Source organism: Aristolochia californica, unplaced genomic scaffold (assembly GCF_029961685.1).
Source record: "Aristolochia californica isolate CCGP_79_NKW_82.1479 unplaced genomic scaffold, dmAriCali1.0.hap1 SCAF_13, whole genome shotgun sequence".
Taxonomy (NCBI): domain Eukaryota; kingdom Viridiplantae; phylum Streptophyta; class Magnoliopsida; order Piperales; family Aristolochiaceae; genus Aristolochia; species Aristolochia californica.
This window is the reverse complement of record NW_027181804.1, coordinates 28,047,313-28,177,904: the sequence shown is the minus strand read 5'-3', so window position 1 is coordinate 28,177,904 and position 130,592 is coordinate 28,047,313. Positions and strand designations below refer to the sequence as shown.

General features: G+C 38.5%; 13 protein-coding genes and 1 pseudogene across 31 annotated transcripts; 6 read left to right on the top strand and 8 right to left on the bottom strand.

Moving 5' to 3' along the window:
- Window positions 1-1,960: 1,960 nt before the first annotated feature.
- LOC137948007 (protein SAWADEE HOMEODOMAIN HOMOLOG 2-like) lies at window positions 1,961-10,816 on the bottom strand. Its single transcript, XM_068793902.1, has 9 exons — window positions 10,059-10,816; window positions 6,207-6,292; window positions 6,068-6,113; window positions 5,843-5,984; window positions 5,547-5,610; window positions 3,617-3,668; window positions 2,977-3,120; window positions 2,754-2,873; window positions 1,961-2,572 (listed from the first exon to the last, which is right to left on the bottom strand). Exons 1-9 carry the CDS (start codon window positions 10,110-10,112, stop codon window positions 2,201-2,203), a joined length of 1,080 nt encoding a protein of 359 aa, XP_068650003.1. The 5' UTR covers window positions 10,113-10,816; the 3' UTR covers window positions 1,961-2,200.
- A 9,960-nt stretch (window positions 10,817-20,776) lies between these two features.
- LOC137947771 (uncharacterized) lies at window positions 20,777-29,683 on the bottom strand (annotated as a pseudogene).
- Window positions 29,684-30,823: 1,140 nt separating this feature from the next.
- LOC137948926 (uncharacterized) lies at window positions 30,824-34,797 on the bottom strand. 3 transcript variants are annotated; one of them, XM_068795142.1, is made up of 4 exons: window positions 34,086-34,797; window positions 33,825-33,894; window positions 31,778-32,442; window positions 30,824-31,670 (listed from the first exon to the last, which is right to left on the bottom strand). In XM_068795142.1, exons 3-4 carry the CDS (start codon window positions 32,386-32,388, stop codon window positions 30,995-30,997), a joined length of 1,287 nt encoding a protein of 428 aa, XP_068651243.1. In that variant the 5' UTR covers window positions 32,389-32,442; window positions 33,825-33,894; window positions 34,086-34,797; the 3' UTR covers window positions 30,824-30,994. The 3 variants fall into 3 exon arrangements, with proteins under 3 accessions (XP_068651243.1, XP_068651244.1, XP_068651245.1); XM_068795143.1 differs by having other exon boundaries at window positions 33,825-33,889; XM_068795144.1 differs by having other exon boundaries at window positions 33,825-33,889; window positions 34,741-34,787.
- Window positions 34,798-36,825: 2,028 nt separating this feature from the next.
- LOC137948983 (uncharacterized) lies at window positions 36,826-42,674 on the top strand. 2 transcript variants are annotated; one of them, XM_068795230.1, is made up of 4 exons: window positions 36,826-36,881; window positions 40,182-40,510; window positions 40,667-40,846; window positions 41,123-42,674. In XM_068795230.1, exons 2-4 carry the CDS (start codon window positions 40,244-40,246, stop codon window positions 41,765-41,767), a joined length of 1,092 nt encoding a protein of 363 aa, XP_068651331.1. In that variant the 5' UTR covers window positions 36,826-36,881; window positions 40,182-40,243; the 3' UTR covers window positions 41,768-42,674. The 2 variants fall into 2 exon arrangements, with proteins under 2 accessions (XP_068651331.1, XP_068651330.1); XM_068795229.1 differs by having other exon boundaries at window positions 41,117-42,674.
- A 6,292-nt stretch (window positions 42,675-48,966) lies between these two features.
- LOC137948904 (rop guanine nucleotide exchange factor 14-like) lies at window positions 48,967-53,851 on the top strand. Of its 2 annotated transcripts, XM_068795116.1 has the most exons (9): window positions 48,967-49,054; window positions 49,547-49,621; window positions 49,997-50,076; window positions 51,292-51,705; window positions 52,031-52,185; window positions 52,265-52,339; window positions 52,424-52,681; window positions 52,774-53,121; window positions 53,226-53,851. In XM_068795116.1, the coding sequence occupies exons 3-9, from the start codon at window positions 50,007-50,009 to the stop codon at window positions 53,619-53,621; spliced, it is 1,716 nt and encodes a 571-aa protein (XP_068651217.1). In that variant the 5' UTR covers window positions 48,967-49,054; window positions 49,547-49,621; window positions 49,997-50,006; the 3' UTR covers window positions 53,622-53,851. The 2 variants fall into 2 exon arrangements, with proteins under 2 accessions (XP_068651217.1, XP_068651218.1); XM_068795117.1 differs by lacking the exons at window positions 48,967-49,054; window positions 49,547-49,621 and adding an exon at window positions 50,549-50,649 and having other exon boundaries at window positions 50,002-50,076.
- A 4,152-nt stretch (window positions 53,852-58,003) lies between these two features.
- On the top strand, window positions 58,004-70,948 carry LOC137949049 (transcriptional activator DEMETER-like). 4 transcript variants are annotated; one of them, XM_068795308.1, is made up of 19 exons: window positions 58,004-58,108; window positions 58,298-59,182; window positions 59,418-62,183; window positions 62,899-62,989; window positions 63,106-64,507; window positions 64,855-64,934; window positions 65,151-65,235; window positions 65,333-65,424; window positions 65,503-65,571; window positions 65,914-65,950; window positions 66,062-66,144; window positions 67,310-67,750; window positions 68,193-68,229; window positions 68,316-68,373; window positions 68,471-68,610; window positions 68,718-68,783; window positions 68,880-68,994; window positions 69,083-69,121; window positions 70,287-70,948. In XM_068795308.1, exons 2-19 carry the CDS (start codon window positions 58,450-58,452, stop codon window positions 70,442-70,444), a joined length of 6,492 nt encoding a protein of 2,163 aa, XP_068651409.1. In that variant the 5' UTR covers window positions 58,004-58,108; window positions 58,298-58,449; the 3' UTR covers window positions 70,445-70,948. The 4 variants fall into 4 exon arrangements, with proteins under 4 accessions (XP_068651409.1, XP_068651410.1, XP_068651408.1 ...); XM_068795309.1 differs by having other exon boundaries at window positions 58,004-59,182; window positions 59,451-62,183; XM_068795307.1 differs by having other exon boundaries at window positions 58,004-59,182.
- A 1,143-nt stretch (window positions 70,949-72,091) lies between these two features.
- On the top strand, window positions 72,092-82,595 carry LOC137949027 (dual specificity protein kinase YAK1 homolog). The gene is made up of 20 exons (XM_068795283.1): window positions 72,092-72,713; window positions 73,679-73,875; window positions 75,162-75,315; window positions 75,418-75,527; window positions 75,725-75,794; window positions 75,914-75,996; window positions 76,090-76,168; window positions 76,353-76,393; window positions 77,489-77,611; window positions 77,796-77,946; window positions 78,061-78,175; window positions 78,278-78,360; window positions 78,457-78,531; window positions 78,700-78,774; window positions 79,018-79,717; window positions 79,810-79,879; window positions 80,006-80,185; window positions 81,122-81,429; window positions 81,753-81,999; window positions 82,139-82,595. The coding sequence occupies exons 1-19, from the start codon at window positions 72,528-72,530 to the stop codon at window positions 81,827-81,829; spliced, it is 2,877 nt and encodes a 958-aa protein (XP_068651384.1). The 5' UTR covers window positions 72,092-72,527; the 3' UTR covers window positions 81,830-81,999; window positions 82,139-82,595.
- Window positions 82,596-83,140: 545 nt separating this feature from the next.
- Window positions 83,141-87,654, bottom strand: LOC137949028 (beta-amylase 8). The gene is made up of 10 exons (XM_068795284.1): window positions 87,124-87,654; window positions 86,197-86,421; window positions 85,915-86,004; window positions 85,512-85,715; window positions 84,959-85,153; window positions 84,700-84,864; window positions 84,250-84,510; window positions 83,774-83,986; window positions 83,435-83,657; window positions 83,141-83,350 (listed from the first exon to the last, which is right to left on the bottom strand). Exons 1-10 carry the CDS (start codon window positions 87,484-87,486, stop codon window positions 83,322-83,324), a joined length of 1,968 nt encoding a protein of 655 aa, XP_068651385.1. The 5' UTR covers window positions 87,487-87,654; the 3' UTR covers window positions 83,141-83,321.
- A 513-nt stretch (window positions 87,655-88,167) lies between these two features.
- Window positions 88,168-91,893, bottom strand: LOC137948082 (pentatricopeptide repeat-containing protein At3g22150, chloroplastic). Its single transcript, XM_068794020.1, has 2 exons — window positions 91,857-91,893; window positions 88,168-91,501 (listed from the first exon to the last, which is right to left on the bottom strand). Exon 2 carries the CDS (start codon window positions 91,439-91,441, stop codon window positions 88,943-88,945), a length of 2,499 nt encoding a protein of 832 aa, XP_068650121.1. The 5' UTR covers window positions 91,442-91,501; window positions 91,857-91,893; the 3' UTR covers window positions 88,168-88,942.
- On the bottom strand, window positions 91,837-96,376 carry LOC137948083 (uncharacterized). Of its 3 annotated transcripts, none has more exons than XM_068794022.1 (7): window positions 96,170-96,376; window positions 95,660-95,863; window positions 94,172-95,182; window positions 93,890-94,084; window positions 93,646-93,800; window positions 92,445-92,555; window positions 91,837-92,234 (listed from the first exon to the last, which is right to left on the bottom strand). In XM_068794022.1, the coding sequence occupies exons 2-7, from the start codon at window positions 95,792-95,794 to the stop codon at window positions 92,189-92,191; spliced, it is 1,653 nt and encodes a 550-aa protein (XP_068650123.1). In that variant the 5' UTR covers window positions 95,795-95,863; window positions 96,170-96,376; the 3' UTR covers window positions 91,837-92,188. The 3 variants fall into 3 exon arrangements, with proteins under 3 accessions (XP_068650123.1, XP_068650124.1, XP_068650122.1); XM_068794023.1 differs by lacking the exon at window positions 96,170-96,376 and adding an exon at window positions 96,044-96,096; XM_068794021.1 differs by lacking the exon at window positions 96,170-96,376 and adding an exon at window positions 95,944-96,037.
- Window positions 96,377-98,281: 1,905 nt separating this feature from the next.
- LOC137949007 (RNA polymerase sigma factor sigA-like) lies at window positions 98,282-106,040 on the top strand. 5 transcript variants are annotated; one of them, XM_068795259.1, is made up of 11 exons: window positions 98,282-98,363; window positions 99,981-100,796; window positions 100,892-101,090; window positions 101,810-101,902; window positions 102,701-102,829; window positions 103,059-103,112; window positions 103,214-103,291; window positions 103,392-103,454; window positions 103,702-103,814; window positions 104,034-104,130; window positions 105,953-106,040. In XM_068795259.1, exons 2-11 carry the CDS (start codon window positions 100,108-100,110, stop codon window positions 105,980-105,982), a joined length of 1,545 nt encoding a protein of 514 aa, XP_068651360.1. In that variant the 5' UTR covers window positions 98,282-98,363; window positions 99,981-100,107; the 3' UTR covers window positions 105,983-106,040. The 5 variants fall into 5 exon arrangements, with proteins under 5 accessions (XP_068651360.1, XP_068651358.1, XP_068651361.1 ...); XM_068795257.1 differs by lacking the exon at window positions 98,282-98,363 and adding an exon at window positions 98,665-98,998; XM_068795260.1 differs by lacking the exons at window positions 98,282-98,363; window positions 105,953-106,040 and adding exons at window positions 98,665-98,998; window positions 104,524-104,613.
- On the top strand, window positions 104,661-106,571 carry LOC137949009 (uncharacterized). Its single transcript, XM_068795265.1, has 2 exons — window positions 104,661-104,915; window positions 105,953-106,571. Exons 1-2 carry the CDS (start codon window positions 104,741-104,743, stop codon window positions 106,144-106,146), a joined length of 369 nt encoding a protein of 122 aa, XP_068651366.1. The 5' UTR covers window positions 104,661-104,740; the 3' UTR covers window positions 106,147-106,571.
- An 859-nt stretch (window positions 106,572-107,430) lies between these two features.
- Window positions 107,431-110,954, bottom strand: LOC137949008 (pectin acetylesterase 8-like). 2 transcript variants are annotated; one of them, XM_068795263.1, is made up of 13 exons: window positions 110,875-110,954; window positions 110,041-110,162; window positions 109,847-109,929; window positions 109,641-109,770; window positions 109,469-109,548; window positions 109,293-109,379; window positions 109,080-109,204; window positions 108,935-108,995; window positions 108,761-108,814; window positions 108,609-108,686; window positions 108,429-108,534; window positions 108,189-108,334; window positions 107,431-107,823 (listed from the first exon to the last, which is right to left on the bottom strand). In XM_068795263.1, the coding sequence occupies exons 2-13, from the start codon at window positions 110,159-110,161 to the stop codon at window positions 107,716-107,718; spliced, it is 1,179 nt and encodes a 392-aa protein (XP_068651364.1). In that variant the 5' UTR covers window position 110,162; window positions 110,875-110,954; the 3' UTR covers window positions 107,431-107,715. The 2 variants fall into 2 exon arrangements, with proteins under 2 accessions (XP_068651364.1, XP_068651365.1); XM_068795264.1 differs by lacking the exon at window positions 110,875-110,954 and adding an exon at window positions 110,448-110,504.
- A 4,553-nt stretch (window positions 110,955-115,507) lies between these two features.
- On the bottom strand, window positions 115,508-119,273 carry LOC137947923 (pectin acetylesterase 8-like). 5 transcript variants are annotated; one of them, XM_068793767.1, is made up of 14 exons: window positions 119,040-119,273; window positions 118,617-118,936; window positions 118,242-118,363; window positions 118,048-118,130; window positions 117,839-117,968; window positions 117,667-117,746; window positions 117,491-117,577; window positions 117,278-117,402; window positions 117,133-117,193; window positions 116,960-117,013; window positions 116,808-116,885; window positions 116,628-116,733; window positions 116,388-116,533; window positions 115,508-116,017 (listed from the first exon to the last, which is right to left on the bottom strand). In XM_068793767.1, exons 1-14 carry the CDS (start codon window positions 119,169-119,171, stop codon window positions 115,910-115,912), a joined length of 1,632 nt encoding a protein of 543 aa, XP_068649868.1. In that variant the 5' UTR covers window positions 119,172-119,273; the 3' UTR covers window positions 115,508-115,909. The 5 variants fall into 5 exon arrangements, with proteins under 5 accessions (XP_068649868.1, XP_068649869.1, XP_068649872.1 ...); XM_068793768.1 differs by having other exon boundaries at window positions 115,509-116,017; window positions 119,094-119,273; XM_068793771.1 differs by lacking the exon at window positions 118,617-118,936 and having other exon boundaries at window positions 115,513-116,017; window positions 119,094-119,172.
- Window positions 119,274-130,592: the final 11,319 nt, after the last annotated feature.

The following is a 130,592-nucleotide window of genomic DNA, read 5'->3' as shown; positions in this document are numbered from 1 at the left end:
TCTAATGTCATAGGCATAAAAATTGAAAGAGACAGATCCCGAGGGATATTAGGATTATTTCAAGAAACCTATATTAATAAAGTTTTAGAAAGATTTCATATAAATAATTGTTCATTTGGTGTTACACCTATTGTCAAATATGACAAATTAAGTTTGGAACAAGGTCTAATAAATGATTTGGAGAGGGACCAAATGAAAAATATTTTTTATACTTCTGCAATTGGGAGTTTAATATATGATCAAGTTTGCACAAGACCTGATATTGCATATGCATTTAGAATGTTAGGCAGATATCAAAGGAACCCAAGTTTGGACCATTGGAGAACTGCAAAGAAAGTCATGTAACACCTTCAAGGGACTAAAGACAACAAGCTTACATATAAATGACTTGATCATCTGGAGGTGATTGGATATTCAGACTCTGATTTTGATGATTGCTTAACTCTAAGAAAGTCAACATCAAGATATGTTTCCTTATTAGTTGGAGGTGTCATTTCTTGGAGAAATGTAAAACAATTTTTAATTGCTAATTCTACTATAAAAAAAAGTTTATAGTATGTTTTGAAGTGACATGAGTCAAACTATATGGTTGAAGAGTTATTTCGGGTTTAAAACCTGTGAACACAATTTGCAAGTCATTGATGATTTATTGCAATAATTCACACCATAGCACCCAAAAGCAAAGGGAAGAATGATGACCCTTTACATAGAGGATGCCAATTAAGTTGTGAAGTGCATGTCTCCAAGATGTGCTTAGTGCCTCTTACCACCCAACATTGTACTCCTTCCACCTTTAGTTTCTTTTTCTTTCTCATATTAATTAGACTAGAATGAAAAACCATAGTGACCATCAATGACAATATGCAAGAGATATGCAGGAGAAGAGGGGGAGGGCTCCCCTCCCCTTACCTTAATCCAACGCCGTCAAGTAGGATGTAGAGGGTTCAATGGATTATTAATGAAGTAATCTATCAGATGCAGTTGGATTGAGGACGTACGCAGTCCCAATACATTAATAATGGAGACCAAGACCAAATATCCAGGCCACTGCCCCCCACAAATTTCTCCATCACATTGTGATAGGAGAGATGTTCTTACATGCATGGAGGTCGTCTGGTCAACAGTATCTTATCTTCCAAAACAAGACCATTGAAACAGCAGAGTTCCTTCAGGACGAGTGTCATTCATGGTTTCAGAACTCGCTACTTGGCTGGGTCGCAAGAAAATAGGTAAAGAATAGCAACTCGGCTGGGTGACCCAGAATTGGAAAGATGCAGGGGATTTGAGTTGCTCACTTAAGCTGGATTTTACCAGGTCTGAGTCAGAATTGCTAAACCATGGCGCTGTTGCTTCCCTTGGCAACAGCAGAAAGCAGAATTCTTTAACACAAGGAACTAAAATTATGAAAGTTCCAAAAATCACAGGACGAGGAGATGTCAAAGCACTGATCAAATCAATCACAGATGGGATCGGAATCAACCTGACCATCCAACCAAAGAAAACTGGTGTTCCAGTTCCTAACCACAGAACAGACTGCTGAAGGCATGACAGTGGGTCGTCTACAAGAAACCAAGATTACTTACTCCAGAGTTAAAAATGGCATTGAAGGAAGGCACAGACAATTCCCCTCCAGTTTCTAACATGTTTCAGTAACTTCACAGTGTATCAGCAGTTGAAGAGTACCGACCCTGAAATCTATTTTTGACTTCACCAAAGAGTTCCTCAACAGTAATAATAACAAAATTAACAGCACATCACAGGCTATAGATAGCCAGTTTTGTCCAGAGAAGAAAAAGCGTAAAGCAGATGAGTTAACAAGATTTCTTGCTATCCCCCCCCCCCGCGGTACCATGAATTATACACAGCATGACAGATTCCCACTTTAGAGAATGAAAATGATAGCAAATTAGTTTCCTTCCCTGTTTAGGAACAGGGAAATGATAAAGACCTTTTTTTTTGGCATAAAAGAATAATGAATGACCTGAAGAAAACCACACAATGCCGACAGAAAACTGTTCTCCCTATTGTAATTTTTTTCTGGAGCCACCAAGAAGCTCCAAAAGGTTCACAAAGGACACTTAAGACAGAATTCACAGTCAACTAAATTATAAGTTGAGCTTTTCTAATGACCCTGTTTTGTCCATAGACTTGAACCACATGAACACAACAAAGACTACAAAATGCTCTGGACACCAAGTCATTAGCCACAAGTATTTGCTTCCTGCAGGGTACCGCTGCCTCCAACAGCAGGTGCAGCATCATTAGGAGGGGGACCATCAGGTGTAAGCTCACTATTCTCGACTTTAGCAAGAGAAGGAGAACTCTCAATATTTGCACCCTCACTTGATTGAGCAGCTGAAGTTGTAACCCCAGTCTCATCAGAACCACCCTCCATTTTTCGCTGCTTTCGAGGCTTCTGAGTAGCCAAATTCATATTGGAAGAACTCACAGAAGATGGGTCTTTAGCGGCGTTCTTTACATTTAATGCTGCAAACTCTCTTGAAGCATATAACTGCTGCAGACGGTGATCAGTTTCAGGTCGGCGGCAGACTTTTCTAAGGGGGACTATTTCCTGAATATAAAAGAAATTACCTTACCTTTATTAGTCATACGATTATCACTTTAGATGTTAAAAACATGCACTAACTAATATCATTAAGTACTTTAGATGTTAAAAACATGCACCAACTAACATCATTAGGTCCCAGTAAGAGGCTTCTTGCACTCATAAGCAATAACGAGAAAGTGAGTACCTCTGACTGGTCATGATCATAGCGGACTAGGAATCTGCAGCGGCATCCACGGATATCATGCCTCCGTCGTTGTGCATCAAGGACATGAGCATCAAAATAAAGAGCCTGGTCTTTACCTTCCTAAATATGGAAAAAGTTTCATAACAGTAGAAGTCTGAGAAGCTGCATATATCTGAAAGACAAGACACAATAATCCATAGGATATTCACAAATATGGCACTACCTGAAAACAAAGAATAAGGTCTCCTGGAAGTACTACAACACATTCAGTAGTTTCACATGGAAGAGAACGTTGCCTCACACATTTGCGTACATTAACCCACTCATCCTCCTCTGCACCAAAACCTGAAAACCGAACCCTAACTTCCTGGAAAGGGTAGGGAATCAGTCATAGAAACTGGAATCGCCATCTATATTAAGGAAATAGAAGAAAATCTATACAGATTGCAGAATAAGAACAAGGTGTATGTTCAAAATCCAAATCCTTGAAATTCCAGTGCCCATAAAAACAGCAACCCCAGAATTAGAATTCAAATACAACATGATTTTCTATGTCAGCTGGAATTTCACTTACATTCTTGAAAGAAAGAAAAAAAACAGATTTATATGCTTCCTTTCTCCTTCCTTCCTCCCTCCCGTAATAGAATTCCATCAGATACATTACAGCCATGCAATTCCAGGGAAACTAACCACACCCACAATATGAGATTTTGGACTCCGTTACTATTGGTTTTTGAGCGCTATACAAACAACAGATAGTAACTACATATCATGTCATACAGTTCAGTATTTCAGGTGTGAAACACTGCAGACATTTTTCAGGGTTTATAATTGCAAAGGCAAAGGTCAGAATAACATATTACCGGATCACCTGTTTCAAACATTCTATGAGATATGAAGCTTGCCACATCATACCTGAGGGAAACGAGAGAAACAAAATAAATAACATAAAAACAATTCCAGATCTGAGAAACAAAATAAAAATACTTAATAAAGATATATTGGAGGTTTAGTATCAAACTAATATGCTAAAAATCAACTACCATCAAGGAGTGATAAAAATGTTTTTCTTCAGCAAGCTGTATATAATATGCAAATTTTTGCAAATTTAGTCCTGACCAAACCAAACAACTCCTTGACGGTCATTAATGCATTTATTGAAGTAAAGCCATTTGATGAAGCTAGCCATGTATTGAAAAGGAAAAGGAATTAAGATACAACATAAGCAGATAAAGAAAAAGTAAATTCGAGGTAATCAAAATTTATCATGTAAGGAATCTTGAGTAGTTAAATGCTATAACCTATAAAGAATTTTTTTTATAACAAAGAAAAAAAGGATTCCATTAAAGCCTTCGAGGGAGGAAAGAGTACAGACAAAGGATCACAACAAAAACTAAAAGCCAAGAAAAGAGCACCCCAAATAGAAGTGCCAAGAAGCATGAAAGGAGGAGAGAGGGCCTTACAGTGACGTGCTGTCGGGAGACCCCTTCCCTAGCCAAGGTTGCAATGCTATTGGCACTTCTAGGGGTGTGCTTCCTAGAAATATTCATGTTCTTACACACGTCTACATGAAGATGTTCTAGTGTATATAAAACATGGAAGATAATGAATTTGTTCCACATGCAGGTTTTTACATGCTTGTAATTAAAAGGTTGTGGATAGAGTGCTTGGATCTCATGTAAGGTAAAACTTAATATCCTATTAGGTTATTGGAAGAACTTGACATCTGAAAGTCATGGCATTTCAGGTACCATCTTGCCCTCTTGGTTCTTTCACATTCAGCGATGGTTTGTGTGAAGTTGGGTCCAAGGCCCATCCCAAAATGACTAGCCAACTTAGGAAGTTTCTTTTCCAACTAATAAACTCAAGATCTTTGTACTCACAAATCCATATGGGACTATTCCTTAACAGTTTGACCATTTTTCACCGCACATCTGACAAGTACTAAAAAACCTTCTTTTGTAAAAGGAAGACAGGTAGGCCAACATATGCGAAATATAAATCTTATCTACCAGAAAAAAACCACATAACACCATGGCAATCAATCCTGAATGTGAGAAACAATCAATAATCCATCAGAACCAGTATTCAAATTCTAAACAAAATGAAAAAATGTGTAATCTCACATTGTACAGAGAATCAAATCTGCTGGATGTGCACTCTGTGTCACTCATTGATTCCTTCTTTTAAGGGTTTTTGAACCACTTCAAGCATTTTCTAAACAAAGGGAACCACAATTCCTGGTTCAATGGCTATGCACACCACATGAAACCAAGGACATCCACAGCAGTAGAATTTAGCAAAAGAACTTGCTCTCAGACGTGAGAGTTACAAAAGATTGATTTTTTGCTTCTGAAGCAATGATCTTATTCAGTAGCTCAAGGCTCAAGCAAGGGAAGAAACAACAAGGAAACAAGAGCATTCAAAAGAGAAGAAAGTGAATTAACAAGGGCAGGGCTCCCTTAACAGCCCTATTCCTAGCTAAAGAGTCAGCATAACAATTAGTTTAGCCAAACAACCAGTAAAGAGTTGTGTATTTTTTTAACTTGAAGTACCCAACTGGTAAAATAAAGCAAGTCGTTTTTTTCAGAAAAATAAAGCAAGTCCTCATTCCTTAAGAGAGATAGTAATCAATTACGGCATACCAAGGAACAAGAATATAAATGGAAAAACAGAAAATTTACCTATTTTTCTAGCCACATTCCAGCACAAAAGTTACAGCTAGCCAGATATAGCAATTAGGCCAGATACATTCTGAGCAACAATTAGAAACAGATAAATAGAAACACTAACCATGCCCCATCTCTAGCTGATTTGGCTTCAAATTCAAGCTGATTGCCCTCTACAGTTATTTTTCCTTCATAAACACAAGGAAATAAAAAATGACATGGATATAAAAGTGCAAAATTATTTTATGAAACATAGCAGTACAGAGTAATATACATCCCCCCCTAAAAAAAAGTATCAGTAGTCAACATAAAAAAATGAAGTGCAGGATGCAACAGATTATAAATATATTTTAATAGTCAACAAAATACAACAAAGTGCAGGATATAGCAGATGATAATATATTTTAATGATCAAATTACCTGGCTGCATAGAGACTGGCACAGGCACATTTCTCGTTGGAACTGAATCATCTTGAGGCATAGGCGTGACACTCAGCTTCCCAGGAGCCTTGACCAATTTTGCTTTTTGAGCATAACGCCTATTCTGAAACCAATTCCACACCTGTAACAACTCTACAGCAATTACTACTGGCAAGCTGCCAAGAGAGACCTGAGCATAAATAAAAACAAAATGTACCCTCAAACCTGTTTTGGCTGCACAACAAATTTTCCTGCTCGATCTGCCGATGAACTACAATCACAGATAGCTACATCAGTCGCTACAAAAGGTGGATTATTGTAGTTCTAAAATTTCCTACAGACAAATTTTAATTTATGTAAATACCTGAATTTATCTGCAAGAGAGCAGATAATCTCACGCACAGGTATTGCGTTGTTGGACTCTTGCAAGCAAGCTTCCATATCGGCTACCTTTTTTACCGTAACAAACATAACAAAAGTGAAAACCAAGTGTCACATAACATAACAGGCACCATCATGATACATAAAAATACATTGAAAAGAGAAAGCAGACAAAGCTTCAACAAGAATCAATAAAGATAAATATAGAGAAGAGCAAAAAAGAATTCAGTCAAAATTGATAATACAATGGCATCCTTCTAATTTAAGTTCTCGAGTAATTATTATCTCAAATTCAATTTTCCTTATAAAGTATAGTAGACCGATCATTGACCACCATAATGTCTGGTTAGAGTTTTTTTCCTCTCAAACGGTAACTTCTGATTCTGTAACATCCTTCTTATTCAAGAGAAGAAAATTTTATGAGATCATAAATGGGAAAAAGGCTTTCTTTCAGATAGTAAGGGAAAGTATGACAGGAAGAGAACAATGAGAAGAAAAACTAAAGCAAGATGTATGAAAATGGCAAATATGAGACAAAACAAGTGAAGATAACACTGAGAGAAGAAAAGAAATCAAAGAATTGTGACGAAAGGTGAAGTCACTTCTTCTTTTTTTTTTTTTTTTTTTTTTTTTTTGATAAAGACATATTTGAAGTCACTTCTTCTATTGATGAAGATCTGGTCAATGAATAACTTCGCTCACTCTCTTCTCCATGAACTGGGGTTTCCTCTTCATTGTTCTCGCTTTCTTTCCCCTATTCTACTTTCTCCTTTTTAACAGAAAGAAGACTAAATCGTTTAAGTGATATAGTATCCAGGAAATAAAGAAGAGCCCATAAAAGGAAATAAAAACAGATGACCTCTCTGATCTTCTTTAACCAATGAATAGGATTCAAATAAAAGGAAAATAACGAAGTTCCTCAAGGAAGAACCAACAAGCAAGTTTATAAGGTCTGAAATAAGGATCACTTGTAGACCGATAATAGTTATTCATCCTTTGGTTTTTGAAAAATGTTTCCAGACAGAATCTTGAATGCCACCCCAACTGAACTGGAAAGTAGATATTGGACATGTAAAGTTAATAGTGGAGGAGAAATCAGTGATGATTGTACAAGATATTGATATGAAGAAACATCTGGTCTGATCAAGGGTACCTATTCCTTTTGATAATGACAAAAATTAAATTTTATTATGAAGAGGCTCCCGGAGGAATGAGAGTACAAAGGATCATATGACAAACAGGGAAGAAGGAAAGGAAAAACCGAGAAAAACCTTATAAAAAAGCAAATACATCAGAACTCATGTGGAGGGAAGGTCATGCCCGACAACTATATGTACCTGGCCTACTCCTTCAAGGTTGACAAAGGTCAAGTGTCTTGAACTGCAAAGGGTGAAGGATGTCCTTTAAAGAAGAACAATCCCTACATACAACCCTAGCTTTGAGTAAGAGAAGGAAAAGAAATACCCAAGGGAACACTCTAGCTTCGTGCACTGATGAGCAGTAATTGATTCTTGTTGGATCCATCATTTAAGGAATACCCAATGACCACCATTGCTTCATGTATTGAAAATCCAAAGTTTAAGGAACACCCAAATAGCCATCGTAGCTTCATATATTTAAAAGAGACAAGCAAATTCTTCAGTCCAAGGATTCAAGTATTAGCAGTCACTGCCTCTACTGCAGTTTTATGTCCCATTTATCATATAAATGCTCCTCATATGCATTAAAATCTGCTTAAGTTCAAAACTCTTCCTGACATTTGATAAGGTTTTCGAAGTACTGTTCCCACAATGGAAACCAGAGATCCCTCTTTTTCCAAATAATCCTAATATATTTAAATATAACTAATACCATTACAGCGAGACAGTGATTCACTGAGTCCTTTTCCCCCTAGTTGGCTTAATGAACTTAGATAGATGATCCTCACAGCCAGCAAATATTGGAGGCCAAATTGAAACGGTGACAGATCAATAGTCCTGGCTTACTATGGGCCAGTCAGCATTATGGATTCTGTAGACAGAAAGTAAAGCTCTTCTAACAGGTATCAAGCTCTATGTCCAGTCTTATTCAAGCCCGTTGATAGTTGAAGATGATTCAAGACTTGTCGTCAATTGGATGAATAGAAGATATCCCCTTCAAGAAGACTTAGCACTTCTCAGAAATTCATTTGGCAGCACTCTTCTAGGGCTGCCAAGAGCGAATTAGACTCTCTTGCCAAGATTGGGGTCCTTCACCCATCCCTTGTAAATAGGAATTCTTTTCCCCTTAGGACTTTGTATTATTCTTTTTTCACTAATGCAATCATCACCACTTCAAAAATATAGCATTAAAGTTGGGTCCAAATCCATCCCACAATGGCAAGCCGAAGTTAGGAGGCATGTTCCCAGTTAACGACCACAAGATTTTACCTAACTCTAATCTATGTAAAGTTATTGCCATTAACACTTTCTCACACCGTAAAAGCCTAAACAAAGGGCTAAAGGCCTAAGACGTGGACGACTACACAGATTCAAAGTAAATGAGGCACAAAGTAGACCCACCAAAAACAGACACTTTGTTTTGTTTTTTGTCAAAACAAAAAAAAAAAATCTCTACAATCATTTTCCTGTAAAAAAAACAAAAAAAAACAAAAAGAGTTGGGTCCAGGTCCATCCCAAGATCCTAGCCAAAGTTTGAAGGTCTTTTTCCCAACTAATAACCACAAACTTTATCCTTAGTCCAACCGATGAGGGATTATTCCACTACCAAATAGGAACTACCACAGGCCAAGAAAAAGAAAACAATCAATTCGAGGTGGCATTTCCAATAAGAAGAAAATGATCGAAAGCCCCTCCTACTGGTCAAGAACCTTTGATAGAATTCACTTATCATTCCACCTGACTGTTTCAGATATCAAACAGTGTGCTAGTACTCATGAATTAGATTAGACAATAGATTAGGAGGCAAATGACTCTCTCTCAAGGCAATGGCATTGATTAGACTTCCAGCATTCATAACCCAGTTTTATTTTCCAGACAGAAGTAAATAAAATTTCTATGCAGACATGAAATTCAATTAATCTCGAAAATAGTTAATGAGCTAAAAGATCTCCTAAAGTAGATGACTTTGGAAATGCCCCCTCACAGTTTCCACATAAATTATGTCTTTCAAATACAATATCCTCGTTCTTCTACCAATCTCCAAAAATCACAAGTGTCCGCAGAATTTAATACTCTGGAAACCCTCTCCACTTCCATAAATTCATTCTCAACACCAATAAGATATCCATATTCTCATTACTTGCCATGTGATACAGTGTACACTTAATTACACAAATCTTCTCCCAGAAATTCACTAACAACCATTATTGCTGTATCTATACACAACGAAGAATATCTTAACAAAAGTTAGGACGAAAGCCCCTAAATGTTCCGAAAAGTGCATGGAATTTTTTCCAAACAGAGCGCCTCCTTATGCAACCAGAGAGTGTAGTGCTAGGCTGGTATTAGCCCAAATTTAGAATCATGATGGCACCAAGAAATCCATAAACACCCATTCAGTCATCTCACCAATACCCATCTGAGAACCAACACAAAAAACATAAAATTGAGAATGAAAGGGCCAAAAAACAGAAGAATTAGCAGGGAGAAGATATTCATACAAGAATTTATCCAACAAGCAAGTCATGCACAACACTCAAAATCTCCATATGAAACAAAACATGAGAATATCATGCATGAGGGAAAATGCAGAAGAAGAAAAAATAGAAATTACTAGAATCAAACAATAAACTCCTATCAAATTCCACCTCGACATAATGGAATTGACAATGGAAATGGCAAAGAATCGAGTTTACCTCAGAGGGTGTGAACCGGAACGCAGGGCCTCCGCTGTGTGGTGGTCGGCCCATCCGGAAACAGCAAAACAACCTCAGTAATATACAATATCTTTTTTTTCAGCTGATTGTGAGGAGAGGATATTAGAGGTAAAACTAATGTTGGTTTCGCATAGCAGTAGAAAATCTAGACAAAGATTTTCCTTTTTATCGTACAAAACAAAGACAAAAAAGAATGAAAGAAACTGTAGGATATAGTAGACGAGTTTTGGAGGATTTGGAGGGAAAGCCGAGGAAGATATCTCCCCCGGATTTAAACCTATTATGTTCAGTATTCACTATTCAGCAGTACAGAAGAATTCATCGACATGAAAAAGGAGGACAGCGAGGAAGTGGATGCACTCCAATTTGGAAATTGAATGAATACACGAACATCAGAAAGATTTGGGAGCTGGGTTTCGGCCTTATTGGCTGGATGGCACCTATTTGTTTTCAAACATCATCGTCATAACACGGCAGTTATTTCCAAATTAGTAAAGACTATAGTGACAGTGTCTGGTTGTGTGCTGCGCTGGTAGATGAGCCTGAGAATCGAGACGAGCATGCTTCCAGCCGAGTGCCACTGCCGTCTCAGGTGACCATTAGAGGAAAGAAAATCAGAAAGAAGGAAATTAAAGTGCGTCCGAGGTTAGTCGGACACGTGGGAAGAGGGAAGAGAGGACGGACGCCAAGGAGCCTGCAAAACCGTTTCCTCTGTTGTTGTTGAGGAGGATCCCCACCTGGCCGCCGAACCCTCGGTGGTTGTAAATTTAGGAAAGTTTTTTTTCTTTTCCGAAAAACTGTTTCAATTGAATGGATATTAAACTTTATACGAGGGGTTGGTGTATGCAAACTGATTTGTCGAAACAACATATTTGGTCACAATTGTAACTTCTTGTATTTTGTCACAAATAAAATGACAATCATCTCTATATGTCTAATTCTTACGACAATCATCTCTATATGTCTAATTCTTACATAAAAAAAGGGGATTGGTTGCTATCGGTGGTAAGGCAGATGTGTTAGCACAATATAATAATGTTGTCTTTAGATGTAATATTCTCACCTCTGTCAATAATAAGCATAGCTAGCATAATTCACAGCATATACTTGCCATAGTTTTATATTCGACTTCTACTGAGGAGAGATATATAGCTTTTTGCCTTTTTGTTCGCCATGAAATAAGTGAAGATCCCCAAAAAACACAATAACCTGTAGTGATCTAGAGATATTAGACAACCATCCCAATTTGAATAAGAAAAAACTCACAAGGATAAATAGTTATGAGAAGGGAAAAACAAACTTGTCATGGATTGTTTTTCAAATAACGCAACACATGCAAGGCAACTTCCATTTGTGGTTTGTGTGGTGCATGCATGAATCTGTTTAACACATGGACCGAATAGGTGATATCCAGCCGAGTAATAATCAAATAAATTAGTCGTCCAACAAGTCATCTATAATGGGATGGATCTTTAAGCAATTCACTTGAATCCTAAAACTTTATGTTTTGCTCCATGGGAAAGTTCACAGGTTTAGCACAAAAAATCCACCATCTTTTAAAATTTCTAAAGTATGTTTTCATTAGGAGATAAAAATACCTTTATTTAACTGAGAAACTTTTATGCCAAGAAAATACTTCAAATCATCCAATCTTTAATCCGAAAAGGACTATGCAAAACTTTCTTGAGAGCTAGTATGGCATTGGCATCATTATCATCAACATATATCAACAGAATTGTAAAATATGTCTTTCCAATATGTAATCTGCTTTGGATTGAACAAATCTAGCAACTCGGATAGTTGTAGAGAACTTGGCAAACCAATGTTGGAAAGCTTGCTTTAAGTCATATAATGACTTGTGAAGTTGACACACGAGATTCTCCCTTGTCGTTGAAGACTAGGAGGTGGAGACATAAATTTCTTCATAGAGATCACAATGAAGAAAACATCATTGACATCAAGTTGGTAAAGAGACCAATTCTAGGTGGCTACTAAAGCCAATAAACAACTAATAGTAATCTTTTTAGTAGTGGGAGAAAATGTGTCATGATAATCTATACCTTCCAGCTTTGTGTAACCTATCGCAACCCAAGGAGCTTTGAAACACTCAATAGTACCGTCCAAATGTTGTTTGATTTTATAAACCCAACGACAACCAATATCTTACTAGGAGGAAGAGAAGTGAGGGACCAAGTATAGTTAGCTTCTAAAATTCATATTGCATTGCTTCTTATCAATGGGAATGAAAAGTTGCTTTGGTATAAAATGAAAGCTCAATATCTTGACTAACAATATCAGTAAAAGAGCAATGTTGTGGTGAGTAACGATCATAAGAGACAAAATTGCTAAGGGGATATTGCATACCTTTTTCTAGACTTAATGATAAGGGAGACAAATGGTCGGGAGACGTCACTTGGTTGCAGACATAGTCACGTAAAGCCGTGGGAGGGTTATGAATTCATTGAGAATGACGTAAAGATGGTTCGGGAGGAGGACTAGCAGATGATGGTTGAGGAGAAACTAGAGTTAGTGGTAAGGGTTGTAGGATGGGAGAAACTGGTTCCGATGGGGAGGGTTGTTGGACTGGGGAAGCATCGGGTACATAAATAGGAATCACCGGGGCTGAATTTGAGGAAGTGAATGGAATGGACTCATAAGGAAAAATAGTTTCATAAAAACAACATCACTGTTGAAGATAAACTTGAGCCAAAGATCTCAAAAAATCCTACAGATAACAGTTGATGATAAATATGATCGATGAGATGATAATCATTTTTATTTGATTTTATCTTACATATGTATGTATAAATATGTAATCTTGTTACATAATAAATATAAAAAATATAGGAATTTTATCATGTTATCAGAGCTTACCAGCCAATCCTAAAATCGTCAGTAAATAGAGACCGGGGGTTTCTAGATTTTTTTTTTTTGTCGGCAAAGTTTTTTTTTCATTGTGTGACCTTCTATGTTTTCGACCGACAGACGCCGTCGACGAGGAAGGATTTCATTTCCCTTTTTTGCACAACACACAGACATTGAGGCATCTCGTTTGAATGTCAATTTGTCGTTGTGCCTTCAGCACCAAAGGATTTTATAATCCGATGATTTGTTGTCGCTAGGGGTGGCATCGAACCGAGCCAATTCGCAGGTAGCTCGAGCTCAGCTCAGTTCCGACTCGGTTCGGTTCGATTAATCTTGATCTTGAATCAAATTTGAGATCGAACTCAGGTTCGATTAAGTTAATGAGCCGAACTTGAGCGAACCATGGTTCGGTTCAGAAGCTCATAAGCTAGCTCGTTAACTTAAGGCTCAAGAAAAATCAGTGATGTGGGAGCCGAAATAGATTATGCGCAGCGGCAACTCCGAGCTTAGGAATCAGGGGAATGGGGATTTCGGGCTCAGGAAGATCAAAGGAAAATCAGCTGCTTTTGGCGAGAAAAATCAGACTGAAATCTGCTTGTTTAGGTAAGTTTTGGTTTTTAAATCAATTGCATTTCTTTTTCTTCAATGTTCTCTTCGATTTCTTACTCTCTGATCTTTTTTTTCTCCGAGCATCGTCGACTTAAGTGACTGAATAGAGGTAAGATCTTTATTTGTTGCATGTTGGTATTCATATTAATATGTTATGTTTTGTTTCATCGCCGACGGAAGTGACGAAACAATCGAATAAAGGTAATCTAATTGATTTTTTCATTTTTATCTGCTGAGTTCTTTGCATTTTTATATGCTTGGTTTTGCAATTTTTGCATTTAAAACTAATGTAAGAGCTTCTTCTAGGATCATGAGATTTTCCACATCGGGTTTTTGTAAACCCAACCAAGTTATTTTCGAAGTTATTGTTCAGAAACCTCGTCTAGTCAGCAGATTGTAAACTCGTCGAAGATTTTTGCATAATTGAAAGTTATTTCAACTTCTATTTTAGCAAGTATGTTATTTCAATGATTTTTTTTGTGTTTGATTATTAAATAGAAGTCAGTGATTTTATTTTAGCAGGTAATTTTCTATTGGTTAGTTAGTGGCTGAATTTGATCGACAATTTTTTTGTAATTCTTAACCCCATAAAACCGATATCTCCTGTAATCAGTTCTCTATCAATTAAATTGTCTTTTAGAAGTTAGTGTTCATGCAAAAACAGTGTGAAATGTTTGTTTTGTGGTGGAATTGACTTTGGACAATACCTTTATTACCTTGGGACGTGCACTCCCTTCTCTTGTTGAAATTCTTCACATGCGCATGCACCCCAAGGCATATCTAGTTATCAATATTTTAAAGTTTTCTCCATTGAAAAGTGCACACGCCCCGAGGCACATCCAAAAATTAAACCGTACACAAAAAGGGTTCCGCTTGAAATCCGAACTCACGCACACCACAAGAAGTCTGCGAAGCCCTAGAAATATTTTTTTCTTCCCCTTACCAGAACAGACGTGTGTGACACATATTGCAAGTATGACTTCTAAACTTATTAATCCTAATCACCCATTGTATCTTCACCATTCATATCAGCCTGGGTTAGTTCTTGTACCACAACTCCTCACTGAGGAGAATTATAGCACATGGAGTCATTCCATGACTATGGTCCTAACAGTCAAGAACAAATATGGTTTTGTTGATGGATCCATAAAACAAACTAACAAGGGAAGCGACGATGAATTGCAACAGTGGATTTATTGTGACAATCTTGTCAAAACTTGGTTATTGAGTTCGATCTCTAAAGATATTGCGACAAGTGTGTTCCATTGTGATGGGGCATAGGCAATTTGGAGTGAATTATGTGAACACTTTTCTCAAGTAAATAGCGTTCAACTATTTCATATTGAAAATGAGATCCATGATTGCGTCCAACATAATATGTTTGTTGACCCATACTTCACCAAACTCAAAGGCTTATGGAACGAGAGAGATGCTATTTGTCCTATCTCAAGATGTAGAGCAATGAAAGAGGAATTATTCTATCGAAAAACACAGAAAATAATCAAGTTTCTCATGGGGTTAGTTGAGCACTTTGTTGTAGTACGTGGTCAGATATTGAAAATGGATCCTTTGCCAAACTCGATAAAGTTTATTCCCTTGTGCTTGGACATGAACGACAGAAACATGCATCCACACAAAGGAGCATAGTTCAACTTGAAACAGCAGTTTTTGCCGTCAAGAATTTCAACAAGAGAGGTGGTACTTATATGTGCACCAAATGTAAAAAAGATGGTCACAATGCGGCAAATTATCAGGCACACTTGAAGTGCACTTATTGCTGATGGAAGGGTCACACAATTGATATTTCTCAAAATGTCAAGCATGCAAAATCAAATAAACACAGAGAGACAAAAAACATTTCTAACTTCTTCCCCTTTAGTCAGGAGTAATGTCAACAAAACTTGCAAATGCTCAGTAACAACAAGTCCTCTATGGCACGACACATCATGTGGGTAACCCCTCAACCCATGAAGAAATTTTATGTAAAACCCTATATTTCTCCTCTCAAAGTAAGAAAGCCACATGGATCCTTGATAATGGAGTCACTGATCATATTATTTGTTGCCCTGAATTGCTTACAACTTGGCGAACAGTTACAAACAAAACAGTGGCATTATCAGACGGTTCTCATGCCAATGTTACACATGTTGGTCAAGTGTTATTCTCTTCTAATTTGATTTTTTTTATAATGTTTTGTGTGTCCTCATTTTCCAACTAAACCTCATTTTCATAAGCAAACTTATCTATCATTTTCTCTGTATCATAGTGTTCCTTACTCATTTTTGTGCAATACAGGACCTAAGCTTGGGGAAGATGATTGGGACAAGCACTGAACGGAAGTGTTTCTACTACCTTAATCAACCACAACAATCATCTTTCTATTTAGTCCATTCTCTTTTTGATTTTGGCATCAACGTCTCGAGCATCTTTTGAATAAAGTGTCCATTTCATTTTCCTTTTTAAGTAAAAACTCTTGTAGTACAGACAATTGCATGATTTGCCCCTTAGCTACATAGAGTAGATTGTCATTTTCTTTGAGAAAAATTTCTAGCAAATCATCTTTTAAATTGTTGCATGTTGATATCTGGGGGAGTTACCAAATTGCATTTAATTTTGAAGCCCAATATTTTCTCACCATAGTTGATGACTTTACTAGATGTACATAAGTTTATTTAATGAGGCACAAATCTGAAACTCAAACTCACTTGACTAATTTTATTAGTATAGTAGAAACCCAATTATCTTCCAAAGTCAAATTTGTGCGTAGTGATAATGGTTCTGAATTCATCTTTGCGGCATATTACTTATCCAAATGTATTATTCACCAAACCAGTTGTGTTAACAAACCCACAAAAAAACTAAGTAGCTAAGCGCAAACATAGACACCTGCTAAACATGGCACGTGCCTTACTTTCTAAAGCCCATCTTCCTAAAAGTTTTTTGGGGGGATGTCATTTTAATTGTTTCTTGTCTCATAAATCGGACACCTACACCAGTTTTGTGAGGTAAAACACTTTATGAACAATTGTTTAATATTCTACTTCATTATTCACATTTATGAGTATTTGAGTGTTTATGCTTTGCCTCCACTCATGCCCACAAACCATCCAAATTTGATTTACGTGCAACCCGTTACATTTTCCTTGGATATCCTTATGAGGAAAACGGATATAGAATATATGATCTTGAACTTCACAAAGTGTTTGTGTCCCGAAATGTTACGTTTTTTTAGAAAGAATTCTCATTTCCACATATTTTCGTTGCCAATGAGAGTTCCCTCATTACTCCTCCTCTAGACTCTATTTTTTTATGATATTATCCTTTGCACACCTACTCACTCAGAAAGTCATGAAACTAAGATTTCAATTTTTTGTGTATATTGTTATTCACATCATTTGGCTTAAAGAGCCGTTTTACAGATTGTAATAATCTATACATGGAAGGATTGAGAGATATTACATTGATTACACGATAACAAGGATTATAGGAATTAAGAACAAAGAAAGAATATATATTCTGTGTAAGGGAAGAAATCTCAATAGGGTTCCCCTCCCCTTACCTTAATCCAACACGTCAAGGGTATACACAGAAAGCCTTGTTTATGAGGCACAAGAACTTGTTTACACTAAATTCATCCCTTTAAAATAGCAAATCTGATCTGAACCTATAATGTCCTTTTGTGTATTCTCTTTTAAGGGTTTCTTTTGGCCATACTGTTCATTTGCATTACAAGAAGTAAAGGTTTTACTGAGTTAATCTGGGATTAGCCAATCCAAAGGACTAGCATTTCTTGGTTATATGAGAAATGAACACCCTTATCGAGAGACATATCCCATTCCTTCCTACCATATGATCCAAAGACTTACGCTGGCCGAGTACTTGTTTATAGACAACAGTTCCGTTTGATCTCCTTTCCTTGTGAGACTAAAGTAAAGTGTGAAAATTGGGTCTATGACTACTAAAATGATGAGCCAGAGTTAAAAAATCTGTCTCTGAGACCGTCGGAATGGACAGTTTGAGTGTCTGTGCTGGTTTAGTGTAGCTCCATCACTCATGGATGCCTGCTGCTCTTCTCTCTTTCCCATGTGTCATCTCATAGAGCAACTCCCCGACATTTTCTTTAAGTTTGAACAGAGCTGCGAAGTCTCTGATGGCCGACGCTAATGTCAGTCGGAAAGGCCGATGCTTCTGAACCCACTTCGATATTATTTTAGGACCAGCTTTCGATGCCAGTTCTCAACGAATCGAATAGCAGAAGAGAGTAATTCTTTGTGTTTCTCATTCAAGTCTCGGTCTCCCAGATCACCACTTTCGTGAATAGATTGCGAAAGTTTGAGTTCGAAAGTGAACCACTGACAGGAGTGACTGAGTTCCAGCATCTGCAACTGTTATAGAAGGATGAGAACACGAGGGACTCCGAGATATATCATTCCCAGAAAATTTTCAGAAAGCATTAAACAAACAAAACCCGATGCTATCTATCATTCCCATCGGCGTGCATGATTTATATATACATAGCTTATCAATGGATAGTGACGGATTTGCAGAATATATAAACAAAGGAATCCTTTCTTTGCTTTAGAGTTATTCTATGGGAGCAAGAAAAAGAGAAACACCGGGCGGAAATTCAGTAAAATACTATCAGATGCTCCCACAAGTCAAAACTCTCCGAGTGAGTATGCGCCAGGTACCGGCACTTAACTGAGCAAAAGAGATGCTCAAACATCTCGCCATCAGTCTACAATGAATTCCATAACCCAGAAGCAGAAAAGATTAATAAGGACTGAATGATTATCGTCAAGATAAAACAGTACAGATAATATTTCCTAATTAAACCCATCACAGGCTGAACGCGAAAGATCAAGAGAGGAGGAGAAGGGTAGTATTAGTGGTGCACTAAGTCCTCAAAAAGAAGAAGAGAAAATTTACCAGTCTCATTCGAGTGTGCTAGAGAAGGACTAATGGCGGGTACCACTAGTTTGCGGATGCCTATCCGTATCTATATATATTTACATAAGAACGATCATCTTTATTTTCAGACCGCAACATGCTTCTGCTTGTGACTTTTAAATATTACAGAAATGGATGATCATTGATCAGATACTGCATGTCTGCACACGTGGGACGAACACATTTTTAAGGGATCCAAACCCACAAAAATCTCCTCGGATATGTATTCCCATGCCATTGGAAGTCCCAAATTGATCGACTGGTTCATTTCAACTACTGCACTCTGGGACAGAACTCAGTGCAGACGAAGAATGGTCTCGACATATCATCTCTCTTTTCTTTTTCCTTAACACTCTTCCCACACTTTCTTCTCTCATGTTTAATTTCTCAGGTGTCTAAGTTAAAGCTTGCCTGAACGGAACCAACGGACAAGCGATTAGAACAAAATCCCAATAAAGTAGGAAGACAATCGAGCTCCATTGATGGAAGAATACCCACTTTCTTCACACTATTTATCATCCATGCAAGTCATAAAGATGCCAAACACTGCATCTGTGGAAATGAAAATACATGATCTCTAGCACAGCACCGTAAAACGTAACCGTCTACGATCTCGGAAAGAACTAACCTAACTCAAGCAAAAAAACAAAGCATTAAAGAAAAGAAAAGAAAGAAAGAATCCAGGTTTCACGCCCAGGGCATGGACATGATTAGCTAAGCATAAGGACAGGAGCAGTCCTAATGGTACTCTCTCATTTCACAGAGCCTGGAGGATTGTTGTGGCCCACGCCGGTGCTCGGACCTGGAGAAGTCGGCCGGTAGGCTTCCACCTCAATCCTCTTGTAGCGGAGGCCAGTGGTTGGCTTTCTTGAAGTGCTGTGAGGGAGGGGAGGTGCATGCCATTCTGTATTTTTTCTTGCTTGGGCTTGGCACAGGCACCCCAACAGAAGGAGGAGAACAACCACCTTCGCCCTTGGGTTGTGGTGGTGGTACTGATCACTCAGAGCCGCCATGGTCAGGGAAGAAGAGAAAGAAGAACAAGGCCTGCAGCCTACACAGGAGAAGTAGTAGAGGATTACACCATGCTGTAATGAGAAGGTTGAAACCAGAGAAGGTGCTATATAAGGTGGATTTCTGTCCGCGGAGTGGGTCCTGGAGAGGGATCTCAAGCCAAGTCCAAGCTCAAACAAGGAAATTAAAATTATTTCTGCACATAGTACCCTAGGTTTTGTTTCAAACATGGTTTGAGTTTCTGTAGAAACTTTAGTGCAAGAAGAGCACAAAAGAGATAATATTATTTCCCATCTTCCAGGTGCTTTTCTCTGGGACCCAACTCAGGATCCTGAGGCTAAAGTTCCAAGGTGAGATTACCCAGAAAGATTTAAAAAAAAAGCTGTTAAGGTAATGGTTTGATAAGACAACACACAGTGAGACCCTTTTGAAAGAACTGGAAAGAGATTTAGGTTCAACATAGTCACCAGAAGACATTAAAGAAGCTAAAACTTGCTTAGTACAGGTTCTTCACAGAAGAACTGAACGAGGAGAACCGTTCATTTGTAGAATCAAATAAATATTAATGAATCAAAAGAGAAAGAAAGAAGAGATGATAAAGTACACCCATCATTCCGAAATTAGCAAGCTCCGAGGAGTCAATTTTCATGCCAAAAACCGCGAGGAAGAAGGTCCTCCATTAATGGAGGCGCATGCCTACTAATAGAACGAATCATTAACACCACAATAACACGAAAAGACGCGTTGATTAAGTGGAAGAAGTGGTGACAGTATTGATTCTGGACTCGACATCTTCCTCTTTCTGGGTAACATTTGGAACGACTGATTGAATAAAAACATAAACAACAGTCGCTAGCTCATCGATCTCACACACCAGTCCATGACCCACACCTGCCTGACCATTTCATCAGTTTTTTACTTTTATCGTAGCTCGATTTGCTCGTATTATATGAAATGAGTTAGTGAAGCAAGACGGTACTCCCATTATCTATGGTTTTTTAAGTTAAATCTACCAAGTTTCAGCATGTGGCCATGTTCTGCAACTCCCTTTTTAACTCCCAACTTGTTTCATGAATGGTACATACTGTTGCAGAAAATATAATGGGGCTAGAACATACAGCATCTTAATAGGGAATGGCTGCTGATCAAGTGTCAGAGGCAGCAGTTATTGGTCCAGAACGACTAAAGGAACTTCCTTGGATCATGGAAGAAACTTTTACTGCATCGACGGAAAAAAAAAAAAAACAAGAGACACAACATGACTATCTGCGAGCAGCTGGTGGGCGGTTGTGGCCCACGCCGGGGCTACTGCCGGGAGACGTCGGTCGGAAAGCTTCCACCTTGGACAACTTGTACCGGCGAGTCCAGGTCTCAGAAGCCTTCCTGCGCATTTTCAAGCCTCCATGGATGACAGCTTCTGGGTTCCCTGCTTCAGCCAATAAGCTGTTTGAAGCCTCCCCCATATTTATGACAGTACTGCTAACAAGAAGCAGCAGCACCAGCATTAAAGTAGCCATTCGAGCAGCCATGGATACACTATATGGCAGAGAGAGAAGATCCACAGCAGGAAGGGAGAGTGAGCACCTACACTGAAGTGTGAAAAGGAGGATTGACCACTTAAAAAGGATGATTTCTGGGTCAGAAGAGTCTCAAATCTGATGAATATTTAAGTTGTGTTTACCAAGATAAACCCTAGTTTAGTCTGTCGTGCACTATGATGGGTATTTCTTATCTGGCTTTCTTCTTCCTTAGTTTACACTTTACACAACCTAGGAAGAAGTTTAGTTAATCAGACCCAAGTAATCATCTGTTCTTTACCACCTTCAAGGCTTCAACAAGGTGAACAGGGAAGCCTGCTTTCAGGTTTGATTTCACATTGACCCTAAATTCAGAGTCATGACGAACTGAAAATGTATTCTGGACATTAAAATGAAAAAAAAAAACTGTGGGAAATGATGAGGACTACGCTTTCTTCTTCCCTCTTCAACCACAGAATGTACCCCTTGAATATTCTTCCCCTGTACCAGGCAAAGGCTAATTTTGTATTACAACTTGGCCCCTCTGTGCTGTACCTGAGAAAGTATCCATTTCCAGCTTGCTTGTCTCTTCTTAAGATGGAAATCATTTCAAAATGGAAGCTCCGGCCTTTAAAATTCTTCTTCTCCGGTGCACATCTGACAAAAAACAAGAAAGAAAGCACAACAACAGTAATTCTCACAAAAACTCTCGTCTGGGTTTTGGGGGTTCAGGAACTTATAAACTAGTATTATTTACAGAACCCAGAAACTCTGAACTGGGTTTTTCTGGGTTTAAGGATTCAGGTACCTGTAAACCCTAAAGAACAGCCTGCTGGATCTCATCATATGCTACACTAAACAAAGAAATCTGTTAACGGAAGCACAAAATAGCCTTTTTTGTATCTAATCAGAACACCAGTATGTAGTAGAATAATCTCAATTCAAAACTACAGAAAGTGAAAAAAAAAAAAAAAACTAAAGCAGGGAATATTTGTTTTTCTGCTCAGATATCATTTCACCTTTGACTTGCCCAGAATCAAATAAAAATAAAACGGCCGGTTGGTTACTCGATCGTTTTCCCCGAATCTTTGACCCAGTGCATCAGAGATCCCATGTTTGAATATCTTAATCAGCATCACTGCTGCATATCTCCATCTCCACATATTTTATCAAGCTTTCGCTTGAAGACAGCCAATATAAAACACCATGAAAGTACTTTTTCCTCTCTTCAGGGATTAGGACAATGGGAGGTGGGTCTGGGCCATGGCTACACGTATGGGTGCGGCAGACATGCACACGTGCGTTCACGCTGCTCAAGGATTAGATTATGATAAGAGCCCCTTTATTTATTGAGTAAACAAGGATTACACGTCAATAAGCAGAAAACGAGTGCTCTCACTGCACTCTCTCCTCTCAGGTGCCCACACTCCTAGTTTATCGTGCCTGATCAAGCTGTTTCAGATTTTTTCAGGTACCATGAATGTAAAAGGCTCTTTGATGCAGTATGATCCTGACTTCCATTAAAAAACCAGTAATGAAGAGAGTATAAACTACAGGAAAATAGTAAGCAAGAGATTCTTTAAGAAGAGAGGGAGCGAAGAAATAGACTCAGTTTGCAGCTGGTGTATTGCGCACAAGTCTACAGCTGCTGCTCCTTTTTTTATTAATTTACTTTCTGGATTACGTGTAACTAGAAGAAGAACTGGGATGCACTTTAAACAATGGAGCGGAGTCTCTCCTCCTTTCCCCACCCTCAATTTCTTCGTTTCTGTTTCCCTTTTTTATCTTTTCACCTACTGGGTGGCTAGAAATCAATGAAATTCACTATTGCCTATTGATTATTGGCCTCGATTTAATATTAGTTTATACATTTATCGATCATAATCATATTAGCTTTCTCTTTTGATTATTGGCCTCAATTTCTTCAGTTGAATTTAGAAATACCCTGTTATCAGCCAAGCATATACAAGATTTAGCTAAGTCGAATATGTCTGTTTCATTTGGTTAATGTAAGTTTCGATAGGAGATACAGGCAACTAAGGTGGCTTCGAACCGAGCCGGCTCGTGAGCCGCTCGAGTTCGGCTCGGTTTCGGCTCGGTTCGAAACATTATATTTCGAGCTCAAACCGAGCTCGAACTCAGAAATGGGCTCGTTTACATTAACGAGTCGAGCTCGAGCAGAGCCCGGTTCGGCTCGCGAGCCTTACTCGTTAATATAAAGAGCGATTCGGGGATCAGGAGATTTGGAAATTTTTGGGAAACCTCTCTTCGTTTCGCCTGTGAAACCCATACCTCACTCTGCCATTTTAGCATGATTTCATGCAAAAATCGCTGTCCGTAAACAGGTATTCAGGGGAAATGGGGGATTTGGTCTTCAAATCCCTCGTTCTCCCTCTCCCTCTTCGATTCCTCGATTTCTTCCTCTGCGATTTCTTGCTCTTCTTCTCTTCAATTTCTTCATCCAAAGTTTTTCCTCACCAACGAGACGAAATCAACGGTCCGATGGAAGGAGGTAAGATTTTTATTTAATCTTTCTGTTTTTTTTCGTAGCCGACCTAACCTAAAAAATCTCTAACTCTTACTTCGTTTCTCAGCAGTGCTCCTTCATTTTTGGAAAGTCTTTTTGAATATCCGAATGGCAAACACTCTGTTTCTGTAAGCAAATGTTCTTTTTCTCAGCTCTTTTTTTTTTTTTTTTGCAGATATTTGCAGCTGACAGTTCAAAGTACACTAGGGAAGAAATCCTTGAAAGAAAACTGTTGGTATAAAGTTTATTTCATGATTTTGAGTATTGATACTGTTTGATTTTTTGAAACGGTGAGTTCTTGATTTAAGGGTAGAAGGTAATGCACTGTCACAATGTACTGGGAAGATCATTTGATACAGATTGTATAAGGATGTTTCCTTTTCCTCTATAACTTAAAGAAAAAGGGCTTTGGGGGATGGATTTTCCAACAGAGATGGTCATAATTATTCTCTTTATTCTCATGTCTTATTTCAAGTCTCATCTGCACAACCTCCACTGTTTCAAGGAAATCTCCTTTACAATTCCAATTCTAATGTTAATGTTAAAGTTACTTTTATGTGATTTTGGTGGGTGAGGGGCATTCAAATTCTAGTAATTGGTATTGTAATATAGGTTCCTCCACTAGATGAGTTTTTGGTGTACTCTCTTTTTCTTGCAATTGTTTACATCTCAAATAGTTCAATGGTGCTTCAGTGACACCTGTTCTTACTAGAGGTTGACCTATTTTATTCTCTTAATTTTTTCTTTATTTTGTTTTATTTTTTGCTTGAGTGTACCATCAATTGCATTCTAGTTGGCTGAGAGCCAGGAAACTTCATACTGAGTTATGACATTCAAGAAGGAAAGGAAGGGTGGGGGAGAAAAATCCCCACCTTGTCATTTGTTATGTTTTTGTATATATCAGAATGACTTACTAAGCTCAAGTGCTATAATGTTTGGAAAATAGTTGGTTATCAATGATTTTTTTGCTCAAATTCCACTGTTCTGCATAAATGAAGTTATTATTCTAGACTTTCAAATATTTTTATGTTGTGGGATTTTTTTTATTTTTTGCCTTCTTATTTTTAGGTGTCTGACCTCTTATAAAATTTTGTACGTTTATCATACATTTCAGCAATAAACAGCAATGTTATTCAAATTGTTACTTGATATATTTTAGCAATGGAATTTTATTTCATGATTTTGAGTGTTGATAACATATTCTGTTCAATAATACTCTATTATAGTTAATAGAATCAAGAGTTTTCTTAATTGCATCCAACTTCTCTTTATTATAAAAAAAAAAATGTTAGTTTTTGTCCTTCTTTCTTAATTCTCATTGAACTTATATCTGTTGCTGTTCTAAAATGTTATATGGCTCGATGTATTAGCAAAAGTGATTTGATAGTTCCTTTTCTATCTTTTGGAAATTGAGATCTTGTGTGTGAACCTTTGATGTCTTAAATTTACTCATTGGATGATATATGATGCCTAAACGTTGTCAAATGTTTATATTTCGTTGAATTGATATATTGATGGATGTAAATTATCTCTCTTTTTTACAATCGATTTTTATCCTTCCTCTTCGATTTCTTCATCTGAAGTTCTTCCTCGTTGACGAGACGAAAGTGACGGTCCGACGGGAGGTAAGATTTTTATTTAATGTTCTGTTTTTTTTTTCGTCGCCGACCTAACGCTACAAAATTTATAACTCTCGCTTCATTTCAATAATGCTCCTTCATTCTTGGAAAGGCTTTGGGAGATATCCCTGAATGGCGAACACACTTTTGGGTTTTGTAAGTATTGATTTTTTTTTTCATTTTTATCATTAATTTCTTGGTATTGAGGTTGAATTTCATCAGAATATTAGAAGAGAATGTTGGTGTGCTTATTTCCTTCTCTTAGAAGTTTTTAAATTTATATATAAAAAAAAGATCGGTATATTGGACTGGAAACTATTGGTTGCAGGGCTATTGGCTCAAAGAGACCCCGTTGCATTGAAAGACAAGGGTCGTTCCCGATTGTCACAATGTCACGTACCTTCCTCTAAGAATAGACAAGTATCTTAAATTATGTGTAGGATTTTTGTTGTTCTGATAATTTTCTTTTCTTTATGTTTTTAATTTGTAATTTTATTTTTTTGTAGAAGTAAGAATGTCAACACCTCCTCAATTGACATAAATAATTAACACTAGTTCTAGTGTGGCTATAAATAGTGACTCAACTCCACCAGAGTCACTATCCTCTGTCATAGAAGTGGGCCCAGATGAAATTACCATAAATGAGGACGAAGGTGATTCTACTCATACTTCAAAAAGACAAAAAAAGTCTCATGTGTGGTTGGAATTCAAAGAAGTATCACTTAATGGTACAAAAAAAAGCTCAGTGTGTTCATTGTAAAATCAATTTGAGAGTTATTAGTAGTGGAGTGATCACACATATGAATCGACATTTGAAATGTTGCACTAGTAGAAAAGTGGCAATGAGAAAACAAAAAACCTTAAACTTTAAACTTGTGGGGGCGGGGTCTAATCTTGATCAGAGTTCATCTGGACTTCCTTTTATGGATTTGGAGGAAAATATGATCAAGCTAAAATGAGAGTACTCATTGCTCATTGGATTCTTATCCATAAGCATCCATTCATGATAGTAGACGAGGAGGGATTTAATTTTTTAATGAAGATGGAAAATATGAATTATAAGAAAATATCCTGTAAGACCATTAAGAAGGAGTGTATGGAGGTGTATGAGGCAGAGAAAAAGAAATTGAAAATTTTGTTAAAAGAGATTAACAAGATTAGTCTTACCACGGATCTTTGGAAGTCTCAAAATCAAAAACTAGAATACATGATTATTACTGGGCATTTTATTGATAGTAATTGGAAGCTACAAAAACGAGTCTTAAGTTTTGTGCATGTTCCTCCTCCTCCTCGTGGTGTTGATATAGCAGATGTTATTTACAAGTGTTTGAAAAACTGGGAGATCGAAAATAAAGTTTTTAGTATTTCAGTTGATAATGCTGCATATAATGATGTTTGTATCAGAGTTTTGAAACAAGAATTTTCAAGGAAAAAAATTTGGTGTGTGGTGGAAAGTTGTTTAATGTGCGTTGTTGTGCTCATATTTTAAACTTATTAGTCCAAGATGGTCTTGTTCAGATTAAGGATATCATTGATAATGTGTGTAAAAGTGTCAAATTCATAAATCTGTTTGAGGCTAGACTTCGCACTTTTTCTGAAATTGTACAACAATTAGAACTTGATGAAAAGAGGTTAGTTATTGATTGTCCAATTCGTTGGAACTCCACTTATGACATGTTGTCTTCTGCATTAAAATTCAAAGATGCATTCTCTAGATTTAAAGTTAGAGAACCAACATATGATTGTTTCCCAAGTTTTGATGAATGGGAAAAGGTTGACATGGTGTGTGAGATTTTAGATGTTTTTAATGCAGTTACTAATATTATTTCTGGGAGTGACTACCCTACTTCTAATTTGTACCTTAGTGAGGTATATAGGGTAAAAGAAGTTCTAGATTTTCATTCTACAAATGAAAATATTTTCATTAGGACAATGGTTAGTAGAATGAAAGAGAAATTTGATAAGTATTGCGGTGAATGCAATTTATTGATGGTTGTTGCTTCAGTTTTGGATCCAAGGGTCAAATTAAAGTTGATCGAAATATGTTTTCCAGTGATATATTCTAATGAGGAAGCTATAATAAATATAAATTTAGTTCGACGCATCTTATATGAGATCCACGATGAATATGTATCCTTATATAATGTGGATATTAGAAATGAAGAGATTGTTTCAAGTACTAGCTCTATGGGTGTTTCCACAAGTCGTAGGCCTTCATCAAGTTCAGGCTGGTCAAAGTTAATGAGTTATGTGAAACAAAATTATATAGTTAATTCACCAACATCAGAATTGGAAATTTATCTTGAAGAAGGTGTATATAGTTGTGAGGAAACTTCACAATATGTTTTTGATGTTTTAGAATGGTGGAAAGTGAATCATATGAAATTTCGGGTATTATCTAAGATGGCAGCAGACATCCTTGTAATTCTCATATCCACAGTAGCTTCTGAGTCTACATTTAGTGCCGGTGGTAGAGTAATAGACTCATATCGTTCTTCCTTGGCACCAAGTACAGTTCATGCTTTGATTTGTGACAGTGATTGGGTTCGGGTTCTTCACGGTGTAAAGAAAAATCAAAAGGTGAATTTCTTTGATTAATTCTTTATTATGATATTTTTTAGTATATTTTTTAGTTTTATTTATTAAAATTTTGTTTTATGATTACAGCCTGAGAAGAAGAGTGTAGAGATAATGCTACCAGCTACATGATTTTTCATGTTTCTCTCATCATAGTAATTTTAATATTTTTAACGACATTAAGTAACTAGTAGTGGAAGAGTATTTTTTTTATCTGACAGTAACTAATTTTATTTTTTTGTTTTTGTCATAGGTGGAGATTTTGCTCATGCAGGGACGTATATTATTTTCTAGCATTAAGAGAAACAACTATAGTTTTTAATTTTATAATGGATTTATAGTTTTTATTTGAGTGATTGTAAATTGATAGTGATATTTCATTTAATTTTGTTGTGTTTGATTATTATATGAAATTTATTTATAATATTATGCAGTGTATGAAGTGTTTAGACTATTTTATGGAGTATATAAACAATTTCATGGAATGTTTATGGAATGTATAGATAATTTTATGGAGTATTTATGGAGTGTTTATGGAGTGTTTATGCAGGTATTATGTATATTGATTATGCCCAATTTTAAGTAGAGTTTATGCCGAATTTTATACAAGTATTATATACATAGATTATACTCAATTTTAAGAAGAGGTTATGCCTCAATCTTATACATGTATTATACATATATAGGTTATGCCTAATTTTATGTAGAGGTTATGCCCAGTGGCTCGAGTGCGGCTCGAAGCTCGGTTCGAAATATTTAAATTAAGCTCGACTCGAACATAGGTAGGTTTAGACTCGGCTCGGCTCTATGCCACCCCTACAGGCAACCATGCAACCAGATCTAGGAGAATTGTAGCAGAGAAAAGGAGCAACTCCATTGTAGAGGATATCGTGCTCTTCTCAAACAAACCAACTAGGAAAACCATCACTATCACAAGGCCCAGCTTAGTCTTCAGTTTATTCACAGACTGAATCTCTAACCACTTCGGCCGTTCCTGGAAAGAAGAGATTCAGAGTCGTCAGAGGCACAAAATTTTGTGCCTCTTGCAGAAACCCATTTAGCTGCTCCAGTGAATGAAACCTATTCACAAGAGATAAATGAATTTTGACTTTCTGTCATGGGTTGGTACAAACCTGGAGAGTGAACAAATCAAAGAGATTTGATCCGCCTGGCTGTGACTCTTTCGCCAGTGATTTCCTAGATTTCGTGCAATGTCGAGATTCCTGATGAAGAGCTTGAAGAGAGACCCATTCCAAAGACGAGCATGACAGTTCCTATCAGGTAAACATCTGGTGGTGACAGAATCAAGTTCGGTGTTTGAGTAGCTTCTATTGGTGAAACTGTGGCATTTCGGCGATTTCAGTTGGACCCAGAAGAAGATTAGAATGAAATATTTGATCCCCAAAAATGACTAACCTATACCTTCAGCCAGTGCTAAAATCACCTTTTCACTCTTCCCAGTCCTCACAAAGTATTCCGCAAAAGAATCTACCACGTATGTGCAGCCCTGCAGCCATAATCTCCGTGTCAAAGACCAGTCCTCGTTTCCTGAATGCCCATTAAAAACTTGAATGAGTTTGCTCGAAGTGTATTTAAGACGCAGGGTACGTGTCTGGATGATCATGCACTGACATATTTAAAAATTGGATGTGATAAATTTTGATTTACGGACCATATGACAAGAAGAAGATTGAATTTTTTGTTGTTATTTTCTTTTGGATTTAGTTAAAGAATCCCCTGAATTTTTTTGTAACATGATTTCATAAAAATGAAGCTTTAACAGAGAAAGAACCTACTACGGAACCCCAGACTCCAAGAAATGTCAAGAATGGGCACCGGTAGATGGCCTGCAAATGGGAATCTACCCAGCAGAGGTAAAGAAAGGGAGAGACGGAGAGAGAGAGAGACATTTTTTTCCTAGTCCTTAACAATCACACAGAGTAGACTACGCGGACAAATTAGCATTTAACATCTCTGCAACTTTACCTTTTCAATGAATTCTTCGTAGATTAGTAAGTCATGGGTAGAATCTCTCTAAGGAAGACGTGATTGAATGCCTGAACTGGGTAATTCTCTGAAGCTGCCATAGACGCCGGAAGTCCCATCTCTGACCTGTGCTGCTCTCCCATTACTCTCTTCCTCGGTCTTCTACTTTCCCGGTGATCAATCGACCCAGTCGATTTCCCAACGAATTGATGAGGGGCTTTCATGGTACTGGTGGGAGCAGGTGAGAGTTTCCGCTCTGAGATGAGAATCGTGTGGAAATTTAAGGATGTATCGGTTTCCTGGCAGGGCAGAAGAATGGTCGTTCTATTGATGGTCTAATCAATCGATCGGTCAATCATTTGACGAGGGCGTTGTGCATGTACGTGCATCCCCATTTCACGGTAGCAATCAGCCTGTCATAGCTCTCGAGGAGCAACAGAGAGAAACGCAGAAAAGAACGAAATGAAGAATTCAGAACTGGATGACTCCTCTCTTTCCTTCTGTTGGTGTCTGGTTTTTAACTTTCGTTAATCTGCTCGAACGGAAGTTACGCAACTGTCTCCTCTTCAGTTTCTCCTTGAGTGAGCAGTGGCCTCCATGGCAGTCAGTCAGCATCAAATGCTTCAAGGTCTAAATTTAGCTCAAGGGGTAATCGAGACCTTTCTGACTGCTGTGTCATTGTCTGCTTGCTTGCCTGCACAGGGCAGGCTGACCCCCGCAAGATCTGGTTGAGGAAGATTTGCCTTGTTCATAATGAGCAGTGCTTCCTATATTTTGTCGGGAGGATTCTTATAAAAGATGAGGGAACTATCTATCACTTCCTAAAGTCATGTTACTGTGGCAGATCCCATTCCATCACAGTGAGCATCAAATCATACAAGAAGTGAGCAGCTTCAGCCCAGCTCCCAACACTCTTTCTCAGTGCCAGGAGGCCTTCCTATAAAACAAATTTACAAGAGCTTACCCAACAAATTTACAAGAGCTTACCCATTGGAGCAATCCAGTAGAGAGGGATCGAGTAATCTCCCCATGCCAGTAACTAATGGGTCTTTCTACATAGTGAGGGATTATATACACCATTAGTGTAGTGCCATCTTCAGCTATGATTATGTGACATAAGACGGTGCATGCACCCACAGAGATGGTTAACATAATACAAGAAACAAACTAAGTTAGCTCAAAACAGGTTCAACTTACGATGAGAAAAAGCATCTTTACAAACTTATTCACCCGTTTCTTCGGTCGGATCTACTGCTACAAAGAATTGCGAGTGGACGTCCTACCCTTCAGGCCTTTCCTCCTGAAGGGCCTGCATGCCTCCATGCTCAGGTCGACAGCAGCGGCAAGGGCCATGAATATGGCTGCATCCTCTACACACGTTACATGTCGCATTGCCAGTTGCACTACCGGTTTGCTGCTCTTCCCCTCTCCTTGAACCTTACATTTCATGACAAAACCCCAAACCATGGGGCCAACTGCTGTGAAATCCCCACTGCTGCGTGGACTTGGCACCGGAGTTCCAGATGGAGTCTGCCTGTCCATGTCTATAAGAAATTCACCACCCTTGTCTGTGCTGATCAAAATCTCTGATACAAGGATCCCTCCCTCTTGACCTTCGGAAAGGAGGTGTAAGCGACAGCAAACAGAGTCTCTACTCCCACGTTCTCGCCACGCCTCAAGACGTCCCCAAGGGTGCCAACTATCAGGCCCACAAGCATCTGGGCGAAGAATCAGCCATGCACCTGGGTTGGAGCGGGCAACACGGTCACATCCAGTGGATGGCACAAAGGGGGTTGTCATGAAGGCTGCAGCAACTGCCGAGCCAGACAGGTCATGGATCATTACCCTCCAACCCTTTCTATCGCTCTCTGGATCATCACCCCCTGTAGAGTTCAACCAGTATTTCCTTGTTGGGTCCAACTGAGATGTCCTGTTTTTTTAGCAAAAATACCAGAAATTTGTGTCAGAAGTCAATTAATAACGCAGAATAGCTGGAGAACTTATCGAAGAAAGAGGTCACATCATGCTTCTTCTTACCGCTTATCACGGCTGAACTTGCAGCTGAAAATAGGTTGCTTGATGGGGCCTTGGAGCTGTACTATCTGAGGGCTTAGTGCAGTCTCATCTTCAAACTGAAAAACGTATCTTGGGTCAGGATCCAATTTCACTCTAAGGTGTAGCTCTGCTTCTGGTTTTCCCCCCTCCTGCTGCCTCTTGCCAATACTAGTCCATCCATTGTGCAGCAACAAAGATTTTCCCTCACCCCACTCAGGCCCAACCTGCAACTTGAACGTCCCAATCAGCAGCTTCCTGCTGCTGACTCCACAGTGTGATCCCTGCCTCCCCATGAAAACTGTGATTTCAAGAAATGCATGAATAGCTTGAAAACAACCAGGTGCAAGCATTGCCTTCAGATCAGATTCCTCAAGATAAAAGCTAGTGGCAATGCATTGAGGATCTGGCAGTGCTTCAGGTGAGGAGATTAAAGGAACAGATGCCGTCTGAACGGGGAATCCTCGCAGCCGAATCTCACAGGAACATGAAGAAGATGAAGAATGGATTTTTGCTCGTTCAGCCTTAGAAGATGTCACTGGAATTCTCAGCCCAAGTGAACTGATTGAAACCCGTAAAAAAATTTGAGGATCCATTGCTGTCACAAGTTCTCCATGTCTTACAGTTGAGAACTAACTTGCTGCAATGCCCTGGAGCATTGATAAGCCACACGTCAAGGCAGAAGAAACTAAAGAAGTAACAGCCCTTTCACTAGCAGAAGGCAACTGAGACAAACAAAGCATTTTGATTTCAAATGTAGAAGGGTCTGAGACATTGCAAATTCAGATTTACACACTACAGAAAATTAGCATTGCCTTGTGACAAAGAACAGTAACACCCCCCAGAAAACAATTGTGTTATCCAGAGAACTCACAAAGTGTTCTCTTTGAAATAATCTTTTTTTAGTTGTGCGTACAGAAAAGCCAAGACTCATTCAGGGTATGGTACAAGTTTACTTTAAAAAAACTATGGAAAAGTCACAGGTAGACGAAGGACAACAATTGTGTAAAATTTCCAAGGCATTACAAGCATTTTTCATTGTCATGCATTTGTTCTACATCTCTTGTTAAACGAAGAGCAAGAAACATAAAGTTTATATGAGTTATGAGATGACAGAGTCCATCCTTAAAAGGGAAAAGCAGTACTTGGCAGTGCAGTTTGGTATTACTTTACCCAGGAAAAGGTAAACCAGATTGTCCACTAACAACTTGTGTGATGAAAGAATATGTATGCTTTTCCTAACAGGCAAGGAAGATACCAAACCTTGCCTGCTCCTTAATTTGCAAGGAACATCTTCTTCCCCATTGTGAAGGCATTGAGATCTCCAAATCCACACCACATGAGAAGACCAGAAATTCCTCTGAATGTTCTCTCTTGCAGGGCATCAACCAGTACTTTCCGATAGCGAGGCCAAAGCTTATCGGTCCTTAGCGGCGGTGTACTGGTCAGTTGTGTGGGTTTTTTTTTTTTTTTTTTGAAAAAGAGTTGTGTGGTTGACAACTATAGTAAGTGCAATCTTTGCTGTTGCAGTGATAATAACAGGCCTTTGTAATTTTTGTTGGCTACATGATTATCTGGCCAAAGCCACCTTCTATCAGTGTCACATATTCCCATGTAGATAGCCTAAAGTATGATCAATATGGTAATCTACCACACACAAATATAGCAGATTGAGACACAAGAGCCATAGGACTGTTCAAAGTCTTTCAAGAGCCCCGGAAGTCAAAATAGAAGACAGAGATATCATTCCATTTTGTGCCAGACAGTGCAAGACACAACAGAGAAACACCGTTAGGTAGATACCGTAAAAATTTCCCAGAGAAGTATCACGGCTGAGGGCTCACAGAAATACTTTCAGTAAACATTCGGAAAAGAGACGAGAATGTGCATAAGAGGAGCACACTTAAAGCAGAGGATGAATACGGTCAGTAAAATGAACTCTTTTTTTGCAATAACCAGTAAAATGAGCTTCAGAACTTGGATTTAATTTAGAAAAGAACAGAACGTAAAAGGTAAAAGCAGCAGAAGTGACCTTTAGAATACGTCTCCTTTGTTCTCACGAAAGCTTCCAGCGCGCAAAAGAGCAAAAACTAAAGCCTGAGCTGCAGTGGAGTCATACAGACTTAGGATCTCGGTAAAAACAAGTGATCGGAGAGACACGTTAAAGTTTAAAACAAACACATCAAATGGAAAACTAAAATGAAAAAAGAAAAATAAAAGAGCTTCCTCTCATAACAGAAAAAAGGAAGGGAAAGAAAGGAAATCGCAATTTTCTTTTCCAGCGAAAGAACACCTTGATCAGCAAAGCCCTGCGGAAAACCAGCAAAAAGAACACTTTCCGCCCGTCGAATGACAAATCCTTGCCAAATTTCAGCACAGATGGAGGAAAAGAGCAACCTCAAATACAAAACTCAGCGAAGAAGACTCCCCATTTTCCGGAAACAAAAACCCACCAAGCAAGCAACCAGCTCGTTGTCGACTGCTGCAGCGTGAATTCGACCAACCCGGGTGGACCGATAAGCACAAGATAAAGCTTACAAAACCCCCTTTCTCTCTCACTCTCCGTCGATCATCCCAGACAGAAAGCGATAGAGACTGAAAGGTCGAATAAGATGAAAAGGAGCACCGAATCGGAGACGATGACCAAAAACGAAATCAAGAAGAAAAAAAGAGATTTTTTTTTCTTTTCTCCCCAAGAAACAGAAAGAGTCCTAACCAAAAACAGAGACAAGGGTATCAACTATAAACTATATAGAAATCGGATACAGCTGTATTCGAGCTTCATAGGATCACTATCAAACAGAGCAGTCAGCACAACCGATTTCCTCCCTATTTTCTTCCCCAGATATGTCAAAGACGACGATCATGTCGAGACTCATAAAAATTACAGAAACAACAAAACAAGAACAAACTTGAAAGTTGAAACTCCACCCAAAATCAGAACACACCGGAGGTAATAATCAACAGGAGCATCGACCCGTCTCCTGCTTTCACCTTTCGGTGAAACTGACTCGAGGTGGGACTCTAAACGATATCCCGAAATCTCCGCCGTTTGGCGGCTCAAAAACACTTCACCTGCCGAGAAAGCAAATTCCTTTTACCAGCCTTTTGTCGGTTTCTGCTCTTGCCCACTATTACTGTGCCGGAAAAGTTAGTGGCTTGGAGTCAGACCTCCGAACGTCAGATGGCGGGGAACACTTTATCCGTTTCATTATTGAATCATCTTAATTCATAGCTAATCACTGATTAATCATAAGGATAATGGAATCATGAATTCTCTTCTTTTGACCGTTTACCAGGGATTTATTGCACCAAAAATCCAAAATTTATTGTAATTGGATGAAGGGTTTTTCACCTCTATCTATTCATAGAGTCAAAAATCTTATACAAGGTTGCATGTATCTTCTATATACATGCCAACAGAGGGGGAGTGTAACCTTAATCTTATGAACATGATTCATACTCTAATGATATATATGAATGAGACTCACTCACGTGTTAAGATGTTCAACTCATCAGATGAGATATCATAGATCTTTTACCGAATTTTTACTGAATTTTGCCGCTTGTAACAAGGACCGAGTGAGTGACTGTTTAAACAAGATTATGATGTTTAACTATACTAATAATTATAAAATAATAACATGATTAATTTGAGAGAGGGAAGGAGAAAAATATTTGATTTTGTAGTGGGTAGGCCAGATTGACAAGGTAGGAGGCTTTGAGTGGAGATATTCTTTTTCTTATGAAAATGCCAAAACCTACTCTTGACATCAGCTCCAAAGTAAACTATTCAAAAAAGAAAAATTTCTATCAACCTAAAAGTGTTCTTCTTCAACCAATATCCACCTTCTCTACTTGTGGAAATCCTTGCAAATTTGCATTTATCTTAACCTTTTTTTTCTTTTGGTCCACAGTCAATGTCTAGTGGGTTCCACTCATGGGTGCCATTTTATGGTTTGCTCCTTTCAATAGCTTCAAACTGGTCTAAGGTTTCACATTATTAGCCCACTCTAGGGTTTTCATTATTTTTTTTAAAGTAACATTTAAATTTCATTTTTTGCCCTATCAAACCTGTCTTGAAATATATTTCCACAAAAATATGTCACAAGTTTGAAATTTTAATTTCATCTATACCTCATTATGGGTTTTTTGGGAGATGGGGTCCAAAGTTTACAAGACAAGGGTGACAAATAATAAATTTTAAATTACATAAAACCTATAACAATTTATTTATATATATATATATATTATTTAAATTGACTTTTAACAATGAAAATAATAAAAAATTACTTTTTTTTTTGTAAATTTTATATATAATTTTTATAACTCATTGGTTGGGTTCAAGATGAGGATGAGAAAATACATCCACACTCGATAACTATTCATAATTTTTCCTTATCTTATCTTGATAAAAATCAAGTAAAATCCGGTCAGGTTTATTTCGATACGTGCCTTCAAACAATTATATTTCAATTTAATGCATGGGAAACCCTTAGAAATTGCTACAAAGCAAACATATATTTGTTGGAGGTTACATATAATTTTTTACTCCAAAGTTCAATTAATTTATATAAATGGCTACACATATATATATATAAATGGTTTTAAAGGGTTGATATAATTTATTTTCCTTTAAAATTATTTCAATAATGTATTTATATATGATTTTTATTTAATTTTTTATCAAATTTAACAATATATTACGAATAAAATTATCATATATAATAATAAAATAAATATTTTTTATAAGTAATTGATGAAGACAATAAATAGCTAATAATGGAGTATATACTTGGTATTTTGTTTATAATCGAAGGTATGGAAGACGGATACGTACAAGTGGCCAAAAAGAGAGCGAATTGTAAAGTGGCGGGATGCCTCGTCTCCGTCCCATTGCCTTCAATTTCACTACCAACGTGTCGCCATGGCCATTTCCCTCCCCTACGACGTGTCGCGACCTTTACTGCTTCTGCGCACGCGTTCCCTCGGCCCTAATCCTCTCACATTTTGTCTTGTTTATCTGCTTTTCCCTTTATTCACTCTTCATCTCAGCTTATCAGTCTCACAGGAATGCGGATCGTCACTGGTCATAATTCTCTCCCTTGCCTTTATATGCATTCTAAGCTCTTGTCGTCTCTGCTTGTTTAGTTTTCAATCTGGGTTTTGAAATTTGAGAACTATACGGTTAATCTTTTTTATTTTTATTTTCACGTATTATCTCTCTATACTACAGTTTTGCTTTCGTTGAACATTCATCGAGTTTGGGTGGCCGGGGGAGTTTCTCTCCACTTCATGAGTCCGTTTTATTATAAGGATATGTTTGGGGTTTCTTCTGTTGATGGTTGTATGTCAATACCAACTGATCTCTTTTGAACTATCTTGGTCTGTTGGGCTCGAAAAGCAAGTGTAGCTGACCGCGTGATTAACGACGGAGCTACTGTGCTTGTTCCCTGCAAGTGATATTCATCCGCGGACGCTATCATTCCAACCCTAACTAGGGGAAGAGCAACTGAACACTGTATTCCGCGTGAATTATTTTAGTAGAAAAAAAGAAAAGAAAAGATTAGCGTAAGTTTGGGGCTGTGTTTAGAATATGCCTTTCATTTCCACATGACAGCCGCAACTTAGACATTTATGGCCAACATGTGCTCTCGAGCCCCATGATCCTTTTAAAGTCTTGGGTCAAAACATCGATTTAATGAAGCATATGGATATTGTCTTACGAACGGAGGATAAAGGTTCTTGCAGCCACATGGAGTTCCATGAATGGGGTGAAATCCATGATGATGGTATGCAGGCAAAAACGGAGACCAATCACGTGGAGGTCCTTGTCACATTGCAGTGGTATTCTGACCGCACTATTTTACTGTATCTCTACACAGAGAATTATGACTTGGTGCTGGGTAAGATTTATTCCACCAACAGTTTAGTTCAGGACAAACTCTACAATAGAAATGATGCCTGTTAAAGAGTCCAAGACTTTCTGCTTGGATGTCTCAAACATCTTGAAATTGGAGGCACATTATAAGTTGTATTTCAAATTTTAAGAGTCCCTCTCATCCTGTTCTCTCCTGTTCCTGTTTCTTTTTCTGTTTTTAGAGTAAAGGTACAGATTAGAAGATTATGTGGATTATATTACTAGAGGAAGGAGTGTCGAGAAGCTTTGCTCTTAGAGAGAAAAAAATATTAAATTATGCTGTATTTATATCACACTCTTCATAGCCATTTTCACATTGCTGTGATTATAATGTCGGTGGTCATCTCTCATCCACCTGGCCATGTAGAGAATATTGGGACCTAACTCAGGGTTCTGCGGGAATTTTCCATGAGAAATAGTAATGAATTCTGTAGGTTGCCTTTCTGCATAGTACCCATAAGTGGCCCCTTTGAGCTGATATTATGTATTTTTGAAGAAGGATGATGGGGCCTTTTGACAACTTGAAGATAAATGACCATGTTGTACTTGTAACTATAAGGTTGCGGTTCAAGATAGTATTCCTGTTCTTGTGAATTTCTGGAATTGACAGAATAGCATGTTTTCTTGCTTTTAAGCAGTACTGCTGCAGAAACTGAAGCCCATCAGAGCTCTTGCATTTGCTTGTGTTTTTTCAACTATGCTTGAGCTTGCGATCCTGGCTGCACGAGCTTTGGTTACTCAAGCTGACACCAGAGCATCTAGGTTTTGCATATAGCTTACTATCCATTTAAGTACTGTGGGAATATGACGAATTTTAATCATACGAGTACATTATAGTGCACGCTTGTAGATTATGTATAAACATATGAAAATGTAGCTCAGTAGCAATTAGGGAATAGGACTTTCTAATTTCTATGTGCCTATGGGAGCTCTTATATCCAGCAGAACTGAAGTCTGCCGGTGCAAACTTCAGTGGACGTCAAGGCAACTCAAGTTGCAAGTAATGTTAAAGGCTGAGCTCAATTAGAGCAAAGTCAGCTTAGCTCAGCTTGTTTGCTGCTTAACCAGAAAATAGGGAAAACCCTGTCCTCCACTTAGGAGGGAATCCTTTATGGGAAATTTTTGATTGTTATGTGGAATTTTTTTTTGTTTTCCTGAATCCAGCTTTCATTTCTGCTATTTTATTTTGTAATCAATGATTTGCATTGACATTTATTCTCAGGAGCATTCAGTGCCTTACATTGCCAGAGCCCAGCAATCATAACCTTAATTATCTCTTGAGAAATGATATCTTTCTTTTCTGGCCCAAACGAACTGCTAGTTATAATTTGATGTATCAAGTTATTGTTCTCATATCCTTTAGCTCAACAGTTAGTAGGCTGAGTAAAACTGTACAGTGTACTTTTACACTGGTGCATATTCAAGTTTAGGCTGGTAATGTCTGTAGTCATTAGTTCATTGAAGGAACCCCTTAGTGAGGATTACTCTAGAGACAATCTGGACGTTTGGCTACCTCTTGCTCTCATATACTGGGAAGTGCCAATCACATGGATTCTCTTGCATGATGCCATCTTTCCAAACAACATTTTGTCTCCTCTTGTCATGGTCTTGTGCTTCTGCATTTGTACAGATATTGTATCTCTGTTTTTTATTATTCTTTTCTTTCCTCCCTTTGAGGCAGTATAATCTTTGTCATTTAATGAATGAATTCTTAGCATTTTGCACCCCAGTGTGGCAACCTACCCTTTCAAAAAAGAAATAGAAATAAAGGAAAAGGAAAATACAATTTCAGTCTAGTGGCTTTGTTGAAGGAAATATTGAGCTCACCCCGAAGTGTTTCGATGAAAGTAAATGTGAAGTATTTCCTGTTCTTCAAATATAGATTTTCCCAATGTCTTTGCATTAATGATTCAGCTTGCTGACATATTGCTAATCTTTGAACTTTTGACTGAGTAGCGGTGTAAATACATGAGGGACAGTCAAATAATGACAAATGGCCGGCATCATGAAGAATAGGAGCTAAAATTTTGCCCATGACCATAAGATATCATGTACAACATAAGCATGATGTGGATATATTACTTGCTTTTATTATGTTTCATACATGCAAAATAAGAAGAGTTGCACTCCTATCTTTATTTCTGGAGATAGGTAGGGACCAACTGTAAGTTTATGGACTTACTCCAACCATTATTACTAGTTATTTAATATTTTTATGACAATGAACCTAAATTTAATATACGAAATTCAATATCCTATCCCAGTATTATTTCAAAACAAATATTATATGCCTGTATTGTGTGCTGGTAGTCGATGCTAGTTGCATTGGAAACAGATAGGATTTGTTAATTTCATGTACAACCATGTGATCCATGACCATTGGTCGTTGGTCGGAAGATGAGGAACTTAGCTAGTTGGAAGGGTGCTCTTTGTTTTGGCGAGATCTCACTGGTGTTTTGTGTAAAGCAGGATAATCAATGTTTGCTGGTGCTTAAGTGCTTAAGCTTCAGCAGCAGGGAGATAGCATCTGAATGTCTCAGCTAGCAGTGGTGTTGATGGGTTTGCTTTCTGTTTTTGTGAGCAACACACTTGTCTTGGTTACAAAGCCACTATCTTTGTGCAAAACTGCATGCCTGATTGGAGCAAGAACCGTTGGTGCTGTCACTTTGTTGTGGTTGCACTTAGTCAAGGCTGTTGTCAATTTCCATGTAGACGTGGGGTGGAAGATAACAATTTGGACCATTGCTCTTCTCTCTCTGCCAGTGCGAGTGTTGATGGCATTACAAAGGGAGAAGCTGGTAGTTTTCTCTCTTTTCTGTAATAGATGTCTTATTATAGTGGTAGCGGGCACTGTTGCGTACCAGCAAGTAATTGTCTAATGTGCACTTTATTTCCTGTCCTTTTATTTCTGTTTAGAATCTAATTGTTTCAGGAATGACAAAATTGGGCTACAGCTTGAAGATCATCTACGAGAGGTACAAATCCAATGGGATAAGCTTGTGTGGGAGAAACAAAATGTTGAAGAGCACTTACAAGCAGCTTTAAAAGACAATCAGGTGATGGAGGCAATGTTAACAGAGGTTGAAGACGAGCATGACAAAACTTTAACCAAAGTCGAGGAACTAGAAAGTGAGGTAGACCTTAATCTTCTACTATCCTTGAATTTGGTGTGACAAGGATTCTGTTTATATATGGTTTACATATGTCATTGCATCTTTGACTTCATAAAGACATGCTTTTATGCTATATTTATATGTCAGTGTGAGTTTTGTCCCACTTGTGGAACCATGTAAAGTTTTGTAACTCTTTCCTTAGCTTCGAGTGTGCTCTTTTTTACTCTTATCCAAAGTCTTGCTCTGGGGAAAAACTGATGGTAATATCTTAAGCTGTGCGTGTCAATGCAGTTGCAGTGTCTTGGAGAAGAAAATCTTCAACGGAAAGATATAAGGGGAAAAGACTCGTGGGATTCCAAGGAGATCAGAGATGTGGAATCGCGATTTCCTCTTGTTGAAGATAATGGGGTCTCATCCTGGAACTCTGGTTTGAATGTAAGTGGTGGGATGACCCTCCAGGACCTTCTTATCCATGGAAATGAATGGAAGCAGGAAGACGTAATGAAACATAGGAAGTCGGTATTACTAAAACCTGGATCAAAGGCTGCTCGAACATGTCCTTTCTCCCCACCCTTCATATCCACTAACTTGGCAGTGGAAGAGGCACTGGATCAAAGAAGATATGCTGCTGTTTGGCAAAGCCTTTTTAGCACTTTGTTATCGATTCTGGTGGGAATGGTTGTATGGGAGGCCAAGGATCCTTGCATGCCCTTGGTAGTAGCACTGTTCACTGTAGTCGGTCTATCACTAATAAGTGTGGTTCAGTTCTTTTCCACCATAAAAGTAAAACCTGCTTCTGATGCAGTTGCCTTATTGAGCTTCAATTGTTTCATTCTTGGCACAATCACTTGCCCAAGTCTCCCAGCAGTTGCCCGGACGTTAATCCCACCCACGTTGAGGCTGGCAGCAATGATGATCAGCTGGTTTGGTTTCTCTGCTTAGCAGAACCCCTTTTGAGTCTTGAAGTTCAGTTTGTAGATAAAAGTTTGCCGGGTCTTGATATGGCTTGTTTTGAAGGATCTTATACATCCAAATGTTAGTGTCATTAGTTTTCAGCGTACAGAGATACATTGGTTAAGTCCTGTGTTATAGTTACTATTCTTCATGAATGAGAATGGCGGATATGTAGCCTTTTATCTGAGAAAATGCTGCCTTGCCTGGATGTGGATGGAGTTCGCCCTGTAGAGAGGAGTAAAGGGTCCTGACGCGAAGCCCCAGTTCGAGGCGCCATAGCAGCTGTGTCACAGAGTAAGAGTTTCAGAAAGGCTTCTTTTCGTGTTCAAAGAAAAGTGAAAAAGAAGGAAAGGAGCTGCTTCATTTGGATTCTTCTCCAGGCCAGGAAGCAGACGTTTCGAGAACCAAAACGAATCTAGGAACCACAGTTTCGTCCTAGCAGAAGAGCCAGAAGTCAAAAAAGCAAACACGTATGCTTCAGAGGAAACTATGCTTCAATAATTGAGGAAGGGGAAGAGTACTTTTGGTGGGTGCAGTCGAGCAGGCTAAGCATGGTTCCTGGCTTTTTGCTTCCCGTCCCATAATTGAGCAGACTGGTCCCAAAAAGTCCAGAACTAGTGAAGCAGAAGCTGTCGTCTTGTAGCCCTGCTCCTATGCTATTTACAGCTCATCAGCCTCTGGAATTCCTGCCCACTGCCATACCCCATTGTAGCCTTTTTACGTGTTCATACTTCATATCTAGGTCAGGGTTGGGCATCTCGAATTTTCCACTAGGTTCTCTCAATTCTGAGTCAGAATTAGCAAGCTCAGCCTAGTCCAGGGCAGAGCCAGGTTTCTCATAGATTAGGTTAAAAGAGCACTTAAAACTTGGCAGAAACATATTGGGTTACAAGAGTTTATTCAAATGAGAGCTTGATTTGTAGCCTTTGTTCATCGTCATGGCCAGTGTATTTTATAATTATCGTTTTAACTGATAATCTTCTACCTCATGTGAAACGACCATTTTTCATCACCCACACCTTGAAGAAAAAAGGGTTTTTCCCACTCAAGCATCAACTTTTCACCTTTTTTAACTTTAGAACTTTAGACCTTTGGGTCAATTTCAACATAAAAAATACTAGTTTTTCCTTTAGTCTATTTAGGCTTTGGCAGTTCTAATTTTTTATTGATAGGGAACTCTTGGCTTTTTGACATTCATGCACAAATAAAGGGGGAGAATAATAGTAGTGAAGAACAAGCCAAAGGGGCTTCCTCTGGCAATTGGATTTTATTAGTTCCAATTTCAATGATTGTAGTAAAGTAATGCTATTGAAGTGATGCCATTTCATCCTTTTAATCAAACATATTTAAAGATGAGTTGCTCTTTTATTATTATTGTACTCTTTTTTAAGAAATAATTTGAACATATTGACCTAAAAAAAAACTATAATTGTATCTTAGTGGTTTTCAAGAGGGCATGAGTTGGATTAGGGTTGGGTTTACCTAAAACTTGAACCTGATCCCTAACCCTTAAAAATAACCTGAATCGTCAAACCCGACCCTTACCCAATCACCATTCGTCTTTGCTCTGTTCCTCTAAACTCGACTCATTTTCACCCCATCCCCTTAAACCCGACTCTTTTTAACCTCATTTTATGGGCGGGTTCGAGTCGGATTTAGGAAAACCCATCCCTGAAGGGTGTTTTTTTCGCCTCGTCCTCGACCTGTGTAGTGAAAGCAAAAACCCGAACTAGGGTTTTTCAAGTTTAATTGGATCGAGTTTCTCGCAAAACCCATCCCAATGCCCACCCCTAAGTGGGAGGTTCAAGTATAACCTTATTGTAAACAATCAACAAATTTAGTATCATTTTGTTTTTCTTCTAGATTTAAGAAGCAAAAACACATTTAGAAGTCAACTTATTCATGACAAATCCAATATTGTTACTTATTCATTTTTTCTATAATGAGCCTTTGGTAAATTGAACCAATTGATAGCCATTTGGTATATTTAATTGGTCATAAAATTGATCACCGATCAATAGTAGTGTCTTGACCTAACAAAACATGACATTGTCTCATGTGGGGAAACTTATACATACTACATAAAATATTATAAAAACCTTATATTATATCAGATTTAATTGGTGTCCAATAGAACCCACCAGGAGGGAATGAGAGCTTAATGCTTGAGAGTTTGGCTAAAATCAAGTTTAGGTCTTTGTTAATGAGACACGTGTCGGTCTCTCATGCAATCTTTGTGAATATAAATAACGAGAAGGCGAGCTACGGAGGGGGCTAGATAGGGTTTTTGCTGGACAAGAAAAAAAAGCGCCTGAACAAACCCACCTTGTCTCTCTCCCTGTTTATGCTCAGCTGCAGCTGCTGCGGCAGAGATTTGCCTCCTACCTTACTTTTAAACCAGGCCATTTCTCTTTTCCTCCTTGATGAATCGGTAGATCTGAAGATGATAGATGAGCGTCGGTCGAGATTTTTTTTACTACAGTCTCTAATTCGCTTGGTGCAGGTCGGGACCGCTCACTCTACGAGGAGATTCGGATCCCGCCTTGCATCAACTGAATCGGAGACTTTAGTGAGGTTGCCGATTGGACGTGTTTCTGTCGAGGTGGAGCCGGAAGGTTGGATCTTGTATGGTTACTGAATTTACCAATGGATGCTGTTGCTTTTCCCTGTTTTATTTGCAGGCGGGGTTTGGTGACATTGAGATTTTATTTCTGGATTGGGAAATGCTCGCGAAGGGTCAGATCTAGAAGGAATTTGGAATCTTATTGATCTATTAGACTTAGTCTGTTTCTCTCTTACTTCCTCGTTTGATATTTTCTCGTTGGCTGTGCCCTACTTCTCGCTTCTTAATTCTTACGTTGCAGTGGATCTGTGTTTCTGCTTTTACTTGACTTGTGGTGTCTTATTTTTTATTCCTCGTTCTGTTTCAATTAACTTCTAAATTTAGTTGCATCTCAATCTAGACCATTATTATTCTGGCACGCGTATTCGAAATTCGGAGCCAGTCATTTCTTTTCATTGTAGTTTTGGTCTGAACAGACTCCTGAACAGGGGGCTATTGCTCAATTTTTTTTTAAAGTTACTACTATTTGATGTGGACAGTATTTTGATGGGATTACAATTCAAAATACTATAAATATTTTCTAAAAAAAAGGGAAAAGGAGTTTGCGAAGATAAAGCTTTATCTTCATTGGCTGTGAAACTCGAAACGGTCGATTCATTTAGAGGAGAAAGATTCTGAACTGTTAAGAGTGATAAAGTTCGTCTCACTATTATCAGTAGAACTGTTCGTCAAGTAATTGTATATATTAGCACTCTACGGTCTTAGTGGGGTATTTCCCTTTAAGCAGTTGTGGAGAATGCTGCAGGTAAGGGTGGCTTGGAGGAAACGAATTTAGCATTATTTAATACAAGAGGATTATGACAGCTGCTTGGTTTGGAAGATACGTGTCTCTCGAAATGGTCAACAATAAAAAGAGAAACTTCTGAAGAAATGTAAGAAGAGAAGGGGGGAGGTTATGCAGGGTATCATGTGGCAGATTAGGGTAAAAGAAAAAAACCTGTGTGTAAGGGGAATACTGGGAATGAGAGAAAATGATAGGGAATGAGAATTGGGAGTGCTGTAGTTGCCATGGTAGAAATATTCTTCAAGTTAATAGAATGACGGAGACGGGGAGTAAAGAAGGAAAGTCAATAGTGGCCAGGCCTTGAATTTGATGTATGAGTCTTTGTATACTAGATGATTTTTTTTTGTATATGAACAATGTAAGGTTCAGATTTTTTTCTTTTTTTAATAGGAAGAAAAAAATTATATTTAAGTTTAGTTCCATGAATAAGTTGAAAGGCTGCCTAAATCTTGTTTAAGTTTGATCTGAGTGTTGAATCAAGTTTGACCCATAAAGCTTGGCTCTTGAGTGTTGGTTCTCTTTCCTTTTTGAATCAAAACTTCTCTATGTAATTGAACCATTCTGGAATATTTGGGGAGAGAGCTTTGAAAAAGTGATCAGTACTTTCAACTAAAATTTAGTTGCAAGAAATGTAGTTTCATAGTTAATTTTTTTTTTCTGAAGAGCCTATTTTTTGAAAGAATGAAAAATTCTTTGAAGATATAATAGGAAATAGGTTGGACTATTGGACTCCTTGTTGGAAGATCACCCTGAGGTTTGGTCATGTTGTATCGATTATATTCACTTGTTTGAGTTATTATGATATCTCATGTAAAGGTTTGTCAATAAAAAAAGTGTGAAATTGTTGATTAGGGAGGAGAATTAAAAAGTGTGAAAATTGTGGATAAAGGAAATAGAACTCTAGAATAATTATAAGAGTGTATCAAGTAATAATGTCATCTTTTCATGCTGTAGAAGTAGTGAAATTGTATCTTTCAAGTATCAGTTTTTTTTCTGAATACTGACAGTGAACAGGTTTAGGAGTTGCAAATCTTAGAGAGAGTAAGGGTTGCCTTGGTCGAACTGTGCGGTACAGGCTATGTATTATGGTATCACCAGTAGGAACTACTATCTTCCCTGAGAAGTTGTTACTTGGTAAGGTTAATGCAGGAGAAAATGAATCATTAAGTGGAAAAAAATAAATGAGAATGTGAGTGTATCCGAGGTTAGATTATTTTTTATTGTTAGTGGCAGCAAAATAGAAATTTTATCTTTTAGACAAATTTTGGTTACAAAGAGGCTGGTGTCAGTTTTAAGTGACAAGCTTTGAGGTTCAATATCTTTTTAAGGGGGTTTACTTCCCCTACCTTATCTCTCCCTCCATTTGAGATGAGGAGCATATGAAGGAGTATTAGGCTTTGACGCTCCAGAAATGTCTGAAACAAATGCTCATGACTTAATTCTTGCTGCTTTATGCTGTCTGCCACTTTCTTCAGTATGCTTTTTTTGCTGTTGATTTCCAAAGCCCTGAATCAATGGGGTGCAAGCACTTCTCAACAGGCCGCAGCCATGGCTTCTGTGCGAACTGCTGGGGTCAACTCAGAAACTGCTAGGCTTTGTGGGGAGACGGGACAAAACCCACTCATGTAATTTTAAGTGAAATGAATGTAAAAATTGCAGGGGCTGAGTAATGGATATTACTCTCAAAATAGTTGATTTAATGTTTTTTCGTCTCCTTGTGAAGTACAGGAAGAAGACGGGACTTTCTGGTTTGTTTCTTAATCATGTTTATCTACTAATCTTGTTTTGTGCTTTCAGTTGTACAGCATAAGTCAGGTTCGACCTCGACCTTAAAAAAGTTTCACGACTCCCATTTAATCAGAGGATCCTGGTTATCTGTGGCTTGCATTATCCCAGTTTCCTGTCTTGTTTGAATTGTGAGAGAAACATTTGAGACTCAGCTAGGAGTTTTACTTTTCCTTCCTTCACGACAATGATGCACTGTTCTTTAATGTACATGTCTCATATTTAGGCATTCTGATTAGATATAATTATGAGAGGAATGTGATAAATAAAGAAGAAATCAAGAGAAGCAGCAGAGGAGCCACAGATTTTTTATGTGGTTCAGGGTGACGAGTTGTATAATATACTATTATTATATCGGGTTCTACGTATTCAAGAAAACCTTAATCTGGTTTTTTTGTCTGAAAATGCATTAATGGAGAAGAGCTGTTGTTAGCAGATTTTTTTTTTTCTTTTTCTTTCACAAGTGAAGTTATCTTCGCCAGAGTCTAAAATTCATCAGTTAGAACTTTCTTTACTGGAAATTAATTTTTGTCTCTCTTCATGAGTCTCTTTGTTGGGTGTCTAGGTTGTTTTACAAGTATGAAGGTGAGTCTATCTCATCAAAATTGTGTACCACTGGACCATCTAATCTGGAACCCTGTGTGAATTTAACATAGGCCAAACACCAAAATCATTATGTGCCTATTAAAAAAGCAAGATTGAGTATGTTATGTTGACACATGTCTTTAGGTTGAAAATTTTCCTCTTTATTATTAGATATTATTAAATAAAAAATAATTGAATAACTATTTTTTGGAATAATATTAAGAATGTGGAAAAAGGGAGAAATTCGAATGTTTGATCGGATGGGGGGGAACAAAAACGAGTAAGAAGAACAACTCAGGGGGAAACCCACCTTTTCTTCTCTTCGTGTTTGAGTAGAGGGGCAAAGGACGCCATAACTTCTCTTCTACAAAAACGAGGAGACAGAAATGATGAGTTCTGGTGGGGATTATCGACTCTCGAGGGTATTCACCGATCCTGCCAGGGCCGCGCCCGGCACCGGCCGCCGACTGCCGACGCGCCTCTTCATCATTCCTTCTTTCCTCTTTACCCACGTTTCACTTCAATCAAGATATATTTCAATTTCTGAACTCTCGAGCTTTCAAATCGTCGTCGATCCCAATGCAACTCACGAAGCTCCACCTTCTCACTCTCTCCAAATAACAACCCTTTATTGCCTCAGGACGTTCGACACGGTTGAGGATTCTGAAACACAGAGCCATCGATCTCCACTCCCAAAAAAAATATATTTATATATATTTATATAAGATTATTTAATTTTATACAATAAGCTTAGAAAAATTCAATTGAAAAATCTTTTACGTCTTATCCGGTATATCAACACAATATATAAGAAAATTTGGAGAATTCTATTTATTTATTTTAATAATTTAAAATTTAATTTTGTCATTTATTATATATACCAATTAAATATTAGATATTTTCATAAAAATATTTTGTCATTTAAAGTTTTTAGAGTATCCAATGATAAATTAAGTTCATATTAATTTTTTTTACAAAATTTAAAAAAATTAAAATAATAATTCTTCGATCTTTAAACAACATATGGACTTGTTTTTTTTTTTTTATATATATATAGGAGTTATTTTCTCTAAAGATTAAAGAGTCATATATTTTCATCAAATTTATGCATAAATTTATCTATAGATTATAAAAATTCTTGTAGAAATATAAAAAATTAAAAAAAATTGAAATCTTAAGTATATATTCTTATAAAACATGTAAAATAAAATATTAATTAATTAATAATTATTTTGTGGCTTGATTTCCGCCTTTTTTATTTGAAAAGTATATATTTTCTTAGGTTCGTTTGAAATTCGAGCAGGCGCGTCTTGTCCCGACCGGACCCAACGCCTCCGCTTTCCGCACCGCCTATCTATCTTATATATATATTACCGTCTCGTCTTCCTCCCTCCCCAGACCGCCCTTCCTGCGACAAGTTTCTTCCTTTCCTGTCGCCGTTGATCGAAAAGAAATACCCATTTTTTCGTTTTTCCTTTGAAAATGACGAAAAATTCAGGTACGGTGTTATCTCTCTCGCGCTGGGTCCTTGAGTTTTTTTTTTTTTTTTTTTTTTTTTCCCGTATAATCTGCGTTGATGAATTTCTCCTCTTTTCCTCTTTCTAATGGAGCAACAGATCACCGCTGGGTCTTTTTTAGTGCGATTATGTAATGGTTTTGGATTCGTATGAGTTTTATCTTATCTCTGTTTCAGGCTTTCAGCTCCAACTTTTTTTTTTTTTTCGTTTTGCTTTTTGTATTCTTATGTCTTTTCAATGCTTCGCGTAAATCAAGTCCGGTATCTGCTTGTATTTGAACTACCGATTTTACGAGCAGATCTGCGGTTTCTTACTGGTTTGGATTTGTGATTCTTTTCTCCGCATTTTCAATTTCAAATGGCTGTGTTCGTAAATTCTTTAAATTGCTCATCCTAGAAGCGTTAGAGTAACGCTAGTTTGCAGGACACTTGGCCTGGAGGCTGCAGGATAAAACCATTTGCCTTCCTTTGCAGGACGCCTTTTGGCAGATTAGTGGTCGAGACTGACTGCGGAGCGTCTGAAAAACAGAATCTTAGTTAAAAAGGAAGGTAAAGAGACTACTTTCTTTTCCTCCTTTTCTTTTTCTTTTTCTTTAGTTTTTTGGGTAAGGTGTAAAGTACCTTTCATGAATCCTTGAGAAAAGGGAAATAATTTCCTAGATTATTTTCAGAGTTGGGGTCTTCTACTCGGTTCAGAGCTTTGGTTTCTGATCAGAAAGTTTTCATTTTTAAATGCCCGAAAGGTCTTTCAAGTTTCAATCATGCCATAATCAAAAGAAGTTTACACGACTCATGATCGTCTTTAATCTCTATTTCTATAGCAATTATCAAATAGAATTCTATTCGATTGTCATCTTTGCCGTTGTTGTGATCAAACAATGAGGAAAATCGATGTACTGAACGAAGTTGACAAATCGTGTTTAGGAAAATCAAGATGCTGACAATGCGGCTTTCTTGTTGCCGACGGCAGAAGGAGATCACCTTCGATATCGACGATCAAGAGAGTATGCGATTCCTACTCAGCTTTCTTATCATGCTATTGTAGCGAATTGATTTTATCCTGCATTGGTGTCTGGGCTCAGAAACCCAAGAATAGAAGAAGATAGGACTGCCATGACCAATCTGTGAACCCACTAGGGAGAAGAATATTCAATCGATGGGGTAATGGGGACCATAGCTTATCTACTTTTAACTGTAGATACCCATAAGAAGAACTGGACATATGGGTATGGTTCCAGAAACGAGTTGTTGATCAGATGCTCCTTTCCATCAGCCCGTACTGTCGTCCCCATTTTTTTAGATTTCGGCACTCTGTGAACAAGAGTTCCAAATTGTCGAGCTCCGATCTCCATTCTTTTCTTTTTGTTTTTTTCCATTTGATAGGAGATGCCATACATATCCGATGAACGTGGAGCCCTCTGGTCACGATATCTTGTCGGTCATGATTGGACTGATTTCTCGCGTCTGTGCTTCCAGTTCTGCAGAACAGACGATCCTCATTAACGAAAAGGGTCTTCAGAGCTGGATGATTGATACAACTACACAGCGATTGAACTTAGAGAAGACAGCCTTAGCTCGTGAGTAGCTTCCCTGTTTGATACTTTTCCCCTGTCACCGGAACAACGTTCTGTTAAACCTGTTTTCTATTGACAAGGTCAAATCATAGCAGAGATTTTTCAATAAATTAAGAAAAGAGATGGCAGAGAAACACGTTCTTGTCTCCCCAATCAGCGCAGTGGATAAGATTAATTAATCAACTATCAACGAAAGCCCTGTTGTTAGAGCATCACCTTGTAAGAAGCAAATAGTGAAAAATAAAATAAAAAAATGAAAAGAGGCTTATGGATTCTTCCCCGCAGTGAGTAAGGACAATCAAAGTCGCTATCCAGATGACCTTTACTGAAACTCATGTGATTCTTCCCCTTACTTTTTTAATTCTCTGTTACGTTTCTTCCTCCGTGAGCTCAGATTGCCATGTGCACGATGCTGAAAGTTCTCCATAAATTATTTGTGTAGACTAACGTGTTCATATTAAAGAGGGTAACATGCAGAGCCGACTGTGTATTTTCATACTGTATCTTTTACCCGTTTGATTGGACAAATTCAAGATCTTCTTTTTAAAGTAGTTGGAAGAAGAAGAAACAGAGTTGAGGGTGATTTGATCGTGAATCTGCTGCTACCACTGTGACTTGATCATAATTTTACATTGCATGTTTCAGGGATAGTGACATACAATGGGCTGGAGAGTATAGAGAGCTGCATTCTCAGCCGTAGCTATTGCGACAATGAGAGCAGCGATAGGAGCGGAGGGAATGGATTCCCTTCCGATTCCATGGACGAAGATGCTTCGAGCTGCTCCTCCAGTAAAGACCCATTTGGATCTTTCTCCTCTCACTGGGTGATGAACCACAAACAAGAAGATGACTGGCAAGTTAGCAAAAACAGTCCGCAGAGGTTTCATGCCTACTGCAAAGACAAACAGACTTGCAACCCGCTGCTGTATCTGGATGAATACGATGTGGAGTCTATGAAAGAGAGGTTCGTGAAACTGTTGCTGGGTGAAGATCTATCGGGGGGGCGCAGGGGTCTCTCTACTGCCTTGTCTTTGTCTAATGCCATCACGAACCTTGCCGGTAAGAGAACAAGCGTTATTGTTCTTTTCTTTTTAAATAGCATTATGTGATTTTCAGAGGCAGGAATAGTTTGTCTTCTTCTCTCCCATCCCTGACATGATTTTTGCACAGACCAGGGTAGCTGGAACAGAAGTGAACTCTGTAATGTTTTGTTAGATCGCTCCAATTTTCTTGCCTTTATCCGTATCCGTTTACAATCCTTTGAAGATTTTGAGCCCTTTGACACTGGACTGACGATTACTATGTTTGAATTTTGATTGAAAGAAAAAGAAAAGAGAACTCTGATTCATTCAGTCTCGTAACAAATTGTTGCTGGGTTCTGCAGCGTCAGTGTTCGGTGAACTTTGGAAGCTGGAGCCGCTACCGAAGGAGAGGAAGCGTAAATGGCGGAGAGAGATGGACTGGTTGCTTTCCCCTACTAACTACATGGTGGAGCTGGTCCCTGCCAAGCAAGATGGAGCTAATGGCCGCACCTTAGAGGTTGGTCTCGACGTGAGATAATAACTGCTTTACCCTAATCCATCTATCATTTGTTTGACTGTTTCATGGTTGGATGCAGATCATGACTCCGAAGACTCGTTCCGATATACATATGAACCTTCCTGCACTGCAAAAGCTCGACGCCATGCTCATCGTAAGCGTTCCCTTGGGACTAAAAGTTTGACGAACAGAGGCAGAGGGACGTAGCAAGTTGGGCTAATTTGAAATCTTAATGCAGGAAACCCTGGATTCGATGGTGGACACGGAATTCTGGTACGCGGAAGGAGGTAGCAGAGCGGAAGGGCGGAGGCAGAACATCAAATGGTGGCTTCCCTCTCCCCGGCTACCTAGCTGTGGGCTTTCCTCCACGGAGAGGAAGAAGCTCGGGTATCGAGGAAAGTACGTCTATCAGGTCCTGAAAGCCTCCATCTCCATCAATCAGCACGTCTTACTGGAAATGCCTGTTCCTTCTCTCGTCTCCGACGCCCTCCCAAAGGTAACCTTTTCACTAAAACCCATCATATCCTCTGCTCGGCGCTTCCCTTCTTCTTCCCTAATTCTCATTACGATGCTTTCTGTGTTCTGCAGTCTGGTAGGGCAAACCTGGGCGAGCACCTCTACAAGGCGTTGTGCATGGAAATAGTTCCGGTAGAGGAAATCTTTCGTTCCATGGATTTCAAGACCGAGCACGCCACCCTGGAGATCGCAAACCGGTTGGAAGCTGCCATGTTTGCCTGGAAACAGAGGATTTCTCTTCAAAACTCCAGGAAATCCCCTGGTCGACATTCGTGGTCCTTCTCCAAGGATCCCGAGCTGGACACTGACAAGATGGAAACACTGGTGGAGAGAGCCGAGACGCTGCTACAGTTACTGAAATCAAAGTTCCCAAACCTGCCCCAGACGTTTCTCGACGTCATCAAAGTACAGTATAATAAGGTATACAGTTGGTGTCTTCTCCATCTCCTCTACTCTCGGTAAGCTCGACAACATTACATTTCCAGGCATGGGTGATTCATTCTTCCAATTCCTTGTGTTCGTAGGACGTCGGACATTCCATCTTGGAAGCCTACTCGAGAGTCTTGGGAAGCTTGGCATTCAGCATACTTTCCAGAATCAGCGACATCCTGCAAGAAGACGACTTGAACAAGCCTGATTCTCCCCTCTCTCGTTTCAAGTTCGACTCCTATTCACAGATGTATCTCCCCGGAATAACGGAAGCTCCGGTGAATCATCGGATCAGACACTCCCTGATCGAAGAGATGAACAAGGCAGAGGGGCGGGCTTACAACTCCAGGTTAAGCAGAACATCCGACGAGGAATTCTCGGACCAGGAGACGAGGACAAGCACGTCATCAGCAGCAACCCCGTCCAGGAGCAGGGTCTGGTGCTATGGCAGAGAAGCCTGCCGCAGTCTCTCCCCTTGGTCTTCCCCATGATTCATGCCTCCAGGCTGCTGTGGTGCGATGAGGGATCTCTTGCTTTGCGTAGCGTCTTCAATTTTGTATTTATGAACAGCATCAGAGCATATGTAATGGTTTTTGTTGTTTTAGATCATCTAATGATTTGCATCCCTCCATCGGATGAATGGAAAGGGTGGTGCTGTGCATCCCTCCTCTTGAACCTCTTTGTATTTTTATCAAGAAATAAATTTGCTGCATTTCCAACATCTAGATCATCGAATTCTCTCTCATTATTCTTTTTTTTATTTATTCAAATTAGCCCAATTGAATTATATGCTACTCGACAGTTGAGACTCAAAAATCAAGGTCTTTGCAAAAGAACCGACAAATGTATCTCAAGACACTCGATTTATGTGTCAAGTTATCTGGAAGTCTCAAGAACTCTAATCATGTACGAGTACAACACCAAACTTCAAATTTGAGGTACAAATGAATTTTTTAGAAATGTTTTTTTTTTCTAATGCATATCAATGTTTTAAACTTTCTAGAAACCCTTAGTATGATTTTTATAATGCTTAGAGCCTAATTTAGAAAACTAGTTAGGGCATGATTGATCATTATCAAGTAATGATCGATCATCCAAAGTGCAATTTGGCAAAAAACATAAAGAATGATGGATCAATCAAATGGATTAATCGATTAGACAAGACTAGGCCAGAATGAGCTATAAAGCATGATTGGCAGAAAATATAAATAATAATGGATCAATCAAATGGATTGATTAATTAAACAAGACTATGCCAGAATGAGTTATAAAGCACGATCAATCATTCCCGCTGGACTAATCGATCATACATGTATAGGCATTGAAAAATAATAAGGCATGATCGATCATAACCATATATTTATAGATTAGACAAAATTATACCAACGAGGGACATAAAACGTGATCGATCATACCCACATTATTAATCGATCATACTTAGTTTTGTACAACCAAAGCTTTACTGCATGATAAATTGATTAACTTTAAGTATTCCATAAGGCTTTATTTGTATCGATTGATCAATTGTCAATTAGCCTAAGACATGACAAAAATATAGTTGTTTTATATGCTTGATCAATTATATTTTTTCATTAATCGATTATTGAGTTGTCAACTTTTTGCAAACAGCCATATAACGACTAGTTTGACTTAGGAAACCTATAAATACCCTATCAAATGTGCCTTAGAGCATTTGTTGGGCAATTTTTTGCAAACCTATTGCATTCAAATAAGCTTTACTTGAAATTCCATCCAAACCCACTTTTGAGAGAAAAGAAACTAAAAAATGCAAACTTTATCATCTTTTAAAGAAATTTATCCTCGCATCATCTGACATCAAACTCCAAAATCATTGTCACGTGTAATTCAAAGTTAGAGCTTTGGATATCTCAAATGAGAAGGTTGTCTCTCCATCAAATTCAAGGGTGTAAGTTTTTTTTTCTTTTGTATTTGTGTTCTTTCACCTCATAGATTGATCTAGGAGCTTCATTTAGATAGAAGAGCATGCTAGAACTAGAATATAACCAATTAATCTCAGGGGATATTTTTATAAATCATGTATTTTAGCATACATGTAGCTTAAAAGATAGTCAAAATATCTTTAATGTAAATTCCAATTAATAGAGATAATTAGTGAAATTTCCAAGCAAGGGTTTTTTGGCAACGACTGCCAATAAGGGAACATCAACAAGAAAATATTTTGCGTTAAACTTGTGGTGTGTGCATGTTTTTGTTTTTTGCTTGCTTTAATTTTTAATTTGGTATACTAAATTTTAATTTGAAATAACCTAATTCACCCCCTCTGGAGAAGCCACCTAGGCCAACATCATATTCGGGATGGTTAATCATAAGGTCAATTTTTATTACATTGATATTGAGTTTTATTGACTTAGTTCAATCCAATTTGATTGGTCACTCCAATTAAACTTTCAGTTCAAGTTTAATAACATTGTAAGTATCAAAATTAAAAAATAAAATATGGGGTAAATTTGTAAATACTTGTGGGACCCCCACTTCTTAATTTACCTGAGCTACTCACCTTGTTCTTGTTTGAATTAGTTGGTTCAATTGATTTATTTAAATTTAAAATTTTAAAATAACAAGAATAATTGACCTAATGGGAGTTTTAGGTCCCTCTCAAACTAGTTCAAATAGTTAGGTTGGACTAATTTATTTATTTATCTTGTGGCACTCAAAGGTGGTCCCTATACCTCTCAACTTTATTGAAACCCTCATCTTTTTATCTTCCAATATTGTCTTGGCTTTGTTCAATAAGAGCAAATATGTACTACAACAAAATTATTGTCTCCCCTAACAATGGTTTCCATGTGCAGGTGTGGGCATTGATTGGGTTAAGTAGGAAACCCGGCCCGAACTGACCCAAAAATGATGCATGTGCAAGTTTGAGGCAGGACAAGTTTCACTAAACCCGACTCGAATCCAACCTGACCCAACCTAATTAACTTATATTTTATTTTTTAAATAAGATTTAAATTATATCTATTTAAAAATAAAAAGAGATAAGTTCTTTAGTTTTTTCAATATTTCTTTTGGAGAGATTGAGTTGATACCATGGTTGTCAGGCCGGGTTTTAAGTTTGGGTTTTCAAAAACCTGACCCATACCGACCCAATAGCTTTCTTGGTGCCCCTATGGTTTGCAAATTAATTAACATCCCATGCTATCAACATTTATTCACTATTTTTTATTTGAAACCCAAAATAAAGTGTAAATTTTTGTGTAAAAAATGATCTAATTCAAGATATCAAGTAGGTGAGATCCTCTAGACTATGTCACTTGTTATATTGTCACATACATAAATCTTTATATAATTTTGTGTACTATCCTTGACCCAAAAGTGGTTTGCTTGATTTAAAAGTTTTGTGGTTACATTAATGGCTATCGATAAATTACTATTTATATTGAGACAACAATGATTTTTCTTAGTGAAATCGAATATTGTATTAGCAACCTACTTGTAATGGTACGAACCACTTAATTGATATTAGATTGACGATTAGCTTGTATTAGTATAGACCTATATCGAAAGTGATCTTTTTCATTTTCTAATGTTTATAAAATTAATTTTAGAGTTTTTTTTTTTTTTTTTGCTAAACAAATTGTAACATTTTTTTAAGGGTTTTCTTATAAATTCTTTATTACTAGGTTAAGTTAAGTGGAAGTTTGCCATTGGGTATTGAACTATTGATTCAATTGTTAGTGGAACTTGAAATGGTAATTTAAAATTGATTATGAGTGTTTTATAATAAACCGAATATAATAATTGGTGTGCTCTCACTCAAAGATGTCATCCCTCATTCTTAGCTAAAAATTCACAAGGATAACCTAAACAAATACTTATTTCACAAAGATAACCTAAACAAATACTTATTTTACTTGAAAACATACCCTATAAGTGATAAGTAGTTTCACATCCCATATCGACATCCTCAAATCTAAGTAATTCTCGTGCACCAGAAGAAAGTATGACCTTTCCACCCGCCTCACCCCCCTCACCGATGAAGACACCGGAAACTCAACTCTATATATGTTTCAGGGTATATGAGGCCTATATCATATTTCAAATATGTATAAGCACCCTAAATCTCCTATGTATGAGTTGGTGACACGGAAGTATATCTGGTTGAGTCAACTCAACCGAGTTGCAATTGAACTCGTTGGGTCAATCCAAGTATGGTGGTAAAATTGTAATTTCAAAAGGTCTTTTCCCTCGTGAAAGATGCATTCAGCCGTGTGACAACCGAAACCTGGGAAAAGGATTCCGTTCGTTCCGTACTTATCTGGGCCCAACGTAACTAACTCTTTTCTAGACGACACGTGGCGTGATCGCTCACTCCTAGGTCGAGTTTACCGAGCGGAGGCACGTGTAACTCGAGAGTTTAATCGTTTTACTTCCACGTGTCTCTGAATCATTTGTCGATGGAGGAATCTTCCGACGGTCAAAAATAAAAAAAGAAAAACGTGTGGATTTTGAATCATTAGCGTGACGGTGACACCGATGGTACGGGAATTACCGAAATACCCACTCGAGTGACTCTAATTACGTTAAAGCAGCTGTGAGGACTAATTAAAATAATTAGTGAAGTGATTTAGAGTTAATCAACGTGGCAAAATGATGTTTAATGCTTTAATTGAATTATAAAGTAGGCCTTTTTCTGTATTTCTTTCTTCCGACGACGAAGACGAAGAACAATGACTTTGGTTCTGTGAATTGCAATAATGGGTTCTCGGAGTCGAGATCCCGGTTTTTTGTTCCGGCATTATGCCTGTCGAGTGCGTTGCGGATTCAGCTATTTATTATTTTCTCTTGGGTGGTTTTAATTTTGGGGGGGGGGTGGGGGGGTCGGGTCGAATAAGAGCGACAATGTTTCAGCTCCCGATATCTTCGGGGCAGGCGCAAATTCTGGTTATTTTGGAGTTGCTTTTTCTGCTTGCGTCTGGGTTTCTCCGAATTTAAGGTGGCTTATGATGATTTATCAAGATGGACTGAATGGCTGGTTTTTTTCCTTTTTATTTCTCGTTTGCTGAAAATATGTTTTTTTTTGGGAGAACCTGTAACAGCTGGGTTTTTGGTGGATATAATTCTTGTATGGTATGTTTTCTGTCGCCATTGCTGTGAGAGTTTAGTTGTGTATTGTGTTTTCCAGGTGGAAATTTACAAAATGGGAGTGGAATCAGAGAGAGCACTTCAATACTTTCTGCTAAAGAGATTCCAGCTGGGGAGAGAGCTTTTCTGGGTTTCTTGGAGAAGAACGAATCGTGATTGAATTTGTCAGATCTTTGGGGCAGTCGGCGGGGGATGGAGCTCCGAGGAGGTGGCATTCTCCCATCGGAAGGGAAGAACAATCAGGCGCCGGGTGTATGGATTCCAGTCACACCATCCAAGCCCGAGCAACCAAGTCGAAGAATTTATCGACTTCAATCTGATTCTACTTCGGGGGGAGGTCTCTGCAGCAGTTCTACTACCGATAACTCCGTAGCTTACTTCGGTGCCAGAGGTGTTACAAATCAGGTTCAAAATCTTAACAATTGGGGGGTCTGCAATTTGACCGTGAATACTTCATTTCCAGGCCTGAACGTCAGTCCTTGTGTTAACAATGGGGGAGCGGGCAATCTGTCTACCAATCACGAACTTTCTGGTCTTAGTGTCAGCTCACATCTTAATCATTCGGGAGCAGGAAATTGGCCTCCCAGAACCCAACTGTCTACTCTCAGTGTTATCTCTCCACACGATAACTACAGAAGAAGCAATCTGCCTTCCCAAACCCATCAACTTGATCTCAATATCAATACTCAGGCGCAAGTCACAAAGAATCCTACGGCAGAATGCAGCAAAATCCCTTGGAACCAGCTCGTGCAGATGGCAGTGGAAGGAAGGAGAAATGGATCAGTGAGTTCCTTCCCCATTTTAGGTGATCAGGTTGTTGGGACACAATCCAACATGGCAAACCCATTGTTGATAAACCACAGCTCCTCACATGCATCGCATATATGGAGTAATAACGGCAACTACACACAGCAGTTACCAATTGGTTAGCCTTTCTATCTCTGCACTTCATAGTCTCTGTTAAACACCGATTTCTTCAAATGTGATTTCAACAAATTTAGAGGTTCAGTTTCTTCCTGACACTGAGGTGCTTTGTGCCGTATGGTCCGTCTTTTGTCCAATTCATTCACATAAAAAAAGTACTTGGCGGGTTTTTTTTTTTTTTTTTTTTTTTTTCATGTGGTTTCTCAGAACTCAAATAGATGAGTTAAACTTCGCAGGATTTCATATTCCATTTCATGCAACATCTACAGCATCCAGTCAACAGACTTTTCGTTCTCACCAGACCTCACCAAAGCCTAATCTCGGTGCCTTGGAAAATGGAACCAATTCATTTCAGCTCATGCCTGGGGCACCAGATTCAGCCTCCTGGAGATCAAGAAACTGCCAATCTGTTGAATGCACCAATTTGTTTCTAGCTGGAAAATTGAATCCAACAAATTCTTCAGATAAAAGGAATGAGGACTGTCTTGCAAATAAGACTGGACAAACAAATCAATCATACCTGCTTATCGATCTTAGTAGTGAGAAGGATCGGTTGCACGCAGTGGAGCTACCATCATCTGCCACTGAATCCACTGTCCTGAAGGAAACTCTTGCAAGTCAGCCTAATGATTGCTTTAGAGATTTCTCACAGCCAGTAGAGCAATCTCCAAGCAGTCTCCAATCCACCACCACATTGAACGAAGCCAGGAATATTCAACAAGATCAGGGGTTTGACCTTAATCAGACACCACCACAAAAAGCTAAGAGAAAGAAACACAGGCCCAAGGTGGTCACAGAAGGGAAGCGCAAAAGGAATCTTACATCATTAACCCCTACAAAAGTCAAGACTCCCAAGCAAGCCAAAACACCCAGACCCATTACACCAAAGCAAGCCACTAGGGAGAAAAGGAAATATGTGCGCAAGACAAAAGGAATCCTTGTTGAAGATGTAAGAATGTTTGAAAAAGAGCATCTCATGACTAATTTAGATGTCAGACCGGATACAGCAGAACAAGCTACCCCTCCTGCAGATGGAAGAATAGGTGTTGAATCCTTGCCCTTGAGAGGGTGGCCAAAATCTTCTTGCAGGCGGGTTTTAAATTTTGATTTGGAAGCTGAAGGAGATACCATAAGATCTTCTAGTAGGAGAACCCCAAGCTTTGATTTAGAAGATCAGACAGGAAAAAACAGAGGTGGTGCTGGACCTATTAATGTAGGAGTGCAGTCCCAATCTCAAAATTCAAATTCTCAACCTCTTGGCCTGCAGTGTACTATTAATTTAAATTTCCCTACTGAAACTCAAAACTCACAATCTCAGCCACCATGCTCACATTCTCAGCGAGAAGATGATGAGAAAGATTCTGGCAGTCTTTATTCTGAACCATCCAGATCAAATCTTCTGTTTGGCAAATGGCAAGAAGTGACAGAAGTGATAGAAGTAATAGGGGAGAACCCTAGCAGATACGTTACAGGGAATTCCTTCGCTCAAGTGGATGGCTATACATCACAGCCACAAACTCACAAGCCGTTGGCACCACTACCAAGAACAAAGGTACCCAAGGAGAATATGAAGGCCCTTGCAAGGAACAAAAACCAGAAAAATGTGCCTCCATTTGTGCACATGGATCAAACAGACTACACTCTTCTTCACACTCCTGATTCTTCTCGTAACAACCTTGTGGACTCACTTCTTCCAGGACTCAGAAGTGGCCTTCAGTCAGTAGCTAGAACTGAAATAAATTTAAATTTACCTGTAGGTTCAGCTGATGTGGATATTATCAGTAATGGTTCTAAGAGGGGATATATTGAAACCATCACTAGTCCTGATCCACACTGTGTGAATTCGAACAGTGCTACTTACCATGAGCTAATTCGAGAAGATAATGCTCAATTTCCTGATAGTTGTAAGAAACAGAGGGCTGAAGTGATGCATAGTGAAGCATTGTCAATTACTCCTTCTAAAGTGAAAGTCGTAAATCATTGTGGCAGCTTCAGATTAGAAGTCAGTAACGAAAGAAGGCGACAGCAAACTCAATCCAACTTCTTGGAGGAGAACTATGTTCCAGATAGCAATGACAGTAACTTTTTATGTGAGGGATACTTGCAGTCAATGCCTTTGGATTTTAAATTTTCAGCACACAATGCTTCGAGGAGAGAACTTTCCTCCATGTTGACACATGAAGAAATTCAACTACTTGATAGACTACCTGATATGAGTGGAATTGAGGGTTCAAATCCAGTAGAAAAGAACATGAAGGAAAACAATAAGGCACTTGATTTGATTTGCAATTTGTGCTCGATGGCAGCCGTCACCGAGGATAGGCAGTTTCCACCACCCTGTGAACATGAGGTAAATATTGGAGACCAGGCAAATTTAAACTGTGCAAATTTAAAAACGAAGAAATCTGAGTCAGAAATAGGGAAGCACAAAAAAAAACGCCCTGCAAATGTTGTGGAGTTGGTGTCCTCTTCTAGTACCAATAATTTAGCTCCCAAAGGACATAAAGCTAGATCTGATTATACCCAAACTTTCCCAGAGGATAGAGGCAATCTATGGAACAAATGTGATACAGCTATGAAACACTCAAACAGGTGCAATACGGTTCCCATCCATTTTGTTAATAATCTACAAAACACAAGTTCCACGTTGTCTCCAGTTGTTGCATCTCCTAAGGGACCCATTGGGGAGGTTGTTCAAAGACTGAAATGTTTCAACATTGATGGTGGTGGGGAGAAATTCATGCCAGAACCACACACTGCACTGGTCCCTTATACTCTTGGTGGGCATATTGTCCCTTATGATGGTGATCCTGCTAAGAAACGCCGAAAGCCTCGCCCTAAGGTGTATTTGGATGCAGAGACAAACAGGGTATGGAAGCTCCTCATGTGGAAGGAAGGGAGTGAAAATACAGGCCCAGAGAAAGCAAAGCAGTGGGAAGAAGAGAGGCAAGTCTTTGTGGGAAGAGCAAATTCATTTATTGCTCGCATGCATCTTGTGCAAGGTAACTGCAATAACATTAGTAAAAATGAGTATTCTTTTGCCAAAATGTGCTTTAAATTGGGTGTCAGTTCTGGCATTCTCCTTTTTCTTGAATGATGGATGCTTTTATTTAAAGGAAAAAAAATGAAACACACAAAGATTACATAGAAGAGCCATGATCCTGCAGAACAAGATCTTGGAGATGACATCTTAGCAAGTTTATCAGCTATGGTCCAGTAAGATGTGAAAGTTATTTTAGCTCCAAGAAGCCGCAAAACTAAGCATAGTACTTCTTCCACTTCTTCTTTTATAAAATATATTGGTCATAAAGAAAATTGGAATATGTGGTTTAACTTCCTATAAGAATTTTTAGTTAGGAAATTATATTCTTATTTTTGGAGAACTAGAAAAAAAAAAAACCAAGAACTATAAGTGATTGCTCAAACTCACTTCTTGATTAACTGAAGGAAGAAGGCAAAAACTGGATACATTTAGTTTATTATCCAGTCAAAGCTTTTAAGGAAGAGTTCATGTTATTATTTTTTCTCAAGCTAAGAAATCAAGAAGGGAACTAGCAAACAGTCAGTGAACCAGTTTCTTCTTCTTCTTCTGTGTGGCACAGCCTAAAGAGTATTCCAGGACTTTAAAGCATCTTCCCATGAAGTGATTTTATTCTTAAACATTTATTGTATTCGACATGTTAGACAGTTTCTTAAATAAAACTAAAATAATTTCAGGTGACAGACGCTTCTCGCCATGGAAGGGATCTGTTGTGGACTCAGTTATCGGTGTGTTTCTTACTCAAAATGTTTCTGACCATCTATCAAGGTATAAAATTCTAACTTTTCTTCTATCCTGAAGAAAAACCCCTCAAGTTCTGAGAAATAGGAAAAACGGAACTACTACTTTTTTATTATGGTTTTTTTTATTTTGTTTCTTTGCAGCTCTGCCTTCATGGCTCTTGCTGCTAAATTTCCTTTTCACTCACAAGCAAGCAGCCACCATAGTTCAGAAGGGATACGCAAACCTCCGGAGGAATCAAAACTCTCTCTTTTAGGTGTTGACAAATGGCAGGGGGAAGTTCTAAACCATGCGGCTTGCAACCAAAGTTTTACAACAGTAAATGAAGCTGGAACTGCAGAAGAAAAGGAAGTGGCAAGTAGCATTGGGCCATTTGGAAGCAACATTTGGCATGGTACAGCTGACGGTGCAAATGGTAAGCAGGTATTGGTACGTGACAATGGGCCGCCATTGCATGCAGAATTATCCCAAGACAGAACAGATATACCAAGACTACTGGAAGACATTGTTTCATCTCAGAACTCTGTTTCACCTCAAAATTCCACTAATTCAGGCCCTCAAATAATAGATCAAATTGGTTCAATCTTTGATTATAACTCAGAAGTGGTGAATTCTATGACACTGTTTCAGGACAAAGTGTTCAATGGCTCTAGTACGTTCATGGAGCTCTTACAACTGGAAGGACCTCAAATAATCCAGGAACTATACTGTTATGAAGATGGGTTTGAGTCATCAAATGCCACTACTGGTATGGAATCTGAGAAGAGAAGATTAGAGTTTAATGGTGGTCTGGACAGTCCATGTCCATCCATTTACCAAATGAATGTTCCTCAGACACAAAGAAAAAGAGAGTTCACTTTGCCAACAAACTCCGTTGTGGCATCAGAAGAAGTGGACCATGTGGAGATTTCTACATATGAAAGCACATCTTCTTTGACTTCTGCAATCTCTGAGACCAGTCGTGCTCAGGGTAAGGAGAAAGCATCATGGCTTGCAATGGAGAACATGGCTGACTCTATGGTTCCACCGTTATCATGTTCTCAAAATGCCTCTGTTGGTGATTCTCCTTTTGTAAAGGAACCAGTTCACTCCATGCTTGTGTCAGATCATAGGAGCCTTTCAGACACGTTACAATCAAAGAGGAACAGCGGAGTACTGCAAGTGCAATCAAACTCGTCTTGTTGTAATAATTTAGGAGAGAAATCTGATGTTAGAGACCAATCTGACTTAGGGGATAACAATAAACCTGATAAGTTGAAGCAGGCTGAATCAAATACAAAGGATGCTAGGTGTGGTTATGAGCAAGGTTTCAAAGAAGCAACTGGAGAAACCATAAGGAAGGAAAAGAAGAGGGTTGAGACAAGGAAGGCTTTTGATTGGGATAGTTTAAGAAGGCAGGTCTGCTCCAATGGTGCAAAAAAGCAAAGAAGACCTGAGACACTGGACTCCCTGGATTACGAAGCACTTAGAAGTGCTGATGTACATGAGATCTCTAACGCCATCAAAGAGCGGGGAATGAACAACATGCTTGCAGAAAGAATTAAGGTATCTTTTGACGTTTGTTGTCATTTTCCCTTCAACTATTATAACTTTTTGAGATCTTCATAATTGGCAAAGCTATATTTCATGGAACCAATGAGGAACTTTTTGACCGATCAAGTAATGTAGCAGGACCTAGCACATACACCTTTTGATAAGAATGGTACCATGGTCTTAAAATGAAAATAATTTTTCAGTCCCAAGTTAATATGTCTGTTAACCATATTATTACTAAAAAGATCTTCTGTTGAAAAGGATATATGGAACATTTTCAGAGGAGTTTCAAGTTCATTTAGCATGAAATTTCTGTAAAAGAGTTAGTAACTTAAAATACCAATACCATACATTTTCAGGATTTTCTCAACAGGCTTCTTCGTGAACATGGAAGCGTAGATCTTGAATGGTTAAGAGATGTCCCACCAGATAAAGCGAAGTAAGTTCATGTGTGCATTTGCATTCAACAACAAATTAAAAGATAGCCAATGTATCATATTAGTCAGCAAAAACAATTGTTTCCTCAAGTCAACTGATTTTTTCATGTTCTGTAGTTTCTGTATTATGTCTCTATAGCAATAACTCTTGCACAAACTATTTCAGCATTGCTGAAGATCAACTGTGGGATACTAAATTTATTTTGCACCTTTTCCAGAGATTACTTGTTAAGTATAAGGGGATTGGGGCTGAAAAGTGTTGAATGTGTGCGCCTTTTGACACTTCATCATGTTGCTTTCCCAGTAAGATTTATGTTGCAGAAATATTTATTAAAAATTATTTTTTAAAAGGTCTGTAAATAAGTAATCTGGCTTTTTATTTATTTCTATATCCAATAAGGTTGACACAAATGTTGGTCGCATATGCGTGAGACTGGGATGGGTTCCCCTTCAACCACTACCAGAATCTCTCCAGTTGCACCTTTTGGAAATGTAAGTATTTTATCATAACAGATTGACTAGTCAAGGTTATTTTCACTACCATTCTAATCTACTATGTCGTTTTGCAAGGTACCCTGTATTAGAGTCCATCCAAAAGTACCTCTGGCCACGGCTGTGTAAACTTGATCAAAGGACATTGTAAGCACAGAGAACCTGCATGGAAGTTCTTCATATTTGTTGAATGTTTGCATATATTACACATCTACAACTTTTTTTGCCCTTCTTCAAAGCCTTGTCCCAACTATATTGAGTTTGACTACATGAGTCCTCCATTCTTTCCTACTGAATTGGAAAGGAATCAGCTCTTATGGCTGCTCCTGGTTACCTGATGGAACCCTCCTTGTTGGGATTGGCAATTAAATATCACTGATATAATTATACATTTGATTTTTAGAATGCTAGAGGGAAACTTAGGTAATCCTCTGGAAACCAAATCAGTTAAAATCTTTGATCGTCTTCTGATATCGTGAATAACTACAGGTATGAGCTGCATTATCAAATGATCACATTTGGAAAGGTACTTTCTTTTACTTAAATCTGTATATGAAGAGTTACTGTTGTATTTTCTGGAAGTAGTCATCAATTATGTAAACCCTAATGTGGCTTAAAAATGCAAATCCATGATCAGGTCTTCTGTACGAAAAGCAAACCTAATTGCAATGCATGTCCAATGAGAGCAGAATGCAAGCATTTTGCAAGTGCATTTGCCAGGTTTGTCTATCCAAATTCTTATGGAATGTAATATCTGAAAAATAGGTGATTTGGGGAGAAAATAGAAGAGAAAATGGATTTCTGGAAGAGGGGCAACTTTTATGCCTTGGAATCCGACCCATAAAGGCCCTTCCTGCTTCTTTATAATCAGGGTTTAAGTTAAAATTTACTAAAGGACCTCAATACTCAAAATTACATATCTCCTAAAATACATGTCTAAATTGAATGAAAAATTAACTAGAGATAAAATAAGACATTCTATATCTAATGGCTATACTATAATAGAAAAATGTAATATTGAAAATATAAGAAATGACCAAAATACCCTGAACTTGTATTTTAACAATATCCACTATATGCACCATAGGAGGTTGGTCCACATACATGTTGCTTCAAAGACTGCTTATGACATTCATATATAAGTGCAAGCTAGTATAATCTAAAGCATCCATCCTTTTCTCAAAAAAATAATAAAAAAAGCTAGTATAATCTATTGAGTAGTCCAATGGCTAAAGGAGACTAATGTTGTTTTTTCTAGAGCTAATATATCTAATTTAATGCAACAAATTTTCAATGTGAGAAAGAGTGGAAATTTTTGCATGGACATACTAGAAAGTGTTATCGTATATAAGGGACAAAATTGTAAATATCTATTTTTCTAAGGGTATTAATGTAATTTCTGTTTTAAATCTCTATACCTATGTATCGAACAGAAAATCGAAGAGTTCCTTCGATTCTTCATTTTAGGAAAATAAACATGGATTTTGGAAACATTGTCATGGTATCAGAGTTAGGCACGCCACTGCCCGCGTTCGTATCCCGTGAGAAACGGCTCCAGAATGGGCGAGGTGGGTGTCAGAGCGGTTCCGTCCACTCTTGTTAGAGTTTGTGGTCTGAGTTAGGTACTTGGCTTTCCGCACCTTAAACGGTTCAATTCTTCGTTTTCGGAAAATAAACATGGATTTCGAAAACATTGTCAGAAAGTACATTTTTTCCACCTTTTGGTTGCAACATAATGCTTAATTGCCTCTGGAAGCATGTCCCTGCATTATCTTACTTTTCCGCTTACATCTAATCTTTCGGTCCAGTGAATAATCTGATTTTGTGAGTTCCTATTTGTGAATATTACGAATGAAAATTTTCTGACTCCAAAATTTTTTTGCAGTGCGAGGCTTGCTCTGCCAGGTCCAGAGGAAAAAGGCTTGGTGACATCAGCTGTTCCTCTATGCACTGATCGAGGACACAAAGTTGTTATCAATCCAATACCGCTGCCTCAACTCAAGATGGCCCCGTACCCACAGGTAGATGCTAGAGTTACCAGATGTGAACCAATCATTGAAGAGCCAGCTTCACCAGAAGCACAAGGTTTAGATGGTTCAGAGATTGCTATTGAGGATGCTTTCTGGGAGGATGAGTCAGACGAAATTCCCGTTATTAAGCTTAATTTTGAGGAATTTTCACAGAATGTACAGAATTATATGCATGAAAACATGTCCCTCCAAGAAGGGGATATGTCAAAAGCTCTAGTAGCTTTAACTCCAGAAGCTGCATCTATACCAGTGCCAAAGCTAAAGAATGTGAGCCGGCTGCGTACAGAACACCAAGTGTGAGTTTTACTAGCTTTCAATGTCAAGTTAATATTCTTTTTTTTTTTCATTGAAGCCAAGCTTGGTTGTTTACTGATGTTGAAAGATGTGGAATGCTCAAAGTTTTTTTAAAATTCAGATAAAACCGAAGGAAAAACTCTTTAAATCTGATTTCTATTACCGAAGTTATAGAGTATGTAGTTAGTCACAAGATAAGATATTTACATGTCCATTATACATCGAGGTCAATTTTATTCTTGGTTTCCAACTTTAATATTTGAGAGTATGGTTCATTCTATATTATATATATGTATATGTATGTATATAAATTGATAGACAAATTCATTGTATAACAAGGTCATTTGATTCCTGGCCGCATTGTCAATTCAACAATCAATTGGATTTGTATAGTTAGTTGCAGGATTGATAAACTCCTCACAAGGTTTCTGTTCCTTGCTGCAGCTATGAACTTCCAGATTCACATGAATTACTAAAGGGGGTGAGATGCGGCCATTTCATAGAATCCTATCTTCACAACTAAAACTTTTTGCCTTTTGATTTTTTTTTTTAATCTGAATTTGACAGTTGGACCTAAGAGAGCCAGATGATCCATGTCCATACCTTCTTGCCATTTGGACACCAGGTGAGCAAATAATGAGTCATCTTGATGAGTTAAGTTTGCATACCTACTCATCTCATTATCAGAGCTGCTCACTTCTATGAAAAATATTGAATATTAGGTGAAACTGCTGAATCTGTACTACCTCCTGAGATGTTCTGCAACTTTCGGGAGTCTGGTGATTTATGTGACAAGAAGACATGCTTTGCATGCAACAGCATAAGGGAAGCACATACCCAGATAGTGAGGGGCACATTACTGGTGAGTATGAGTCAAAATTTGCCTATTTTATGATGCCAATTACAAAAACAGTAAATATAAGACACTTTTAAAGATTCATCTGATGTTAAAAATATTTACATGTACAGATGCCCTGCCGAACTGCAATGAGAGGAAGCTTTCCACTTAATGGTACCTATTTCCAAGTTAATGAGGTAAGTCAATTGGTAACCAATTGATATTAAGTAAACAATGTCAATTTATTGGGCTAATGCTGCTGATCTGAGGACTACTGGTTGACTTTATAACAGGTATTTGCTGATCATGATTCTAGCCTTCAACCCATTGATGTACCAAGAGCATTGCTGTGGAATCTACCGAGAAGAACTGTCTATTTCGGATCATCAGTGACTACAATATTTAGAGGTGAGATTATGATCAGGATATGACTTAAGGCCCAGAAAGAAGTTTGTTAATTTTTTCCTGAGTGTTATGGCTGTTTTTCTTCATTCAGGTTTAACAACAGAGGAGATCCAACTGTGCTTTTGGAGAGGTATGGAATTGAAATTTTTGAATGCTTTTAGAGAAATTCATAAATTCTACAACAGATGCTTGAGATTAAAAATATGCATACCCTGCTCTGATGTACATATACAGATATGTCTATACATCGATGTAATTATGTAAATTGCCCCCTATGATTAGGTCTTGCATTTAGATTGATGGACAAAGGATATGACTAGGAATTATTTCTTAGATGAGAACTTGTCTATCCAATTGCAACCTGTGTCCTTCTAATGGGTCAGGATTCAGCAAAAGCAAACGTCACTTTCCTTTTTAGCTCAAGTCTTAAGGCAATTTTTTCCCCTAGGCTATAACTTGGCATTTTGAGAAGGCAAACTTTAGAGCAAGCATTCTCCTTGTAAGCTCAATCAAGAGTACGGATGGCAATAGGAGGATTTAAACAAGGAAGCTTCCTGACCCATAAAGAGGGAACCAGGATGCCATCCCACCCCACAGGGCAGGGATGGGGTAGGCTGGCAAACACCACCACTGTTCAGGGGAGGGACAGGCCACAGGTGCCTTGTCATCTGCAACAGAAGATATACATGGTGGGAAAGAGAAGCCCTCTGTCCATTTATATCTCCTCTTTGCGATAGAGAGGAGAAGAAATGGAGGGAGGGCCTTCTCCTCCCTCCTCTCCTATTTGGAACAAAAAAAAAAACAAAGGAGGGAACCTTTCCCCTCTAGCCACCTTTATCTCTGCAGAGACAAACAAGGAGAGGGCGTCTCCTCTTCTTTCTTTTTTTTTTTCGTTTTCTCTGTATGCCACAACAGAGAGTTGAGGGAGCTCTCTGGTAAAAAAGAAAAAGAAAAAATCATCCCCACCTGATCTGCAATGGGGATGGGGAAATGGGTTAAGCAGTGGGGTCGGGATTGGGTTTCTTGAAACCAGACCCCCATCCGACCTGTGCCATCCTAACTATGATTGTCCTAAAAATACAAAGGAAAATAACTGAGGTTTTGTGGAAGAATTATGATACTCTTTTTTGGTGCACCTAAATAAAAGATGACTATTTTTGGTTTAGAGCAATTGTGTAGAAAAACTTTTTTCTGTGTCCTGTTTTTGTGTATATATCAAATTTGTGTATAGAGTAAATTTGTGTATATAGCAAATTTGTGTCCTATCTCATATTTGACTGAATTTTGTTATGCAGGGTTTGTTTGTGTGAGGGGGTTTGACCGGGAAAAAAGAGTACCTCGACCTCTAATGGCCAGGTTGCATTTACTAGCAAGTAAGCTGGTGAAAGAACCTAAAGGGCCCAAGTCAGTTACAGGCAGAGCAGGTGAACCATTGGAGACAGATAAAAAATAATTGATTGCTGACCAACACAGCTACTGTACGTTTATGGCACGCTTCTAACATCATTTGAGGGGGAGTCCCTCCTGCTCTGGACAGATACAACCTTCCTAATTCAAAAGATTTAAAATCGTGAGAACCCATGTCAAAAAGGGTCTGTAAATTGTACATGATTCAACAGCATCATTAACTTCTTTGCAGGATCAAATTTGAGCAATTCTTCTAAAGGACAAATCAAGATGTCTACTCTAGGTACTTTAGGCATTGAAGCTGTTAAATTTAGTTTTCTATCCGAGTATAAGTTTTGGCACCTGGGAAAGTTCTCACTTGTTAGTTAGAGAGATTCGTCGAATTTAGGGAATAATGATACTTCATTTGGCTGTTTTTCAATCTGTCTGCTGTAAGGAATAATGTCTGTAGTCCTTCAACACTAAGAGCAAGGTAGTTCTTCCAGTTTGCAGCAGCTTATTTTCTGTAAATGTCTGCATTGCTCTCATTCATACACAGATAATTTATAAATTTCTTTTTATCTGATTTTATTTCATGTGCCAAATACTGTGATAGATTTTTTATTTTCTTTCTTCTACTTGTCCGAAAGATTGCAGTGATTAGTGACATTTACTCATTTTTTTCTTTTAATCATACATGTCATTGGAATTATATCCAAACTATTCCATTTTATGGGTTGAGATTTGCAGAAACAGAAACTGGTGTTGGTCCTGTAAATAAATAGCAGTCACCCACCTCATGTCAACTATCCAACTAAAGTCTCTTACTTTTTTCTATCATTTCTTTTAACATCTATGTCCATGTTACCCTTAATTTCATGTTTAAATAATTCCCTTCTTCTTATTTTGCTTCAAATGAATCAAGTCCCATATTATTAAATTCAAAACCAAATACAGGTTTCAGTAAAGAAGATAATCATGATAGGTGGTTCTTCACCCTAGTGAGTGAAAGCTTCTGTCAGCCTGCGAGTAACCTTGATTTCCACAAACAACCAACAATTATAATCAAAATTCAAGTTTGTTTGATACAACTCATCTAGCAAAAAGCTAGGCTTCCATACTTTTAAGTATCAATTGACATTAGGGTTGTCTTCTTATACACTTGTTCTTGGCATGAAGACTTCAAATTGCTTCATTCACAAACTTTAGCACATGAGAGTTATTTTTACAAATATGCACTGCATTTCAAAATGTTCCATGATGCACTAATAAATTACCCATAGTCAAGACAATAGAATTGAAGTAATTGTTGAAACTGGAAAGAAGACAATCAGATTGGTGGCTTCTCACAGAGGTCACATTCATGACCATATAAAGCTTCTGATAAATTAAAGTGAGACTTTATTTGTGTAACCATGGCCACACAATTAAGCTAACTATTAACTTTTAGAGGATAAAAAGGGTAGGACCTGATGGTTGCATTTTAGGGTACCGATGGAATTTCATTTCCATGCGTTTTTTGGTAAAAGAAGGGAAAAGTAATTCCACGAATGCGAAACGAAAAGGAAGACGAGCTCAGAGGGAGTGGAAGAGTGATCTGATCATGGTTAAGGTGGAGTTTAACTGTAGTCACTAACCATGGTTAAGACGGTCGTATAAATCCGGCTTCCATTCGACAACGGCTGTCTTGAAATCAATTCAGAGGAGGAAGAGACGGAGGCGGAGGAGCAATTAAGTCCTTCGCGCCCCAAATTTCGTCGCTCTGTGTTCCTCGTTCTCCTCTACTTATCTCCAAAACCCTAATATATGCGTCCTCTATTTATATATATATTCTACTATCGTATTCTGCACTTTCCCTTTCGTTCTTCTTTGTGCTTGGATCGCTCTCTTGTTTAATCGTTGGTTTTCCTATTGATGTTCTCAATTATGCCGATTTTCTAGCTGGGCATTTATTCTGCATCATTGTGGACGATTGGGGTGGTCAAATGTGCGCGGGTTTTGTACGGTCGAATATGGATTGGAATCGTCTGGAGCGACATTGATGATCGGGATGTAGGTGAAAGGGGGATTCGATTTGTGGGTCTCTTTTGCAGAATTTTCATTAGTTTGAATATGAAGCCGACGGTGATGGGGTCTTGATCGGTGGGCATATGGACGAGACAAGTACTAGCAACGCAGATGGATTGCATCCTGCGCAGGATGCCAGGAACTGCCGTTCGAGGTCCACATGGACTCCGCGTCGGGGAGCTTTTTTGCCTTATGTGTTTCAACCGTCAGCTTCCCCTGCTGGACTGGCTCAGAGATCTAGTTCCTTGAGGGTCGTTGTGAAAAGACCAGTACGTATTTTACTTTGGGTAATGGAAATGGATAATCAACTGATGAACTGTGGTTTTTTTAAGAAATTGTGAATTTGGATGGGGTATTATTTCGTTCAGGAAAGTAAACGTGACATACGGTTGACTTTTTATCTATCTGTATCTGCGTATTAAAGCTGGAAAATTGGGATTTAGAAATCTGGCTTTCTTCAGGTGAAACCAGACTTGAATGTATAATAGCTTATAAGCATTAGAGAGGCCACTGAACGTTATTTTTAATACAATCTCAATGGAAGAAAAAATAACATTTGTCTTCGAATGTAGAGCAAGAGGACAAGAAATTGTATTGACAATTTTAATATCAGTGACTTTTAAGGGACTGCTGCGGTGGCAGTGGGAATTATGTTCAATACTACAATCCAAGAAGCTGGAACAATAGCACTATCTACATTCACCTGCCTCTCTGTTACTAATAAAATGTGTAATTAGGGGATGGAATCACTTATTGGAGAAATGGTCATCGAGAATCCCTGATGTTAATTGATTATGCTTTTGATGAATGTCATTCTAGTCTTCTGCAATCTTGTTAGAACTTCATCATACCCATTAAGTTCAATGCAATCCATTATTGTGGTTCTTTGGGGGTCTTTTCTCTGGTCAAAATATCTGTACTCTTGGTCTTATGATAATGTAAAATTACTTGTTTATGTAATTCCAAGATGAACAATGATAGTGTAAATGTATATTCCATAACTAAAGTGTTTCTCAAATTTAACATAGGATGCACCATTGATGGAGCCACATTTGAGGTTTCTTAATTGTCAGGTCCTGGGTTCAAGTCTCAAAAGTTTTGAGGTGTTCTGGGTGGGTGTATATCCAATAGTTGTAAAAGAAATAGAAAACTATAGTTAAAAAAAAGGAAAACTTAATGCACCATCTAAGATATGTACTTGCGTGTGTGTTTACCATTCTTTTCATATTTGCAGTTTGTTGTGAGATTGACCAAGGATATTATAGAGACGTATCAGAATTGCAATTCAGCATTCAAATATTCTGAAGCGTTGAATCCAAAAAGGTTCCTTACAAACCCATCCATTGGTGTGCAAAATGATGGCTATGATAATGTGAACTCAGACCTCATATTGTCTGTGAACTTTGTTTTGGTCAACCGCTCCCAGCAAAGGTTTGGCTCAGTTACTTGGTTACTGGCTTTTGCTTATGAATGATGAAATCTCTTTTGCAAGTGTTTCTGCATTTGAATTCAAGAATGTGGAGCATATTAAACTAGTCATGTGTACTTTGTTTTGTCTTTTTTTTTTTTGAGAAGCCAAGTATATCTTATACTATGCCATCTTGCTTGAAATAAATCTATGTAGGGAAAGGCTGCATTTCACTGCAAAGCTTTTCATTTTCTGAATCGTTATCTACTGTTCGCTTGGTTCTCTGGTCCTAAAAAAACCTCTGTCCCATGGAAGGTTCACCCAGAAAAAATTACCTTGTAGTTGTTCTAGAAGTAAAGGAGATTGTAAATTTTTTCATGAAAAATACATAAATTTCATTAAACAAAAAAATCACAATGGAGAAGTCTCCAGAAGGGTAAGAGCCCTTTTAGAAGGTATCAATGTGGAGAGAAGTTACAATGGGCTGCAGTTGGAGATTATAAGCACTCTTTTTGAAAATAGATACTGGATTATTTTTTGGACACGTATTTGGTTGTTGTAGAGTAGTCTATCTTTGAAAATCATCTGTTATATTGCTAAACTTTTTCATATTTATGTTGTAGAAAATAAACAAATTTTCTGTAGTTGATTTTGGAAATCATGTAAAACAATAGTTATTTCTAAGGCAATATTTTTGAGCCTTTAATGGATGTTTCACTTATGTTTTCATTTCAACATGCCATTCATAGTTACGTATTCTCACTAAATTTTTTGGATATTTAAAATTTTGAATGTACATGCAGTTTTCTTTTATTTTTTTCTTGTATAAAAATGATTTGGTTAAGCCATTGAAACAAAAACACAGCCTGCAGGCTTAAAGAACTATTATCCGACAGGGTATACCCAGACCAAAGCGAAAAAAATGCAGGTTGTAAAATCGTGAAACATTCAAAAATTTTATGGTAGACATCTTGCCGTCTCTTATTGATCGTTACTGGAACTTTTTTGCACGTCAATGATATGAAAAAGAGTTGAGTCACTCATTTATAGGGGCATATACCCAGATCATAAGCTTATATTTGAGAATTTAGTTACCTTGTTGGAAAAGAAATTATTATTTTTGGACTAGGTCACTCACTTGGACATTGACAATCTGTACATGTTCTAAACTATCTGTTATTTAATTTTGAATTATTCATCTAATATCCAAGTCTAATCCAGTTCATAGTTGTTCTCTATGGCATTTGAATGTGCGGTTTATCCCATTACAAGAGGCAGTTAATTTGGGTTGTTTTTATTCCGTACTAAGGTACATTGTCAAAGATATTCTTGGGCAAGGGACTTTTGGACAAGTTGTCAAGTGCCAGGTTTCAGAAACTGATAGTCATGTGGCTGTTAAAGTCATTAAAAACCAAGATGCGTACACTCAACAGGCACTTGTTGAAGTCCACATTCTGGGTTTGGTGAGCAGAAGTGCTTTGAACTTTTCTCGATCTATTCATTTTGACTTTCTTGCTTGTACATCTTCCAGCTTTTGTTGTTAACTTACTCTCAATTGTGTGCAGCTGAATTCAAAGTTTGATTCTGATGATAAGAATCATATAGTTCGAATGCTTGACTACTTTGTATATCAGCACCATTTATGCATCACATTTGAAATGCTTGGCTCAAATTTGTAAGTTGATCTTATTGTTCCTTAATCAGTTTTAAATCTTTGATTAATTGAGTAGCTGATTTTACTGAATCTACTTTTTTTTTTCTTTTCATTTTTTTTTTTTTTTTTTTTTTGTGAGAAGAGAATCTACTTAGTATTGGAATCCATTTGTTGCAAGCTAACTAGTGCTGATGCATTGCGAATAACTTTTATATCAGATATGAACTTATCAGGATGAATTCATTTAAAGGGTTACCTCTCAGCATCATCCAATTGTTCTCCAAACAGGTGTTGCCTTCAGTCCCTCAAACTTGGTTGTCATGTCTAGTGGCTCTCTCTTGGAGTCCATTGGACATTGTTTTTTTGCTAAGTATTTTATTGAACATTCAGTTCTTTGTGGTCCATAGATCTTGCATGCACTTGTTGTTATGAAAGAAGCTGGAATCATACATTGTGATCTGAAGCCGGAAAATATTCTTATATCTACTAGGTGAGTGGCTTGTTACAGACACTTGGATAATGGATTCTGCAGGATTTTCTCTTGTTCGTTTCAACTTTAAATGTAGTGTATTGGACTCCACAGTTTAAATCCAGCAGAAATCAAAATTATTGATTTTGGGTCAGCATGTTTTGAACATCGGACAGTTTATTCATACATCCAGGTGTGCTTCTCTTGTTTTTTTTTTTTTTTTCTTCGACAGTAAATTATGCAATGCTACTAGATCCTAACCCATGCTAAACATGATGATGCTGTTACTGAATTTTATGGGATGAAATGCCTGTTGAGGTTTTCCTTATCGCTGGTGGATACTTGATGCTTGACTGGCTACTTTCTTTCTGCTACAGAGCCGATACTACAGATCTCCAGAAGTTCTTCTCGGCTACCCGTATCCTTATTAGCAATATGGAATTCATAAAGTTCCTTGGTTCCTAGTTGTTAGTCTCCATTTGTCATTACTTGGAGTGAATGATGCTAATTAGGATAGGGGTTTGTTATAGAAATAAAAAATTTGAATTGGTGTTCTTTTAAATTGGGACAATTGACTACCACATTTACAGAGACAACTAGAGGATAGTGGATGGGTTGAGAGATGATAGTGTTTTGGCGAGGAATTAGAGTTTTTAATCTGGGCTGAGATTTTTTTTGCCTGAAAAGAAATGCAGTGGTAAGGCGTTGATTGATTCATGTATGGCTATGTTGTTGGCTTGATGTCACTTAGCTTAATGATTGTTGAAAAGAAATTCACTGGAGGATCTTAATTCAAATGATGGAAGACTGATAACGGGGTTCTAATGGACTTTATTGATGCGTTTAAAAAAAAGGACTTTATTTGATGCAAGATTAATTTGCAAGGTTTAGAGAATACATTAATTAAGATTATGCAAAACAGCTGCTTGTGTCTGAGCTTATAATCTGAATAAAAACAAGTTCTTACTGGCCAGGAGCACTACTTACTTGGTTTTGGAAGCCTGGGTAAAAATAGAAATCTCATCTGGAAATTTGAAGGCATGCTAAGCATTCATCTAAGCAGGAGAACCTTTCTCGTTGTCTATGAATTTTTTTGTTTATAAGTTATTTTGATAACAATGAGAAAGATCATTTTCAATATATATATAAAAATTTATGAAGAGATTCTCACTATTTCATGAGGTATGAAACTACATTAACATACTATCTAGAGAAACTAGGGACGGTAGATCATATCAGGTTATTGGTTATACACACTTACACAAAAATCCATATTATCTTGAGAAAATAGACTACCTTGGAATAAACTTTCACTTCATTTTCCCTGGAGATCTACTCTATGTACCAGCTCCCTACTGATAGAATGATTGCGTCTAAGGCATATGTGTAGGCTAGAACTCTTTGGAAATAATATAATTGAAACAATAAGGCTATGAACTGCCAAAAAGCAAACCATTTTTAAACAGCACCATGGACATTTAGTTTGATGGCAGTGATACTTGACCAATTTCAGATATACTACTGCTATTGATATGTGGTCTTTAGGCTGTATTGTTGCTGAGTTGTTCTTGGGGTTGCCTCTATTTCCGGGAGCTTCTGAATTTGATCTTCTGAAGAGAATGATAGCAACACTTGGGTATGTAGCTCTTTATATAAGAATATGTATTGACCTTCTGGAATTTTTTTTTTTTGTCCTAATAGAATACCATCTTTAAGGAATTTGAATTTGTGGTACTTGAAGTATGCTATATTGTACTGGTGTTTATTTCTTTTTTTTTTTGTGGCTGAGCCTTATTTTTTTGAAAATTTTAATCATATAGGCAACAACCCCCTGACCATACACTAAATGTGGCAAGGAACACAAATAAGTTCTTTAAACGTGTTGGGCATATTGATGATATTGGGGATGCTGGTGCCAGCATTGGTTGCAAAAGCCCTTACCAGATACTGAGCGAAGAGGAATATGAAGCTGTAAGATATCTCAGTGTTTGCTAAACTCTTGAGATGATTATGATTTTTTAACGTTTTGACACTTGGCATTTTTAATCTTTTCTTAATAAACCTTATGGATTTTGGATTAATCAGAGAGAAAGGAAAAAGCCTGTTATAGGTAAACAATATTTCAGTTTTGTGACACTTGAGGATATTGTCAAGAATTATCCTCATCGCAAAAACTTGCCTGAAGAAGAAATTGCCAAAGGTTAGTTCCTTTTCGTATTATAGATGACTAGGATCTTCATATTTCTGTTCCTTCTTTTCATGCCAAAAATTAATTTTGATGGCTAAACCCTTAATGTTACAGAAAATACTACCCGCTTTGCTCTGATTGATTTCTTGAGGGGTCTTGTTGAGTTTGATCCAGTTAAACGCTGGTCACCATTGCAGGTTCCTAGTTAACTTTGGTGATCATGTTTTTGCTTCTAACCTTTACTGCTGTGTTGGTGTAGTTTGTTTCATTATGAATCCTTTGGTGCACTGCAGGCTGTACGACATCCATTTGTCACTGGGGAGCCCTTCACCTACCCCTACAAACCTCTTCCTGAAACACCACGTATTGTGAGTACTTCTTGCTTTAAATTCTTCTTTTTTCCTTTTTTCCTTTTTTCCTGGCGTGTTATCTTTTGTTCTTGCTACATCTATACCTGTTTGTGTTTATTCTTTACTTTAAGGAGGCTTACTTGTCTGGAACAAACACTTTACACTTCCTAACTATACATATTTTAGCCTGTTGGCCAGAATGTTATGTTGGATTACAAACCAGGGGGAGGGCGCGTGGTTGATTCTGGTCTCTCTCCTCAGGTCAGCAATCCATTTTGGTATATTTGTCTTATTGTTCTTATCATCTTGTTATTATTGTTGTTAATAATCTTTGTTATTATTGTTTGTTGGTGGCTGTGGCAGTGGAGATGGTGGGTTATTACGAGTTATTTTTTCGTCACATGTACTTATCATGTTAAAATAACATGAGATCCTCTATAGTTTATTCATATTCGTTGTGATTGTTAGAGTGCTAATTTGCTAAAAAATGTGTCATCTTTGTAGGTTGCTAAAATGAACAAAGGTTATCTTCCAAATAGTCCGCAATATCACATGACCTCATTTTCGGTTGCAAGTAGTTATGGAAGTTTGGGAAGCTATGGCAGCTATAATGATGGTATTGGTGTTGGAGGGAGCTATGGAAGTTATGGGGATAGTAACGCTTACACATATCATCCATCTGTCCTGGGCCCTTCAGGAATGAGCATCCATGCTCATGGAGGAGCATCTATCCTAGGAGCTAGTCCAGATGCCTCAAGATGGAGAGCGTCTCAAATGCATCATGGCAATGGCTTTGGTGCGAGTCCCTCAGCTGCAGGGGCTGCTTTTGGACCAATGTCCCTTGGTGCCAGTCCCCCACAATTTACTCCTCCCAACTCACAAATCCAGGTCACAAGTGGTTCTCCTGGAAAGTATAGTGGTCCAGCATCTCCTGCAAGAGGTGGGAACATTCATGGGTCTCCCTTGGGCAAAGCAGCAGCAGTTGGACAGTTCAACAGAAGAAGAAGTTTGGGCTATCCTACTGGAGTTTCGTCTTTCCTACCCCAAGAGAGTAATGCAACATCTCAACATTGGCAGGGGCATCAGACTGATGCCACGAGTTTAGCTAGTCACCATGAGGGGAGCTCTCGTGGACTTGCTGGGTCTCCTCGTGGCATGCAACTACAGCAAGCTTCCAATTTTCATCATTGGAGGGCACAAAAGGGTGCGAAAAGCATTCTATTTCAACCCTTTAGCATCAGAATAATAATCCTTAACTATCTGTTAACTCTTAAGTTGCTTCTTCCTCCCTTGCAGAATCTTCTGAAAAGTCAGAATGCACTTCTTCATCTCCTCCTGATCCTGGAGACTGGGATCCCAATTATAGGTAAGCAAAAGAAAATGTCTTGTCAACATTTTATATTTTATATTTTATTTTTCATTCTATTCACAAAAAAGATTTTTTTCACTTCTATCTATTGTAATTTGTGTAATTTTACATGTCTCTTGCCAGTGATGAGCTGCTTTTACAAGATGATGCATCTGACATGAGCTACATTACCTCTGGAATTGCCACTGGGATGCGCCTTAGCCACCCTTTGGGTCCTGCAATTCTAACTGGTGCTGTTGGAAAATTTAATCAGGGGAGCAGTCAATCACAGACAAGCTCTTCTTGCAGCACAGCCAACATGAGGTGTGATATCTTTCTTTTTGAAGGGCTGGTCTGAAGAATTGGACTGGTCTTTTAAGTGCCTTAAATAATTAATGCCTTTCCACATTGTTGTCTTATTCATCATTTAAAAAAAAAAAACATTTTTGTCTTATTATGATCACTAGTTTGGCATATATTTTGGAATTATATGCTTGTGTTATGGGCTCTTTTCAACACAACTGTCAAATTTCATGTGACTTGTGCTTTAGAAAGGCAACTCAGTTAAGTATCGAGGCAAAGTACATTACTCCTTAAGTCCTTACAACTATTGCCCTAATTACTATTTTTTTTATAGCCTGGACCCCTCTGCCTCAGGGATTCTTAAAGCTTTATTTTGATGGTAGTTCATGGGCCAACATGTGTCCAGGTAGTAGGGGTGGTGTGCTTAGAGACTTTTTTGTTGTCATTTATTCTGCTCCATTTGGTTGTGGGGATACCACCAAGGTGGAGTTGGAAAGCTGGGACGCTTCACCATCCCTTTTAATTGGAATTCTTTGGTGGTCATCAACTGGGTTGGTGGGAACCCCCCAACTGGACTTCTTTAAATATATTTTGATGAAATTTTGAACTTATGTGAAAACATTGCTAATATTTTGACCAGGGAGTGGGTTTCCCAGCAGTAGGAGTCTCATTCCCCTCTGACATTCCTTTCATTTCTCTTTGTTTTTAGCCATTGTTTTGTATTTCTTTTACTGTACTCTTGCCTCCCTCAGGGGTGTCCTCTTAATGGAGTCCTATTTCTTATTGTTATAAAGGAAGAGGGTTCTGTAATTTGTACACTGTTCACAATATTGCTTTTATCTCCTTCTCTGCACATCAAGCTATCACTGAAAAGTCTTTTTATTGATGTTCATTGAGAACTATTGGGTGTATTTGGAGGATTAATTTCATATGTGGGATTGCTTTCTCTAATGGCAGAACAAGTGCAATGGTTCTAGCATATTCTCATGGACATGGCAATCCAACTTCAGTGAGTGAGATGCATGCTACGGGGTATGGACCTCGTTCTGTTCCAAAGCAGCCTTCACTGCACCATATGATGCCTCACTTTATGCCCCAAAGTTCTCCGAGCCGTTTCAGTCAACAGCAACAACAATCTACTCATAGATTCAACCATAACCATGGGCAACCGACATTTGCTCGCGGTCAGGCAACTCCATCAAGCTGTAACACTGCTGGTCCACGGTCCCCAGGTCAGGGAACCTTTGCAAGTGGTGCATCATGGGGTACTATACTGATTACTCCTAATATTTGTTATCATTTTACACTTCTCTTGGGCCTTCAATTAATCTTAGTGGATTGGCCTTTGTTTCAACCCACAACGGGGATTTCTAGAAATGGTGTCTTGGGTTCAAGTCCTACCAAAAACTTCGGCTGTAGTGTGTATGTGTGTAATCAACATTTAAAAAAAAAAAAATCCGAGTGGGTACGGATAGCTTTTCTCAAACTTCCATTTGGATTAATTGCTTCTAGGCCTTATAGTCAGCATCTCATGTAGCTTGTCTTACTTAATGTTTCAGCACAATGTACTGAAACCTTTGTGGTGTAGGTCGTAGGCCTGAGCATCCCATTAGCTCCAATCCACCGCTGTCCCATGCAAGGAAGGACTATGGAAGGATTTCATAAAATGGAAGGAAGCTGGCTAATTGGCTGGTTGGCGTTGTACCTTTTCACATATATTCATTGTTGGCATGAGATTTTGTACTCAAAATTCCAATTGTGATGGGTGGTAGTTTGGTCTCAGCAAATCTTTTGTCTGGTTCTTGATAGCCAATATGCTCTTCATAAATATAATGGTATATTTTTAAGGCAACATTGTTATTTTTTGCATTAAATGGGATTGTTCATCACCTTTCAGGGGTTGAACGATCCCATTCTTCTTAACTTTATGCTGCTAACTAGGCATCTGAAACATTTTTTGAGGTCGTTCTGCAGTGAAATGTGCAGTGATGAACATTCACGAGCTTGGTTGGCTATCTACTACAGGTAAAGCTCACTTTTTTTCCCATGCCAGTGGTTGTTTTATAAATGGTAGTAAGGTCACTTTGACAGGCCAGGAAGTTGCATATGACACACTGCAGACTTAATGTGCTTCCCAACCGAATACTGATAGAAGATAAGATTGAAGTTGGAAAGTTCCATGAGTTGTTGGTAATATTTGGCAGGCCACGGGGTGGCGGATGAACAACTTGCAGCCAATGATGTTAGTCCTGTAAATATAAGTGCTTCTCTATTGAGCTTATAGGCTGCATTTTACTTATTTATATTGTGGTTACCCATCAGTTAGCTATATTTAAATTTTTTTCTTGAGCAATGATAACGTTCCCATGTAATATCTCTAATCGTGTACAGTGAAATGGCATTGGAATTGGAAGTTGATCTCATTTGGATTTTTTAAGCTTCTCATACACTGCATCATTAAAAAATATTTTTCTGTTCTTTTACTTTTGTGAATGTAAAGAACATATTTGGAGGAAACTGTTTTTTGGGCTCTGCCAATATCTCAGAGAGAGTAAAAATACTGACGCTTTTGATCTCTAATCGTCAATTGCGTCATTGATCAGCTCTGGAACTAAGCAGACCGAAGTTAATAGATCTTTTGCTCTTTTGATTCATCTTGTAAAAGTTTCTCTTGGATTAAGGGGCACATACTTGCTAGTGCTACTAGCTGTTTCAGTTTAATACTCGTTTTAGAAAGCTTTGGTGTTATCAGATAAGCCGTTGCGCCATTTTTGTTCTTTTGCAGGATAGCAAATCCAGAGAAGTGGATTTTTGTTCTTTTGTTCTATTCTCTGCTTCTGTCCGAGTCACAATTCCATAAGGTTTGAATTGGTAGAACCGGGCGTAACCTCCTTCAGAATTGATGACAAGATCAAGCCTTCGAGCAACATTGCTCTCTTCTTTTGGGTTATGAGAATTTTAACTCACAATGCAAGCTGATATCAATGGTGATCTAAACTATATAGAACTTAACCCAACATCAGAGCAATTCTGCACACAAAGTGAAGGGCTTCATCTTTTACGCAGAGGGCTGGCCTGGATTTAACCAAACACCCTTTCTTGCTCTCTTAAGAACATATTGAGGAAATCAACAGCTTTATATATATCCTGATCCTATTCACCCCTGGATTTCAGCAGTGACTTCTCCTGCAAATCAATACTTAAGAATGAGATTCAGTTTATTACAGGTAACAACCGATTCATAAGGTTCAGGAGTTGAATGTGCATTACCATGCATGCATTTGATGAAATACTCGAAGTCTGGAAGGCAAAATTCTCTCTGGACCAAACCAGGGGCTGAGAGCTGGTATGCAAAGAAAGATAGATGACGACGGTCGGGATGGTTTCTAGGTTTTGCCGTCTCAATGATCCTGGAATAACCATCTCTCTCATAGCATGGAAGAACGTTTTGACCCGCTACATTCAATCCATGATCCCATGCAGAATTTAGAACCTGGAAAGTCATTCCAGTTCAGATCAAATTCAATATAGGAAAAATAGTTATCATATCCTGTAACCAGCAGAATAATGCAAAAGAGATTAGTATAAGAAAGCAGGAAGAATACATGCCTGCCAACATAATGCTTCAGAATCAGCTAAAGCTTCATCATTTTCAGCAGCTGAGAATGGAAGTCCCACACATACAAACTTCAGAGTCACCGAATGTTTCTTTAGGACATCGAAAATTGGGGAATAGCCATTCTGATTTGTAGGATTATAAAATCCAGCTGTGAGCTCCGCTGCATGGCCAGAAGTCTTGTACCACCAGTAGACTGCTGGGATCTGCACAGAAATGTCCACAGCAATCATATACCACATATAGGCACCAAAATATACCACTTGAAGGTCTGAACTAAGTTTGTCATTGGATTTTTACAAACAACATAATAATATCATTTCAAAGGAAACATAAATGCTAAACACCAATGGCAGTTTGGTTGTTCCCCACAATGGCTAACATCACAACATCTGAAGTGTTTCCTATTAAAATAAATAAAACCTGGAGGACTTACATTATATGCTGTAATCAGGAATATGAATCGTACCTTTACAATTATTTGTGTTTCTTCAAATGCAAGTGTTGCAAGAGATAACACATTATCTGCATGTTCTATTAAAGTCTTTGAATACCACTGAAGGAAAAATCGTCCATAGTAGCTATCATAATCACCACGTTCACAGAAAAATCCAGTTTCATTGGGCCTAGAATTATATTGGCCGGCGTTATCAGGCCCTCTCGCCCAGAATGAGTGCCCACGCGCTTTTGCTGCTGCCCGCAGGCTCTGTTGCAGATACTTGTCATAGCACTGATGGAAAGAGAACCATTCAAAGCCAATGGTAGTTAGTGGATGACTTTCATTATCATTTCCTATCATTTCAAGTGAGAATGCAGTCAACAATAAACAGCTAAAGACCTCTTCTGACCAAGAACCAGATAACCAACAGTTCAACTAAGTAAAAATAAAACAATTGCAACAAGAAGAGTAACCTGATACCTGAAACTCACCGATACCAGGGTAGCTCCATCCCATCCTTTCTGGAAATGAAGGATATTTGAGCTCTCCTGAAGTACCCAGTCCTACTTCAACAGCAGAAATGAGGCCTTCTGTGAATAAGTCATCAAATTCCATACGAAAACTTCTCATGAAGTCAAAGTACACCTGTACATAATCTCAAAGCTTCATTATACTGAAGTCAAATAGTCCAGTTTCTGATGTATATAGAGAAAAACTTAGTGAAATTCATTTTTGATACCTCTATGCCAGTTCTTCCTTTAAGGACTCGCTCTTTGTCAATTCCCCAAGAAAGACATTCGGTATTGCTTCTCCCTTCACGATCTGTAAAAAATATGTCTGCGCTATCTTTTCCAATCTCCAGAACCCACTTAGGGAGTGGAATTTGCATATCACCAGCTCGATTTCCCCAATATTCATGAAAAGCCATCACAACCTTCAGATTTTGAAAAAGAAAATGAAAGAGACAATTAATTGTTTGTGAACTTCTATAATCACCCATCAGAAGCAGATCCTACATGTAACTCATTCAATGGAGAACCCAATCAAAATCTGAAATCGAAAGCTGTTTTCTTTTAAGTTCTCTTGTCACAAGAGTTGTGCTTAATTCTGGAAGGCTCATTGTAAAGTTAAAAGTGCATAATTTTAGGTGCTGTCATCTTAAAAAGTAGATGAAACAGTTTCAATCCTTTTCAGTGGACTAAAAGTAGGCATACAAAAGTTGCCAACAATTTTGATAAGAAAGCTATTGGTCCTTACAAATACACGAAGGGAACAATTTCCTCAATATTTACCTGGAGTTTAAGATTTGACTCCCGGATGATATTGAAGAGATCCCTATAGCCCGTCCATACATACTTCTGTGGGCTCCATTGTTCCACGATGCCCCACCAGCACTCTACAATCACACCATCTACATTCAAAGACTTTAGATGCCTTAGCTCCTGCCTCATGCATACTTCATCTACCAATTGGGAGAAGTTGTTGATAATGCCAGTCTACAGAAGGAGAATGAAGAGTTAGCAGAGTTAAAGAAGGTCTAAACACCATTTGCAAAATCAATCTAGGCAAGACTCTTAATGTCAGTAAAGTTGAAAGAGCTTCTATGATAGCTAAACAGCTGAGAAACATTTACTTTTACTGGTTAGATCCACTAAGTTAAGAAATGAAGCAGCAGAGACATCAAAAGGCACTTACAGGCAACATTACATAAACAGGAACACAAGGGGTTCCTGGAGTCCCTGTAAAATCATTTTCATTCTCTCCAGCCTGCATGTCATTCATAAGCTGCAGCAGCCAAAACCACAAAAGCTTCTATTAACTATCACATATCACTTTGCAACCCACAATAGAAAATGCAATTATAATCTAATGTGAAGAATGAACATATGCATGACATTGTCTTGAAACTAAGTCGTATAAAAATAGGCACCGAGTTACAAAAATAGTAATATAAATTTATTCTGCCATAGGCATTACATGATCAGCTTCTAAACAATCAGGAGAGTTAATGGGGCTGGAATTTGCAAACTTCTCATTCTTTGTATCTCTTTCTGGGACAACAACAGAATCAAGAGATGCTGGTGATAGGCTCTCGTCAACTCTAAGAACCAATGGCAGACAATCCAAAGAAGATTTCATTGCAGAGTTCTTTAAAGAAGTTGCAGAGAGAGGGCTTTCAACAGGCCTGACAGGAAATGATGCCTGCAAAATGTCAATAACAGAATTCATGTAAGTATTCAAGAGATGCTTCTTGTTTCACCTACTTCAGAGACGAGATCAATCAATATAAAAATCTTATATCAAGCAGCATCTACTCTTAAATTTTCTATGATAAGGCCCTAAATTTCAGCTACTCTGCAATAGCACCGAGGACAATTAGAAAATTTTGGGTCATGGCCATCACAAAATGCTCCAATATATGAAATCCTGTTATGTGCTTGTTAGGGAGAAAACTCTGCTTACATACTGTATCCTTCTATTCCCCCCAAACAATTCGTAAACCAGGTTGCATAATATTCATTAGCAAATGAGATCGCCACTTTCGCTCAAATTATTCCCTGGAATCGTGTAACTAGCAATTACCTCAAAACCTTTTCCTGTCTACCCGTTTGACACTGAAAAAACTGAGTGCATTAGAATCAGAACGAACACGAGAAAACGAGAAGTAGACAAAGTTAGCCAAAATTATACTACTTTCAAGTAGATGAGATAGCAGGCTAAGTCGAAGAACCAAAAGCCCCCAAAGATATAAGCAATAAGTTTCTTTTTTTTCAGTCGAAATCTACATAAATGAAGTGAGTTACTTCCGATATCAGCTAAAAATTCCATCTTTAATTCCACAAAGGGAACAACGGACAGCAAGAGAAAACAAAAGAGAAAAGCAGAGGCTGGCAAAACATTTACCAGTTGGGGAGGAGGTGAAGGTCTGTAAGTAGTGCCATCGGCCTCGACAGTCCAACCAGCCTCGCGAGCAAGCGCGGCAAGAACATCATTCATGTCGGCGCGAGCAGGGAGAGTGAAATTACCATACTGCCGCAGGCCGGCGAGCATACGGCTGGTGATGGCCCGTCGGTGGCGCTCCCGCAACTTGGTCCGCTCTTTCTCCCTCTCCCTCTCTTTCCTACCCTTGCCCTCGGCAGCTCCGGCAGCCGCGGTGGCCGCGAAGCCACGAGGGCGGCGCTGCGGCTGCGGCTGCGGCTGAAACTGATCCGAGCTGTGGTCGCTGTGATCGAGATCCTGCTTCAACACGCTACTGCTATTATTCATCTCTAATCTGACGCCTCGCTCGTAATCACTTGAGGACTAGTACTTTTCCCGTATCTGCCACCACCGGACAGCCATGATCGTTACTGCTGCCTCTCGGTTTTTGCTTCCTGGAAACGGGAAGGAAGACGACTCACAAGCTGAAGTGGTCTCCTCTCCGCGCACCGTAGGCCGTAGCTCTATTTCGGATTTCGGTGGCTTTCCGAAACTTGTTCATTAAGAAGGTAAGTGGCGATAAACTCGGAAAAATAAAAAAGTGACCATATCGGTATCGGGTACAGGAATGGAAGTCGGAACTCTAAAATCCGATACAACGTACCGGTACATTTTATGTATCACCGATACAAATAGTTTTAAAAAGTCAGTTATATGTTTAGCTTCTGCGTTTCAATAAATATACAAAGTAGAAGCATCTCCCTGCCTACTTCTCGCCGTAACAAAAAACGGTGGGCGTATCGGAGTGTTACGTTACATAAAATGTTTGATACATTTTGAATTATGAAGGCGATGTTACAGCATAGCGTTCGTATCAGTTTCTGATATCGGCTTCCAGCCCCAGACCCTGGGCAACGGGCCCTGAGATTGAAAATTATTGCAAAATTGGGTAACCCGTCCCAAAATTACTAACAGCTTAAAAAACTTATTTCTTAACTAATAAACTCAAAATCTTTGTACTCATTAATCCATTAAAATTATTCGTTAACACTCCCCGTAAGCCTTCTTCTGTGGCTTTAAAAATAGATCACTTAGGTGTAATCCCACATATGATGCCATGTGAAATTGGGTCCAAAGCTCATCCCAAAATAACTAATTAACTTAAATCTTTGTACTCACTAATACATATAAGATTATTTCTTAACACAATCAAACCCGGTTAATGGAAAAAATTTCCCCACTGAAACACCCGGTGATGTCTACTCCTTCGGCCAGATTTCTGTCATTACAAACTGTACACTCTTTTCACAAAGTTCTCCCGGTACCACAGGGGTAATGGAAGCTGTCACTGCTCTCTTCTCCGTATCCAGTACTATCTCTGGTTCACTCCCGGTCAAATTGCTCAGATTGATCCACAGCAGCACATCAAGCTTGCTGGAAGTTCCTTTCTTTGATCAGCTGCCAACTATACGTGATCCATGAATGTTAGTAGGGAAGAACCAGTCTCCTTCAATTAAGTTGGCTCTATTGCATCCTTATCCAGGAATTAGGTGGGATAACCTGTGAGTTTCACTCGGTCACTTCTTTTCCTTGTAGAGGACCAGTTTCTATGGACAAAAAGCTGCCTTGTCGATCAATCCATCGTCGTGTTATAAACTAGTCATTTCTGTTAATCCAATAGATCACATCTGCATGAACTGGTGACTAGTTCCTGATCTGATTGCAGCATCAGTCGAACATCTCCAACACTAAAACATGCAAAAGATTGAATTCTTGGATGAAGAAGGCACACCTAGCCTTCACATTATAACACACCATTTTTGTGGAAACCAACACTGGGCCTATAGTCATCTAAGCTCATAACCGTAGCCAAACGTTCCAATGTTGCATATATACTCTCACTCATAGGATGATTCTGATCCCTAGATACAAAGGTGTGCATAAGTCCCCCAACTTCGATCCAACTACACCCTATCTCCTTGGACAACCCCTTCTCCCTCATCTCTTGTCTCACCCTATCCACACTCTCCCTCCTTCCCTCTTCTGCATGCATGTTTGATAGAAGAACACGATACCCGGTAACTCCTTTCCCATCTTCTGTCTTGAACAGTTGCTCGGCGACTAACTTCCCCATTTCATATTCTCCATGTATTCTACATGCACCAAGCAAGGAACCCCAAATCCAAACCATGTTACCCTCAACTTGCATTTCTTTAGCAAACTCATAAGCCTCCACCACCCTACCGGCCCTCCCTAGCATGTCCACAACACATGAACAGTGTTCAAATGCAGGCTGTATCATATGTTCTTTCTCCATTGATTTGAATATTCTAAGGCCCTCTTCAACCAATCCAGAATAACTACATGCGGTTAAGACTGCAACAAATGTGATGGCATCTGGTTTTATGTCAGCATTTGGCATTGCATAAAACACAGAGAGAGCTTTCTCACCCAGTCCATGATGTCCATACCCTAATATCATGGTTGTGAAAGACACTGAATTTCTCTGAGACATTCTATGAAACAGAGTCTCTGCATCACTAATATCACCACACTTTGAATACATGTCCACAAGAGCAGTGCTTACAAAAACACTGTCATCAAGCAAGTGATGGATGGCATAACCATGGAGCTGTTTGCCGAAACTAATCCCACCAGTGGCACTGCAAGTGGGCAGAATCGAAGCAACTGTCACTGAATTAGGTAACTGATTTTGCACAATCATCTGCTTAAAGACCATGAGAGCCTCATTTATCTTCCCATTTTGAGCATAACTTGCTATCATGGCATTCCAGGTAACTTGATCTCTGTCATCAGCATCGTTCATTAAAAACAAATTTTCAGCTGTTTCAATCAAACCAGATTTTGCATACATGTCTATCAAATAACTGTCCATTCCTTCAAACTTTATTCCATGCCGAAAAAGATAAGCATGGGTCTGCTTCCCAATGCTCAAATTTCTAAGGTTTGAAGCAGCAGAAAGCAATGTAGTAGCTGTTATTGAGTCGATGCGAAAGCCTTGTTTTTGCATTTCATATACAAGCATCAAACCTTCAATATCAAACCCATTTTGCACAGATGCTGAAGCCATGGTATTCCATGAGACAATATCTTTTTCTACCATCTTCTCAAACACCAAAAATGCAGTCTCCACAGAATTGCATCTTGAGTACATAACTATAAGTCCATTAAATAGAATTATCGGTAACTCCTTGAAAATTTTAATCACATAAGCATGAACTTGATGGCCAAATTTTAACATCTGAATCTGTGAAATAGCCATTAGTCCCGCCAGGCAAGTAACTTCATCAGGAACAAGCAGCTCCGAGTTAGCAACTTCAAGAAAAAGCTCAATGGCTTCACCAGGTCGATCATTCTGCACATACCCATCAATCATAGTGTTCCACACTTCTATATTCCTCTGGTTGCACAAGTCGAAAACCTTTCTTGCAGACTCTACATTCAAGATCTCACAATACATGAAAATTGCAGAACTCACAGCAAACGGGTCATCTGAAAAGGTGCTACCAAACTTGAGGAGCAATCCATAAAGCACTTTTGCTAGTTTTCCGTCCCGAATCTCGGCAACCGCCGGAACCACATTAACAAAGCTCACAACACTCGGTTGTATTCCCATCTCCATCATAATCTTAAACTGTGCCAACGCCTCACGGGGTCTACCCCTCTTAACATACCAGGCGATTACAGTATTCCAAGTAATTACATTTCTCTTACGCATTCTATCAAACAGCAAACGAACAACATCAAGTCTGACATTGTCCGCACTAACACAGCTCGAATACATGCTTAAAATGGAGTTCCCCAGAATCCGACTCGGGTTCAACTGAGAGCGGAGAATTTGACAATGTATCGACTTCCCCAACTTCAACTGTCGAGTCTGCGCACAGGCCTTGAGGGTGGATGAGAAGGTATAAAAATCGGGCCTTGAGGGAGACTTAGAGAAGTTCATTCGTGCATAGAGACGGAGCGCTTCGTGAGGCATGGCATTGCAGATAAGGCCTATGATGATGGTGTTCCATAGCAGGGTAGGAGGGGTCGGAATCGCGTCGAAGATACGAACAGCAATTTCCGGGCGACCCTCTTTGCAGATCTGGCTGAGACGGGTACGAATCGTGACCTTGGGTTTTGGCTGGGTAGCCTCCGTTGCCAGTGTTGGCTGGTGAGGCTGGCGTTTCTCGCTGTGTGAAGACCAACGGTAATGTGGCAGGGAAGGTGAATTAGAAGGATCGGGTCCGCGGAAGAGGAGAGAGCTGGCAGGAGGAGGAGGGAGAATGGAAGCCATGTCGGCCTCCGACGAGCACTTTCCCTCTGCGCATCCATTTCTGCTAGCTGGGTATTTTATCTACAGGAGAAAACAAAGGGCGAGAACTGAGTTAGTCCACTCTGCACGTGCACGACAAGGCACGCAGTAAATGAAAAAAGAAGACTATTACCTTGCTACGACTGCAAAGCGCCCACTGGGGCTCGAGGATTTATTTTGGTGAGAAAACTAGAATTTTTTTAAAAAAATTTTAAAGAATACTTATTCAGATTGATTGTGTTAAAAAACAGCTAGAAGGTTTTGTAAATTTTTTTAAAAGAACAATCATTCAGATTGATGGATACATAATATAATTGAATGAGTATCAATAAGGCCCGATCCTTTGCTGGTTTAGAGGTTGGGAATGATCTATTCAATACATACAAGGATCGCATACCAATCAATGCATTTTCACTCTTTGTGTTGTAATATTGGATTCCGCCACGGCCAGCGAAATTTTTGGGGCCTCAGAAAAGTTTTGGGAGATAATAAGCTGAATACCCAAGAATAAGGCATTTGAAACAAGTGTGAAGCGACGCCAAGTACCCTCCATTAGCACACAATACTTGCCCATTCACAAATCAACGATCCCACCCCCTCTCAGACTTCTATTCTCAGTGCATGCAAACAACACCTTCAAACAAGGTCTCTGGAGAGGAGCTTTTTCCGACCAGGCAACTGTAATGGTTATTCCAGCCACTGCTTCTCAATTACTGTAGCTTTTTCCTGTCATGGCCCTGATCTGCAAACATCTCCACGGCAAAGTGGGCAGATCCTTAACAGAAAAGTAAATAAGCATCAGCATTTGCAGCCAATAATGATCAGTTTAGTTCTACTTAGTTTCCTGCATTACCATGCATCAACTTACGCATTAGACTCAACCATGAATTACCAGACTTTCTAATTATATTGTTTCCGAAAAGTTTATGTTATCTTTTTATCCACCAATGCCACATGTGATCAAATGCACCATGCCAACTTATACCTGTGTATCTCTTTCAGCCACTTATCGATGCATGTTTGATGAAAATCATGATGACAAGGTAATATCCTCATGCAATCTCCTTCTTCATACTCCACAAGACATATGTAACACCTACACCACCAAAACACACCCGAAGACGGTTATTTGAGTACAAGATCCATTGTTTTAATTGCAAGATGTACCAAGTTCATAATTATAGAGGAAAAGAAAAAAGAGCAGAGAAATTTATTAATACTTGACCTAACAAGCAAATAGATAGACATGGATGGATTTGAGAGATGGTTATCAAAGAAAGAATTCCAAGTAAATAATCATAACTTCCGGACAGAACAAGAATTTCAGGAAATTGAGCAGGCAAAATATGTCAAGAATAACCAACAAACTAAAATTTTCTTCATACTGGCAAAAAAACATTTTGAACCCAACAAAAACCAAATGGATGGCATGCTCACAAAAGAAAGCACTTCCAAGTAGTGAATATGTGCCCAACAGTTCAAGCATCTTGATGGAATGGGTCAACACAACCAAAATAGTTTATATGTGACAATCCTTACAACAAGAAAATTTATGGTGTGAAAATATCAACTAAGGAATAAGATTGTTCAAGAGGTTTTTCCTATTAATAATGCATTGAATTGATGCTTAAAACACAATAAACATTGTCCAAGAATTTTGGCCACACCCACAGGTTGAGTTGGGCACAATGACCACATTCCAGGGGATGCAACTGTGAGGTCTTGGGTCCAGGTCTCTCAGGGCATGGGGAAATGAGTGTGAGTGGAATCAATACTGAGAAAGTAAAATATAAGAATATAAAAAACGCTTAGGCTGCAGTAGTGTGATCAAGCATAGTGTAGATTCCAACAACAGCTCACACAATAATAGTCTTCGGGAATCTATACTGGACGATATCTCAATCTACAGAGTTCATATGGTTTTTTCCCTAGCAAATCCCAAAGGATGGATTGAATAAGATGCATTGAACAGTTTTTAATCATTTCTTCCTTCTTTTGAAAGATAATTTCACTTAGTTTGTTCAGGAGTATGCCACTTATTGTCTACAAATACAAATCTTCACTCATAGGTAATATCAGAGTTGACTGACAGATACATGTAGTTGTGAAAATGTAGAATAATCAACACTGGTGCATACTAAGATTGGAGAATCAACTACAACCATAGAAAACATGGAAGCACTCACTGTGCAGCCTCTTCAATCTGATGCTTTAGTGGCTTTCTATATATCTTGATAGGCATGCATTCTACAACATCGATTGGTGCAGGTACAGATCCAATAGAAGATACAGAAGGTTGAGATGACAAAACCACAGATTGCTGATGAATTTCATCCAGAACCTAATTAAAATAAGTATAAAAGTTTAAACTAATACCCAATAGAAAATTAAAACAAGAAATGGGGCTCATCAGAGAAACCGCCATGTCACCTCAAACAATGCCTCTGCTAACATAACAATTCTTGAAATACTAGCTCTAGTACTCGTATCCTCCTGAGTATTGGGGGCATGACCACTTGCATGGCATGTACAGCGACCACTTCTGTGTTGCCCTGATAAAATGCATGACCTTTCGTGTCCAGATAAGTTTTCAAAGCGGCTACCCAATCGCTGAAGGGCCCGTACCTTCCATGAAAGATTCAAATACATGTTATTGTTCTTAAGATAACAAATAACTGCAAGAGGAAGAATGCTAAAGATATTGCAACAGACCTGAGATCTTATTCTCCTTCTCCGTTCAAGAAAAGCTGTCCTGTGCTCCACTAGAGCTCGATGTCTAGCTTCTCTCATGTTTGGAGTGTCCACCTCATTATCTTGGCTGCTATTTGTAGACCTAGACATTGTAGAGACATGATAAGTGGAAGAAGATGGCAGCATGTCAATATTCCCATCAGATGATTCCATTCTTCTGGCAGAATCCCAGAATAGCCTTCCAGTACCTTGTCTCGTATCGCTTGGATCCCTATCTTCTTGAAGATGACCAAATATTGATGTTCTACAAAGAACCCTATCACGAAGCCTCCCAACACTCATAGCTCGGCTAAAACGTATACTCCCCTCAGCAGGCTCTTGAGCACCATGCCTTCTATGAGATTGTCTACTTTCATTACTCTCTGTCTCTACATGGTTCCTTTGTAAAAATCTATTTACAGATGGACTAATTGCTGTATTGGAGTTATCATCTCTTACAGCTTCTTGAGAGGAAATACTATCCTGGGCTGGCACATGAGCTCGAACAGTAGGTGGACCTATTTGTAATACTGCAGGAGGACCTTGGAGCCGTGGTGAAGGAAATAAATCATTCACTGAACTACTGGAGCCTATATCCACATCAAAATCCTCTTGAGAGTTTGATACAGGATGGTTTGTAGAGAACAGAGAATAAGACCCCAGTGATCCCATGCTGGCCGCTCTGGTAAGCTTGAAACTGAAATTGTTAGGTAAGAAGCTGAATCGTGAACAGGTGTGGCTCCGCCGACTTGATGTCCGGGCCAATGCAGTCTGAGTAGAACTGCTTTCAGTGCCACATTCAAAGTTCCTGATGCTTTGTCCGCCACATTTGTCAGGCTCTGTGTTTGAAGGGTTGGAAGGAACTTCATTGGTGTGAGGAGTCCTATTCTTTCCATAAGAATTACTCTTCCCACCACCAGATTTTATCCTTGATTGGTCCATAAACGTCTGGGATTTTGATCTACCAGTTTCTTTGTTTTCTGGACCCAAAACCTGAGGCGAGACTTTCATTGTTTTAGTCTTCAAGAAAGTATTAGCTGTGTTGCACAGGAATCTTGATGAATAAAATGCTGGATACGATGTAAAGCACTTGTAATATTTGCAACAAAAAACAGAATTTCCAAGATCAAAATAAGCATGCAATAAAAGTTCTCCTTGAATCAGACATAATCAATGTACATCCGTTTGTGAGCAAACCAAGAAAAGAAATCTTATCGAAGGTGAATAAACATAAAAGGAAAGAGCATCGTGAATTCTTGGCAAACCTTATCAGAATGCAAATTTACGATTCATCAGCGTCTATTGTTAGTGTTCATTCATTTGCTTTTGTGACATCGAAGATCAAGAAATGCAGGTACGGTTTAAGATTCAAAACAACATCCAACCAATGGAGGCGAGAGAACCATCCAAATCAAAACAATATCCAAGATTGAAACCTTTCAAAGCTTTGAGGAAAACAAAAAAACTCACACTATCATCGTCAGAGGTAGAAGCAGATGATCCACCAAGGCATGATGAATGGAAGACTCTGGCACCTCTATGCCTCGTTCCTCTAACTCCATGGGGAGAAGACGGGCCGGCTTCTTTGCTACCACTAGAGCCCATATCTCTCCCTCCGACGACTCAAAATCCGTCGAAACTCAGGCACGATCACGTAGAGTAAACCATTTATCCCTGCAACGAGTAGCAGTCACTCACCATAGCTCAAAAAACTGAAAACGAAGAAACATACATGATAAATCCATCTACAAAACCTAGATCCAGATTTTCTGCTTTTTAGGACTGTACAACGGAACACCAGGCTGGAAACTACTAACAAGGAGACAATGAGAGTCGAAAAGATGTTCGCCCTACCGTCTGGACTCGATCCAGATAGGCAGTAACCTTTCTACGAACTAAAGAGTTGCAATAATACTTAACGCGTATCACTACCTTCAAAACATTTAAAAATGCAGAGAAAAGTACGAACATGAGATTTACCTCCAAGGAGATGAATCCAAATCGTGAGAAGATAAAAGGTAGACGGTCATTTTCTATCTTTTCGCTTTGAATTCGTTCGGTGATTGCCTGCATTTATGTTGCAGAGATCCGGTTGCGGACAAGAGAACTGCAAAAGACCTTGGATTGGAGCGCACATGTACATTCATTCAAGTTTCATTTCTAAATACCAGAGCAGTCGATAGTCGCTCCAGCTGCCTCTTGGGAAATCAATAAAATGATTAAATTATATCTTCACAACTTCCAGTGTTTAAAGACGATTTTACCCCTAAATTTACATAAATAAAATGATCCTTTGCAAAAATTTGGAAAAGGGAAAATATAACTGATTGAAACTAATTTTAAAATAAATCCTATTTTTATTTGATTTAATTATAATCAAACCTTAAATTCATAATCAATGACAAATTTATATTGATAATAGTTATTAATAGAGTGTTTGTATGGATAGAAAATTATTAGATAAAATATAAATACAAATTATTTATGGATAAAAAATAAATTCAATTTTTTTTAAATGAAAATCTTAATTCTTTATGCTATAAAACGTATTTTCCTATATTTAACTAATTATAATAAATTTAAATTATTTTGAACTAAACACTTCCTTTTGTTTTAAATACTTCTCTGCATTTTAATAAAAAAATAAAAATATTGGGGTTTTAAAATTAATTTTGTATGATAAATTTCATTAGAAAATATTACAGGGGCGATTCCGTCAAAAAATTATGGGAAGATACGTTAGAATAGTCAAAGCGGCATGGTTTCTTGGGAAAGTGAGCCAAACGCCTCGTAGTGGTCGTGGGCGTACATTGTCATCGTCTTTTAAAAAAAAAGGAAAAATTAAAACATGAAAAACCTAAAGCACTCGTGGTGCGTAATGCGCCCCCCGGCTTTTGCTGTAATGTTGTGGGAAAGACGAGCAGGGTGGCCCTGCTCCTCCCATAAAGCTAAGCACCACTTTTCCCGTGTGATAGCCTTTTCATGATCTTGCCCCCACCTCCCACACCTTCACCCCTTTGAGATTTGTTGGCTTAGGGTTTAGGGTTAATCATAATTCATTTCTAATATGTATTAGGGACCCCAAAATATAACATGTATTGAGTGTATCAGTCGATACCGATATATTTATCTTATATCGGCTTATATCAATTAAAACAGGTAGATCGAGTAGATCAAAATCCGATAGATATCATCCTCAAGCTTCGTTTGGCTCACCTAGATTCATTTTATTCTGAAGAAAAAAATGTTAAAATGGTAAAAAATCCAAAAAATATATATATATATAACATGTATTGGGTGTATTAGTCGATATCGATATATTTATCTTCTATCGGCTCATATCAATTAAAATAGGTAGATAGAGTAGATCATGTTATCCAAAATTCGATACATATCCTCCTCAACCTTTGTTTAACTCAACTAGATCTATTTTTTTCTAAAAAATATGTTAAAATGGTAAAAAAACCAATATATATATATAACATGTATCAGGTGTATTAGTCAATACCGATATATTTATCTTATATCAGCTCATATCAATTAAAACAGGTAGATAGAGTAGATCATGTTATCCAAAATTCGATACATATCCCCCTCAACCTTTGTTTAGCTCAATTAGATTCATTTATTTCTAAAAAAAATTATAAGGGTAAAAAATCCGACAAAAAAAACCGAAAACACAACGGAAAAATATTTTTTATAGAAGAATTATTCAATGAAAATTGACTCATTTTTTGTTTTTTAATGATGCACAAACAACCCTTATTTGAAATTAATTATTTTATCAGGATTGTTTTATGTAAAATGAGTCAATTTTATGGGTTAAAATTTGTTACTTCCCAATTATTATTTATTCCAATAAAAATATTAAAGGGGGTAAAAAAATTAATATGTTTACTCCAATACGAAGCAATAGAAAAATAAATTAAATACACACAAATATAATAAAAATGATCAAAGAGATTTTTTTATAAAAATATTCTCAATACAGATTGCTGTTGCTGCAATGTCAAGTCAGGAGCGTTGGTTTCCTCTTCAGGAGGCATTTGGCTGCGAAACGATGAGACGGAAGTCCACCTAACGAGGAAGAAGCTTTAGTGTAGCAGTTGAGCGATCGGAAGCCGATTCTTTGGTTAATGAGGTCAGCTGAAGACGATCCACCCGCCATTTTCAAGTTTGGTGCTTCTTCTCAACGCCCTCTCCTGCCGCATCTTCCCTTCACTGACACAGAGACCCAATTCCCTTGTTCTTAATCGTTCAGTATGATGTTTTCAAACGGTGATCATATCCAGGTCGGAGTTAAAGTTCCATGGTTTTTTAAAATCTAAATTTCGGGGTCAAAATTAACGACCCGACCCGATCCGACCCGACGCGTGCCCACTCTATCTATTCGTTTTTGTTTGTTAAAGAGTGACGAGATTGTTGTGCAGAGGGAGGCTCCAGATATTTGCCGCTGGTCACTGATGGCCCTCTGACGTCGACTCTCTCTCTCTCTCTCTCTCTCTCTTTGACACTCCATCGGTTCGTCTGGATGCCACGAGATCGGAAAATCTGGAGTCTCATGCATGGCGCTTCGTCCACCACTCGATGCCTCTCAAATATCTCTCTCAGCCAATGGCCTCCCTCCATCCGATATCCATCTTACAGTTTACGATTTTTTTTTTTAATTTTCAGTTTCCATTCCTCAAAATTATTAATAAAAAATGCACAAAAAACGCCCGTCTCACAAAAAGCGCGAGAGTCTTCATTTCATCTGTTGATCTGTTTTCTTCTCACTTGTCTCCTGGTGAAGCAGTTACACTCTCCCAGGTACGCCTGCCACACTACACCGTCTCTTGGAATCATCGCCATAAGCTTCGGTTTTTCTTTTTTATGCTTTGGTTTTGCTTGGATTTCGAAAATTCTTATGCGGACAATAAGGGGTAAGATGTGTGTTGCTTTGGTTGTTATACGGATCTCGTTGTATCTCTTGTGCTCTTGTTCTTCTTCTGTGATGTGATCTTGTATTTTTTGCAGTGTTGCATTTAGTGTTTTGAAATGTTCGCCACTTCGTTTCGTTTTACGGCTGATTTATTTCTAGAAGGTGTAAAGATACGGATGTTGATTTCACTCTGTTTGAGCGATTTGTAGTTGAATGTGCGTTTCTTTGCTTGCACGGTGGATTTAAGTAAATGAGCTCCATGTTGTGGCAGATAACAGAGTAATTTTTCACTTGTTGTTTTTTGGTTGAATTTTGGTGTGGCGGGAAAAGAGATTGACGAATAAAGTTTTATCATATTTCCTCAAAATTCTGTAGTTCGTGTTCGTCGTTCACCATCTCGTGGCGGTATCATTATGTCTTCTTTTCCCTGGTGGATTTACCGCTTCTAAGAAACTAGAGATGATAGTTGTGGCTATTCATTATTCGTGTTCCCCTAAAGATTCATTAGAATCTAGAGATGATAGTTGTCTGTCCTATTTAATAATATATGGAGAGCAAACATGTCGGATCAAATTTATGCCTTGTAATGCAAGAACTCTAAAAGCACCTTCTAGGCGTTGTTTTCATCTATGTGGTGCAGGAAGAAGTTAGAGAATTAAGATGGCTATCTATCCATGTCTTCAAGATTATCGAACTAGTTAGTCCTCCCATATACTCCTGTGTCTTTATTCTCACCAATAGGCTTTCAGAGACCATCATTCTTTTACAACTATATTAGTCATGGATGATTTTGTGATGGGTATATTCGCCTAGTTGAGATTCAATTTTCAAAAATTTAATCTAATTAACCTTTGTTTGCCAAATAACCAGACAATCAACTCAAGTGCTGAGTGGTGCTGCAAGGGAACAAAAGATTTATTTCTTCACTCTGAAGCTTTCCTTCAAAGTTATTGGATAGCTAGATGGACTGTCAGATGTCCCTGTGAAGCTTCTTATAATGGCAACAGCCGCAGTTATTGGACTAAGTACAGGAAAGAGGCTTTTGAGTTCTTCATTTTACCCGGCTGACCTTACTGAGAAGCTATTTTCTTGCCATGAGTATGGTTTACCACAAATTCCTTCAGCTCCTACAAAGAGTGTTATACTTGCAAAACGGACAAGCAATTTTGGCCCCACTTTTCCAGTTAATAGACAGTCACACTCCCAATATATAAAAGCACTTAAGGAACATGTAGATACCTCTTTTGCTCCTTCAACTGCAGGGTCTTGGTCCCAAAGTTCTGATCTCCTTGAGGCACACGATAGTGATCTTGAATTCTCCCTTCAAGTTCTTATACTATTACAAAAATCTATGCTGGAGAAGCAGTGGGCCCTTTCTTTTCAACAAGCGGGAAAAATGGACATATCAGGTGCAACCCACAAAAAACTAGGAATAACTCGTTCTGGGACTTCAGCTAGACAGAGAAGAACACAAGTCAGGAGGAAATGTCTTAATCACAATGCGTCTGTGGCAGTGCCCAGTAAAGAGAAGCAACTGAGATCTATTGTCAGTCCAGAACTACTTCAGAATCGGTTGAAAGGTTATGTTAAAGGTGTTGTAAGTGATGACTTACTTTCCCATACGGAAGTTGTATGCCTATCTAAAAACATTAAAGCTGGGCTGCACTTGGAGGAGCACAAATCAAGGTAGGAAACTGTAGCCAGGGCTTTTATGTTGTTCTGCAAGTTCATTTGTGCTAATCTTTTTGAAATTTCTATATTGACACAATCATGGCTGGCAGATTGAAGGAAAAACTAGGATGTGAGCCCTCTGATGAGCAGATTGCTTCTTCATTGAGGATATCTCGCACTGAATTACACTCAACAGTAATTGCATGTTCTTTGGCAAGGGAAAGATTAGCAATGAGTAATGTGCGTCTTGTCATGTCAATTGCACAAAAATACGACAACATGGGGGCTGAAATGGCTGACCTCATTCAGGTAATTCCCATCTTAACAAACTGATTTTTATCTGTTTCTCCTCATTTCATTTATTTTTCTATCCATATGGAACATACAAGAATATTTTACTTGATGATGGTACAACTAGTCACTGAAGATCCCATATATGAATAAGATAAGTGTGGACATGATGAGCTTACAACTAGTCACTGAAGATCCCATATATGAATAAGATAAGTGTGGACATTTTTTGAGCCTACAACTACTCACTGAAGATCCCATATATGAATAAGATAATTGTGGACAATTATCCACAATTATCTTATTCATATATGCAGTGACTAGTTGTAGGCTCAAAAAATGTCCACACTTATCTTATTCATATATGGGATCTTCAGTGATTAGTTGTACCATCATCAAGTAAAATATTCTTGTATGTTCCATATGGATAGAAAAATAAATGAAATGAGGAGAAACATGATGAGCATATTGAGATAAAAGGACATAAATGGGAAACCCAAAGCTAGGAATGATGCAAGTTGAGCGCCTGTAAGATGTAGGAAAGCCTAACAAGCATTGTTTAGGTTCTAGGAATACTTGAAATTTGATCTTTTGCTGAAGATAACACAGCATAATGGGTGGCTACATAAGATGTTTGTGGCGGTATTGGAATTGCAGGGAAAAGACATTTTATGTGTTAGGAATGCCTGTTGTTTTTCTTTTGGTCCATCTAGTTACCTTCTTATAATTGCTTTCAGGGTGGGTTGATTGGATTACTGCGTGGGATAGAGAAATTTGACTCTTCGAAGGGATTTAAAATTTCAACTTATGTATATTGGTGGATCCGCCAGGTAAAACTAAAGTCTTTTCTGTGATCTTTATTACTTTCTTCTTCTATTGAAGAGCTCCTTCATGAGTTGCAACAGTCACTGGAAACAATTTTATGGACTATTTCGTTTAGCCATGTAAATGGGATAAGGTTCAGACAGGACTATACAGGAATTAAGGATCCAACTAGGCAGCCAATTGTTCCTAGATTCCTGATCAGGCAATTAGGCATGGATCACCAATCTGGATCTGATTGCTGAAAAGTTCTTTTATTTGCTCTTAATTTGACACCCTTACCTGTTGCTCTAGTTTTATATTCTATCAGGTCTGGGTTCCATACGTTACTGAACCCCAAGTTAGCTTTATGTCTGGTCCAATAAGTGTCACTTTCGCATGGCCACCATACTGCTGGGACTGTTTGAGACCCTAACAATGTAGCGTTTGTCTGTCACATTCACCTCCAATTTGTTGGCTCTTGCTAGTGTGTCTGTTTTTGGCACGAAAGGAAAGCTATGTTCTGAATAATTTGGCTCAGAAGATTAGTGGAACATGAGGTTCATGGTCATGTTAGCTTTTGTATAAATTCACTGGCCTGAATCTCTTTCATCTTGAACAAGACATCTGCATTATGGTCTTGTAATAGCAACTCTGTACTGTTTGATCATTTGTTCATCCTTGATTTAGGGAAAACTTTTTTAGAAAATATGTTTTTTTTTGTTTTGTCTGTCTTGTTCTTTGTTAACTACTTTGTAAAAGTTCAGCAATTGCAAGCTTGAAATTTATAGAAATTTTACCTATTTATGTTACCTATTTTCTGACAGGGTGTTTCAAAAGCATTGATTGAGAACTCCAGAACACTAAGATTACCTACTCATATGCATGAAAGGTTAAGCTTAATTCGGAATGCAAAGATGAGACTGGAGGAGAAAGGGATAACACCATCTGTTGATGTGAGTCACATTTTGTTTTCCATTATAATTTTTGCTTCACATGATGATTTTCTTGCTTCTACTTCAACATCTGATTTCTTCACTTTTGTTGGCATCCTCACATCTAATAATTATGCCACAGATGATTTCTTCACAGGTTTAATTCAAGTTGCTGTTAACTTAAATGCATCTCTCTTACTCTCTGCTGGATCATGCTGCTCTGACATGGATTTTTTCTTCTGATTTTCAGAGAATCGCAGATGCTCTGAACATGTCGCAGAAAAAAGTCAGGAATGCCATGGAGGTACTGATTTAGATAAGAGTATCTAAGCTCATGTGTTTTTTTATTTGTTCGGGAGTCTCTTAGTATTTCCATCTGTCCTTACTATCAATGCAAAACTGCAGGCTGTCAGTAAGGTCTTCTCGCTTGATAGAGATGCCTTCCCCTCGCTAAATGGTCTTCCAGGAGAAACTCTTCATAGTGTATGTCTATCAGCGTATTTTTTCTGTCAAGATGATGAAATGCATATTTTTGAAAAATTCATTATGATAAAGCAAGCTAATATATAACTTTAATTTTCAGTATATTGCAGACACTAACCTTGAAAATAGTCCGTGGCATGGAGTAGATAAATGGTTTCTCAAGGTAAAAAACATCGATTCTGACTATTATACTTGTGTCACTTATCCATTAGCTTCCGTCTGGCTCTAAGAGATTTTCTTTGAAATGTCAAGTTACATCTTGACAAAACTAAGTAAAATATGATATAATACTCTTTTTCCTATCTCCTCTCTGCTTTTCCTGGCCTCTTTTGTCAGTTTTAAGCATTGATACAGTAGCACTTTACGCATTATTTTGTCCTTCTGTTAACTAGTAAAAGTGCTATTTCCAGGATGATGTAAACAAACTTCTTAATACAACACTCAGTGAACGTGAAAGAGTTATAGTACGCCTTTATTATGGCCTGGACAATGACTGCCTTACGTGGGAGGACATCAGCAAACAGTGAGTAGATCAAAGCAAGTTCTTTCTATACTTTTCCGTAGCTTAAATTTTGTTGACAACACCAGGAGAAAGAAAAATAAATAAAAGTCTTGTCAGAAATCCCATTATTTGCTTTCAACAAAATTGCTCTGAAAATTTCACTCAACAATCTGAGAACTTCGTCTGTCTTGTTCTGCTAATTTGGTTGTTTAGATAACCCTATGTGTTGTTTACATTCAGGATTGGTTTATCAAGGGAAAGGGTTAGGCAGGTTGGACTCGTTGCTCTGGAGAAACTAAAGCATGCTGCAAGAAAAAGACGGTTGGAATCCATGCTGGTGAAGCACTAAACCATCTACTGTATTTATTACTGTTGTATATAGAAGAAAAAGAAAAAGAGCTTCAGTTTATAGCTTCTTCAATTTAATTTTGAAATGGAAATAAACGTAGATAAAGGTGTATGTTCAGAGTAGCAGGTTTAAAACCCAACCTTCCTCTGTTGGGATGAGAAACGCAATTTTATTGTATGTAAGATGAAATTTTGTCTATTATAATAAGAGAAAATATTACGATTTTATCTCAGTTGTTGCTTTTCATGTAATGGTTAAAACAATTAGAAGCTGGATTTCCTGTAATTCAATTGAGACTTCAAATAAATAATAAAGACAAATTTAAAAATCAGGTCTCTCAAATTGCCCTTACAATTTAAATAATCAATTTTTGCATCTTAGGGTATGTGAGAGAACAAACCAGGTGAAGCGCGGCAAAGTGCGCTCATGTCTATTAGAAGAAAGCGTGCCCCATATTCCTGATTCGTGCTCGCGAGGATTCCTGGCAGTCACGCGGTATCGTAGCTCGCGTGGGCTGTTTTAAAACTTTAAATTAGAAGCTCTCTCATCGTCACAATTCAAAATTTGAAAAGGAGAAAGCTTTCGGAGGAAGAAAAGAATGGCGTCCGGGACGGTCAAGGGTTTTTACCGGCAGAGGAAGACCACCAAAACTAAATCGTCTGCTTCGAAGGCCTTCCCCAAAAGCAATAAACGGGGGAGAGTCGCTGTTGCTTTGGGTGCCGAAACTGCGCAACCGCCCGCTCTCATCTCTCACGGGGGCCTTGACCTGAAAGGTCCCTCTTGCCTTTTTCTCTCTATTTAATCCCTTTCTACCTTTGTTCTTTTCCCTAAATGTTTTATATTATATGGGCTAAATTATATTGTTATGTGATTAAGTAGAATTCCTGCAACTTCTCTCGGTCGTTTGACTTTTAGATTTCTCCACGAGTGTTCTAATTGGGTGTTCGGACAGAATATCTGATTCCTTTTTTTTATTTTTTCTTATATTTACTAGGGGTGGCTTATATAGACACCATAACTCAAATCTTTAGTTTTTTTGGATATACCTGTGATGAAATTTGAGATTACGTGAGATCAGCAACTTGCATATAAGGGTTTGTAGTTGTTAGTGACTTACTGTGAGTTGAGGACGAATGGCAGCTAACAAGAAATTTAATCAAGACCTTAGAGATGAAATGACTTAACTCATAAAGAAGCATTGGGCGGTTAGCAAATGCTTTATTATATATTGGAAGAATGAAAGAATTTCTTTAAGCAAGCCAGTTGTGTGGATGCACTGAATTAAACTGCACTATAGTGTAGATTACTTGCTGAAGCTGATGAGTGAGCTATATCTCGCTAGTTTTCAAAGTAGCAAGTTTGAAAATGCTATATTAGGTATTTCTTCCTTGTGTTGGAAAAAGCTATAGATAGCTATTGAGGACAATGCTTTGGCTCTCTTGCCAGGCCTGCTTTTCAATTTCAAAAAGATGCTGAGTTTCAAGGGAACTTTGACGTATTCTCAAGTCTGATGTATGCAGAACAACATCAAAATAAGCTGGAATGACCTTCTTAAGGAACCATTTAGTCTTGTACATGTTTGTCATAGAGTCATGGAAATCTTGTTCAGAGTTTTGCACTGTAACACACTAAGAAATGAAGCCTAACGCTTTGTACAGTAGAAGATTTATTTCATAAATGATAAACCTACTGAATATCATGTTTTTCAGCTGAAAATCCTACAATCTCCATGCACTTTAGTTTGTATTAGACTTCACCTGCATTCTGCTTACTTGAAATGTGCCCTCTTCTGTTTTCTCTCGTTTGCCAGATGATTATGATGAAGCTGAGGAAGTTCTGAGACAATTTGACTTGAACATAGCTTATGGGCCATGCCTTGGACTTACTAGGTTGGCACGATGGGATCGTGCCGATAAGCTTGGCTTAAATCCACCCAAAGATGTGGAGGAACTCCTGAGACGTAGTAATGTAGCTTTGGAGTGCCTGTGGGATGGCCGTATCTAGAACTTTTGACTTTGAACTTTTGAAGTATATGATGTTAATCTGTATCTGAGGAACAGTGCAGTTTCTTGCTGTACTTAAGAGCTCACTGTTTGTATCTGTTATGCTGGAGTTGTTTTCTCCTTCTTTTGATTTGCTGATACTCTGATATTATATATCTGGCCTTTCTCATCCCAGTTAACTACTCATGTTTAGGTTCTTTTTGTTAGCCTGTGTTAAATCTTTTTGTGTTTCATTATTGCTTATCTGTAACCCAAAAGAATCTGTTGCGTACTGTTATTTCTCTGCTTGTTTTTCCAAGGGAAGCTGCACAAATGATATTGTAAATATGCAGAAACCACTGTTCTAATCTTGTCACTATTGGTAGTGGCTTGCTTTGTGGTCAATTTGATTTTACAATTGGGAGTAGTGCCTCATTTGGATGATTATCCCAGCATTTTAATGGACATGTAGATTACAGTGCTATACTACAGGTCCACTTTCCATTCAGATCTAATCAATAGAGTTTAAAGAGCCTCTGATTTGCAGTCATCGCAGTTTTAAGGTGTGCAGGTCTTTGGCATTCCATGGAACAGTTGTGTGTCAACATTGATCCAGGCCTTGGGAATCAATTCATCTTTTTTAGATTGTCACGGAACATTATTAGTAAAAATGTGTATGAATCACTGATGACCGAGCTGTCCAAAATCCAAAGTAAGTCACTTCTGGATTCAATCAGGTTAGTCCTAAATTGGACTCTTTTAAGTTCTTATTTAGACAAAAACCGAATATACCTTAAAATTGGATGACCCAGCTGGTTAGTGCAGTGTGATTACAAAATTGGACTGGTTAAATCAGGTTCGGTTTGATAATCAGTGTAAAAGACTCGAAATTTTTTTTGTTTGACGAAGAACTCAAAACATCATGCCAATTTACCGATCTATTGGATTATCTTGAAGGGTGATGAGATAAAAAATGTGTAATAAATCTAATAGTAACATCACACCTTGCAATCTAACCTGGCCTGTTCGGTTACAAGAAATCTTCTGGAATGGCCTGCACTCTAAAAATCACTTGCCTGCAGTTCTTGCAACTGTTCTGTAAGAAAGATTTATACTGTTTTAATCTCTGGAAGTATCATTCTTCTACTGTACACGATTTCTGTAGTTGCTTGTCAAGTGAAATGTTAAGGAAGAGAGGAATGCAGAATGTTGATTACAATGAAAGCTATGAAATGGACCTTAGAGTGAAGCATTTGCTCTCTTGAGGTTCATAACCATCACCAACAACCAATGTAGCATTGAGCTAATGAATGGATTTTATTATATAAACTAATGGGTGAATACATAAAAAGTGCAGTAAGCAACAGAGCATTGCTGCTCTTTAACTTTTTTGTTGCTCTGACATTGTTGCTCCAACTTATTCTGACATAGTTGATGTTAAATTGTGACTCTGCCATCCATTTTCTCATTTATTTTGTGCTTATTTCATCATGGAATTCTCAGCTTCTGGAGGACTTTGCTTATTGCTGGAGCAATGGTGCATGTAAATGAATATTTTGGAAGAGCAATCTGCCAAGGCCATAAAGTACTATCACTCATAAACGTGGTTGATGCAAGTTGAATCACAAGGGAAAGGACAATCAATCTGCTGGAAAGGATTTCTGTCAAAATACCAGTCTCCAACTGCCTTCCAAATTGACTGCAAAAACAGATATCTTAGAGAAATTTTGAGTAAAATGACACACACTACTCATTAGTTTTAGAACATCACAACGAAATGTTAAAAGTGAAAGACAACAGAATTCTGCATATTGAACTATAAAGAGAAAAAACTTTATCATTCAAAAGCATGTCTTGAATGAATGATGAAATTCATCTTTAGGAAAAAAGTTTTTTCTTGAAGCCTAACCTTGCATAAGCAACCATAAATATTCTCTAGTGGGATGTCAGAATCATAAATTTAGATTTATTGAACTTATTGCAAGTTTAGGAGAACCATCCATGAACAGTGTGAGAGTCATAATTTAGAGCTATGAAGTAAGTTACTAGATTTATTGAACTTACAGTTTTTGCAAGTTTAGGAGAATCATCCATCAACCAAAACAACTGCTGTTCAGATTGGCAATGAGCATAGCATGAATTTATGAAGAACCCTCTTTCTGGAGACCGACCCACAGCACTAAATGCTTGTAGAAAAGCCGATCGAAACCCTGTTACAGAGCAAACTCAATTCATCAGGGACATTGTAGACAGAAACAAACACATCCATGCAGAAACACTAAAGGCACCTTTTAAGCCACTCACCATGCATGGTTTGAATTTGACTGGCATCACAGTTCTTAACATCCTTTTTGCATTCTCTCCAATGACCATGAGGATCAGCTATGCCTGGTGCCACAACATTCTTTACCTGAAACAGCATGGAAGGGTTAGAAACTCATTTCAGCAGTTTTCAGATCACTCCCAAATAGAACAACCATTTACCTGCCATGAATCATATGCTGCATTTAAAATGAAAAGAGGTGTGCGGATTTGCGGAACCACATTTTGTGGGAAGAAGCACTGACACCAGTTTAGATCACATTAGTATCTTACTGCAGATCAATAATGGTGATGATTATGATTTTGATACTGACCAAACTTGGGTTCATCCTTGATGTGCAAGACACAGGCAAGTTCTTAGCTGAACCCTGCACGTACATGAAAAGGATTAACATGTGAGGCCTGCTTCATCAACTACAAGAAATTGAATAGTGGATTGGTTAAGAGTAACCAGACAGATCAAGACAGGGAAAAGGAGAGAACCATACATGAAAAGTCACAACTTCATTATAGAATTGTTGAATGTGGGGTGCTCCAGTTATGTCCTTCCTGTGTAGCATAGATCAGTATTGATTTGGTAATAAGAAGCAAGAATTGGCTCTATTTGTACAGTGGTAATGAGCATGAGCTTACGCATTAACAAAATAACCGGCATCCGACAAGCATTTTACTTTGGCACCGATTGGCAGAAGAGCGCGGAAGCTATCACAGTGAAGTATGGAAGTCAGTCCACCAGCTGAACAACCTGAGAGAAGAGCCTGCATCCATTTTACAAGAAATTGGGATGATATTCTGGTTTGCCACATACTTACTATATAAATAAAAATGTGCAGATGAGAACCATACATTTTTTGCATTTTTCATCCCTTTAGCCAACAAATCCTCCATGATAGCAACAAAGACTCTTGCCCCTCTATAGTGAAGATTGGTGGTCTGGTTGAGCCAACATAAGACATTAGATCTTACTGAGTAGCCATTATTTTGCATTTTCTAGAGTTCTTCTACAGTTAGGGAAAACTCACAGGGTCTACTTTCTCAATGTCTCCGGTAAATGATGCTCCATCACAGTAGCGGACCTTGACTCTGTTCCAGTTGTAGAAATCTTGGGTTTGCAGCAAGCAGAAGAGCATTCTTTTAGAAAATTTCTCCCAGATGACAGCAAAATGAAAATGAAAATCACAGGGTCTGATCTACCTGGATTAAACTTTGCCTTGTTGCTTAATATTGCAGAAAAAGCAAGTTGCTTCACCATTTGTTTTGAGGAACCTAAACGTTCCTTACTGCGCTCAAGACAAGTTGTAACATTATTGCACCAACCTCCCCCCTGAACAGAGCAAACTTGCTCAGAAATATCTCTGTCCAGGCAAAGATAAAACGTAGAAGAGAGAGAAAAGACTCACCTCGATCTGAATCAGCCAGTTGTTTATTCCCGTTCCAAAACCACGATCAAAATGATAAGCAGGGGGACTCCCATCCAAACAAACTGGATGAATCGATTTGAGTTCGATTAGACAAAAAGAAACCAAATGGACGGAATACTGGAAAGAAGGATACTTAGAAACCGAAATGAAACAAAATTATCAATAAATTGTACCTGCTCCCTTTGCTATAGCAGATTGAACGTAGGTTATATCAACAAAGAACGCATTTCCTTTCAGTAGCAGCAGAGTAAAGGCTACAAGGCATAACCATACTCGTATTCTGCTATATATCATTCTGCAAATTCAGACAAATCATCAAGAAAAGAGTATGATCTCAAAACTGTATAATGAACATCTTCAAATAAGTTTTGGAATGAATCTCAGCTTCTCTCTCTCTCGATTAGGTTTTGTTTTCTTTCATCATTCATGAACGATGCTGTAATCCTTGAAAACAGATCAAATACAGAAAAAAAAAAACCATTTTTTGAGAAGAAACTCTAATAAAATTTCCAGAGCAACAACGGAACTGGGAACAGTTGAGATAAATCAACAAGCAACTAGCAGAAAAAGGATCATTTACATGGCAGGAACCAGGCTTCCATTCGCCTCCACGAAATTTCTGATAAGTAGAAACAGAACTCAACTATATAATACTTTACAGAAATTCCCATCTCAACACTGTAAAACACCACTAAACTCATCTGACCCGACTCCCTCTTTACAGTCCCGTTGAAGGCTTCATGCATCCACCAGTAACAGAACACACAAGACGAAAAACCGTAAAAGAGAAATCCAATGAGAACTTTGAATATCATACACCTACCCGACTCGAAAACAGAATTCCTTATTTAAATCCAAAATGTCAGAAACCTCGGAAGAACAAAACTCAGTATAATCTTCTATATCAGACGGAACGAAACAAAACAAAACAAGACAAAACGATCATATATGAGAAATGGTACAAAGGACGAAAGCAGGACGGACTCTCTCTAAATTCTGCAGCCCACCTGAAATAAAAGAAGGGAAGGAAAAGAAGAACAAGGGTGTCTTCCCCAACCACCTCTCCGGTTGGATTCTCCCGCCGGAATCTAAGGACAAAACCAACCGTGCTAGCTTTCTCCCACCAAAACACCCGTCTGACCCAGTACATATATACAGAAAAAAACGGATCGCAGTAAAAGTTTACCGAATGGAAGTAAAGCTTCCCCCAAAATAACAAAGATCCTAAAACGTTTAACGGAGCTTCTCAGAGCCATAAAAGCAAGTAAAAAAGCAGAATAGACAGCGCCGAGCAGCTGCACCACCAGCGCAGCAGCAGCCCTTTCTCTCTCCTTTTTTTAAACAGAGAACGAAATCCGAAATCCTAATCGCCATTTTTACCTGAATTACAGCAAAAATCTCGATTGGCGATTATCAGAAGAATCTAATCTCAATTTTTTTTGGGTTTTTTGTGTAAGACTCAAAATCTTAAAACAAATGAACTGCGTAACCTCTGTTGCATGGAAGAAGGCGCTCGTGATTGGTTACACAATCCAACCCCGCAACAAGACACGTGTCCTTTATGCAATTCTTGCTCTTGTGGGTCCGGAGGACGAAATCACTGTACACGTCGCCCGTGCAAAATCCTTTACCGGATTTGCCCTAGACATTCGGACCTCGCGTCGTGTCGGCAATGATGGCATTTTTGGGAAGTCGTAATCGCTAAAATCATTATTTAATCTCGAAAACGATGTCGCCGGCGGGACTGAAAACTCGCTCGCCGATTGGCAGTTGGCAAGTTCCGGTGTTGGGCCCATTAGACTTTAGAGCTTTTGACACGAAATGATGAAAGAAAAAAGTGCAACAAAGCCGAGCTGGCACGCGAACTCCGCCGCGTAAAGCAGCGGCGCCGTGAGTAAAGATACGCGCACTTTGATTGCCTGGCAACTCGAAGCGGGCCCCATATATATGGTAACATTAATCATGGATTATGTTACGCAATTATGTGTTTTGTCACGCTTGATTTAGTTTCGAGGTATTATAATCTTCGTGTGAAACCGATCGAAAGAAAAGCTTCAATCATGGAGGAGACACCCTTCATGTGCTTCCGTCGGTTGTTCCTTCTTCACTCACCGCCGCCTGACCCAGTTCTTGACTTCCATTTCCGCGTCCTTCTCGAATGTCAGCTCTAAGCAAAGTGGAGTGGTGGAGATTGGAGGGGTCTGTGAGATCTGCAAATGAAAAATCCCAATCGTCTTCTTGGCAAAGAATGTGAACGCTCAACCGATAGAAAGAAAAGCTCCAATCATGGAGGAGACACCCTTCATGTGCTTCCGTCGGTTGTTCCTTCTTCACTCACCACCGCCTGACCCAGTTCTTGACTTCCACTTCCGCGTCCTTCTCGAATGTCAGCTGCAAGCAAAGTGGAGTGGTGGGGATTGGAGGGGTCTCTGAGATCTGCAAATGAAAATTCCCAATCGTCTTCTTCGCGCATGGGTCGAGTTACTGTCAGTGATGGGAGGCTCGCATGGTCCACTATTAATGGAGCTTTGAAAGAGAGAAGATTCCGTTACCAGTGATCAGTACGTAAAAACGTATTAAGAAGTCGATAGATATCTCGTCTTCCAATCCAGTCGTCGGAGGCGTTTGAGCAATCATATCCAGAGACTGTAATCCATCCCATCTACCTGACAAGAACGTTTAAGTTGCCAGAAAGGCCCAGGACTCATTTATTTCTCTTTAAATCTCATTCATGGGGGCACCGCATGCAAACACGAGCTGCGACGTAGTCCTGTTTAAGGGAATAAAGCTTGATTGCGTGATTGTGTGACATCATTTTCAATATAAATAAGGATTGAAATGAAAGACTTCGAGTCATCCATGGATGTCACAAAGCCTTCAAATAAATAGCTGTGTTTTTTTTTAAGTGAATTTTACCAAAATACCAATTTGAAATAACTTATTTACGAAAACAACGAATATCTCAACCTATTTGCAAAACTACCGAACTTTGACCGGTCTACTGTATATGCGGACAGTTAAAGGCGAAAGCTTTGACTGCTTATGCGTCGCCCTATCATCAGAGCAATAATGTAGATGAACACAGAGGCTGCCACATCATTATTATTGACACGTCATCTGCCATGTCATTACATTATAAAATTTTGAATAAATTTAAAAAAAATTAAAATATTCGTCTAAGAGTCCGGAGTAGTTTAATGGCATCCAGTCAATCCACACGAGTAAATCCCTTCTGGGAACCTTACGAACTCGCTTCCTATGGCGCCTACGCTATTTACATGGAGCTCATGATGTAAAATGTTTCATAATTTGCAGGGCGGCGGCGGGAGGAGTAACACAGACACAACGGAGAGGGCAGTGGGCGCCGTGGATTATAGAGTATCGGCGGGTAAAGAGGAAGTGAAACAGACTGCCGTGGAGGTAGTGCACGAGTCTCAGCCATCAAAAACTGGTGTTGCTGCCGATGGGATAATGGCTAAGGCGACTGTGATGGCCGTGCACGCTGCTGAGTTCGGCAAAAATGCCGTTACCAGCGCAGCTCAGTCGATAAAGGATGCCATTTCGGGGCATTCTTCTCAGGGCAGTCACAAGTAAATTAATTGATCAATTGAATTCGCTTCTACTTATGTACTCAAAGCTACTGAGCTTCTTTCTCTCAAAATAAATTTTCAAATAAATTGTATCAATTTACAAATAAATTATATTTTTAAACTCTAAAATAACTTTTTGTATATTTTTTTAATTTATAAATATTTTAAACCGATAATATGTGGGTAAGACTTAAGAGTAAGATTTTTTTTCTTTATAAATATTTTGAATCTAATTATTTTACTTTTTTTATTTTTTATTTTTAAATATAAAGTAATAAAAAGTGTAACGATAATTTTTTTAAATTAATAAATATTTTAATTGATATTAAATAAGTAAGAGTTATTTTTTTAATTGTTTATTAAAATTTTAATAATTTTTTATTTTAGATATAAGGTAATAAAAAGTGTATTTGATTTTTTATTTTTTTTAAATTTATTCAAAATTTTATCATGTTATGACGTAGCAAATGACGTGTCAATAATAATGACATGGCAACCTCTGTGTTTATCTACAGTATCGCTCTGATGATAGGGCGACGCGAAAGCAGTCAAAGCTTACATGTCGCCTTTGACTGTCCACATATACAGTAGACTGGTCAAAGTTCGGTAGTTTTGCAAATAAGTTGAGATCTTCGTTGTTTTCATAAATAAGTTGTTTCAAACTGGTATTTTGGTAAAATTCCTTTTTTTAAAAAAAAAATCAGTTCTTGAACACCCACAATCTTATAAAAATGGAGGATTGAAATGGATATAAATTATTTTTTTTTTTTCTAGGGGGAGCTTCCATTAATGTGGCCAATCGGAAAAACCTGTGAATAATGATACATATGTTGAGAAAATCGGCCCTGATACATTTGATGAATGTGAGCCTAACCAACCCGTCTAATGGCATTTCTATAATCGAATGTTTATAGTGTAAATAATACCATCTCTCTAGATGAACTTTGTGAGGTCTTATAATTGTCGTTCTTCTTGCAGATGTAGGAGAGTAATCCAAACTACATTATATCGACTCTTGCATATATTTGATTGTTTGTCGTGTTACTTTAATCAAGTAGGGAACATGAAAAGGACACATTTACGCTCATATGTGGTCGCTAATGAATATGCTTTAATATACCCTAACTCTATACTAGATATATCTTGTGGGATCTTCCTTTCCTCCTGCGAATTTCAATTCTTAGGAATTAGACGCCTTAATTCCAAATTAATGAAAGCAATAATAATAATCGCAAAAAAAGGAAAAAACAAACACGAGAACAAAACAAGATTTATACAGGTTCCCCTAAAGGTGAGACCACGTTTTGTCTTCTACCGCTGCAGTAATCCACTATGAAGATAAAATAGTTTACAAAGAGAAATCGCACACACTTACATGTGTCTTTCTCTAACCTCTCGTTGGTTGTAACTCAAAATCCTTTTTCCGTGATAATAAAACTCTAATAATTGCGCCCCAAATATAAAGAGGAAACTAGGGCAACCGCGATACAAGAGTAAAATTCCCAAACTGTTTTCCAACCCCCACGGTGACCTTACCGTGAAAGATTAATCCGCGTACCGACTCATTGTAGGGCGTTGATTAAACTCCACAACTTAACATCAATCAGTAACACTTGAGATTCTCTCAATAACTTACCTTTTTATAGGGCTCGCACTCTAATAATGTCCATTTAGTGTTTAAGGAGGTCTCATAAATCAATTGGTTCTATGTATTTTGAAAATTCTCTTTATATTTAATATTAAAAATAAAAAAAATCACCGTCACATTTATCAGAAACCATGGATTCCAACGAAAGACAACTGATGAACGCAAGAACGGCAACGCAGCGGAACTTGACGATGTTGCAGATGAAGACCAAGAAGAAAGGAAGGCCAATGGCATCGGTTGTGAGTCTGCGCGTGAGCCTCGGCTTCGTCTTCCTCCCGACGCCCTTCTTGAAAATTTCTGTTAAAACTCTTCATGACTAATGTAAAATCCTAACCCAGTGCCTTCAATAAAAAGCCTCAAAGAAGTTAAAATACTCTGTTAAAATAAATACTTTGGTGGATTTAAAATAGGATCTGGACGAATAACCCACAAGCTCACTGGTCTTCAATTTTAATTACAGAGTAAACTCTCTTGAGGTTCATAACCATCACCAACAACCAATGTAGCATTGAGCTAATGAATGGATTTTATTATATAAACTAATGGGTGAATACATACAAAGTGCAGTAAGCAACAGAGCTTTGCTGCTCTTTAAATTTTTTTTGTTGCTCTGACAGTGTTGCTCAACCTTATTCTGACATAGTCGATGTTAAATTGTGATTCTGCCATCCATTTTCTCATTTATTTTGTGCTTATTTCATCATGAAATTCTCAGCTTCTGGGAGGACTTTGCTTATTGCTGGAGCAATGGTGCATGTAAATGAATATTTTGGAAGAGCAATCTGCCAAGGCCATAAAGTACTATCACTCAAAAACGTCGTTGATGCAAGTTGAATCACAAGGGAAAGGACAATCAATCTGCTGGAAAGGATTTCTGTCAAAATACCAGTCTCCAACTGCCTTCGAAATTGACTGCAAAAACAGATATCTTAGAGAAATTTTGAGTAAAATGACACACACTACTCATTAGTTTCAGAACATCAGAACGAAATGTTAAAAGTGAAAGACAAGTGAATTCTGCATATTGAACTATAAAGAGAAAAAACTTTATCATTCAAAAGCATGTCTTGAGTGAATGATGAAATTCATCTTTAGGAAAAAGGATTTTCTTGAAGCCTAACCATGCATAAGCAACCATAAATATTCTCCAGTGGGATGTGAGAATCATAAATTTAGATTTATTGAACTTACTGTTTTTGCAATTTTGGGAGAACCATCCATGAACAGTGTGACAGTCATAATTTAGAGCTATGAAGTAAGTTACTAGATTTATTGAACTTACAGTATTTGCAAGTTTAGGAGAATCATCCATCAGCCAAAACAACTGCTGTTCAGATTGGCAATGAGCATAGCATGAATTTATGAAGAACCCTCTTTCTGGAGACCGACCCACAGCACTAAATGCTTGTAGAAAAGCCGATCGAAACCCTGTCACAGAGCAAACCCAATTCATCAGGGACATTGTAGACAGAAACAAACACATCCATTCAGAAACACTAAAGGCACCTTTTAAGCCACTCACCATGCATGGTTTGAATTTGGCTGGCATCACAGTTCTTAACATCCTTTTTGCATTCTCTCCAATGACCATGAGGATCAGCTACGCCTGGTGCCACAACATTCATTACCTGAAACAGCATGGAAGGGTTAGAAACTCATTTCAGCAGTTTTCAGATCACTCCCAAATAGAACAACCATTTACCTGCCATGAATCATATGCTGCATTTAAAATGAAAAGAGGTGTGCGGATTTGCGGAACCACATTTTGTGGGAAGAAGCACTGACACCAGTTTAGATCACATTAGTATCTTACTGCAGATCAATAATGGTGATGATTATGATTTTGATACTGACCAAACTTGGGTTCATCCTTGATGTGCAAGACACAGGCAAGTTCTTAGCTGAACCCTGCACGTACATGAAAAGGATTAACATGTGAGGCCTGCTTCATCAACTACAAGAAATTGAATAGTGGATTGGTTAAGAGTAACCAGACAGATCAAGACAGGGAAAAGGAGAGACCATACATGAAAAGTCACAACTTCATTATAGAATTGTTGAATGTGGGGTGCTCCAGTTATGTCCTTCCTGTGTAGCATAGATCAGTATTGATTTGGTAATAAGAAGCAAGAATTGGCTCTATTCGTACAGTGGTAATGAGCATGAGCTTACGCATTAACAAAATAACCGGCATCCGACAAGCATTTTACTTTGGCACCGATTGGCAGAAGAGCGCGGAAGCTATCACAGTGAAGTATGGAAGTCAGTCCACCAGCTGAACAACCTGAGAGAAGAGCCTGCATCCATTTTACAAGAAATTGGGATGATATTCTGGTTTGCCACATACTTACTATATAAATAAAAATGTGCAGATGAGAACCATACATTTTTTGCATTTTTCATCCCTTTAGCCAACAAATCCTCCATGATAGCAACAAAGACTCTTGCCCCTCTATAGTGAAGATTGGTGGTCTGGTTGAGCCAACATAAGACATTAGATCTTACTGAGTAGCCATTATTTTGCATTTTCTAGAGTTCTTCTACAGTTAGGGAAAACTCACAGGGTCTACTTTCTCAATGTCTCCGGTAAATGATGCTCCATCACAGTAGCAGACCTTGACTCTGTTCCAGTTGTAGAAATCTTGGGTTTGCAGCAAGCAGAAGAGCATTATTTTAGAAAATTTCTCCCAGATGTCAGCAAAATCAAAATGAAAATCACAGGGTCTGACCAACCTGGATTAAACTTTGCCTTTTTGCTTAGTATTGCAGAAAAAGCAATTTGCTTCTCCATCTGTTTTGAGGAACCTAAAAGTCCCTTACTGCGCTCAAGACAAGTTGTAACATTATTGCACCAAGCTCCCCCCTGAACAGAGCAAACTTGCTCAGAAATAAACTCTGTCCAGGCAAAGATAAAACGTAGAAGAGAGAGAGAAAAGCATCACCTGGATCTGAATCAGCCAGTTGTTTATTCCCGTTCCAAAACCACGATCGAAATGATAAGCAGGGGGACTCCCATCCAAACAAACTGGATGAATCGATTTGAGTTCGATTAGACAAAAAGAAACCAAATGGACGGAATACTGGAAAGAAGGATACTCAGAAACCGAAATGAAACAAAATTATCAATAAATTGTACCTGCTCCCTTTGCTACAGCAGATTGAACGTAGGTTATATCCACAAAGAACGCATTTCCTTTCAGTAGCAGCAGAGTAAAGGCTACAAGGCATATCCATACTCGTATTCTGCTATATATCATTCTGCAAATTCAGACAAAGCATCAAGAAAGAGTATGATCTCAAAACTGTATAATGAACTTCTTCAAATAAGTTTTGGAATGAATCTCAGCTTCTCTCTCTCGATTTTCTTTTATCATTCATGAACGATGCCGTAATCCTTGAAAACAGATGAAATACAGAAAAAAAAAAAAAAAACCAGTTTTTAAGAGCAACAACGGAACTGGGAACAGTCGAGATAAGTCAACAAGCAACTAGCAGAAAAAGGATCATTTACATGGCAGGAACCAGGCTTCCATTCGCCTCCACAAAATTTCTGATAAGTAGAAACAGAACACAACCATATAATACATTACAGAAATTTCTCAACTCATCACTGTATAACACCACTAAACTCATCTGACCCGACTCCCTCTTTACAGTCCCGTTGAAGGCTTCATGCATCCACCAGTAACAGAACACACAAGACGAAAAACCGTAAAAGATAAATCCAATGAGAACTTTGAATATCAAACACCTACCCGACTCGAAAACAGAATTCCTTATTTGAATCCAAAATGTCAGAAACATCGGAAGAACAAAGCTCGGTATAATCTTCTATATCAGACAGAACGAAACAAAACAAGACAAAACGATCATATGTGAGAAATGGTACAAAGGACGTAAGCGGAACGGATTCTCTCTAAATTCTGCAACCCACATGAATATAAAAGAAGGGAAGGAAAAGAAGAACAAGTGTGTCCTCCCCAACCACCTCTCCGGTTGGATTCTCCCGGACAAAACCAACCGTGCTAGCTTTCTCCCACCAAAACACCCGTCTGACCCAGTACATATATTACAGAAAAAAAGGGATCGCAGTACAGAAAAGAATGTAAAACAGCAGATGAGACAGCGCCGAGCAGCTGCACCACCGGCGCAGCAGCAGCCATTTCAATTATTTTTTGGTTCCGGTTGCATGGATGAAGGCGCTCGTGAATGATTGATTACACAATCCACCCCGCCACAAGACACGTGTCCTTTTCACAATTCTTACTCTTGTGGGTCCGGAGGACGAAAACCCTTGAACGGAACTTTTGCTAGCGAAGTCGATTGGAAGACGTCGGTTAGATCAAGTTTCATTTTTTAATCGAAGGACAAGGGTTGCCCTTTTTTTTAATTGACATATTGGTTTAAAAATAATTTAGTTATTTTTATACAAAATTAAAGAAAGTGAAACAAATCAATACTTAGAATTCCAATTGTTTGATTCAATAAAATACTGTAATCAGATTCAAATGGACGACAGCTCTCTTCGTGTGAAACCGATCGAAAGAAAAGCTTCAATCATGGAGGAGACACCCACATCACCGAAGGCGGAAGCCGGAGCCGGAGCGGGAGCGAAGGGGAGGAAAATTCTTCCTCCCCTCATCATCGTTGACAGTTGCTCGTCGGCCGCCTTCGCCGCTGCTCGGTTCTATTTCTTCCTCCCCTCGTCTACCTTAGCCGCCGCCTCCGTCGCAGCCGTCAACCCCGACAACAGCTCCTTGCCGACGCCGCTAGACACCCCTGTCCTTGCGTCGTCTCGACAGAAAACCAGAGACTTAAGTTGGGGGAGAAATAATTTTTTCCCCTGCACTTGAAGATATCATGCAAATTTGCACATGCAACCTTCGCTCGTGCGATTTCGCACATGAGAGATCATAAGCACATGAAAAAAAATGTTTCTTGAACTCCGGTTGTTTCCTCCTCCTAACTCTTATAGAGACTCAAATTGTTTGAGGTGCTCTCTTAATGCTAACTCCACGCAAGTTTTTCAGAAGAACATATTGGTAACATTTTAGAATTGTTGTTGTATGAATCCTTGCTCCGAAGAAAAAATAAAAAAAGGGCATATGATTAAGTCATCCAAAACCATTTTTCTTAAATTTTTTCTCTATCTCCATGATTTGGTTTTCTAGTCCTTGAATCAGAATGATTTGATCGAGTACAAATAGACAAAACTAGCATTGTTTTTTAAATGAATGTTTTTGTGTTTGATTATTGAATAAAGTTTATATATAATTATACACTTTTTATGAATAATTTTTTGCATTGTGTATAGATAATTTTATGCAGGGTTAATATATAGAGGTTATGTCCAATTTTGAGTAAAGGTTATACCCAATTTTATGTAAAATTTATGCATAATTTTAACAATTTATTTGACTTGTATTTTATGCAAAGTTTTAAACATAGATTGGAGCTCGAACTCGGCAAAAATTATTGGGTTTGAGCTCAATTACTAGGCTCGGCTCGAACTCGAATTCAAAACATTTAAATGAAGCTCGGCTGCTCTCAATGCCAACCGACACGCATGGAGCTTTGAAAGAGAGAAGATTCCGTTTCTTCCTACCAATGATTAGTACGTAAAAACGCATTAAGAAGTCTAATACCATCTCTCTAGATGAACTTTGTGAGGTCTAATTATTGTCATTCTTCTTGCATATGTATCCAAACTACATTATGTCGACTCTTGCATATATTTGATTGTTTGTCGTATTATTTTAATCATGTAGGGAACATGAAAAGAACACATTTGTGGTTGCTAATGAATATGCTTTAATATTGGTATATTCGAACTAGAAGAGCCAAACACAAAAATATTCCTAGTTGTAGGGGGGGGTCTACCTAATTAATGTGGTGGGCACCCTTTTCTTAATTTAATTGATAAGGGTAATCTAATTTGGTTGACAAAACAAATTAGACAAAAGAGCCATTTGTTTTAGAGGGATGATTGCAATGAAACCTTTCAATCAACTATAATCACCCTTAACTATTTATATTGATTAAAAACCGATTGCTTCTCTCTTAAGGGAAACATTTCTAAATTGTTTTTAAGCTTTAGAAATTCGTATTAAAACTATACTAAAGTGTCTCATTTTACATAACCCTAGACTAGATATATCTTGTGGGATCTTCCTCTCCTCCTACGAATTTCAATTCTTTGGAATTAGACGCCCTAATTCTAAATTAACGAGAGCAATAATAATAATCGTGGAAAAAGGAAAAAACAAACACGAGAACGAAACAAGATTTATACAGACCATGTTTTGTCTTCCACCGTTGCAGTAATCCACTATGAAATGAAATAGTTTACAAAGAGAAATTGCACACACTTACAGGTGTCTTTCTCTAACTGCTCAGGGGTTGCAACTCAAAGTCCTTTTCCGTGATAATAAAACCCTAATAGCGACACCCCAAATATAAAGAGGAAACTAGGACAACCGTGATACAAGAGTAAAATTCTCAAACTACTCTTCCAACCCCCACGGTGACCTTACCGCAAAGATTGATCCGCGTAATAACTAATCGTTGGGCGTTGATTAGACTCCACAACTTAACACATTGGAAATTCTCTCAATAACCTACCTTTTATAGTGCTCGAACTCTACTATTGTCTATTTAGTGTTTAATGAGGTCTCATTAATCAATTGGTTCTATGTATTTGGAAAATTCTCAATGCAAATTCGTTAACCAATTTAATTAAACCATTCTAAAAATATGATTACAAATTAATATCGAATTCCATATACATATTAGAAACCTCAAAATCTGATACATATTAGATATATTCAGCTAACTTGCTTGCCAATTTTATACAGTGCAGAGCTCATGGTGAAGGAGGAGGTAAGAGTACAAATGAAAAAGGTTAATGGTGCTCGCTCCAAATGTTAAGAAAAAGAAGCTTTACTTTAATGGCGATTCCGAAATGGTGGTGGGATTGTATACGAGACAAGGAGACAAGACTTGACATTAAAGGAAGAGAGTGAAGTCGTCCTGTTTCTGGAGAGGATGGGCGAGCACAGTAGCAGCTTGTTATTGCAGATTGTCTTGCCTTTCATCTCCGAAGAGCTGCTGATCAGGGCATACCCTTTTTGGTAACAGTGATGGTGACCACTCTGCTCTGCAATTAGCCGACGCAGCCGACCTGGGTTCCTCTTCCCTTCCCTGGTGGTAACAGGTAACTAACAGATAACCTAAAGCTAATCTGAAGCCTGGAAACAGCCATTCATGAACCATTAAAGTTCTTTCATGGCTCTTACATTAGGTTTCTTACTTTTCAGGATTGACCCATTATCCCATGTAGGGAAGGTGGGCAGTTGTAAAAAGAAGGATTTAAGGAATTCGGATCTGGTCTACAAGAGGGTTTCTCAATGTTAGAGTGAAAACCATCACAAAAGTAAGGGTTTAGGGTTTAGGATTTAGGGTCTGCCCTTGATAGGAGTGTTTTGAAATTAATATTGAAACCAAGGGGTATCTAAGGAAAATAATATCATATTGTGAGGGTTTGTAGGTAATTAAAATTTAGATTAAATAAACCCAAAGCCCAAAGCCTTAAATTCACAAACCACGCTCTCCCACTTCTGCCTTCCCATGCATCTTCCCTTCTGCCGTCTCCCTACCCAAGCTCTCTCCTATGGCCATCGGAATCCACCCAGCCGCTGCCGTCTCCGCTACTTTTGCCATTACCCCACACTCATCTCGCTGCCGGAATGCTCACGGACATCGCCATCATCGTCCTACCGTTGAACACTCCCGCGAGTCTTCAACGGGCACAAGCCGCCATGAGTACGTGACCATGGCCGGTCGCCAGACCTGGAAGGACACAAATCTGGCATCACCAGCGAAGACAAGGGTTGGTAAGTCTAAGCTTCGACGCTTCACATCCAGAGCCCTGATTAAATCAGTTTGCACGTACTTGAAGAGGAAGGTGAATGCATGGTTTGGTGGAGCTCATTTGAATGCCTCTGGATCTGGGAACGCTCATGCTCAATCAATTGAACCATATTTCTCCCTCCCCATGGTGACCACCCAGTGACTATTTTCTGCTTCAATCTATCAGATTGTCATTGTCCCTGTTAGTTGATCTCGTTAGCCTGTACTGAACGTAGATCTGAGGGAAGTGAAGTTCATCATGTTGCAGAATATGTACATGTTTGTAAAAGATCACTCGTTAATCAGCAATCCCAATTTGCAACAGAAGCAGCGTCTCTGTATTTTCTTCTACTTCTCTGCTTCCTTTTGCCTTCAACTAGAACCTCTGTAGTAGTAGTATTTTTAATTTTTTTGCATTGTTTGTTCTCCCCTACCTTGGCGGAAAGAAAATAGCTCTGATTCCTTTTCAGAGAGGTGGGTCGGAAAATCTTACGTGATCAAGATATAGAAAGAAAGAGAAGGAAAAGGGTTGTTTTCTGGGGTTCAATGAATGCAGAAAGCAACTATTAGGATTGGCATTTGCAGTTACCCTGTTGTGGACTTCAAGAGGCATAAAAGAGACGAGTTATTCGATCAAGACATTGCTTCCCTTTGAAATCATTGTTTGAGAACTCTTTATCATTATCAGGCGGTGGACGAGAGTATGAGTTCAGCTGGCGCCGTTGCCGTTGCCGGTGCCGGCATCCCAAGCTCGTACGATCTCCATTGTTACGAAACTCGAATTGTCATTGGTCGCAGCATTCACATGGCGGCGAAATGGACTCTTCAACTAAAGACAGTAGGCATAGGCCCCCTTTTCTTCCTTGCAAAAGCAAAACCGGCACATCCATTAACACCAGAAAAAAAAAAAACGCAAAATCCTCCGCTTTTCACGGAAAATAATGTAAACAGAAGAGAATCAGTCTCAACCATATCAACAAACAGTTGCTATGCAATTTCAATATGGGTTCTGATTAATAGGTGGAATAGAAATTCGCTTCTGGTTATCAGCGTTTGATCCCATCTAGGAGGATAAGGTCTGATTCTAATCAGCCTTCCACATCCCACAAATCCATGGACAGTAAAGAGCGAACACCAAAAAAAACAAAAAAAAACCGTTTAAGAGCGAAAGTTTTCGGAGGTAATGGCTATTGGATTATTCATCAGGCTCTTCCAGAAACAAATGGAAACATCTTAATCTCTTACAGAGAAAATCTAGAAGAGAGAGGAACAAAATAAACTAATAAGAACCTTACGTGATCTTTTCAAGAAAAGATGGGCAGCAGGTGCTTTCACTTTCAGGAGTTTCTGGAGTCTGGAAGGACATGCAATTGGGTGAAAAAGGACAATAATCGAAGAGAGCATTGATTCCGCGAAGAAGACAAAAAAATACTGTAGTCTAGGGATTGATAATGTTTTATTCCCTTTTTCGATCTTTATTGCTGTGGTAAGAACTTGTAACTGAAGTAAATTTCAGGCGTCGGTTAAATTGAAAAACTGTAATCTTGCAATCTGCTTCCTCTTCCTCAAAGAACTGCCTGATATTATATAACCAGAATCAAACTCATCGTCTTTTTTCTTTGAACAAGAATATAGCAAGAGTGACATCGATATTGCTTTCAGTCCCAGAGGTAAATTCTTTTGTTGTGTTGTTTGCAGAGGATTCTTAACCTGAAATTTTGGATTTTTGTTCCATTTGTCTGCGATATTTTCATTCTAACAAACCAAAACGAAGATGATAATGTAAACTTTCTATAAAATCTTGCTTATTTCAATTATTTCATACGATTACATCAAATTTATATACTAAGATTTCAGTTATTTAATCCTGATCTTCGGATATTCGAAGTTGTGTTAGGGATGACTTCTTCCTCAGTTTTTACGGATTTGGAAAAAGTCCTCCTGATCTCACGCCAATAGTCCCCTTCGAGTTGGTGCGTATAAATCTCTTATGCCCAACTCTAAACCTTAATCATTCTTTCTCCTATTAAATTTTCTCATAATTGTTTTGACCTAATTACTTTTAAAAACACAATCCAAACAAATCAAAATACATATTAAATTATTTATTTTATTATTTAATTTTTTTATATTAGAGTTCCTTTTTAATAACTTAAAATTACTATCTATTATCCATACTTATATTTAAAAAATAATTAAAATTAATCTATAAATTTCTGATATATATAAATAAATATAATATATATAGATAGATAAGATAACAAATTAATCAAAATATTATTAAAAAAAATCTATTTGATTTTTTTATTAGTTTTATAGTATTTGTGTTTACATTAGAAATAAAATAATTATATAAATAAATAAATAAAAGTTTATTTTTATTTTTAATATTTTAGAGGCAAAAAATTATAAAAAAAATATGATTAAAAAACGAAATTTTTTTACTAATAAAAATATTTAAAATTATTTTCTTTTGATGGAGACGAATAAAAGGGTAAAAATGTCAGAAAGTTATTGCGAGTCAATGGTTTCTCTAACACGTCACTGAAAGTGGCGCCTATCTCTTCCTTGGTGGACCATCTCGTGGCCATACCTTTTTCCAGCACCGAAAATGCCCTTGACCCGACGAAACTGCCGACCGAGTGGGCCCTCTTTTCATTAAATCCAGACCAGAAATTGTAGACAAATCGTGCAACGCGATCGTCGGCAGAAAATGACAAAACTACCCATGTCAACATAAGTGGGCCCCTGTTCACGTGCCAAGCCATATCAGAGTTAAGCATCGCCCGACGAGTCGTCTTCTTCTCTTCTGTTCTCCACGCCACTCCGCCTCTATAAATTGCAAGCAGCTTTGCACTGCATTGCACCCTTCCAGCTTGAATACGCATGGCCACCCGTGGCTTACGCTCCGCCGGTATCCGACCAATCTCTGCCTCGGAGTGCACGGAATCCGTGGCTTCCGCGGCCTTCACCAGCCCAAACGTTGTAACCAAAGAGTACTGGGTTGGTGGGAGTAGTGATCCTTCCAGGAGGAAGAAGAAGGCATGGTCAGTTTGGCTTGGAAGAAGGTCCATGGCTTTTCTGCTGCGACGTTTAGGTCGGTTCAGGACCGGGAGGAGCAAGTCGCCAGCGCTTTACATTGAAAACTGTGTTAGTTCTGCTAGATCGCAAGTTCGTGGGTCAATCGGCATCGAGTCTTACTTCTCCATGCCCGTCATGCCGGTGATGGCCACCAGTGCATTTGTGTAATCAGAGTCTGAAACTTGTTTCCGCTGATGAAAAGTGAAAAACTGTCCTCTGATTGGCTGCCTGGTGTAAGAAATGAATGTCTTGTAAACCCATTAATTGATTGAATTTGAATTTAAATCTGCGGAATTCATATTTGGTCAATTAAGTTATCAGAAAGATGATTGAGAAATATTACTACCCAGAATGGTGATGGTAAACGGTATCATCTAACAGAGAAAGGGCTTCCGAAGGGTTTTCAGAGATTCAAGCTTCATGTTTGTGCTGACTATAATGGGTATGAAAAAAACAACTTGAGTTCTTTTGTTTTTTCCTGCCGATCGACTTCGATCGACAAGAGAAGGCTCTATCTATCCCCCGTTGTTAAGAACTGTGAATGCTTGAAAGCTCCACAACCCCTGCTTCAAGATAGAGGACGAACAAGTCACTGCAGCCTCTGGCCTCTGCCATGCAAAAGACTATTACCACTGATTGCTTAATTCATTTACCTCGAACAAATTTTTTGATAAAAGAAGTTTTCCTTCCTTTCGTGGAAATGAAACTCAGAATAATCGAAACCATTTAAGGGTTCCATCACGAAACTGCAAGTTGGTGAGTATGTTCTTGTAGCTTCTGGAACGGAGAATGGAACATGAGGTCGTGGAGAGTAAGGGTGGCATCGAGCCAAGCAGACCGAACCTGCCTATGTTCGAGTCGAGCATAGGCTCGAGCATAAAATTATTATCGAGCTCGAGCCTAATAATTTTAATCGAGTTCGCCATTTTCTGCCATCATTCGCAGCCGCCTTCTAGAATCAGCGTCGTCGTGTGCCGTCGATCATTGTTCGCCGTTTACCGGTTTCTTCTCCGTCGACTTCTTCTCGACCTTCGGTGCTATTAGACCGGTTTCACTCGCTTCCGTATTTAGCAAAGACTCTCACCGCGGTTCTATGAACATCGTTTGCTCCATCGAGCAGATAGAGAAAAAAAAATGGCTTCTGAATCTTCTCATCTTTTTCCTTTTAACACTCTAATCCACATGATTACTATCAAGCTTTCTTCCTCTAATTATCTTCTCTGGAAAAACCAATTTCTTGCTCTCCTTGAGAATCAAGAATTATTAGCCTATGTCGATGGTACTCTTGTTCCGCCACCTCGTTTTGAACCATCAACCTCTACCACACTCAACCCCAAATTTCTGCCATGGAAATCAGCCGATCAACGACTTTTCAGTTTACTACTCTCCTCTCTCACCGAAGAAGCCATGACTGTTGTTGTTGGCCTCTCCACTGCCCGCGATGTCTGGGTCGCGTTGGAGAATACCTTCAACCATCATTCGAAAGCCTGTGAACTGCGACTCAAGGATGATTTGCAACTGATGAAACGCGGCACCAAACCAGTTGCTGAATACTCTTCTACCTTTAAAGCTCTTTGTAACCAGCTTCATGCCATTGGTAGACTTATCGAGGACATTGACAAAGTACACTGGTTCCTTCGTGGCCTCAACACCGATTTTTCCAGTTTCTTTACCGCTCAGATGGCTCTCACCACTCTCCCCTGTTTTGCAGATTTAGTTTCTAAAGCAGAAAGTTTTGAATTGTTCCAACGGTCCCTCAAGCCTTCTGCCACCACTGCGGCATTCACTGCCACTAATCGTGGTTGTACCAATACCCATGGGACTTCCACTGATTCCCATGGTAACCACCGAGGTCTTTCTCACTCCCACAACCGCAACTCTTCCAACCGTGGACACCCCCACTTTGGTCAGGGTCATCATCCACCCTGCTGCCAAATTTGTCGCATGGAGGGGCCATTATGCTGACCGCCGCAATCAGCGGTATACTCGAGCTGATTCCTCAGCTAATCTTGTTGAAGCCTTCAACACATTATGTTCTCTCTCTGGATCTGAGGCTGTTGACTGGTTTTTGGACACTGGGGCTTCGACTACCGATCCATCTACTTTGGATCAGTCCAAAAATTATACGGGTAAGGACTCTGTGATTGTAGGAAACGGTGCATCTCTACCCATTACCCACACTGGTACTTTTTCTCCTGTTTCAAATATTCACTTATTAGATATCTTGGTTGTCCCTCATCTTATTAAAAATCTTCTTTCAATTAGTAAATTAACGTCTAATTTCCCTCTCTCTGTTACAATTTATTAATACCTTTTTCACTATCCAGAATCATCAAACGAGAAGGGTGTGGCAACCGGTAAAAGAGATGGAGGGCTATATGTGCTAGAGCGCGACAACTCTGCTTTTCTTTCTGTCCTTAGAAATAAATCTCTATGTGCTTCATATGATTTATGGCATGCTCATCTTGGTCATGTGAATCACTCTGTTATTTTATTTTTTAATAAAAAATAGCATCTTTCTCTTACGTCTTCATTGCCTTCTCCCTCACTATGTAATACCTGCCAACTTGCTAAAACTCATCATTTGCCCTATTCTCGAAATGAACACAGGTCGACTCATGTCTTAGATCTTATTCATTGCGATCTTTGAGATCCTTCCCCTGTCAAATCAAATTCGGGCTTTATCTACTATGTAATTTTTATTGATGATTATTCTCGATTCACTTGGCTTTATCCTTTGAAATTTAAATCTGATTTCATTGATATTTTTCTTCAATTTCAAAAATTTTGTGGAAACCCAACATTCCCCTCGTATCAAGATTTTTCAAAGTGATGGTGGTGCCAAATTTACTAGCAATTGCTTCAAAGCCCATCTATGTTCTTCTGGAATTCATCATCAACTCACTTGCCCATATACACTTGCTCAAAATGGTCGTGCTCAAAGAAAACATCGTCATGTGACTGAGACTGGCTTAACACTTCTCTTCTACTCTCACCTTCCTCCTCATTTCTGGGTTGACGCTTTCAGCACTGCAACTTATATCATCAACCGGTTGCCCACTCCGCTTCTTGGAAATAAGTCATCTTTTGAACTTTTATACGACTACTCTCTGACTGATGAGAATTTTCATCCTTTCGGTTGTCGTGTTTATCCTTGCTTGCGTGATTATATGCCTCATAAACTTTCTCCCCGCAACATTCCTTGCATTTTCTTGGGTTATAGTCCCTTTCACAAAGGGTTTCATTGTCTTGATCCTCTCACCACTAAGCTATATATCAACCGCCATGATCAATTTGATGAAACTCACTTTCCTACAATCCCTAGCTCCTACACCCAACCTCTTTCTTCTCTTCACATTTCCAATTTCTTGGAACCACGTCTTCACCATATTGAGCCACGCACCCCTTCACCTCCACCCCATTCCCCGCACATTCCTCGATCCAGCTCCTCCCCGTGTAATATTTGTTCTGACCCTTTGGATGAGTCTGTGGAGGTTGATAATCCTCTTGCAGTTGCTTCTTTGCCACCCTCAGCCTCTAGTTCACCTTCTATTGAGACTGTTCCTCCTCCTTCTTCCTTGGGCTCTCATCCTATGATCACCCGAGCTAAAGTTGGTATTTTCAAGCCTCATCATCAAGCACATCTTGGTGTCTTGGGCTCCTCTAGACTTATTCCGGCTCTTCTTATTTCCACTAAGCCCAAAGGATTCAAATTTGCAGCTAAGAATCCTATTTGGCTTAGTGCCATGGATGAAGAAGTTCAAGCTTTACAACAAAATGACACTTGGATTTTGGTTCCTCGCCCTGCCAACACCAACATCGTGGGTTCTAAATTTGTATTTCGCACTAAATATTTTCCGGATGGTTATGTCGAGTGTTTCAAATCTCACCTTGTTGCCAAAGGTTTTACTTTGGTACCTGGTCTCGACTACACTGACACTTTCAGTCTGGTTGTCAAAGCTACCATTGTCCATGTTGTGCTTTCTCTTGCTATTACCAATAAATGGCCTCTTCGGCAACTTGATATCAAGAATGTTTTCCTCACTGGCCACCTTACTGAACATGTTTATATGGAGCAGCCTCCTGGGTATATTGATCATCGCTTTCCCACTCATGTTTGTCTATTAAAGAAAGCTCTCTATGGCCTAAAGCAAGCTCCTCGTGCTTGGTTTCAGCGTTTAAGCTCCTTTCTTCTCACACTTGGGTTTTCTTGCAGCCGTGCTGACACATCTCTCTTTGTCTTTCATTAGCAGTCGAGCGTTATATATTTGATTATTTATGTTGATGACATTATTTTTACTGGCAACAATCCATCTCTACTTGACAAATTTACTCGTAAACTTCATTCTGAGTTTGCTACCAAGGATTTGGGCTCCCTCAGTTACTTTTTTGGTCTAGAAGCTTCGCCCACTCCTGATGGTCTATTTATCAGTCAGTTAAAATATGTACGGGATATTCTCACTCGTGCTCAGTTGCTCAATAACAAACCTGTTCACAC

Excerpts from the sequence above, each read along its gene's own strand:
- LOC137949027 (XM_068795283.1), top strand. The coding sequence starts at position 72,528 with ATGGACGAGACAAGTACTAGCAACGCAGATGGATTGCATCCTGCGCAG. Across the intron at positions 76,394-77,488 it reads GAAGTTCTTCTCGGCTACCC|ATATACTACTGCTATTGATA; the intron begins GTATCCTTATTA and ends GACCAATTTCAG. Across the intron at positions 79,880-80,005 it reads GACTGGGATCCCAATTATAG|TGATGAGCTGCTTTTACAAG; the intron begins GTAAGCAAAAGA and ends GTCTCTTGCCAG.
- LOC137948904 (XM_068795116.1), top strand. The coding sequence starts at position 50,007 with ATGCTGACAATGCGGCTTTCTTGTTGCCGACGGCAGAAGGAGATCACC. Across the intron at positions 52,682-52,773 it reads TCTCCGACGCCCTCCCAAAG|TCTGGTAGGGCAAACCTGGG; the intron begins GTAACCTTTTCA and ends TGTGTTCTGCAG. Across the intron at positions 53,122-53,225 it reads TCAAAGTACAGTATAATAAG|GACGTCGGACATTCCATCTT; the intron begins GTATACAGTTGG and ends TTGTGTTCGTAG.
- LOC137947923 (XM_068793767.1), bottom strand. The coding sequence starts at position 119,171 with ATGTACTGGGTCAGACGGGTGTTTTGGTGGGAGAAAGCTAGCACGGTT. Across the intron at positions 117,014-117,132 it reads ATGAAGTTGTGACTTTTCAT|GGTTCAGCTAAGAACTTGCC; the intron begins GTATGGTCTCTC and ends ATGTACGTGCAG. Across the intron at positions 116,886-116,959 it reads CAAGGATGAACCCAAGTTTG|TGCTTCTTCCCACAAAATGT; the intron begins GTCAGTATCAAA and ends AACTGGTGTCAG.
- LOC137949028 (XM_068795284.1), bottom strand. The coding sequence starts at position 87,486 with ATGAATAATAGCAGTAGCGTGTTGAAGCAGGATCTCGATCACAGCGAC. Across the intron at positions 83,987-84,249 it reads AAACACAAATAATTGTAAAG|ATCCCAGCAGTCTACTGGTG; the intron begins GTACGATTCATA and ends ATTTCTGTGCAG. Across the intron at positions 83,351-83,434 it reads TTTCATCAAATGCATGCATG|GAGAAGTCACTGCTGAAATC; the intron begins GTAATGCACATT and ends ATTGATTTGCAG.
- LOC137949008 (XM_068795263.1), bottom strand. The coding sequence starts at position 110,161 with ATGATATATAGCAGAATACGAGTATGGTTATGCCTTGTAGCCTTTACT. Across the intron at positions 109,930-110,040 it reads TGCTATAGCAAAGGGAGCAG|TTTGTTTGGATGGGAGTCCC; the intron begins GTACAATTTATT and ends CGATTCATCCAG. Across the intron at positions 108,687-108,760 it reads CAAGGATGAACCCAAGTTTG|TGCTTCTTCCCACAAAATGT; the intron begins GTCAGTATCAAA and ends AACTGGTGTCAG.
- LOC137949009 (XM_068795265.1), top strand. The coding sequence starts at position 104,741 with ATGGCGTCCGGGACGGTCAAGGGTTTTTACCGGCAGAGGAAGACCACC. Across the intron at positions 104,916-105,952 it reads CGGGGGCCTTGACCTGAAAG|ATGATTATGATGAAGCTGAG; the intron begins GTCCCTCTTGCC and ends CTCGTTTGCCAG.
- LOC137949049 (XM_068795308.1), top strand. The coding sequence starts at position 58,450 with ATGGAGCTCCGAGGAGGTGGCATTCTCCCATCGGAAGGGAAGAACAAT. Across the intron at positions 62,990-63,105 it reads GTTTCTGACCATCTATCAAG|CTCTGCCTTCATGGCTCTTG; the intron begins GTATAAAATTCT and ends GTTTCTTTGCAG. Across the intron at positions 64,508-64,854 it reads TGCTTGCAGAAAGAATTAAG|GATTTTCTCAACAGGCTTCT; the intron begins GTATCTTTTGAC and ends ATACATTTTCAG.
- LOC137948983 (XM_068795229.1), top strand. The coding sequence starts at position 40,244 with ATGTCTCAGCTAGCAGTGGTGTTGATGGGTTTGCTTTCTGTTTTTGTG. Across the intron at positions 40,511-40,666 it reads CATTACAAAGGGAGAAGCTG|CTTGAAGATCATCTACGAGA; the intron begins GTAGTTTTCTCT and ends ATTGGGCTACAG. Across the intron at positions 40,847-41,116 it reads TCGAGGAACTAGAAAGTGAG|TTGCAGTGTCTTGGAGAAGA; the intron begins GTAGACCTTAAT and ends GTGTCAATGCAG.
- LOC137949007 (XM_068795259.1), top strand. The coding sequence starts at position 100,108 with ATGGCAACAGCCGCAGTTATTGGACTAAGTACAGGAAAGAGGCTTTTG. Across the intron at positions 102,830-103,058 it reads GGATAACACCATCTGTTGAT|AGAATCGCAGATGCTCTGAA; the intron begins GTGAGTCACATT and ends TCTGATTTTCAG. Across the intron at positions 103,113-103,213 it reads AAGTCAGGAATGCCATGGAG|GCTGTCAGTAAGGTCTTCTC; the intron begins GTACTGATTTAG and ends GCAAAACTGCAG.
- LOC137948007 (XM_068793902.1), bottom strand. The coding sequence starts at position 10,112 with ATGGGCCGACCACCACACAGCGGAGGCCCTGCGTTCCGGTTCACACCC. Across the intron at positions 6,293-10,058 it reads TCCGGTTCACACCCTCTGAG|GTAGCCGATATGGAAGCTTG; the intron begins GTAAACTCGATT and ends ACGGTAAAAAAG. Across the intron at positions 5,611-5,842 it reads GCCAGTCTCTATGCAGCCAG|GAAAAATAACTGTAGAGGGC; the intron begins GTAATTTGATCA and ends GTGTTTATGAAG.
- LOC137948082 (XM_068794020.1), bottom strand. The coding sequence starts at position 91,441 with ATGGCTTCCATTCTCCCTCCTCCTCCTGCCAGCTCTCTCCTCTTCCGC.
- LOC137948083 (XM_068794022.1), bottom strand. The coding sequence starts at position 95,794 with ATGGGCTCTAGTGGTAGCAAAGAAGCCGGCCCGTCTTCTCCCCATGGA. Across the intron at positions 93,801-93,889 it reads TAGCAGAGGCATTGTTTGAG|GTTCTGGATGAAATTCATCA; the intron begins GTGACATGGCGG and ends TATTTTAATTAG. Across the intron at positions 92,235-92,444 it reads TGGCTGAAAGAGATACACAG|GATCTGCCCACTTTGCCGTG; the intron begins GTATAAGTTGGC and ends TTTTCTGTTAAG.
- LOC137948926 (XM_068795142.1), bottom strand. The coding sequence starts at position 32,388 with ATGGATCCTCAAATTTTTTTACGGGTTTCAATCAGTTCACTTGGGCTG. Across the intron at positions 31,671-31,777 it reads AAGTTCAGCCGTGATAAGCG|GACATCTCAGTTGGACCCAA; the intron begins GTAAGAAGAAGC and ends CTAAAAAAACAG.